At 33.9% G+C, this 121,896-nt stretch overlaps 9 protein-coding genes across 15 annotated transcripts; 2 read left to right on the top strand and 7 right to left on the bottom strand.

Moving 5' to 3' along the window:
• The first annotated feature begins 467 nt into the window (after nt 1–467).
• On the top strand, nt 468–29,416 carry LOC147407774 (phototropin-2-like). 4 transcript variants are annotated; one of them, XM_086436520.1, is made up of 24 exons: nt 468–666; nt 1,762–2,477; nt 3,012–3,194; nt 5,583–5,674; nt 5,787–6,045; nt 8,024–8,222; nt 9,231–9,301; nt 10,028–10,134; nt 10,801–10,850; nt 10,936–11,040; nt 11,957–12,016; nt 14,489–14,578; nt 15,838–15,914; nt 16,223–16,307; nt 20,963–21,043; nt 21,178–21,281; nt 21,715–21,764; nt 22,365–22,471; nt 24,795–24,917; nt 25,753–25,804; nt 26,463–26,575; nt 28,274–28,414; nt 28,643–28,749; nt 29,398–29,416. In XM_086436520.1, the coding sequence occupies exons 2-23, from the start codon at nt 1,912–1,914 to the stop codon at nt 28,745–28,747; spliced, it is 2,820 nt and encodes a 939-aa protein (XP_086292646.1). In that variant the 5' UTR covers nt 468–666; nt 1,762–1,911; the 3' UTR covers nt 28,748–28,749; nt 29,398–29,416. The 4 variants fall into 4 exon arrangements, with proteins under 4 accessions (XP_086292646.1, XP_086292645.1, XP_086292644.1 ...); XM_086436519.1 differs by lacking the exon at nt 29,398–29,416 and adding an exon at nt 28,891–29,152; XM_086436518.1 differs by lacking the exon at nt 29,398–29,416 and having other exon boundaries at nt 469–731; nt 28,643–29,152.
• Nucleotides 29,273–36,792, bottom strand: LOC147407773 (AP-1 complex subunit sigma-1-like). The gene is made up of 7 exons (XM_086436522.1): nt 36,379–36,792; nt 32,099–32,185; nt 30,084–30,175; nt 29,858–29,966; nt 29,702–29,737; nt 29,489–29,575; nt 29,273–29,413 (listed from the first exon to the last, which is right to left on the bottom strand). The coding sequence occupies exons 1-7, from the start codon at nt 36,379–36,381 to the stop codon at nt 29,342–29,344; spliced, it is 486 nt and encodes a 161-aa protein (XP_086292648.1). The 5' UTR covers nt 36,382–36,792; the 3' UTR covers nt 29,273–29,341.
• Nucleotides 36,793–38,405: 1,613 nt separating this feature from the next.
• On the bottom strand, nt 38,406–47,334 carry REP (Rab escort protein). Its single transcript, XM_086436517.1, has 9 exons — nt 46,445–47,334; nt 45,551–45,673; nt 45,054–45,153; nt 42,613–42,651; nt 41,292–41,541; nt 41,140–41,215; nt 40,254–40,446; nt 39,582–39,662; nt 38,406–38,780 (listed from the first exon to the last, which is right to left on the bottom strand). The coding sequence occupies exons 1-9, from the start codon at nt 47,155–47,157 to the stop codon at nt 38,700–38,702; spliced, it is 1,656 nt and encodes a 551-aa protein (XP_086292643.1). The 5' UTR covers nt 47,158–47,334; the 3' UTR covers nt 38,406–38,699.
• A 4,790-nt stretch (nt 47,335–52,124) lies between these two features.
• LOC147407771 (2-oxoglutarate-dependent dioxygenase DAO-like) lies at nt 52,125–55,798 on the top strand. Its single transcript, XM_086436516.1, has 3 exons — nt 52,125–52,508; nt 54,940–55,255; nt 55,343–55,798. The coding sequence occupies exons 1-3, from the start codon at nt 52,180–52,182 to the stop codon at nt 55,595–55,597; spliced, it is 900 nt and encodes a 299-aa protein (XP_086292642.1). The 5' UTR covers nt 52,125–52,179; the 3' UTR covers nt 55,598–55,798.
• Nucleotides 55,698–64,600, bottom strand: LOC147407770 (Serine/Threonine-kinase, putative (Protein of unknown function, DUF547)). Of its 4 annotated transcripts, none has more exons than XM_086436513.1 (10): nt 64,239–64,600; nt 63,925–64,025; nt 63,520–63,574; nt 61,782–62,108; nt 60,085–60,476; nt 59,792–59,891; nt 57,748–57,807; nt 57,567–57,653; nt 56,137–56,253; nt 55,698–56,015 (listed from the first exon to the last, which is right to left on the bottom strand). In XM_086436513.1, the coding sequence occupies exons 2-10, from the start codon at nt 63,996–63,998 to the stop codon at nt 55,698–55,700; spliced, it is 1,530 nt and encodes a 509-aa protein (XP_086292639.1). In that variant the 5' UTR covers nt 63,999–64,025; nt 64,239–64,600. The 4 variants fall into 4 exon arrangements, with proteins under 4 accessions (XP_086292639.1, XP_086292641.1, XP_086292638.1 ...); XM_086436515.1 differs by having other exon boundaries at nt 56,137–56,262; nt 61,848–62,108; XM_086436512.1 differs by having other exon boundaries at nt 56,137–56,262; nt 64,239–64,598.
• Nucleotides 64,601–77,097: 12,497 nt separating this feature from the next.
• LOC147407769 (uncharacterized) lies at nt 77,098–77,652 on the bottom strand. The gene has a single exon (XM_086432630.1). It carries the CDS (start codon nt 77,650–77,652, stop codon nt 77,098–77,100), a length of 555 nt encoding a protein of 184 aa, XP_086288756.1.
• Nucleotides 77,653–94,125: 16,473 nt separating this feature from the next.
• LOC147407768 (protein RGF1 INDUCIBLE TRANSCRIPTION FACTOR 1-like) lies at nt 94,126–96,254 on the bottom strand. Its single transcript, XM_086436511.1, has 5 exons — nt 96,106–96,254; nt 95,879–95,968; nt 95,584–95,784; nt 95,279–95,494; nt 94,126–94,910 (listed from the first exon to the last, which is right to left on the bottom strand). Exons 2-5 carry the CDS (start codon nt 95,879–95,881, stop codon nt 94,620–94,622), a joined length of 711 nt encoding a protein of 236 aa, XP_086292637.1. The 5' UTR covers nt 95,882–95,968; nt 96,106–96,254; the 3' UTR covers nt 94,126–94,619.
• A 13,472-nt stretch (nt 96,255–109,726) lies between these two features.
• LOC147407767 (protein VACUOLELESS GAMETOPHYTES-like) lies at nt 109,727–111,070 on the bottom strand. Its single transcript, XM_086432858.1, has one exon. It carries the CDS (start codon nt 110,979–110,981, stop codon nt 110,262–110,264), a length of 720 nt encoding a protein of 239 aa, XP_086288984.1. The 5' UTR covers nt 110,982–111,070; the 3' UTR covers nt 109,727–110,261.
• Nucleotides 111,071–117,824: 6,754 nt separating this feature from the next.
• ZAR1 (HOPZ-ACTIVATED RESISTANCE 1) lies at nt 117,825–121,058 on the bottom strand. The gene is made up of 2 exons (XM_086436510.1): nt 120,916–121,058; nt 117,825–120,587 (listed from the first exon to the last, which is right to left on the bottom strand). Exon 2 carries the CDS (start codon nt 120,553–120,555, stop codon nt 118,024–118,026), a length of 2,532 nt encoding a protein of 843 aa, XP_086292636.1. The 5' UTR covers nt 120,556–120,587; nt 120,916–121,058; the 3' UTR covers nt 117,825–118,023.
• Between the last annotated feature and the right edge of the window lie 838 nt (nt 121,059–121,896).

The raw sequence follows: 121,896 nt of genomic DNA, 5'->3' as shown, positions 1-121,896 counted from the left end.
TTTATTTGACTTCCTATATTTTTAAATCAAAGATTTTGTAAAGTTATTAAAAGGATATTTCATGTATTTTTCTTAAAAAAATCTTTAATAGACTGATATTATATTAAGTGGGATTCAAATGGTCCATAGTCTTTACTAGAGTCCCAAAAGTTTATGCGTGGCACCTGTAGATAGACACGTCAGCAATTTTGAAATAAAAGTTGCAAAGTTCCAAAATACACGTTTTGTCGGTTGACGTTAACAAGCACCGTGCTTACCAATCACTCAAATATATTTACCAAAAATAGATTATATTTGTCTCCTACGGTAATTATTAGTGGAAAATCTCCAGAGAGGCAGAGAATCGCTTCTTAGTTCTTACTCCAATAGATTTAAAAAATGTAAAAATGAAGAAAGAAACTGGAGAAAGGTCAGTGGGACAGTTGAGAAGACCTATTTATTATCTCGACTCTGACTCTCTACGTTATCTTATCTTCTCCACTTGTATTTTTTTTGCCCTTTTTTACAACAAATTCTAACCGAAAACCGATAGCTTCATGAACTACAAATTGGAAGATTTTGCTTCCACACTTTAAAAAGCTTCGATTTGATGAAAAAGGAGGGATTTAGACTGTGAAGCTCTGTCTTTTACTACTTTCTCTGCTATAATTCTCCACAATTTGCCAGGTTTTGGTAGAACCATTGTGTGTTTCTCTGTTTCAGATGTTTTGTGGCGGGAAATTTTTTTTCTGGTATTTTTTTTAGTTTAATTCAGTAGTGGAGATTACATATATATTTTTTTCTGTATGAGTGATGAATTTCAGTATAATTTATGCAGATTATATTGGTCTAACTTTAGTAGAATTACTGAATTTCGAGCTTATTATTTATTCATCAAATCATCGTATACTTTTGGTTCCCCATTTTTATAACCAGATAAAGTCTTTCATTTCTTATTTTTATTTTTAAATTTAATTAAAAAATCATCCTTTTTGTCTTAAAATGGCTTTCCAAACCACAGTAACCAATTTTGGATTTGTTAATTATTTTTGCGGGGCTCAATTGGGTTGATTTGGATAAATTCGGGAAAGTTTCCTATAAAGAATTGGGAAAATTTTGGGGGAACATAGAAATGATGTTTTTTGGATTTATTATCAAAACCCATCATATTCAACCTCCCTAAAAACCCTTTCTTGTTCTTTAGATTTGAACGCTTAAGAAAATAAAATTTTAATGGTGAATAGTAAAAAAATGTTTAATGGTTAATCAATAATTGTTGGTTTGTCGATTTAATTGGCTAGTCTGTTACTCGGAGAATTTTGTGAATTTTTGGAACAATTCAGAGAATTTTTGAGATTATGTTCCAAACTACCCTTATTGTTTTCAGTTGGATTTATTGCAGAATATTTTCACTTGCATTTAAGCAGTATGCCATTATTTATGGGTGAATTCTTTGAAATTGCCAGTTTTAGCTTAGGAATTTAAGAGGATTTTGTTATCATGTTTCCAGTAAAGTTGTCGATAACATGATTTACAATTATAATCCTTTTGTTGCTCAGGGCGATTAATTCTTGAAGATCTCAAATTCCCCTTTTTAGAACAAATTTTCAGTTTATGCTTTTTCCACGTAACATTCTGTTGGGTTACATTCAACTTCAGGGAACTATTTTGATTTTTTTTATTTTATTTTAATGATCTTCTAACAATCTAGCTATTTAAATAATTACCAGACAGTGAAATTAATCATAAACTGATTGAGTTCAAATTCACTCATGTTGGCAGGAGCTACGATTGGAGTTCTTAAAGTATACATATGCTGCTAGTCAAGAGTCTCATTATCACCCCCAAAGGATCATTCAGTAATAAAGATTAACATAGACCGATTTTTAAGTCTTTGAATCGATAAATTATGTTGGACATTCCGGTGTGAATATGGAGATGAAAAGCCAGAGTTCAGTTCAGATGCAAGAGGGAGGATCCGAGACCTCCTTGGGTGGGGAATCTTGTGATAAGTGGATGGCATTTGGAAGAGAATCTCTTAAGTATAAGACCACGGAAGACTCCAAACGAGATTTTGACGGGAGTTCACAGAGAGATAGTGTTCTCTCAGATGACTCAAATCGAGCTGTTGGACACTCTTTAGATGGCCAAACTAATCAGATTATAGATGAAGCTAGCATGGCTAAAAGGGCCGCGGATTGGGGATTGGTAGTTAAGTCAGAAATCAGGGAAGCTAATCCTGAAGCTATGGATCAACACTCATCAGGAGGTGCAAGTAGAAATTCACTTGAGAGATGTTTGGAATCTGAAAGAGTATCAGAAGAATCCGAATCGAATATACCTAGGGTCAGTCAAGAGTTGAAGGATGCACTCGCTACACTTCAACAGGCGTTTGTTGTGTCGGATGCGACAAGGCTGGACTGCCCTATAATGTATGCAAGTTCCGGATTTTTCACTACAACTGGTTATTCTTCAAAGGAGGTCATTGGCAGGAATTGGTAAAGACTTACTCTTGGTAACCTTAATTAGAAGAAAAAATAAAAAGGTCATGGACAACGTGCAAAAGAATCATAATCTTTCCTTGATTTTACTTTTTAAAAGACAATTGTGGTACTAGCATCGAATGGCGACCCTGGCATGGTGTGAAGAGAATGATCTTTATTGAGAATTCTTGGATGTTTATTGATATTTATGAATATTACATCAACCAAGATATAGAAAGTAGCCTAATCTAGAATATCCTAATTGATATTCATAAATATATCATTCTCCAACATAACCTTTTGGGATGAGATACGTTGGTAATGATACAATGTATCTCATGCATCTTAATCGTCTTCAGGGTCCAGTCAAGGGCTTCAACTTGTATATAATTCGGTTACACTAGAACTCTTAAAGCATGTATATCGATGCATGTTTTAGAAATAAAGTGGCTTATGTTATGTTGGTGATTCAATATATGGAGAAGGAGGTTTTTGATGCTGATGGTTCAATTGCTATGCTAACTGCAACTCTCTTCCTTTTTGTTGCAGTCGCTTTCTCCAGGGACCTGATACAGATCGGAATGAAGTTGCAAAAATTCGAGAAGCTATCACAACAGGGAAAAGCTACTGTGGAAGACTCCTGAATTACAAGAAGAATGGCACCCCTTTCTGGAATCTTCTAACCCTCACACCCATAAAAGATGGTGGTGGAAAGGTTATCAAATTTATAGGGTAAGATATTTTTGTCAACTTCGATTGTTTTTGTGTTTCATTTCAAATCCTTCTACTTGATAATAGCTTTACTGCAATGAAACTCCCAATGTCAGAATGACTTGAAAGTCATGGTGCTCACTGTTGACGAAGCAAGTTCTGAAAATATAATCTGACATTAGTAAACTTTGAGAAGCATTCATCACTATGTGAAGGATACTCATCAATCTGTTTGTCTAATACATACAATGTTCAATTTTTAATGTGGGTGTTTTACGCAGTCAGATAAAAGTTTTGATCAAACTACATAACCAGATATGATTTTGAAATATTACTTAAATGGATAAATTTTACTATCACCTGTGTAAAAAACTTTTGTGGTGAGTTTACCTTTATATCTCTTTGATTTAAAAAAATAAATAAATGGCCGATATTTTAAAACCAAAGGGGTATACAGGTAAATTCACTATAAAAGTTTTACACAAATGGTAAAATTTATCCAGGCACAAAAATATATTTCTAAATCGTATCTGGTTATGTAACTTGACCAAAACTTTTAACCATTTCTGTATTTTCGACTTAAATTTGGACAGATTATGATTTCGTTGAGGATGTTGATTGTACGTTTTACATGATCCTGAACTTGTGGGTGCTGATCTCATGCTCCATTCTTGTTTATATACTTCAAAATAGCATATGACCTGAACCTGTTGGGGCAGCCTATGATTGATCTACGAAAGTGAGGTGGATGGGTTAGTATCATGGGATGGACCGTATTGAACAACTTCAAGAGAAAATTTTACAATAAAACAATACTGCTGTTCATGGCTCTGAACAGAAATTGGTATATTAGGAAGGATGAATTTAGAAATAGCTATATTTGGATAAATTTAGGAAGAGCTTTAATAGAAGATAAAATAAGATAATTTGTTTGAGATGGTTTGGGCTTGTGCAGAAAAGTCCAATCACATCAGCAGTGAGAATGAGCACTTTTGGTACAAGTCGGTGGTTCTAAAAGGGTAAGAGGAAGTAGAAAATTGCATTGACTAACAATATGTTTGTTGACGGTTAAATGCTGAAATAGTATTCATGTTGCAAACATTGATAATTGAGATAAGGTGTAGATGAAGATAGCGAAAATGATGATCTAACTACTTTAATCAGTTCATATGTTTAGGGATGTCAGGATTTGTTTTCAATGAATGTCTCAATCTCGTATGCTTCAAACAAGAGGGGCCACCTACAGGAGTTGAACAGTAAGGTTCATTGAGAATAATCAACACCCTACGTCCTGTGCATCACATCACATTCACACATAAATCTGGCTCCCTTTTTACCATTTTATCTTATGCAACTAAATATATACACACACATGTAAGAGAGATCTGTGTAGCTTTTGCACACACACACACACACACACACACACAAGTAAGAGAGATCTGTGTAACTTTTCAAGGAGTCAAAGGCAGTTTTTGGTTTTATTTCCGACTTCTCTAATAGGTATGTAATAAATTCATCTGCTACTCTTATGCTGGTTTCTTTACTGGGGTTACAAGTGATGTCCTCGGCGTTCCTTTTTAATGGCTGATGTTTGCCTGGCCAAGAACATCTTATCACTCATGACCCATGACTTGGATTTTTGAGGGCATAAGGTTATTTGGGATTAGGTTCTACTCGAGGAGACAATATAGATTGGATAGTGGTATCTGCATCTCAGCATATAGCATGATAACTCTGTTTCCTTGATAGAATTTCCTAGAGTTCTGCATGCAAACATAGCGGTTATAATTGTCAATGTGCATGTGGGTTTTCATATACCAAAATTTATATATGAGTTTGTGTTCAATATGTGCCCAACCATGATTGGGAAGAAAGAAAAACTCTGCTTTTGTGAGATCATATAGTAGCAACCCTTGAAGTTCTGAACAGTTACAAAGATATTGAGCATTCCTAGACTGTAGAAGTTCTGGTAATTAGGAGTGTACCTTTTTATAAATTTTTATCTGGGCCTATATTCTTCTGTCATGGTTTGTCCCCATTTCTTTTGGTTGGTTTAACTTTACTAATTTGTGGGCATAAGATGCTTAGATTGTTCTCTTTTGTTTCCAAGTTTCTAAGCTTCCCACCATCTTTCCAATTCACCTTCAGTGACATTTACTAGCAATAATACTATCTTATGCCAGTTTGGGTAGGTAATGTGGTTTGACTAGTTGTGGATTATTCCGATGTTAGCTCAATGATAATTTAACTGTTCTGAATTTTCCTGTATACTGACTGGATCATATATTGCAGTATGATTTATATTTTGTTGTGCTGAGAATTATACACACACACATGTACATCTGTGAACTTTGTTGAAATACTGAAGGTGCTGAATTCTTGAAGTTTATATTTACATTATTCCTGCAGAATGCAGGTTGAGGTCAGCAAATATACGGAAGGTTTTAATGACAAGGCTTTACGACCAAATGGGTTGTCAAGGTCCCTAATCCGCTACGATGGTAAGCAGATATTACCAAAACTGTTCTAAAGAATGAACATGGACACACTTATTGCTCCACCTAATGTGGTTGAAATATTGAATATCTTGATTGCCTTTTTTTTTTAATCAAGTCCGTCAGAAGGACAAGGCCTTGTGTTCCATCACCGAGGTTGTCCAGACTGTGAAGCATTCACAATCTCATATTCAAGCAATAGATCATGAGATCCATGGCAAGCTCGAGGAGCAAGAGAAGGCTAACCTTGATTTGAGCCTGAGTACACCTGGTGCACAAACTCCTCAAGTGGATGGCAGAATTGATGTATCCCGAATGAGTTCCACTAATGATGCTGGCCAGAAATCCAGAAAATCAGGACGCACTTCTTTAATGGGGTGAGGTCCTTATTCAAGTTTACATTTGCCTCGCTCTTAATTATTTTTGAAAGTAAAAAGAGAAGAAGAATAAAAAGCATCCCATTCCTTTACTCCTGTCAGAAGCAGAATATTTATGCCTTATGTTTACTGTCATGTTTCTTCCTCTGAATTGGGTTTTGATTTTGAACGGGTGTAACAGATGTTCATCTCGGTTAGATTCTTGCTCACTGTTTACAAATGTGTGTGTGGCTGCCATTGCTAAGCAGTTAAGAAACACCATTTGGTTTATGGATCACTGGAGTTAGTGAACTGATCAAATCATAGTAGCTACTTTGAATTCAGACACTAGACAGCCATTTATGTTAAGCAAATCCTTTTTGTTTTTAATATACTTTGAGTATCATTTGAGCATTGTTATACATTCCTTTTTGTGTCATTTGAGCTTCTTTTTTTTTTTTTTTTTGGGGGGGGGAGGTATATGGATTTGTCATTTATTTCCCCATGTATACTTCCCTGGATCCGTGAAGGAAAATGCTAGCCTCAATCCACGGTTGAGGTTCTCCATTAACATGACCGTTGGGATGTTAGGGAATCCCAAGAAAAATGTATCCCTAGGAGAAGGTGTGTTAAATCCCTAAAAGATCGGAACTGATCTCTAGGAAATCTGTGTTTATCCTCAAATCCTAACGGTTATGTTCATGAAGAGCCTCAAGCCTCAAGCCTCAACCGTGGCTTGAGGCTAGAAAGTTCATCCAAGAAGTATGGTGTTCCAGGCTGTCATATAGGGGACTTTGTTTTCCTCAATCACAACACCTTTTTTTATCATGATTCATAAGGAAAGGACCTATACCATCATTGTCATCTATGCCTTATCCCAATTTTAGGGTCAGAAGAGGAAATGACCTATACATGATTCATTGTCTGAAATTATAAAAAAAGAAAAAGTTCGTTGAATATGGAAAGTGACTCCATCCTGATTGAAATGTGTTCTGACAAACATACATTTTTTTTTAAAGATTTTATGGATGGTGAGATCTTAGATGTCCAGGTGCCCTACCAGTCTTTGTTGAATTAAATAATTTGTTAGTCTCATCTTTTAGTTAGATCCAATGATTAATGGTCTTGTGTTATCTAGGCTATGGATTTTGATAAGGTTCATATTTTCCTACAAACTCGAAGTTTATGTTGTTAATTCCTTATTATCAGCTCCTTTGGTTATTCAAACTTACCGTTCCATTTCACAGAAATAAGAAAGACAAAAAAGAGAGGTCCATTTAGCTGGATCTTTGGAGAAGGTACATTTGTATTTGGTGTTCGGAGCATAGTTACCAAGTCGGGTTTGGAAATAAGTCGGCAAGGGGAAAATTCAGTAAAATCAGGAAAAAAAAAAGGGGAAAAAATTCAGACTATGGTTAGGGTTGTGCAATTGTTCTTACTAAGTTATGTTCCCGTATTATATCACCAAATCCCATGTTAAGGCTATAATAATGGAATACCAAATCTCATATTAATATCATCCATACATTCACAAAAAGTAGCCACGGGTCCACAATATTATTCAAGGTTTATATTGTTCAAACTATAAGAGATTAAAATCATTAACTGAGGTAAGATTCATCAACTGATAAAAATCTGGAAATTCAACGTCATCCTGGTTCACATCCTCATTCTTTGGCTCTTCATTGGTAAAATGATTAATCTTCATCAACATCATCTCCTCTTACTAGTGCATCACCCGGGACTGGATGTGGGAAGTCTAAAATTTTATCTTGGATGTTGTACCTCAGATTACTAAAAAAATGCCGGCCATATCTCCATTGTCTCATTGTAAAAAAAAAGGTTGAACAGTGTTAACTTGAGTTCTATGACTGCTATGCAAGTACCGGCCTTCTATGCCAATTACTTATGAGTAAATTTGTGCCTTTTACTTCTATTATCTTCATTTAAACTCTATGGTTCACATGTGTGATGCAAGATCTGGTTTTGTCATCTTCAGGTTCAAGAGAACAGAAAAGAACGATCCTCAACCCATAATTGATCCGGTGATTTTGATGACCAAAGACATGTGCTCTGACGACTGGGATCTTGAGGCAAGGGAAAGGGATATACGCCAAGGGATTGACTTAGCAACAACATTGGAACGCATTGAAAAGAATTTTGTCATAACAGATCCTAGACTTCCTGATAATCCAATTGTAAGACCAACTCTTAGAAAGCAAATTTTCTATAGCTTTTGCTAGCCTGTCACTATATACTAATTGACTAGATGTATAATATGATTTTGTTGCACATATAATGTAAGGTTCCCGCGTTATATATTTTCCTTAACCAAAATGGGGGTGCATTTCTGATTGCTATGTGATAGATGCATAGCAATCAAATTAAAAGAAAATTTTATAAGATGGTAGTAAGACCAACTATGCTTTACAGAACTGAATGTTGAGCATTCAAGAAGCATCATGTTAATGAATTGAGCATAGGAGATATGAGGATGTTGAGATGGATGATGGAAAGCCCAGGAAAGATAAAATAAAATGAATTCATTTGAAAAGATTTAGGAGTAGCTTTAGTCTCTAGTACATGGTAAATTAAGGAAAGTTGATTGAGATGGTTTGCGCATGTGCAATGAAGTACTACAGTCCCAAGTAGAAGGCATGTACAAGTTGAAGACTATAAAATAGTGAGATGAAGGCCCAAAAGAACATGGATTGAGATTGTGAAAATGGACATGAACACACTTTCAATACATAAGAAATGGCTGGTGGCACTGTGGCAGTGAAGAGAGTGGAACAGAGAAGAAGGATTCGTTTAACTGACCCCGAATCTTCAAACATACATATCTAAAATAAAAAAAATCAATTTGTGTGGTTCTAGTCAACTGTTATGTATCTTTTTCTTCACTAATATATGATAATATATGCATCTTGCATTTCAAAGTCTTGTTTAGGTACCTGGGTAGGAACTTAGCATAAAATATGGGAGAATGCTTTTTCAACACCACTTTCTGCTATATGATTTTCCTAACAACATGTTATCTTCTTTCAAGTTCTCAACTCCATACATAAGCAGGCACAACTGCACTAGATGTGTCTCCATAATCACCACTTATATTTTATGGAACTGATCTATTCATGATGTGCAGTTTAAGCTTTTGTATTCTGCTTATTCTCTGAAAACTGATTCAACTTGGTGCTTTGTCGCAGATATTTGCATCAGATAGCTTTCTTGAGCTGACAGAGTATAGCCGGGAAGAAATTTTGGGACGAAACTGCCGGTATGCAATTTCTTCCTTGCATGGTTGGTTATTAGAAGAAGTTTGTGATGTCACTTGAGTTTAGTGTGGGGACATTATAGGCAGAACTAATATACCAAGACTCAGTTATTTATTTAGTTTTTCGAGACCCAACAAGACTTAGCTTTGGACAAAGTGGAACAGGATTTGTTTAGCCAATCCCAAATCTTTGGGATAAAGCCTTGTTGAGACTCACACATACATGTACACATGTAAGAAGTTTGTTATTTCACTTGAGTTTGGTATAGTTACATGGGCAGAACTAGTATATAAATTTCTCAAAATATTCATTTAGTCTTTTGATTGTTAATGCACTTGTATCTAATTTTTGAAATATTTTTAAACATTTTAATTATTTTCACATACACCATTTGAATTGTAGATCATTATCTGCCATAGATCTCACACCCATAAACATGCATGTTTGGCCAACCCTTTGGAGGATCTGATATCATAGATTGCAGATCTTGTGTAGAAGATCAGTCTTATAAATTTATGGAGGTGTTTGTTTCCATACCTTATTACTGCTCTGGTCTTATGAAACCAGCCGACCCTTTAGACCCGTTTGATCTGATGTCAAGGCTTTGTGGAAGTCGCATTTTACAATCATAATGTATTTGTATCTTGATTCCCTTCTCTATTTTGGACTTGTTGGTCCCAATCCTTTAAGACTGCACTTAGTAGTACACTTTTCATTTGGTTTAATAGATTTCTTCAAGGCCCTGATACGAATCAAGAGACTGTCTCAAAAATAAGAGATGCTATCAGAGAACAAAAAGAAATCACTGTCCAGCTGATTAACTATACAAAGAGCGGTAAGTCTTACTGTCTAGGTATTTCATGATGCAAATCGATATAATAAAACACAATGGAGGGCTGGGCCCACTCCAACTATAGTTATGGGGGATAAATGTCCCATCCAGCTACAGTGGAGTGGGGTCCACTTTATTGCCTTTCTTATTCACCATCTTCAACTTTGTTAACTTTGTTGTCTTTCCTCTCTTCCCCCTTCCTTTTTCAATAATATCCCTCCAATTTTACTATCTTTTCTTTTTACCACCCTTTTCTATAATACCCTTCTTAACTTTACTATCTTTCCTCTTTTACCCCTTTAGCCCCAAAGATGATGCCCTTCCCTCTTTACCCCCTTAATCCCAAAGATTTTTTTAATAATACCCCTCCAACTTTATTATTTTTTCGTTTTTACCCCCTTTACTCCAAAGAGGATGCCCGTGCCTATGGCACGGGCAAACTCTAGTGTACTATAAATGTTTTGCTTATTGTATAAGGATTTTACGTATGACTTCTAGTTCTGGGATGTACTTCCTATGACCTAAGAAATTTTAATGTGTTACTGACACACATTGATGAGAATAGTGTCTGGATCTCCTCGTGGGATGGTAATTCACTTCATTAATTTGGAAAATCTAGGTCTTATACTTAGTTCTGATATGCTTGACTTTGCAATCTGGGACTTGCAGGGAAGAAATTTTGGAATTTATTCCACTTGCAACCTATGCGTGATCAAAAGGTGGCTTAAAAACCGTTGTGTTATTCTATTCTTTACACAGTTTCCTGTCCACTGCAACTTTTCTGATTGGTCCATAATTTTTTAGGGCGAACTTCAATACTTCATTGGTGTCCAATTAGATGGAAGTGATCATGTGGAACCCCTTCAAAACCGTCTCTCTGAGAGGACTGAGGAGGAAAGTGCTAAGTTGGTATGTTATTTTCCCCTTTATCATCCTGCATATGTTCACATTCTGTTAATTCATTGTTCTAAGGACTGTGTTTGTGCGTTAAACCACCACTTTTGAGTATCTTCCTTCTTCTCAACATAATTTCTAGTTTATATGACTACAACTGACCTATAAAATTTTCAATATACTTGCTTTTGGTTCAAGACTTGATGTACTTCTATTGTAAAAAAGAGTAGATTTGTTGGAACTACGACAAACCTAATAGAACAACAAGAAAAGAGATGATTGTAACCTGCAAGTATCACCATGCTATATCAAGTACCAGTACACTGGCATCATTTTCTATTCTGCTGATTGGGGTAGGAAGGTCAGTGGATGAATCTGGGTATCTTGTATATTCTCAACGAAAAATTGTAGCAAAATAGCAATGAATCGTAGTCCTGCCATTGTGTTGAGCATATATTTTCCTCCATTCTCGGAACTGTCATACCCCAGTTAAGCCCTGTGACCCTCTTAGATTCATTGTTCTCCCTCTCTCCAACAGATCTTTTGGAGTAGTTGGTTGGTTTACATGGTATCAGAGTGCTAGGTTCATATAGGTCACCGGTTTGATTCTTTCCACCCTTATGTGTGAGGGAGAGTGTTGAGTGTATATTTTCCTCCACTCTCAGGTGTGTCATACCCCCGTTTAGCCCTGTGACCCTCTTATATTCATAGTTCTCCCCCTCTCCAACATATCGGTCTTTTGGAGTAGTTGGTTGGTTAACACATTGTGCCTATGAGATGCAATGAAATAGAGTTTTACTCTTTGTTGATTATCTGTTCTTTCTCTATCCATCCATATTTGCTTAGAAAAATCAGTTAAATTTTAACCAAAATATTGTTGATATGTTTTACTGTCTATGTAACTGCAACATTTTTTTAATCTTTTTTCCAGGTCAAAGCTACAGCAGAAAATGTTGATGAAGCTGTTCGTGAGCTTCCTGATGCCAACTTGGTAAGGTATACATTTTGCACGGTGATATGATTGGAGATTGAAATAGCACATTTCCTGAGAACATAATGAAACCTATCTTTTGATTGTTTGCATCTTTAGTTTTGAAGTTTTTATGGTTTAGTTTATCACAAGAATTGTGAAGAAATGAACTTTAGCAGATAACAGTATGAGAGAAGATTCTTAGGTTGTGTTTTTAATGGAGGATTTAGGTTTGGGAGTTGAAAATCTCAATAGCATTTGGACCAAGCATCCTCATTGTTGTTGACAATTGTTGTGCTTCTTCTTTGGAGACTCCTTTTGCTCCTGCTATCAGCATTCCTCCTTCTCCATGTAATCCAGATTGGGCAATGAGATGCCCTGCTTCTGCTTTTGCTCTTCCGTATCAACTACCCATTCTCCAACCCTTTTTAATTATTTCTCTTCACCTCTTTCTAGAACATATATTAGTTTTTGAGATCCATCAATGTTGAATAGACATTGAAGTAATCCTTTTAGAGGCTTGTCTAGGTTAGGGTTCATTATGCTTTTTGTGCAAAATTTATGTTACATCCAGACCAACTTTCAGTTTTTAAGGGTTTGGAACTAGATTTTTTCTGAATGTGAGTAATTATTGGATTTCCAAGGGAAGGGATGATGCTGCTAATAGTGTGAGAGATGAATCCGTGGTTGAGATGGGTAGTGTAGTTGAAGGAAGGGGTGCTAAAGGGAAAGTTGAAGGAGAAGGGGTGCGGTACTAAAGTGGAGGGTATCTCACTCTGATTTTATCATCTGTTGCAGGTTCTATGAGGAAGGAAGATGTTTTTTTTAATAACCAAAAATGTTCTTTCCATTCTCTAAACTCTTACTTCGTTCCAATAACTGAACCAAATTCTAACCCCCAACATCAACTCTCAAAAGTTGAACTCCAAAAGTTTAATTCCATAGTGTACAACTCTAATGCTTTCAATTCTCCTTTCCAAACATGTCCTCGATTAAGCTTCCCATGTTATGTTATATTGTAGTAATGTATATTTTTTCTTCTATCTATTTAAAGAAAATATAATGATTGGACTTGAAGAATACTTCCATTCTTTTTTTTCGTGCATAGTCTAAAAAAAATCATGTGGGGACAAACATGTTAAATTTTGATTTTGGTGTCTATTTCAGTCAGGCATGAAATGGAAATATTTCGATCAATGATAGAAACATAAATGACAGAAATCTTGAAACATTCTTCTTAAAATTGTAGGCAACAATAAAATAGACATGAAAACGCACTTATAAGTCATCAAACTACAATAGCAACCATATGGAGTGTGGAAATGAATATCAATAACAACCATATAGATTTAAAAAAAAAAAAAAAAAACCAAATGTCCTTTTGATTATCTAAACTCTTGGTTCCAATAACTGGACCAAATTCTAACCCCCAACGTCAACTCTCAAAGTTGAACTCCAAAAGTTAAACTCTGTTGTGTCCAACTCTAATGCTCTCAATTCTCCTTTCCAAGCAGGCCCTCGGTAAGTTTCCCATGTTATTTTATATTGAAGAATACTTCCATTTTTTTTTTCTTCGTGGTTAGTCCAAGAAAAATATGACGGGACAAACATGTTAAATTTCGATTTTGGTGTCTATTTCGGTCAGGCAAGAAATGGAAATAAAACCATAGGCCACAATTAAAATAGACATGAAAACGCACTAAAAGTATGGAAATGAAGATCAATAGCATTCCACTATGCGTTAATTTATGAAAGCCTAACAGCCAAAGGACAACAATGTACTATAAGGAAATGGGATTAATTGTTGAGTATGTATTTTCCTCCACTCTCAGGTGTGTCCCTGTGACCTCTTCTATTCATAGTTCTCCCCCTCTCCAACAGATTGGTCTTTTGGAGTAGTTGGTTGGTTGACATGGTATCAGAGAGTTAGGTTCGCATAGCTCACGGGTTCGATTCTTTCCACTTTTATAGGTGAGGGGGAGTGTTGTATGTGTATTTTTCCCACTCTCGGGTGTGTCTACCCCAGTTAAGCCTCGTGACCCTCTTATATTCATAGTTCTCCTCTCCAACAGACCGGTCTTTTGGAGTAGTTGGTTGGTTAACATTAGTAATATCACATTGACTACATCCACCTTCATGTTAAAAAATATGAATAGATTACTAATAAATCGAAGTAACTAGCGCATGGTGACGATTGAAAGATTACAAGCAATTTATATTTTTTGTTATTTTTGTAAATTTATTATTAAATTTATAATTATAATTATTTCAATAAAAGAGAATATTTTGGTTGAATTTTACTAATTCACCGAAATATTTTCACCAACTTCTCATATTATTATAACAATGTCATTGTATCCACTAAATATGTCATTTATGTGCCAATATAAAAAATCTCATTTTACTAAATACAATCTTACTGGCATCTGCAGTAATTGTTCTGCTATATTGCATTGCAGCCAATTTAACTTTTAATGTTATGCCATTGTTTAGAGACCAGATGATTTGTGGGCAATCCATTCTCAACCTATCTGTCCAAGGCCTCACAAGAGAAACAATTCTTCTTGGATGGCAATCCAAAAGGTATTATATTGTGATGTGATGTCTTCTTGTTCCACCTTGTAATCCATGCATATATCTTTCTCTTTCTTAGATTCTTCTTGATGTTTGTGCTTTAGAGTAAAATCCTTGGATTGTGTTCAGGGTGGTCTTAGGCCTACTTTACATGTCATATTTATGGAAAAATCTGTTTCTATTGACATTGTTAATGCAATTTTCATACACTAATATAAACCATACTGTTGGTTATAAAAAAGTTTTTAGATAAATATTGCACCTAAAATGAAATGATGAGTACTTTATTTAGATTTAAATAGTCATTCTTATGGAATCTATTAGCCTTTTTTGGTAATGTGCAAGGTATTAAACTTCAATTTCGATATCTATTACGTTCTTATTGGAAATGAAAATATTTCGAGCAGTGAGGAAATCAATACAATTTTCAAGGAAATATTATGAAATGATGGAAATGTTAAGGAAGTTTTCATTGAAAGTGTAGGAAATAAGAAAACATATATGAAAAGACACTATTAAGCCACCAAACTAAACAAACAGCCGTATGAATTGTAGAAATCAAAATCAATGGCATTTTGCTACTCGTTTGAATAAATATCTAAAATAATAATGATTTTCTGGCGCCCCCTTCATAGAACTGTCGACCATTTGCCTTGGGATATGCAGAACCATAAATATTTTTCTTGTGTATCCCGAGGCAAATGATCTACGGTTATGTGACGGCAGTGTATGTCAGAGGGGGGTGTCCGACTTTCACGACTCTATCTAAAAGTTTGACACCAAAAAAAACTATATGATTCATGGAAATTTGTAAAAATATTCACATTATCATACGTTTTTAGCTTTTAAGTATGTATGAATAAGTTAACCAATATCTAATTATTAGAACTTGGATGATTGTATGTGCATCCTTATATGAATATTTCAATCAAGGTTAACTATTCATAGGAATATATCCACCGGAATCTTGCATTTTTATACCTAAAATTTGATTATTTCGGTCAAAATTCACAATTCGCCTAAATATTTCGCAAAAATGTACAATGATTTTTATTGAAATATATACATAAAGGAATTTTCAGTTAAGTTTTGTATTGGACCTTGTGGAAATGAAAATATTTTGTGGAAATATGTTGAAGTTTAATACTATGATAATGTGGCTAATACATTTTCTTCTATACTCAACTGTCGAGTGGGTATTGAGAGGGTTTGCTACATATTTTTGTGGCACTACTGCTATCTTATTTTGTCCCTTACCGGTTTTGTAGATCATGACACATGGTGAACAAATTGGTCTGAGTCATTTCAAGCCTTTAAGACCTTTGGGTTGTGGTGATACTGGGAGGTAATGTTTTTTCTTGTTTATGGCAACCGCTATAGTGCAAATGTAAGTCTGCGTACATAACTAGCATGACTTCCATGTTGCTACTGTATCTGAATTCTCTGGTCACATCTTCCTTAATTGCTTTAGGTGTATATAGATTCCTGCAATTTCGTTTGCCCTTTCTTACATCTAACGGTCAACACTCTAGAATAGGAATAAACAGACACCTTGCAATTTTATTTGTCTTTGTAGAGCTAAAGTACTTCTTTGAAGGTGGTGAAATTTCTTGCTTTCGGTTCCTAATTAAATTATCTGGGTGTTTGCTGCAGTGTTCATTTGGTGGAATTGCGAGGTACAGGTGAATTGTACGCTATGAAAGCGATGGACAAATCTATAATGTTGAATCGTAACAAGGTGTGAATATTTAGGAATCATGGTATAAATCTTCATGATACAACATTTTCTTTGCAGGAGACAAACAAATTTTGCATATGGGGACTGCATCGACCTATATAATTAGTAAATGTTGAAAAACAGATTGAAAGCCTCTACAGCTCTCATTGCAAATTAATATTATTTTCACATTGAGGAACACCTCCCTTACTCATGCAAGTTCAAAAAACCATCTACTCAATCTTTGTCGGACAGCTATCTATGTGAAGGTGTTTTGGTTATTACTTATTAGGAATCCAATGTAAATTACCAAAAAACTCTCACATGGAAAATTTTCCTACATAGAGGTAAAGCATGTAGTTCTGTTTTCTATTTGCGGATTGGCCTAGCCTTCCTTATTTTACAGTGGCATTTGCAGCACGTGAGATGTTTTTTAAATGTGGAAATAGTATATCTCTATCTCCGTTCAGCCAAGCCCAAAATTTTGGGGTAAGGCTTTGATGATGACAGTGATGATGTCTTCTTTTGTTTGATATTTAGTAGTATTGGAACATACACAAGCACAAATAGGGAACTAGTTATGGAATTAGCGTCTCATTACCATTTTCACATCTACACCTTACCCAAATATTAGGGTTGACAATATGAATCCTCTTTCCTCGTTTAATTTTGTCTACAACTATATATTTCATCATGGCATGTCATTGTAGATATTTACCTAATCTTCAATACCTTATTTTAGGTGTTCCTCTCATTTTTAGATCCTTCAACTTGTATCAAAGTACTCCTTCTCGTTTTTGCTGTCATTGGTCTCTGTAGTGCATGCCTAAGCTATGTCAAGAAGGCCTGTTTTAGAAACCCTTTTTTCATGGAAATTATTAGATGGAGGTGAACAATATGCCTACAAGCTGGTGCAAATAAGAGAAAGAAAAATTAAAAAGTTTGGAAAATGTTAGGACATTAAAAGGGAAGATAAGTCTTCATAAGAGGTGAATAAATTAGGGAAATGTGCAGGGCTATTTTCATAATTTATTAATTAAAGACTGCACAAAATATTGAGGCTAGTAAGAGATATACGATACATCCAAGAATACACATACTTCTATGGCATTAGGGTTTCAGAAGTGAAAACAATAACAAAGATGAAAACAGGTAGGAATTTTAGGCTTGGATGGCATTCCAATAGAAGAATAGAAATACATGGGAAGTTTTGGATTGTCTAGGCCAAGTAAGTTCTTCAATAATATTTTAAATACTAAAAATATGTCTGATGAATGGAGAAAAAAAATCATATTAACCATGTATAAGAATAACGGAGACGTCCAAAGCTGTACCAATCATCGAGGAATTAAATTTATGAGTTGCACTATGAAACTATGGGAAAGAGTAGATTAACTATTGAGACAATTTTTCTACTTAAACAAATAGTAGAAAAGTTCACAGGAAAGTAAAAGAATCTCCATATGATTTTATTGACTTAGAAAAGGCATGTAACAAAATAATGAGAGAGTTAATTTGATGGGTATTGTGAAAGAAAGAGATCTCGAATGAATATATTAGCATAATTAAGGACGTGTATGAGACAATTGTGATTAGTATAGAGCAAACTAATTGATAAAAAAATTAGTATGAGCACAAATAAAGAGAAGACAAAGGAGTTCTCAATTACAATTGGTTTATATCAAGGATTGACTTTGATTTGTATTTGTTTGCTTTAATTGTAAATGAACTAATTGCTCAAATTCAAGAGCAAGTAACTTGGTGTATTTATTTATAGATTTTGTAATATTATTTGATGAAACTAAAACTATGGAGAAATGGGTTGAAGGATCAAGTACTTTAGAATAAGTAGAACCAAGATCAAGTATGTGGAGTGTAACTTTAGTACGACCACTCATGAAAAATAATGTCCAGTAAATAATGATGGTCTGAAAATACCCCGAAGTGACCATTTTTCGTTATCTTTAGTTTATTATATAGAAGGTTGGAAAGATTTAGGAAGGTGTTGCCCACAGATTCAAAGCTAGGTGGTTAAAGTGAAGGTGCACTTCTGGAGTGCCATGGTCGATGTATGTCAATCAAATTAAAAGAATATTTTTATAAGATGATAGTAAGACTAGTTATCCTTTATGGAGAAGAATGTTATGTAGTCAAAAGGTATCATGTTAATAGATTTAAGGTGATATTGATGAGAGTGCAGAGATGGATGAGTGGGAAAATTACAAAAGATAAAATTAGAAATGAAAGCGTTCAAGAAAATTTAGGAGTAACTCCAAGGTGATAAATTAAGAGGGAGTCGATTAGCTAGTTTAGGCGCAAACAACGAAGGTCAGTAATAGTCCAAGTTAGATAGAATATGCAAATATGAACACATTATAATAGAAGACGTGGACAAAATTGAATGGATGAACAAATTTTATTCATCCGACCCCAGATCTTCAAGATAAGGCTTTGATGACGATAACATTATTAAAATAAAGGGTGATGCTGCAAAGTGTCAGCATTTGTGGAGACATGCTAACACATATATTTGTGTCCAATCATGTCAACATAGTTCATCATCATCATCATCAAAGCTTTATCCTGAAATTTTGGGGTTGGATGAATGAATCATGTTCCTCCATTCAATTTTTTTTAGAGCCACGTGGATTGGCCTTCTTCTTGCTTCGTTAAAACTTTCAACTTATATATTCCTTCTAATAGTGGTTGTAATTGGCCTTCGTTGAACATGCCCAAACCATTTCAAACAACTTTCTCTTAGTTTATTCCCTATTGGAGCTACTATATTTTTTCGAATGTGCTCAATTTATTAACATGGTGCTTCTTGACCATTCAACATTTAACTCCATGAAGCATATATGGCCTTACGTAGAATTAACTTTCTAGCTATTTTTCATATGCTTCTTTAGGTCAATAAAAATCATATGGAGATTCTTTTTCTTTCCTCTGTACTTATCTATCATTTTTCTAAGTAGAATGATTGCCTCGATGGTTGCTCTTTCTAGCATAAAACCAATTGTTGATATTCTTTTCTCTTAAACTTTGTTCAATCATGCTTTCCCATAGTTCACCGTGTGTCTTATAAGTTGAATAGCTAAATAGTTGGTATAGTTTTGTACGTCTTCTTTATTCTTATATATAAGTTCTACATTACTTTAAAATTCTCCAATCATCCATAATCTTTTAATTTGTAGAATATTATTGAATTGCTTAGTTAGTCAGGACAATTCCAAAATTTCCATGCTTTTCCATACTTCTATCGAATTACCATCCGATCCTAAAGCTCTACTTGTTTTCATCTTTGCTGGCGTTGTTTGCACTCATGAAATCCTAATCTTATGGAAATTTACATCTACTCGGATCTCTCTTGTGTATCTATTGCTAGCCCCAAGACTCTTTGGTGGTGCTCATTTAATAATTTTTGACAATAACCTGGCCACCTCTTCCTTTTCTCTTATCAAGACTTTCTCATCTCGCTTTTAGTACTCCTAATGTTATCTTAATCTTTAGTTTTAGGTTTGGTCTACGACTAGATAATATCTTTCAGGCTTTCAATTAGAAAGGTAGCTAAGGCTATATAGTAGGGTTGAAAGAGGATGGTTATCCTATGAATACTTCTGGAAAGCCCTCTCTTCTTAGACATCGAAATCAAAAGCAAGGGAGGAGCTCTTATGGTCCCGAACTAACAACTAGCACCCTCTCACCCTCAGGATTTTGCCCACCCTGTTTTCCATGTGTTGGGTCTTCAATCTAGTCTCATGTCCCTGTCACTCATACTATTTATTCCTCAGCTAATCGAGGCTGTCTGGTCCTGAGAGGAAAGCAATTTCCCCAATGATGGCGTTTCTGATCTCTTCCGTATTTCGATCTAACGAAGGTTGAAAGTTTCATAACACCTCTCTCTTTCTCATCAACACAACTTGTAATGGATCTTTTGGACATCATCATTCCACCACCACATTTCATTATGGGAATGATTTTCTCATAAACTCTTCAAGGAACTTTCTCTACTCTCTTAATGCCTTTAAATACTTCACCCCTCATTGTTGTAGTCACTGCCCTAAGTTCCACATTTCTTCGTTTATCAATTTTATTTGCAAGAGCCAACCTTACATTTAGATTCCACCATCTTATTCTATTTAGCAGAACTAGTAAAAGACATCTATGACTACTAGCCTATTGTGTACTTAATCTCTCTCTTGAGATAGCCTTGCAATTTTGCATGTTTGTCGTTCATTTCTCCTAAGTACAAAAAGAATTTCTTTTATTGGTTCTGCTCTTAATAGTAATCAAATGTTACACACGATTCTAGTGGTTCAATCATTTCATCATCATCATTGTCAGCAGAAACAGTTGATACATCCATCTAATTAGTATTTGTAGCCAATGTCTTGGTATAAGTTAAGCATCCGATTCTGGACCTATTCCTGTTATCATGGGCCATACTGATCTACAAATAGAAATAGGAGTACTATATTTTCTATTAAAGTACAATGTTTTCTATACCATCTTGAAACCATAAATGCATCTGTGGACTTCGAATTCCATGTAATTTCTTCTTAACTCTATCTACAAGAGGTGCTTGGCAGTGTTACATACTTCAGTTTGTGCAAAGGAAACATAGTGTCTTTACTTTGTGAAGTAGAGGATTTACTTGCTTTCTGCCACCTGAACAGGTTCATCGAGCATGCATTGAGAGGCAAGTTGTTTCGTTACTGGATCATCCTTTTCTTCCAACACTATACGCTTCTTTTCAGGTCTACTCGATTTCTTTCTATTACTTCCACTTTTCCCACTGAGTGCCAACAAGAACACACAAACACACACACATTATAAATATGATTTACAAATTGCGTGAGTGTAATATACTGATGTCTCTTTTATTCCTCAGACCGCTACACACGTTTGTTTGATAACAGACTTTTGCGCTGGTGGGGAGCTATTTTCCTTGCTTGATAAGCAGCCTATGAATATTTTCAGAGAGGAATCTGCGAGGTAGTCTCACAGATCGTTGTACCAATTCCATCATTTTTGGCCCACCAAGTCAGAAACATTGATAAACATATAATTGCTTGTTGCTACTTTGTTTTCTTCTGTCTTCAAAGAATTTTCATGTTGTTATGTGGTCAATATTACATAAAATTCTGTTGATCATTTTATGCATCACCCCATCACAAAAAAGATATAGTTCTGCTACTATGAGTTTGAGGCATGAGATGTTATTTGCTTTTCTAACTAGATCAATATTTATTTTTCTAACTATTACCAATCTTGGTTAGTTACATCCAATTGGTTTCATTTTTGGGATAGCCAAGCTTTGATTCTCCTACTAAAAATGTTGAGTATTTATGATATTCTTCTTTCTTTCTTTCTTTGTTCTTGGTGTTCATGTACTAATTTCACTCTTGAATGGTATTACTTTCCTCAGGTTCTATGCTGCGGAAGTCGTAATTGGCTTGGAATATCTTCATTGTTTAGGTACGTTGACTAGCTAGGACTAATTGTGTGTGAGTTTGTAAGTAACTGTTTTAGTTTAACTGTTTCCAATTTTTGTCTCTCTAACTTAACTGGAGACTATTTCTCAAAGAAAGTGTAGCTTTCATCCTTTAAAGTCCTGTTTTAACGATTTCAAGTTTCCATGAAGATTGATGAATAAGAGAGCACTGTTTTTAAAAACTGGAACCATATTCCTTTGCAGATGTAATGGTATTAAACTGTTTTTCTAATATTAGAAACATGTGGTAGCTTCTAATGGAAACGTTATTGATACAGTGATTTAAACTCTGCAAACAACTTTGTACTAAAATAATTGTATAACATATTATTATGATTCACAAAACTTAACTGACCGTTAAAATAAAGCTGCATTCTTCACTAAGGAATACCGTTCTTGTCTTTCATGTCATTTTCAACAGTCTTCAAATAGTTTATAAACATACTCTTAGAATGTGTATTCTGATGTTTCCTTCATCAGTTCAAATGAATATTATTATAGATGTTGTTCCTGCATTTAGTCTGTATGTTAAGTTATCAAGATTATTCCTTATTTATTTATTTTTACATATTTTCATTATGCAGGAATTGTCTACCGAGATCTGAAGCCTGAGAATGTGTTGCTCCAAAAGGATGGGCATGTTGTGTTAGCTGACTTTGATCTTTCATTTTTGACATCCTGCAAACCCCAAGTATGTTACTCGTCTTTTCAAGGAGTACATTTTGCACATGCGTGCACCCACTCACACAGAGTTATGTATGCATGCATGGAATGGGGATATTTGAATATGCGTACACGTATCTGTGCCCGACATGGACATGTATCTAGAGCTACGTTTTGTTGTGGATGATCTCCATTACGAGGAGATGAGCCCTACAAAACTATCATATAGTTGTATTCCATGTCTTCTTATGGCTGGTTCATGTCAGTTTGCAGCCATCACCAAGTTCCAATTGATTATTATCTGTAACTATGTTCTTCTGTAGTAATTGTTTGCTTGTTAGTTGTACCCATCTCCAAATATGATTGCTCTATGGAATAAAAATTGACATAATATTCACATATATTAGAATACTTGAAACTGCTTCTTTGGTCGCTTGTGATCATGTTATGAATTTCGACGTATTTCCATCGAATGTACTGAAATATCTTCATTTCCACAGGGGTAGATAGAAAATATAATTGACAGCTTATTTTATATGTATTTTGATTGAGATCACTGCTCATTTCGCAAAAATATTTCAACAAAACAATAAATATGAACTGAAATAATCCAATTTCAGGTATAGAAATGCAAGATTTTGGTAGAAAAGGTTCTGTGAATAGTATATTTCAATTAAATATTCTCCCTTTCTTGTTTTGATATTTTTTGGAAAGATATTCAAAACAATATTGATAAAATAGCAAAAGATTATAATTTGCTTATAGAAAATATTTGTAATAATATTGATTCCTTAGTAAAAATTTATTGTGATTTATTAGGTATCCATTTATTATCTTATTTCAATATATTTGAAGCATATTAGCACATACATATATGCACATAAACACAATTATTCATACTTATTAAAAATAAAAATATATGTAATAATGCTTTAATATAGTACTTAATAGTCTGTTCATTTAAGAAAATGTTTTACGTGTTAAGAATGTTTTACACGTTAAGAACATTTTACATGTTAAGATATATGTAGTTAGTATGACATGGTTTTTCTTATTTCTGTGAATATTGTAGTTGCCTTTCATTGTCTTTGATGCAGTTGGGTTTTTGATAATGATTGATAGATCCTCGATCTGCATTACAAACGCACCTTCAAGCAATAACAGTCAATAAATCACTCAAGAAGAGATATAACCCAAAGCTTAACAACCCCAACTAAACATACTTATTACAAAGCATGACAACTATGAAATTCAACAATAATTAATTTAAACCTAATTTTGTCAGAAAATTGCAAACATAATAGTGGGAACAAGTTTTCATGTCCTCCAAGCTTACCTTTCCAAGTTGTATGGGAAGTCCCTCCCAATATTGTTTGTTTATTCTAAGTTCAATAAAGCTAGGCTTTTTTTTTTCTTTTTTCTTTTTTCAATGATGCAAATCTGAGAAGAAGTTCAAGATCCTAGACTCCCTTAACTATGTGAATCCTGAGGTTAAATCCACTAAGTAAGTTGACTCACTCAAGACACACAGAAATTGGACTTGAACATGGCTGAGGTCGAAATCTGACCACATCAGTCATTCTCATATGCTTACCCATCATGTAGCATGATGTTGTTGATCTTCATTCAACATTCCATATATTTGTATATGGTTGTTTTAGTAACTTTTGAGTGTGTTTTCATGCCTGTTTTATTATTTTCTACAATTTGAATGAAATTTCTTCAATCTTTCAATAGTTTCCACAATATTTTCATCACTTCTTTGAAAATAGTATTAATTTCCACTCATCAAAATATTTTTTTTTGAAATAATTTCATTTCTAGGCTGACCGAAATAGACATCAAAACTGAAATTTACCTTGCCTAAGATGTATCATAATTTTTTACTTCATATGGAATTTTTTTTTCAATTAACTTTCTCAACTTAAGCATGTGATTCATCTCTGGAAGACAAAAATATGGGGTTGGAAAGAAATTGGAAAATTTCTGTTTGTCTGTAAACTTCCATTTTGTGAATTTCTCATTGCATTTATTAATTTTGTAATTTGATCATGTTTCCAGTGCAATACATTTTTCCTTGTGCTTTGGCTCCCTTTTTTGATTATTTTTCCTTCATGTCACATCTTGTTTTTGTTAATTTTCTATTCTCACATCCACTCATTGCGCTCAGCTTTCCAGAATTACAACACAGGAATATTATTTTTTTCATCGACACAAGTGGTAACTGTCTTGCTAACATTTAACATTGGCATGACAGACTTAGTAGTTAATGATGAGTAGCTAGTTACATGCTAGGAATAGTAATCGCATTTTTTGTATTTACATTTATAATTTTTTTTATTATACGGCAGGTTTTAAAGCATCCATTGCCTGCAAAGAGAAGACGGTCCAGATCTCAACCACTCCCAACTTTTGTTGCAGAACCCATTACAGAGTCAAATTCATTTGTTGGAACCGAAGAGTACATTGCTCCTGTATGATAGATCCTCCTTTCACCTAATTTTTCCAATAATTTTCATAGAAACTATATTGTGTATTATATTCCAACCCTTGTATCAACAGGCATGCTAATATCCAAGGAAACTTCTTGAAATACATTTTTTTTTAATTAATCATTGTAACACTGTTTAAAATGGTAATCTCAATATTAGGGACCTACTTAGAAATTCAAAAACGCATGGTAAAAATTGAAGGGAGTTACCTTCTTGATCTTACTTTTGCTCTGTTGATTCTTTTCGATTGGTACATGTTTATTTATGAACTAGGGACAATGGTTGGAGTATACTACTATAATGTGCATTGGTTATTGTTTTGGGTCATGTCTCATAACCACTTTACGTGAATATCACTTGTTTGTTTCCAAAACAAATCCACCGTAATGAAAAATAATGATGATTTAATGGATGTGTTATCATCTTGGATTCAGGATTGTAAGTTTAAAACTGATAGCTGTTTCCATATCTAGGACCACATCATGATCACCAAAGCCCTTTTCCCAAAAATTTGGGGTCAGTTGATACCTAGGTCTGATTAGAACCCTAAATTAATGTTCATTTTTCTCATCTGTGTCAAGAAATCTTTCGGACTAGTTTGGCTAGCGTTAGCTGAGCATAAAAGAATTCTGTGGTTAATAATTTAACATATTCAAGTACTTGACATCATGATGATTGTGAAGTTCTTGATATTTAGTTTGACATGAATCATTCAACTAGTAGTCCATATGTTGCTTTCATCATCATTACCTTATTCCATAACCCCAATCAATAGTCCCTTGAATCTTCTGAATTCTCACAGTTCACTTGCTTACAGGAAATTATTACCGGTACAGGCCACAGTAGTGCTATCGATTGGTGGGCTCTTGGTAAGTATATCACAAGGTCATTCTATCATGATTAAATATTTGTGTAAAATGTTGATTCATCATTATATTGTTTATTATGCTCCACAAATGAGCTCTGAACTAGATAATGTTAACTTCCTAAGCTTTTGTTGACTATTTAAAAATATAAATAAATATGCTGAAGTTATAATTATTGATTGGTTACGTAATACTGCTATTATTGTAACTAGTAAATTTGTTGAAATTTTAAAATGCTTCTACCTTCACACCCATTACGCAAGTCTTTGACATTAATTACAGTCCCACTCAATGTTCATTAAGGACCTCAAATTTTTGTGTTTTAAATTTTCTCATAAACAGTAGGCCCTGTATAGCAATACTGGATAATCTGAACAAGTTCCAACTCTTAAAAAAAGGCTGAAATTTTTATTGCTACGGATGTTCCAAATTATACTACTTAAATCTTATCATTCAGGGTTGACTTCAAAATGACAAATCCTACTTGTAAACAATGGTTTCCATATTACCTTCTAAAACAACTCATAAGGAGTAAAATGAATAGAAAAATAATATATTTATGCACTTTCAAGAAATGACCACTGTTTGTTTGATGTTCCCTTTTTAGGATTTTAGATGGTCTATCTGTTGGTCATTACCCTTCATTACGTTTGAAATGCAGGTATTTTTCTATACGAAATGCTCTACGGTCGTACACCTTTCAGGGGAAAGAACAGGCAGAAAACATTTGCCAACATTCTGCACAAGGAACTCACTTTTCCAAGTAGCATCTCGGTAAAAATAAACATTCCTTGCTATCAAACTATAATTGCTTTATCTTCATTCATCATTATAGTCATCATTGCCCAAGCCTTATACCAAATATTTGGGAGAGACTCTGTTAAATGCATTTTATTTCAATACTCTTACTCAATTGGTGGAAAATGTTCGAATGAGCTGTTGTGGAAATTAAATCAGCTAGATTGATATCGGATGATAGAAGGCCAACGGTTGGAATTGAGGGTTTATCAAATCAGAAATAATGGTTTGAAATTAAGAAAGAATCACTTCTCATTATTCTCTAAAAAAGAGTAATAACGATAAATATAATAAAGAAAGGTAAATCACTTATTAGTTATTTCTAAAGGATGTCGCAGACTTGGAGACAGCAACAATTTTTGGTCTTTTATTGGATGGAATCTACACCACCCAGGGATTGATCCAACAACACAACTTATGCAAGGAATCACTTATCCCACATTAAGATTACCTTTACAGCAGCCACAACAACTTCCAGAAATATTATCTAGCTTTGCTTAAAATTGAAGGTTTACATGCATAATCACTAAAGTCTCCGACTTACTGAAAAAGTCACGATTAAAACATGACTTTTTTCCTTCACCGATTTAATCACGACTTTTTTAATAATACGCAACTTTTATGAACATCACGAATAATGCATAAAATAATGAGGATGCAAATGAGAAGGACATTGATTTGATGTCTTTGATATGTTAATAAATCCTAATTTGCACACATAGTTGGGGTCTTTTTTATATTTTGAATAGTATAAACCTTGAATATGTTGTGAATCTTTGGTTACTTGTTGTGGATGGATGCATAAATGATATCAACATGGGAATTCTTGATTTATCACTATAGTTTAATATGGAACTTGATAATTTAATATGAGAACACCCACTATTAGGAATGATTGCATAGCCCTAGCCTAGCTTGATTTTACCGAAATTTCCCCTTGCCTACTTATTCCCAAACCCCGACTTGGTGACTATGTTTACATGGATATTTATGGGTGGCTACAGCAACATTGTTCTCACATATTTGTATTTCTACTCAAAACAGAAATCAGTAACTTTCCTATTCTTTTATTTGGATAGGGTTTCTTTACTCTAGTTATGTTCTCTTTCCCGATAACAAACTTTTCTTTGAACTAACTGATGAAAAATAAAAAATAAAAAAACTTATAAATTTATTAAAAACACTGACACTCTAACCAATTTGTAGTACCTTGGAGTGATTTACTACTAGTAAAAAATATCCTTAAGCCTTCTTTCACAATGGTGCATGTGACCTTGTTCTACTTGGAATCCATGATTTGTTGTTCCTTCCCATATTCATAGCTATTAGAGTGGCAGTTGAAAAAGATGTAATTTAGCCTGTTAACCTTGACCAATGTTAAGAGCTGCAAATAATCTCTCTAAATCAGTTACATCTTTTAGCTCAAGATTCTAATCCCATATTTCGGATTTATAATGTATGGTTATCATTTCAATCCTATAGATCAAATTCTACCGGAAAGTAGAAACAATTCATGATTGTACTGAACCATAACGTTTACTCGGAGAACATCAGATTTTCAACCCACTAGGGCATTTTAGATCTTGTAACTTATAAGTTGATCATGCAGAGCTAAAGGCATGTTTGGCAAAAAGATGATTCGTATGTCACTTATCCGAATGTGTATTATTGCAGGTAAGCCTTGCAGCTAGGCAACTGATTCATGGACTATTGCACAAAGATCCTGCCTACCGTTTAGGGTCAAACATTGGTGCCAATGAGATCAAACAACACCCATTCTTCCATGGAATCAATTGGCCCCTTATCCGTAGCATGGTAGTTAATTCTCCCTCATCTGTTTGTTCTAAATAAATTTGTCTGCCTACTTTATTTGAACTTTTTACTTTTTGAGCTTTACTTGGGCTTCTGAAACAATAGATGGTTCCAAAAAGGAAACTACCCACATTTAAATTTTTAATGTAAAGAAAGTTGCTCCGATTGAAACTGAGATGTAGTTTCATTGAACTGGCTTTATATTAAATTTCAACTTGTATTTTCATGCAGAGCCCCCCTCGTCTAGATGTGCCTCTAAAGTTAATTACAAAAGAAGTTTATTCTAAGGCCGAGGAAGCACAGTGGGAAGACATTCCGACTTTGGAAGATTTTTGAAGGTGAAAAGGAAATCATCTATAATACCTTGAATTGATAAAACAAAAAAACTTGACACTGCTGTTCTTTTGTACTATATTGCTTGATCGTCGTTTTTTTTAGTTGTTGGTGTTATATTTTTTGTTTCTCTCGTATTGTCTCAATTACATGAGCCAAATGGTGGAGATTGACATCTTTGGACACACAGCTTCAGCCTTGTATTTTACCACAAAAGAGCGCATCTAACCAAGAGAAACAACAAACAAGAGGATATGGATGGTGGTATCATGTACCATAAAGCAAATAGCATTACTACTAGTAGATAGAACCTTAAGGGCTGATCTCACAACTTTCTGGTGAATAAATTGTGTTAGTAGCATTTTTACCAGGGACATTTTTCAATTAATAAAGAGCTCTCTCTCTCTCTCTCTGTGATTATAAATGCCCATTACCATTAACTTGACTTCATTTTATATCATAGAAGGAGTGAAACTAATTGCTAAGAACTAAGCGCATTCCACTAGACATCACTTCATTAATCAAGGAGAGCTAACAATTAGTACTGTTGATATGGGAAAAAAAAAACTCATGTTAACCATGACCACGAAATATACCCTATTTAGTGACCTGCGCAATCATATTGCCTATGATGCTGTCCTGCTCTTTTGCAGTTTCCACCAAAGAATCCTACAAAATCAACTTCACATAAATGGACAGATTTTGTGAACTCAAAGCTTCACAATGGGCGGGCGTGAACCATACCTGTCTAGCTATAAGCCGTGCAACTGTTCTCTTACTCGACTCTTGAAGTTCTCCAGCAATCAAGATCTCATCCAATATATAGTAGGCCTACCAAGTTAACAGTCAATTGATTAAGAAAAAAATTTCTCATCCCCATGTCATACAAATAAGTTCCATGGGCGATGATTTTTTCTGACCAAAAAAAAAAAAAAAAAACCTGTTCAATAAACATACCTTGTGGAAATTGAAAATCAAGTCCATCTCACAGACCTATTAGGGTCCCAAAAAAAAAAAAACACAATAAACATCTATTCACCATGATCAAGTAAAAGAATAATTCTATATGGACACTTATTATTCAAGATATGGATAATTGTTATGTAAACTCACACTGCCAAAATATCGGTTCAATATCTGTAGGAAATAGAGAATTATTTCAAGGATCTCAAGTTCGTTGTCGCCCTGGTCGATGCACATGCAGAAATAGATGTTAACATATCTGCATAGGATATTTAATAGAATTAAGTCCTTTAATGACACCTCTACAAAAATCAAATGACAGGTTTGATTATTTAAGAGACCAAGCAACAATCAATGGATGAAATTCATGCATTACCTTTTATATACAACTTTATATCCTCTCCACTCCACAAAATTACAGAGCTTATGGCCTCTTGAGAGGATCACTCCACTGAGCTCTCGTATTACCTGCAAAGCTTCCACCATTCCAGTTAGACTTCCAAGGCTGCAACAAACACTCAGAAAATTTCATGCTCATTAGTAATTGTGGGTACCAAAAGGTGCACACTCAACCAATGTGCGCCAAATGTTACCTGAAGTTAAGCTAGGATTGATAATGAGAAAAAAACCCATTTTCAGCAGAAGATTGAGTTGCAATCTCTGCACTAAAGTCTCCCAAATCACAACCACCCAAAAATAGAAAAAAGCACAATCTCGAAATGTTATCTAAAGATACCCACTCCCAAACACCCAGATAGGGAGGAAAAAAAATCATGCTTGTCTGTTACCATTTTTTGCCATGCATTCTAAGTGTTCTTGAAATCCCTTCAAATTAGAAGGTGTCAATTTGCTAAGTTGGTTAAAGTCTGCGAGTGATGATACCATGACCTGCACCTTCTAATTAGTAATCATTAGCTGGCTTGCTTATCAGAAGATTCCTTCAAATTATAAAGGAACCAGAAATGCATGTCTTTGTTGAAGACTTCAAAATTACTGTATTGTTAAGTAACAGGGATATTTTAGAAAAATAACACACTGAGGTAAGAGGCTTTCCTCGAGGATGCAAAGCAAGTATTAAATATATATATATACTTAAATCATTGTGATGAGGACATCCGAGTTTCAACTTCAAAATATTGAGTTTTCGATGCCGAAGACCCCATTTACTTAGCACCAGGAGCACCCCACATTAGGTATATGCAATTGGGCCGCTTTTAGGGTGTATAGAAGACCCATTGGGCAGTTATTTAGTGGGTATTGTAGGTCAACAATGAGCTGGATGAAGTTTAGGGATATAAGTGTCTTTTCTATTTGTTTTGGTTATTTAGCACCTATTAGTTATTTCATTGTTTTATCTTTTAATCTTAGCCACATATTTGATTTGATGGTTTAGTTAGTCCTAGGGTTAGAGAACACTATATAAATCTTTATTTTAGTTATTTGATTAGATAACGAATAAGAATTTACGGTTTCTTTTTGAGATTTCCAGTGATTGGTGCCCTTCTCCTCTTTGGTGTGATTTGAAGAGAGTGGTGTGAAATCATCTTTCTCGGTGTGATTCCAAGATATCATAAAAAATCCCCAAACCCATCCAAAGCTTCCCACACCATAAACACCCTAACTAAACCCTATAACCACCCCATCCACCTCATATCAACATATTCTACCCCAATTACCTTAAACCACAGCCTAAGTTCTCTCATCAACACATGTAAATCCCCCTATCTATTAAATCCATTTGGCTCTTTTCCAAATCTATACCCGAATCAAACCTATGTCAGAGTTAAGTCCATCTTCCAAAAGATTTATACTTGCTTCCCAGGAGGCCACTGATCCAGGAGAAGAAGACATCCGCCCTATCATTGGGGAAGACCCAATTGCAGCTGAATAGAATAGAAAGAAAATCCATGAAGGGGACAATAGAATTTCAGTTGCCTACCCGAATGTTTGGGATAAGGTATACATGATGACCTCCATGAGCAATAATGCCCAGCCCACATTTCGATCAGGTCATAACCACAAGGGTCAAAACTATAAATCCGATGGCATGAAAAAGGCCAAAATACAAGGATGAATGATTGAAGAATATCAGTTAAAAAAAAGACCAACAATCTTATCTATTAGCAACTATAATATGCTTCTCAAACTTTGTGTCTAACTAAAGCATTGTTAGAGGAAAAAATCTGAAGGAAGAAAAAGGAACAAGAGAGGAGTGATTTGAAAGCCCTCCACTTCCATCAGCGTTAGCAAAACAAAGCATTTTGGTGTAAAAAAAAAGTGTCATTTAGATATTTTAGTGTACTTTCCATCCAAGAAACAACATAGTCAAGAATCAAGATGACAACTTTGAATATAATTTGCAGGCAATGAGAAGCACGATAGTTAATTTACCTTGGTTCTTTCCTTCTGAGAATAAGGAGAATACCATTTTGTCAACCTCACTTTTCCTTGCTGATTAATAAGCAGCACAAAATGAATCTGGACGAAGTTCAGAAGCAGAAACCATTAAAGTGACAAAAAACATCAACGTTGTATACACATAAAAGGTCAGTAAAGAAAACAATTCAATTAGGTAAAAGTAAAAGAAGGCCTTGTTATCCAAAGAAACCAAGTTTTAAGAGCCATATCTGCTTCCTTCATCTAGATTGTTCTTAAATGGTTCTATTTAAAGTAACAATCCAAATACAAGGTTACATGTTGCATGCAAGAAACACTAGATCACATGCAGCTTAAGGAGGTGTTCGCTAAGCTACAAAACTATATTATGAAGAGACATCCAAGCAGGTAAAAGAGAAGCCCGTTGTGAGTATTCTTTTTTGTCCCTTAGGCTTTGCTTGTTTAGCTGGAAAATTAGTACCCTTCAAAAAATACCCAGTTTTTTGTAAGCAAGTCGGTTGGGCCAGAAAACTATTAGAGAAAGAATAAGGATTATTCATTAGTAAAAAAAGGGTCGGAAACCAACATGTCAAACAAAGAAAAAAGGGAACAGGCATTGGGCATTGATTTCTGGTTGCTCTCGGTAAAGTCCCATAATTTATTATTATCATTATCTTATTTTAATTGTAATTAATTTTATTTCTTTAGCCTTATTTATTTTGGTTTGCTAAGCTTAGCATCAACATTAATGTGGTTTAGTGGTTAAAAGAGTGAAAAAAACACTCTAGACAAAGATTCAAGTCTCCAACGATTAGTTTTTATGTATATATATGGGTCCAGAGGCATTTTAGATATTTCACACATTAAAAACTCTTCATAAATGCCTTGAAAGAGAGTTACGGAATTTACTATTTTTCTCTCTTCTTTTTCTTTCTTTTTGTTCTAGAGCATTATGGCTTTGGATTGGAAACCACCCTAAAGCTAGGGTTTGCTATTAGAAAGCTTTGAAGGAGGTTTTGGAAGTTGGAGCAAGAAGAGTATACCATTCCAATCATCTTCTCACTTACATTTCTTACTTTCATATTAAAAGAGGCAAGTGAAATCACTCTTCATGTTTTCCTTTGATTCCTTTTATATTATCGGGTTGGATTTGTCCTATTGTTTGTATAAAAACATACTGGAATCCAACCGATTAGGGGGCTGTTTTGCCTATTAGGGGGTTGTTTGTCTATGAATTCAAATCGATTAGGGGATGCCTTTCACATTAGATCCCAATTGTATAATGGTTGTTTTGTATGTTAGGTTCCAATTGATTAAAGGATTGTTTTGCATGTACATAAATCCTTATTATATTTTACTAATCAGGATTATGTTTACGTTGTAGAACTTTAAATAGTGATTTTATGACGTTATTGTTATTTATTCTAATGATTATGAATCATGATAAGAATATGATTTTGAGTATTATTTCATGCTGATCTTAATGTATAACTCTTTTATGTGAAACACATAAAACGCAAGGAATTTAATGGTTCATGAAATCCTAATAATGGAATGATTAGATTAAGGGTTCAGGTTGAGTTGACTCGGTGGACTACGTAGGTGTAGAGTTAACTGTGCTAATGATTAATTCGGTACACCAAGTCTTAACTATAATTGTGAGTCATTGGGTAACTTTCCAGTGGGATTAAGTTAGTCAAACTAGATTGGTCTAGTGATAATGTGTTGTCATTAAAAGATACCTTAGAGTTAGTATACTTTTACCCTCTTTGGTTGTTGGATGGACAAGGTCAGTTCAAATTACATTTCGTACGGTGTTCAAACTGACATGGTTACGTTTCGTACAGTGCCACCGGTATAATTCATACTTGCTTGTTATAATTGGATCCAGATAATCATTGTCAAAATCTAGGTGTAGTTCTTGGAACCGATTACCAGATTCAGTCGTCCAATTGAACCAAAGGAATCTTGTTCTATTGTTGACGTAGTCTTTGTATAGTTAGGGTATGTCCATCGAACAAATAGCCAAGTGGATATGCCTTCTTATGGATTGATGGCTATTGGTTCTACATAGACAATATCAGTCATTTAGTTGTTATAGAAGATCATGCATCTTGTACAGGTCTATGATCTTGTGTATCTAGTCATGTATTCAAGTTACACGTAGGATGTTTTAGATCAATGGTGATAAATTAAACTTAACTAATGTACCCACATAAGTTATTCATTTATTGATAATTTGTATAGTGACTTTGTATTGTCATGCTTTGCATCATTAGTAGCTTGTGAGCTGTTGAGCTGTTGGCTCACCCTTGTTTTTTACATATTTTCAGGTGTAGTACGTGGAGATAATAGAGGTGGCGAAATAACTTAGTAGATTTGTTTATTTCAGGAGTTCTATCTGTTTGTTTTGTTTTAGAGATACAGGTAGTGAGGATATTAGACAAATTCTCTTGATTTGTTATGATGTTTAGATTTTGGGTTATTTCTTATTATTAGGGAACATTTAGCTAGTTGCTCTTTTATTTCAATTGCATAAATTTTGCAATTATTGTGATATTTTATGCTTCAATATGTTCTCAATGTCATCCCTCAAAATTTGTGTCCAAATCTAGATGATATTGAGTATTCAAATTTGGGGGTATGACACTCTCTCGACCACGACCAACATTTAGGCAAGGTGAAAACCCTCATTACTCATGTTGGGGTGCCATCACATGGTTGTGAATCCATGATTAAGGAGAGAGCTTGGTGGTGCCATCTCTAGTTGATATGACAAGGTATGGAACTGAAAAAGACTGCAGGGTAGATTGGTTCAAATGGTTGTTAGATCACAGATGCTCTACCTTCTCTCACAAAACGTCCGCTCTCAAATCAGATATTGTTGAAGAAATCTTACTAAAATTAAAGGGGTTCCAATATATATATATATATATATATATATATATATATATATATATATTCATTCATGTTATTAAAAGTTCCAGTTGTTTGACAAAATTGTTGGGTGTACATTGAGATAACCATCAACCAATTCCATGGGAGCACTCTTGGTGTGAAGAAAAGTAGTGATTTCTAAATTTTCCCTCCATCTACTTCTTGCTGAAGTCTGAGGGAATTCCCATCGGTCATTGCAATTCAAAGAATAAAAGTGACTTTTATTGAAATCTTGGATAAAAAAAATATCTAAATTACCAGGAAACTGAATTAGCATCAGTGCTATCAAAGAGAATTAACTCCGTTCACTGTAAAACTCTGGACTCTGGTTATTGGTGTGGAAGTGAAATTATAATGTTAAGTTCATGCCTTCACGGTGAAGTATTACCATTCTTTCTGGATATGTTACTACTATTCTTTCTAGATATGTCTAATCATCTTTTTTTTTTTTTTTTGAGGTAACGGAGGGTCCGATCCTGACAAGGTAGGACTGATCCCTTCGGATTCACCCAATAACCCTAGGACAAATTCCCATGGTCGGCTTAATGGTTTGTACACGGATGAAGCGGTGAGTTACCATAAATGTGTGACAATTCCCTCTCTCTCTTCTCTCTATTACATCAATGAGTGAGCAGAAAGAAAAAGTGAATAGATGTATGAATTTGGCGTTCCATTCTCTCTATCATATAACTTCTTCATGGAATGTAACCCCGGGTTGAGAAAGTCAGCGTTCGATTTGGCTTGTGGACCCTGACTACACTACATTCAACTTAAGAATTTCTGATCTGGGAATCAACTCGTACATTATAGTTAGGATCTTAGGGTCGTGTTTCTTACTTAGGTGTCCGAATCCTAACAAGGAAGGACTGATCCCCTTGGATTCACCCAATAACCCTCAAATCTAATCATCTTTATTTACCCACAAAAACGTTTTTATGAGTAAGGAGAGAGTTTATATTTCTTTCTTTATCCAATTTAGGATCCAGTGGAATATGTCCAAAACATTATAGATTAAAAATTAAAAATTAAAAAAAAATCTAATCAACTTAATCCAGGTTTTTTATTCCATTCAAACGAAATTTCACATTCTTCATTACTGTTACATCCGATCTGGCATTAACGGAATCATAGTTCAAGCAAGATTTTCGAAAGATAAATCACAATATAATGATAAAGATAGTAGGATCAATCCAGAAATTAGGGTTTTAACAAGCAGATTCAAAGATATGAAACTGAGTCAATTGATCATTCTAAGAAAGAAGAACAATAAATTTGTACAAGAATCGACATTTAAAAAAAAAAAAAAAAAAACAGAATTCAGACTCGCATTGTTACAAAGAAACAGATGTTTGGCTTACCATGGCTGGCGATCAAATGCGAGCCTAATCACAGACAACCAAACTTGGCCAAACCCTAATTCTGTGTTTCGTGCTTCAACTTGAGAGAGAGATTCAAATGATAGTAAGATCGCGCCAACCCGTTTATAATAGGGATCTGTATGTATGATTTGGATGGAGTTTATTTTCTAGAGAATCTGAAATCTTCAGAAAAAAATGGTTATTAGAAAATGAATTCTGTAGGAAGCGTAAGAAAATGCCAAAAAGAGTGGTATTATAATTTTATAGTGTTGGGTAGGGTGCTACTTGGTCCAGTTCAAAGCGATAATCAAACTGAATCAAATCGATAGTTTTGGGCTGATTTGATTTAGTGGAACAATTTTTGGCTCAATTCTCGGTAAAGAAAATGGAGAAGTGACCGATTCAATTCGATTTTCAATTCAAGGGTTGTATAGAACCGAACCAAACCCTTATATAATAAATAAATATAAATATATCAACTTATTATGAATTATTTTAGGAGTTAGGATATAGATTGATGATTATCAATGACTTTTTTTGTATGGATAGATTGATGATTTAATAGTTTTTTTTTCATTAAAAATATGTTTCTTCCAAGCAAGTTTATAGGATGTTGGCAATCCATAAAATCAAACCCAACCAAACTGATCTTGGTCAGCTTGGCTTGTTCGATGTCATTGGCATTTCCGTTCAATTCCAATTCTTATTTAGTGAAACCAACTTACATTGGTTCGATTCCAATTTGGCTCCAAACTGAACCAAATTGCACCCCTACTGTTGGGGAAGAATAACAATAACGTTATGAGGTGGGAAAAGTGAGAAAACATTTTGTCGCCTATCATCAAAAATCACCTTTGAGAAAAAAAAAAAAAGAATGCAATCATATGCTAAAGGAGAAGGTTTTTGGCAATAAAACCTAAATATAGGGTGTATTTGTAATTTTTCTCATGTTTGATCGCACATGAAAAATAAGGTGGAAAATAATATTTTTCATGTGTTTGATCAACTTTTGTAGTGGAAATTGATTTTTTACCCTCTTTTAAATTTTAACAAAAAGTGTGGATTTCTTTTCCTCACCTATATCTATAAGGATAGTGAAGTTTACTCCCAATTTTCATCCCCAAATCAAAGTCCTCATCCATTTTTTTTCCCACCATCACATTTGATCACCTCTCTCTCTCTCATATTATTTTCCCACTCGATTTGTCAAGATACAATTAAACAATGGAATTTGAATTTTCAAGTCTTCCCATTTTCCACTACCATTTTTTTATGAATTTTAAATTCCATGAAAAATGACTTTTAATATATCTCGAGAAAGATAATGGCTGGCCTTTATTATAGGTCTTTTGAAGATGTCACCGCCATTTCTTGAATATCCAAAGCATGCGATTGCCTCACTGCAACATAGAGAGAGATTGCACGAAGAGAAAAAAAAAAAAAATATATATATATATATATATATAGAAAAGGATGAAGATGGTTTAAGTCCATCACTACCGGGAAAAGCTTCCCAAAAAGAGCTCAACCAGCCAGCGATCCTGTTATGAAAAAAAAAAAAAAAACCCCGAAGTTTTCTAGTCTAGGAGTCAACAGTGGTATGGTAAGTCACAATACAGATATAATGTCTCAACATTCACATCAACTGGCAAGATAAGTGAGATTCCCTCCCAATATTCCTGATATTTTGAAAATCTTTGTCAAATCAATAAAACTCAACCAAGTTAATTGAGATTTTTTAGATTTTGATTTGATTAAAATAAGTAATTTTTTTTAGATTTTAAATATTTATCATATAAAAAAACATTATTTTATGACTAAACATTCCCTAATCTATCTTATTTTATTACAAAATTATATTTATTTTAATTTTAATATATATGAATCAATCAATATAAATCAAGTTTAATGGATTGTCTCGTCCGTGGACGAGGCTAGATGTCAAACCAAAGTGTGATATACGTGAAATCTGAAGATAAACATTGGAACCTCTTCTCTTTCTGGGGTACAAATTATGGAGATAACCGTGAAGAAAATTTTGGGCATCCCTTTCAACAGCTGAGATGTGGTCAATCAAACAAAGATTCTGCTACAGATCCCAAACCTAATTACAAAATCTACCAATTTTGTGGCAACATGACTTGCATAAACTTTTTGCTTCAAAACGACAAAAAAAAATGTCCCCAAATATATATTTGAAAGAACATCTTGGAGCTCTTTCAATAAATATAGATCGTCAAATGACATCATTCGAGTCCTGTTGGTCTCAATGGAGTCAGAAAATTACAGGTTTCAAGCTATAATTTCTGAAATTTTGGACTCTAGTCCAGTGAGCTATCATCATTCTCGGAGGTTTTTGTCTCAGGAAAGAATTCTTCCTCGGGATACATCTTGCGAAACATCTGTCCAACAAACACCAAAATAATAGTCAGAGATTGAACCCTTAAAAACCTATTGGTATTAGATGCTTAAAATGTGAATTAAATTTTTTGGAATCTGGATAGAAACATGACATCTACAAAAGAATTTGACAATTTTTTCAAAAATACTCAACTATTATTTAGAGGAAATAAAAAAAAAAAGAGCAAAATTAATTTGAACATTGAAAACATAGAAGAGAAACCTAAACCTAAGGTGACCGCTGATAAGACACTATCATATGGCCTAAAAACAGTGCACAAATAATATCATATTGTCGAAAATATAGTGAAGAATCATCATTTGATAGGTCATCTGGAAAATCAACTAGATCAGACATTAATAAACAGCTTTATCACATTTATTTGGATGCTCGGTATAAACATGAAAAATGGCACAATTAATATCTATAGAAAGATAACTACCATAAAAATTTGGTATGGACAATCTACTTGGTTGTGAAATGATGTGATTTCAGTTTAATGGATCTATGGAGGCAAATAAGAACTCTGCTTGACCAAAAAGATATCCCAGAAAATCAGTTAAACTCAGACTGAAGTCTGTACATAAATGAACATTAAAATAAATTATTATAAGTGGAATTTTAACGAACTAAGATATAAGATGCACTTGACGTAATGATTACTCCTTTTTATTTTGAATAAAAACATCTCCATTGCAAAGGAAACAGCAAGACAATGAAGGTGCCCTTGTTACAACCATAAGCTTATCACAGGCATTAACTACTACTCAGATTCATCAGGGTGTCTTCTAGTAGGAAATACCTTTGTAGTTGATTCTAGTATATTCCTGTAGTCCAGTTTCCCATCTGGCATGGGGCACAAGCTGATGGTTTCTGACGAACCCTGCAGTAATCAAAGTTTCAATCAAAATATATCACGGCAAGCAAGCCACTCAAGGCTCTTGAATGATAGATAGACTGTGAAAGATCCTTCAACCAAATGAAAACTCTGATTTTGAAGCATAATAACGGCATGCTACTAAACTATTATACTCGAGAGTATGAACGAGTCAGAGCCACTTCTGTTGCACACTTGCAGATCATTGATCTAAACAAATATAGTGAGACTTTTCAAAAATGTTGGCCATATTTTGTTTGTGCAAGAGTGCAAATGAAAGGGTGGCTACTGTTCGCTAAACAAAGTAAACTCTTGGGTTAAGAGATCTCTTGGGTGTGAACCTATCAATGGGACAGTTCAGAAACTCTGTACATTATTTACAAGTAGGGATCAGACCCACAGCTCACTTCATTAAGCTGTGAAACCATAGCCCATCATCCAGAAAGGGGAGAAAAGATCCCCTTGAGGGAAGAAAGTAGGTATAAGAATCAAACCATAGCTTCATCATACACATGGCATACCAAAGTAATTTGGGATAGTTTAATCCCAGTTTATCATCCAGAAAAGAAAGAACTATAGTAGGGATGAGAAACGAACCTCTGTCAACTCCTGAACATACATCGCACTCCACAATAAAGTGGGTCTGGCTTCTTCTACAGTCTCACCACATATTGAGTCACTATTTTCATGGCTTTCAGAAAAAGGACGTGTGAGAGCATTCATGGCAGAATGTAGTGACTCCTTTCCTAGAATGGCATCATCACACAATACCGAAAGATACAAAATGAATCTGATTGGCAAGAGAAGTACACGATTAGATACCTGGATCTTGGAAGTTTCTAACAATGCCTAATTGAAAGAAAACTCAGAAGAAAACTTCTGTCATTCGAAAAGGATTAAACGTCTGTGTGTGATGAACGTAAAACTGTGCCTATTGGCCAATGCATAAATCAACCTGGACATTTCAATTGGATGGGTCATAACCTAAAATCAGAGTTACATGTTTTGAAGCATCCAATCATTTTCTCTTGTCATTTGATAAAAATCTGATTGATTTCCCTAGAGGTAGTTTGATCAAATTACATCAGGTGGAATTACACGTCTTATGTTCTAGACTTGTCACAGTATTGAGGTGTGGGAGTAATGTCGTTAAAAGTCTAACCAAGATCTAGAACTTTGATGTCAATTGGTGAAATGATGTAGGAAAAAAGGTCCTGCAGCTCAGGCAGTTACGATTGTTCGATCAGTATGTTTTTGGGGGTATGGCCCATCCAAGATGTGACCTTATGTACATAGATCATTTGTATGGAATCCATGGCCAAAAAATTGGGTCAGTCAGAATACATTTTTCTATTCCAAAAATAAAATTTCAGTAATATTCCACCATGGTATATTGATGATAATAAACAAATACAATACATTTACCAAAAAATTAAATAAAGAAAAAGGAACGTCAATCATCTTCAGAGGGACGTAAACTCACAAGCCTGGAGGACAAACAGCTAAATTGCTACCTAACTGTAGAGCTCGAACTGATATCACCTGCTCAGAATACAAAGCTGGGGGGAAGATACTCCAGTCAACATTTACTTGAGTTTTCAACAAAACAGTAAAACAGGAGGGCACAGATCTTACATCTGGGAGGAAATACCACCAGCAGGTTCGACAAATCTGGCTTTATGGAACCCCTAATAATGCATATTCCCCTAGCAACAAGCCCTTCAACCTTTCTCAGACCGGAATCTTCATAGCTTTCTTGTGGCAAATTTGAGGCTGGACACAAGATAGATGGCGATGGAACTAGAAAGGATGGACTCATAACTAGCTGATGGCTGAATAGCTGTTGACCAGATACCAATCTAACACCTTTATGGTGCCCACTTTCCTGCACATGTAATGGAATTTAATTACTGCCTATCAAGTACCCATTAGGATGACAGTAAAAGCTAACAAACACAACTTCCCGAGTATTGTGTCCCTTTTTTAATGATCAACACTTCCCAACTATTGTGTCTGTGATGGATAAAGCTTTTTTTCATTTTCATTTTCATTTTCTTTTTTTGTTATTGTATCCCATACCATAAATTTTGGTCCACGTCATTGATAGCCACTTATTCTAAAGGTCATTGCCTGAAAATCATATTTAAAAAAAAAAAAAAAAAAAAAACAGTGGACTTTTCCCCACTAGAAATCATATTTCTTCCATTGTCCAAATTTCAACTCTTGATCAAACAGCAAAGACAATCTAGTTTGTGTGATTTAGTGCTGTGACCTACAGGTTGATGCAATGGATAGGACAAATGTATGGCTGATGCAAAATACAAAGGTTTTAGTTTATCATAGACACCACAGTCAAGCAAAACTTAATTGCACTGTTTGGCTAATATATCAGTCAGATCACCAAAACAATATAAATTATCGGGTGTTTCAATAAGCAGTAAAACAGATCCCAATGGTATAACTTATAAGTGGTAAGATGGTAATTGGTCCAGATAATTGGAGGACAATAGAAGACTTCTTAGTTAAGTCAACTTGAAGGGATGATAATGAGCTTGAGTCAACTTTTAGATAAATATTTTTGCGGGAAAAAAATGACAGATAGGATGGTTACAACAGTCTTCCAGAGAAGACCGAGGTCAAAGGAAAGTTATTTGTTCAAAATAGGTTTGTGTTTCCCAAAAAAAAGGTAGATGAAAGAAGAGGAATATTGGAGTAAAAGAAGTGGGAGCAGAGAATCCGAAGCAACACTAGCGGCCCACTGAAACATATGAATGTTTCAAGTCCACCTTGTCTTGTCTTGGAATGCTGAAAAACCGAGATGTTTCAGCTGAAATGAAACGAGACTTTGAGCCATGCACATTTCTATGTCCTTCTAATATAGTATATTAAAAAAAAGGTTGAAATAGCAATTATAGTAGCAAAACATAACATAAAATCTCGCATGTCATTTGCATACCTTGTCAATGAGCAAATTTGTTACTGGCATACGTAAGACCTGTGAAAGAAAATATTTGACTATCTAAGTATGTAGCTTAGTTTATGAACCATGGTGATAAAAAATCATGAAACAAAAGACAAGAAACATAGCTTTAAATAAATAAAATTTTGACCTAGCAAATTAGTTAAGGCTAGCAAATAAGCATTGACAAAGACATGGAATGACAAGTGAACCTAAGTTTAGCCAAATGATGTATTACATTACATTATATTATATTATGAAACAAAAAGATACCTAAGTACCCCAAAAACATGATGTATTGGAAATAATCTAGTCGTCTACTCTTCCACTGCCTAGACGCATTTGTCTTGTTTTACAGATGCTGATTATATTGGTTCTCTCACAGGTAGGAGATCTACCTCTGGTTTCTGTACTTTTTATAATGATAACCTTATCTCATGGAAAAGTAAGAAACAGAATGAGGTTTCTCACTCTTCTGTTGAAGCTGAGTATTGTGCTATGATTTCTGGCACATATCAGCTAACTTGGCTTTGTTCTTTGCTGGCAGAATTGGGATTTCCTGTCTTAGGTTCTTCTACTTTGTTATGTAACAATAAGTTTGTTATTATGCTGACTTCTGACTCGATCCTTCACGAAAGAACTAAGCATATTGAGGTCGATATTCACTTTCTCAGTGAGAAAATTCGATTTGGTGATCTTCAGACAGTCTTCGTACCTTCTTCAGATTAGCTTGCCGACATGCTTACAAAGTCTGTTGGTCCGTCTATCACTAATTCTAATCTTGTCAAGTTGAGTTTAGTTGATATATTTGCCCCAGCTGAGAGGGAGTATTAAAAATAATCTAGTTATTTTAACTCTAGTTATTATTTAGATATAGCTTTTTATTTAGCTTTTATTTATTTCTGATTTGTAAAGGCACTTTTGTCTTTTTACTATTTTACTAATATAAATTCCTGCCAAACTCTCACAAGAGGCTTGACAATTACTTTTCTACAATTCTTCTCGTATCTTCTTTAGACCAGCTTGCCGACATGCTTACAAAATTTGTTGGTCATTCTATCAGTAATTCTCATATTGTCAAGCTAGGTTTAGTTGATATATTTTCTCCAGCTTGAAAGGGAGTATTGGAAATAATCTAGTTGTATAGTTGTTATTTTAGTTCTAGTTGTTTTTTGGTAATAATTTTTTTATTTATTTTTATGTAAGGGCAGTTTTGTCTTTTTATTCTATTATTATTGTTATAAATTCATGCAAAGATCTCAGATTGAGACTTGACTTGATTCTTCTCAAATTCTTCTGTTATTTGACAAGAACTTAATGTTTCTATTCATCAATCAACTTTTGGATCATGAGATGGTAGAGGCTGAAAAGAAGTGATGACAAGAAGCACCACAAGAAATGGATTCACATGTTGGAGTCGTTATAAATAGAGAAAAGGGTTGCACATCATGATGTGAGAAGTTCCTACCAAAAGCTTTATATTAGAAGGAAAAAAAAAAGGTGTTTGTAGACAAACTACCTCAAGCATACTTACAGGAACTTCTACCTAAGGCATCTCTCAAGCTATTAAAACTCCCTTAAAAGATTGACCCTTGCAAGTCAAAAATCCCATGTGAATCAAGATAGGCTCCCATTTGGCTTCTCTCGGCTCCAACTCAGTCTTAAATTTTCTTGAATTGACATTGACTCAACTTTAACTCATCTAAACAACCCAACTTAGCTTTGACTCTTTCTCAAATCGTCCCAACTCAACCTCCACTCAATGACAACTAGGACTGGACTTGATCTATTGGATCACCAAGGATCAACTCATCCTAACTTAGGAGCCACACGTGGAAAAATTGAGGATGAAATTCAGCATTTATCGGACCCCTCTGCTCCATGTGATTAGGTCCAACATGGTTTCTTTTGGCATAGCTTACACAAGGGTTTTCAGGCTCAAGATACATATGCTATCTAATTTGTTTTAACCACTGTCCAACCCCCTTCAAACTGTTAAAATAAATTTTAAATACGTTCATAAGTCCAACTTGAGTGTTATATTTTTATTTTTCTGGGCCAGCCAATCAACTCTTAGTGGATCACATAGTTTGGTTAACAATAAACTAGAGTTTTATTACTATATGATTCCATTCTAGAATTGTTTGGTCAATAGGTTTCCAAATTTATAATTTTATTAGTAGTAAGCTTTTGTGCTTCCACTACTAAAAAGTTCTTTATCTTGTCGTTCTTATGAAATGCAGGCAATGTACTAACTTAAGAACAAGATTTGACAAATAAAAATCGCGACACAATCAACAGGAAGGAAAGAACATTGATGTCATTCTTTCATTCTAAAGTAACTAATTAAGCATGAGAATGAAAGGTAACTTCAAAACATTTTGATTGACATGAATAGTTCCTATTGAAAAAGCAGTTGAAGTCCAATCACTACTTACATAGAGTGCACCTTTCACAGCAGCACAGCGACAAAAAGCTTGTGGCAGTTCCCCTTGTCCATAAATAGGATAAATCAATGCCCCTAGTGCATTTGTAAACCTGAAAAGGGCCTTGGATGCTAAGTGGAGAACAGCACAGATTACGATCTCTACAAAAACTATTTGGTACTTAAGACTGAAAACCTAATACATGCTTACTAAATCACAGTTCTAATCAAGTTGAGCAGCAACCATACAAAAATAAAAAAAAATAAAAATCATGTTCCATATCCAGCATGGAAAATAAGCAAATTTTCGTCATCAGAGTCTTCAAGAAATGTCATTCACACTTCTATCACCAAAGAGTTAATTAAATGTTAGGAGCTCATAAAATAGTATGGAACGAGTATCTATGTGATAACTGACGAGCAAAGCATATCAATTCCAGTATATTGATAGTATAATGGTATTACGCATTCATAGGATAAATCTACAGTCAAATGAATTGTACAGCTGACCTGCCAACCGACGAATGATAAAGAGCTAAACTTTCTATTCCATCCTTTGTCTTGACTACATTCTTACAAAGCTCCGGGCTGTCTTGGTCATAATCTGCCATGGATATCGCATATAGAATAATCCTGCATGGATTGTAATGAAGCAAGTGTAAGGACTAACAACAAAGAAAAAAAGGATAAATCCAAAAGAGATGTTGAAATAAAGAAAAAAGTGCAGAAGCCATTAACAAAAAATCATCCAACACTATAATGCAAGAACTAGATAGAGTAGTAGCACATATATCAGTTGATTCCAACAAATTTTGAAGTTTATTCAGCAGAGAACACCATTATCTCCCGATCAACAAATTGTTTCAATATTAGATATAAATTTATATTTTATGACTGCTTATATCTAGGATTGGGATGATCACATCTACTTGTTTATATTTAACTCTTTATATTTTTGTTTATCATTCTAGTTATACTTGTACCTTCGATGCTTGAATTATGTATGCACAAGTGAACCAAAATAGCGAACCAAAATGAATTATCTCTGCTTACCCCTACGAACCCAGTTCATCCTAGAGTGACAAATCACGAAAGAAGAAAGGAAACCGACAAAACTGGTAACATAGCTCCATATCTCTTTAATTTCATTTCAAACACACAAAATGCAAAAAAGACTAGAGCCATCTCTAAACATTTAATTACTAATCAGTATCTGTGTTTAATCGTCTAGAAAAATTCAAACTTTATTTAAAATATAATTAGGAGAAGTTCAAACACTAACAAAAAAAAGATTCTTAAAACATTATTGTAATTTGTTCCAAATTCACTGTAAATAAAAAGATTCTTAAGTACAGAACCAGGAAATCTTACTAACAAAAAAGAAAAGAGCGATGTGATCTGTACGATTTTATCTTCGGCGGCAACCGTTGCTTCGTTAAGAAATCGATGAACGAGCTCTCCAAATCCTCATCCGAAATCCTCCTCGTCTCTTCTCTCTCATTTCCTTCCTCCACAGAACCAAAATGTTCCTGAACAAGCTTGAAAAACCTCATCAATTGATTCTTCTCAGTCAATCCAAGACTTCGATCTTTGAAAATCGCTGAACGAGAATCCGGAACGGTCAACAACTTTCCATCTCCGCCATAGACAAAGCTCGCATCGATGCTCTTAAACTCAATGTGATTGCTAGCTCCAGATTTCAACATTAGATCCACAGCAGAATCTGCGCAAAATAAAACCCTAGGACCAGAGAGATCCAAACTGAACTTTCTAGAAGATTCCAGAAACTTCGATCCGTGAGAAGAGATCTCGATGTCGGAATACAGACATCGGGGTTTTAGGTCAACGGAGATGTAATCGGAATGGCCTTCATCGGATGGAGATGAAGATTCCGGCGTGGAGGGAATATTCCGTTGGGAATCGAGAAAGGAGACGAAGTCGTCGAGAACGAGAGAAGAGAAGTGGTTGCCGTAGAAGGAGTTGGGGTCGAGATGGAGGACGGATTTTCCGGCGGAGGAGGCTGCAGCGGCGATGATGGATTCTGGTAGGCCAGTGCCGACAACGATGAGATCGAAGAAGGAAGGATCGATGAAGGGATGTGAGTCGTCCTCGGCCATGGTGAGTGATTGAACAACTGGATTCTCAGTCTCAGATCGCGTTTCGCGATAAAAATTTATTTTGTTTAATGGTGCTACTAGTTGCACACCACAACTTTACCAATTGCATTCCATCACTTAAATATCGTTCCTTGCAAACCTTTGTATGATTGATACTTTTTGTATGCCCTCCCTATTGTCCAACACTTACACTCAATTTGAATAATTGCACTCCAACAAATAAAAATAAAAAGAAAAATTATATCGACAAGGTCCTTTGAGGGCACGTTAAAATGAAGGAAAAAATCAAAAATAACAAATTTAGAAGACACCTTCATCGTCGTTTCTTCTCTAGTGATTCAACACACTAGAAATCAACCATGAATCTCTGACATTTGTGTGTGTGTGTGTGTGTGTGTTTTTTTTTTCTTCCCCTCCTCTACCAATATCTCTCTTCCTCTCTAGTTTTTTTTTTTGTCGTCCTCTTCTCCTCACTTGATCTCTCTTTATACGTATATGTTTTCTTTTTTCTTTTCCTCAAATCTTTTTTTTTTTATTTATCTTTTTTTCTTCTTCTCAACCTCCTCCTCCCCACCTATGTCATCATAATATTTGGAGGATCAGAGGGGTGGCTTTTTCGACATGAGTGCCTATAACAATTTTTTTATTTTAGGGGTGCCCCCAAAAATGTGAGGGTCCTTAGAGTTTCTTGGTGTGTTGATAAAATTTCCCAAATAAAAAAGGTGCATCCTTTTTTTTCTTTTTCTTCTTCGTCGGCCATCCTATAAAAACTATTGTGTTGTTTATAATTTTTATTGAAAAAGACTTTTTTTTTTTTTTGTCAAGTTCCTTGAGAAATAGGTTTCCATCAAAGAAAATTATTCAACTCAATTAATTATTAATCAATAAGTGAAGGCTCACTAAAATTATCCTTTTAAGTCTAGAGACTAAAAATGATGTATGAAAAGCTCTAATGGGCGTCGATTCGTGTAATGCTCATCTTCATTACGAGATAGAAAGTGGAGAATGGATAAAGAGTACAACCCCACATGACCTCATGGTCTAATTATTACATTCATGGTTGAGACCCAAATGCATGCTCTTATAAATTTCAAAGTATTTTTTTAAATTTTTGGGAAATTAGTACATTGCAATTGTTGTAAAAAGAGAACAGGAATAGAATCAGAAAGATTAACAAGCAAGTTATCCTAATGAAGTGCAACTTGTATGTTAAGAGTGATTATAAAACATTTTTAAAAATGATATTATTTTAAGATTGGGATGCCACCATCCAATAATATGCACATAATCAGTACGATGAAAGATTCATCGAGGAATTTTATTCCCCATTTTAACAAATGGACCGAGTAGTTGCACGCGACTAGTAGATGGGGGCACCCTGATCTTAGAAAATATAATTTTTTTAATTAATCGTTATAATCTCTCGCAGCATATAAACTTCATTAGGATAATCTACTAGTTAATATTCTTGAATTTTGTGTGTGTGTATGTGTGTGTGTGTACTTATCGCGGGTATCCCACCATTCACGTGAAACTAATTCCATGATCACACGCATTGCCCCCTTGGAAAGTCCTACATGCAACTAGTTGAGCTGAGGGTCACCCAGATCCTAAAGGGCGGCCCCAAGGAATATTCTCTATTCTACTCACATTCTTTTTGGCGACAATTGCAAGGTATTGATTTTCCAATCTTTTTTGTTTGATTCGAACATTTTGGTTGAGTCGAATGCAAAAAATTGAAGACATAATTGTAATGTTTGATTCAAGTGTCTGTTTCACAACAATAATATATGTATTGGCTATTTCGAGAAGATCCATCTAGTATTTAAGTAATAAAAAAAAAAAAAACTAGAAATCCAAATTGTCAAGATCAACATTTGTAGCTTTGAGAACGACATTTAAATCGTCGAGTTTAACATTTAAATCGTCTAGGTAAAATTTTGAATTGGTGAGCTTGACAATTGGAACTTTGACCTCGACAATTGGAATCACCAATCGTGGGACCATTTTAGGTCAACTACTATAAATTTTATCTCAACTATTGGAATTGTCAAGATAAAAAATTCTAATTGTCAAGCTCACCAATTTTAAATTTCAACCTCAACCTTTTGAATTTTCATTTTCAGCCTTGACATACATAGATCTTCTCAAAATACCCAAAATACATATATTATTATCGCGAAATGGACACTCACATCAAACATTAGGACTAAAATATTCAAAATTTTGTGAATCTCAATTGCGATGATCATTTTTTAACACAAACCATCAAAATAGATCGACAATTACGTATACATGTTCAAAATTGGGCCTATATCTTTCTCCAATGACCATTTATCATTAAAAATGTCATATGGATTACGAAAATATATCTAGGTGAAGAATCACAAAAAGGTAATTTGGGTATTTTGAAAATATTAGAAGGGAAAGTGAGGGTGAGGAACCATTAAGATTGAAAAAGTTTAGAGTCAACTATCCAGAATTGACTTAAATCAGTGACTACTTACAAAGAAATCCGTATTAAGTAATTTTCTTTTTCTTTTTGGAAAAATTACTTAATGGTCCCTGGTGGAATTTTTAATTATTATTTAGTCTTTGACTTAAGTGGTTTAACTAAATGGGAAATGTTTAGCACTAAACATTTTGGCAATTTTTTTTCAAAACATGGGTTAGAAGTTTTGGAATGGGCTGATTTTTGGTGAGAATGATCTTTACGGTGAGGAGATCATCATCATCAAAAATCAGCCCATTCCAAAACTTCTAATCCCATAAAAAATGTTTTACAAAAAATGGATGGTCCACAATTTTTCAACTTGTAAACATGGGGCTAGAAGTTTTGGAATGAGCTGATTTTTGGTGAGAATGATCTCTACGGTTGGCTAAAATGTTAGCCAAAATGTTTGGTGCTGAACAGGATCCTAACTAAATAGTCTATTCAGTAAATTCCTCTTTTCTAACCAATCCCTGAACCTCACTCTAGACACTTCTCACGAATGCAATGTTGAAATTTCCCTAACCATTCAAACTCACCATTTAAAAAAAAAAAAATTTGAATTTTCAACACCCCAATTGAGTTTTGGAGATTCTATTCCTATGAAAAAGATTTGAGAATGAATAAAAAGTTATTTTTATAGATTTTTTCAAGTATTTTGAAGATGTAGGTAATTTTTTTAAAAGAATTTTTCAACTCTTTTGTTGCGTTTTTGGATAAAAACCAATTAAGGATAGTTCTTTTGCTTTGAAATCATCCACACAAGTTGTTGTGTCAAGTTTTAAGTTGATCTCTCCTTGTATTGAAAAAATTCGAAAAAAACGAAAACAAATGGATTTTACAGCATCAAGCTCGACAATAATTATGGGTAAGCTCAACAATAATTAAAATTAGTGAGGTACACAATAATATTTTGACGAGCTCGATAATAAAAATGGTGAACTCAAAAATAAAAATTACCAACTTTGACGTTGTAAAATCCACTCGTTTATGTTTTTGTTTTTGTTTTTTTTTTGTTTTTTTGTTTTTCAAGTTTTTACAACTAAAATATATGAAAAAATCAACCTAAAACTTGATATAACAACATTTGTAGATAATTTCAAATAAAAATAACCATCCTTGATTAATTTTCATCTAAAAATCAAATAAAATAATTGAAAAAACCTTTGAAAATGGCTTATTTTTTTTCTTCTCAGTCCTCTCATTTGAATGGAGTCTCCAAAAGTCAATTGAGATGCCCTAAATCCAAATTTTTTTTAACGAAAATGGTGAGTTTGAATAGTTAGGGCAATTTTGACACTTTAAACATGAGAAATGTCTAAAGTGGGTCCCTGATTCAGGTATTGATTAGAAAAGTGAGATTTACTAAATGGATGATTTAGCCCATCCCTAAAAGTCAATGACTAATCATAAAGAAAAATTAGTGTCAGAGACCATTAAGTAATCTCCCCTTTTCTTTTTTACGAGGAGATAGAGAAAAGTCAGTGCTAGGGACTAATAACATTTTAATCTGAACAAGTTATATTCTAAGAAACGTGTTATCTTTTGCAAGCTTCTTATATAACTTGATGTAATCTTTCACATTAAACTTGAACTCTCAAACTTTTTTTATAATACGAAGGTCCCTCAATTTTTTTTCATTCATTTAGCAGCATTCAGAGATGAAAGGTAGAGTCATTGTAATTGACCGTGGAGTACCCCAAGCTTCTAGAAGCGGGCAAGGAATGGGGATGTTTAGGGATCGTTAACCACATGATCCCAACAAACTTACTACTAGAAATGAAGTCAATCGGTTGGAAGTAAGTGAGATTCACTCATTTTCTTTATTTTTAATGGAGGTATAATAAGTAAAAGTTGGGGTGTCAATATCAGCTCTTTATTTTAATTTGATCTAGAAAATTCTAATACTCAATAAGGCTTTCAATTGATCGGATCAAACTTGAATTCCTATTTGTTCATATGGTTCAAGGATTTTGATTCTAATAAGAATTCAATTTGATAATTTATTGGACCATTTATAAATTAATTATGTCGTGATTCGATAAGGAGTCGATCACATAAAATGTGAGGAAGTATTAAATTATTATTTACATTTTGTATATCAAATGGAATTTGACTTGATCTAGAGCCGATCCAACTGGTCTAAGATTGGTCTTGGATCCGAATATTGAGACCTGATAGAAAGCCTGATCCAATAAGAGTCCAATCCAACGTTTATCGGATCAAAGCTGGATCCATTCTTGTCAGATTGGTTATACAATAAGAGTCCAATCCAACGTTTATCGGATCAAAGCTCGTACCTGTCACTATCACGTGGACACATTTCCTTACAATAATTGGACATCATGCGTGCCTGCACGGACAAGTTTCCTTAAAATATTGGAAAATTGCTGTTGCAGGGATTTCTTTCTAAATAATGTTAAATTTTGGGAGATAACTTGATACATAGATAGTCCATTTAGTAAATTTTTTTTTTCATGGTCCCTCAGTTTTTTTCAATCTTTTAGGGGCATTCAGAGAGAGAGAGAGAGATGGAAGGTGGAATCGCTGTAATCGACCTGGAGAATTTTCCAGTGGAGTACCCGAAGCTTCTGGAAGCGGGCAAGGAATGGGGATGTTTTAGGATCGTTAATCACAAGATCCCAGCAAACTTGCTGTTAGAAATGAAGTCAGTCGTCAGATCGCTCCTCGATCTTCCCACGGAAATCAAACGGCGTAACATTGATGTGATCCCTGGTAGTGGATACGTGGCGCCCAGCGAGGGCAACCCTCTCTACGAGGCCTTGGGCCTATACGACATCGGTTCCGAAGAAGCGGTTCACACTTTCTGTGATCAATTGGAAGCCTCCCCTCACCAAAGGTACTCTTTTTATTTATTTTTTTTTCTTCTCGTGTTTGTGTTATAAAAGAAGCGAAATTGTATTTAATTTAAGAAAATAATATGATGCAAACGACATCTGAGTACTGGGGCCATGAGCATCAAAAGAACTGTCGGAGATGGAAAGTATCCCTAGAACACCGTTACAAATCTCGAGGAAACGTGTTTTTTTTTCCCATCTCAGCAAAATAGTTGATGTTTAGTCACGAAAGGTCTGGGGCGGATTTAGAGTGGGGCTGTGCCCTTACAAGAATTTTCAAAGTCTATAAATTAATGAGATATTAATGGGCAAAATCCTAACTCACGCCCATACAAAAGTCGTTCGTAACTAGAAAAACCTATTATTTTAAGAGAGTTCTATTGATACCCAACTTTTACTTATCACACCCAATTTAAGATTAAGACACACTATTCAAATATTACAGAGGTTTGGCTCAAATCATTATCTCAATGTTATAACGCACGTTGAAATAATTTTAATTGTTTATAGTTATAGACTCATAAAATCTAGCCCAAAAAGAATTTTTTTTTTCGGCAGATAGGTCTGCCCAGTAAATCTCTCTTTTATTTATTAATGAACTCAACATTTTTATTGTCTAAAATTCGATTGGGATGTTGAAAATCTATTTTGGATGAAAATGATGAGATTGAACGTTTAGGACATTCAATCGTGAGAAATGCGGTGAATGGGGGTTAAGGACTGTTTAGAAAAGAAATATTTACCAAATGGACTATTAAGAGAAACCCTAAAACTTGAGGACTGATTAGAAAGAGATCCCACTACCATGGTCCTTTAAGTGATTTTCCCTGAATTAATTGGATGAGCTATCACGAGTCGACAAAATAATATTTTGCCTTTAAGAAAGAGGAAAACATATGTTGTGATGCAAGTGTCCCGACTCATGATTTATGTGACGTTGCTAGTGATATGTTGCATATTTTGATGATTATTAACTTGAAAGGTTTGTTCACTATATTATGAGCATCATCTTCAAATCATTGAATGGACCTCGAACTTAAAATTTTGTTTAATGATGGGCACTTGTTACCTCCTCCCCTAAAAAAAAAACAAGTAAAAATAGGGAAATAATCCATTCAATGGCTTTGTACCGAATCCATTCATGATGAATTGGTAACAGGTTACTATATTGTTATGAATGGATTTGGTAAGAGGTCACCAAATGGACCCTTCAATATTTTCATTTTTCTTTAATAGGGACGCATTTTGGGATCATGTGAGGGGTAACAAGTGCGAATCTTCTTTAATATGTCAACGATACTCATAATCCTAAGGGATTCAGTGAATATGGTGGACATTTGAGATATATCTATTTGATGACATGCTTTTTGTCAAAAAAAAAAGAAAAAAAGAAAAAAGAAAACTTTGACATGGTGACATGTCCTCTTGACCTCAGTCTTCTCTTATAGATTGATGAAAAAATGCATCTTCAAGCTTTTCAACCTTTATGACAAGTTATTTCTAACACAAATGCTGGAGTGACACAAATGGGGACACATGGGTGACACAAATGACATGGTGGCACACACATAACCATGGATGCTTTTTACTCGTATCTCGCAAAAAAGCATCTACGGTTATGTGCATGCCACCACGTCATTGTGTCACCTCTGTGTCCCACTTTGTGCCACCCCAGCACAACTATATTTCTAATATATTAAACCTCATCTTCGTTTTCAACCTTATCTTAATCGTTGTAGAAAACTCTTGATTTTTTTTTTATCCAAAAATATATCAATGTCTGTTTCAAAAATCCTGTCTTGTTTCTTAAGTTTTATGATTGTTAGAATCTTTATATTGAAGAGGATAGTAAACTTTATTTTAAGATCAAAGTAGATAGATTCTTAAGGTTAAAGAGTAGGATAAAAGATTTCATCCAAGAGGTTTAAGATGAATGATTTGAGGAAGACAAATCAAGGGTCTTTGGTTACATGTCGAGGCATTAGGTCATTTTTTGTCAGCGTCTTGTGCATTAAAAACAGTTTCTTCAAAATTTTGAAGTGGGCAACCGACTTCAAAGTTGGACTCTCCTTGGTACTGGTCTTCTATAATAGACTAATGGAAAATGATGGAAATAACCTCATCTCCATCATTTGCCAAAAACACTTGACTCTATATTTTAAATCATCGTCCTCAGCCTCTTCAGTCTTTAGGGTAAGTATTTTAATTTATTTGGCAATCCTTAAGTTTTGTGAAAAAAATTCTTGGTTTTCTCATAAAAGTTCATCATTATCTTTAACAGTTTCGTATGATAAAAAATTTTCATCTCTTTGTCACCAAGTCTTCCTCCATAATCTCTGTTCTTTAATGACCATTTTGGATCTAGTGAACCAACTATTGATCGATCTTGATTTGATCCTAACCAAACTTTCTTGACAATTGCAATTATCGCAGAGACATAATCAAGTCGTATTCCCATGCATTACATGAGCTAGTGACGGACATCGGGGGCAAATTGGCAGAGAGCATGGGTTTGGGCTGTGACTTGGTAAAGGGGTGGACATGCCAATTTAGGATTAACAAATACAACTTCACAGAGGAAACTATAGGCACCTCTGGGGTTTGTATACACACAGATTCTAGCTTCCTAACCATACTTCAAGAAGACCACTGTGTTGGTGGCCTTGAAGTGATGAATAAATCAGGCTCATTTGTACCCATTGATCCCTTACCAGGGACTCTCCTTGTGAATCTCGGGGACATGGCAACGGTAAGTTTAATAATCATTAAACGCTGGGTTTCTAAGTGAATAATGTCAAATATGTTTTAATTGAAATTTGTGCACGTGTGCATGAAGATTTGGAGCAATGGCATGTTCCGCAATGTGAAGCATCGTGTGCAATGTAAGGAAGCAGTGACACGTGTTTCAATCGCATTGTTTCTCTTAGGACCGAAGGAGGATGCGGTGGTAGCTCCTCAAGAATTTGTAGACTCAGATCATCCTCGTCTCTTCATCCCTATCACTCATGAAGATTTTCGAAAGCTTCGATTGTCAAGTGGATCACGAGCTGGTGAAGCTCTGGAACTACTACGCCTTACTACGAGCTCCTAAATTACTCAAGTGCGAAGGAACACTAATTAAATATTATAAGAACATAATAATAACAAGCTCCTAAATTACTCGAGCGCAAATAATTCGTTACAAAGGTTGGTCAGATGGGTTTTCTCCCTTTGTTTAGTTCCCTGTGGATTACATAGCAAAAGGAAGAATTGTATGGTGACCACTCAATGTACTCATCAGATCTTCCCTTTAGACATCTTTTGATAGCTTTTTGTTGATCGTCGGATAGACATGCATGGACAAGCTCGAGGAGGCCAGATAAATTTAGTGAAGAATCCTTTGCAAAATAATACAGAATCTTTGGTAGGATAACCTTCTTGTCCTTGTAAATGGAGACTCTAGCCTGAATAAACTCATCTTTGGCGAGACTGAGCTCTTGAAATACACTCTTCGCTGTGTAAACTCGAACCTACAACAAATAATTACCTAACAAAACTTAGTTTCCCAAGTGATTCGGGCCATATAAAGTATTTGACAAAAGTTAAAACATTGTAACTAATTAAAACATGAATAGAGGACTGAACCCATACCGCCGGATCAGAGTATGCCCCTGAACAAAGTGCAAAATGAACAAGTGGCTCTGAGTAATCAAGGGCATAGGCATGTTTACTCCCACTCTCGAGCTTTGTTCCAGGCAAGAAAAATTTCTGTAACCACTGCAGTCAAGTTTTGTAAGAAATAGTCAAGAGGATCAAACCAATTTAAACGATTATTTGTTTGGCTTCAAGTACAATATATGATTACACATCTATGAACTAGCATTTTCTTTGCTCATTTTTCTTCCTCTTTAAAAACTACAACACATGGTTCTGTGAAAATAAACGAAACAACAAAGAGGTCAAAATCGCACAAAACACAAGGATTTATGTGGTTCGGCAAGGTGCCTATGTCCATGGATCAAATCAAGAAAAATCACTGTTTTCTCTAAACTTTTACAACCCTAGAGATATCTATTTATAAAACCATGAGTTGCTAAAACGTGTTTTTCTCCCAAACAGAAACTCCCTAAAAATAGAAAACCCTTAAGAAAATATTACATAATTGCCCTTTTCATAACCCTAAAAAAATTTTGGCAGCGGGGGCCCTGCCCCCTACACCCCTGCAACTCTACGTAGCGCAACAGAATACAAGACATCTTATACACAACATAGGGTTCACAAAAAATTAGGTAATTCTAAAACTTATAACCCAAATACCCAATCAAAAGTTTGACTAGATCGAACTAGCCATTTCACCAAAACTTTGAGCATGCAATTAGAAAGATTAGAAGTTTGAGGCTGGTTTGACTTTTTCTGAGTAACTCCATGAGGAGTCCATTCTCACTTAAAAACAGCTTCAACTCATTTTCAAGTGGATTTCAGCTTCAAACTTTGAGCATGCTAATATTTTCTAAAGGGTTTTCTACTTTTGGGGGGTTTCCTATTTGGGGAGATTTACATGTTTTAGTAACTCCTGGTTTTATAAATAGAGATCTCTAGGGTTGTAAAACATATAAGAAAATTGTGATTGTTCTTATTTTGATCCGTGAACGTAGGCCCACTGCCAAACCAAGTAAATCCTTGTGTGCAATTTTTTGCCTTTTGCTGTTTTGTTATTTCACACCCTAGACTCATCTGCATGTGGATCTAGCGGACCCATGTAAAAATTTGCACATGAAAACCTGTGGGCAAGTAGCCCCCACCCCACCTGAACACGTGTGTGCACATTCTTTTATGTTCCATCACCATCGAAGCCTTATCCCTGATATTTGGGATTGGCTACACGGACCTGTTCCTCCACTCAATTCTGCCTAAATCCATGTTTCTGACATATATTCTTCTTAATGGTTAAAGAAAATTGGGAAAACATCGTAATATCTATAGGTGGAATATTTTTTATCCAACTTTTGATTTTTCAAAAATATGTGATTTTCAAAACAATCTGTGTATGGAGGATCTTTGATCTTAAATAAGAAGCATACCGATGCTGAACGGTGCTGACAACATCCTAGAATGGAGCTTCGTATTACATAAGCATTTATGGAGTGTCCCCCCACATTATATGCTGCCTGAAGACGGCATTTTCAAAATCTTAATGAAAATATAAAGAGCATATCATTAAAACTTTGATTACAAACAGAAAGCTAGTACTCCAATTATTACCTTTAGAATGAGGGATGTACTTCTCATGCGGTTACGATGAATTCCGTATGCTAAATATGCCTGCAAAAAGAACCATGCAAAAAGAAAAACATTAGCTAAAGCAACTCTCTTGTATCAGAGAGCCCACAAAGACAAATTCGAAAGGGTTTTATTTGGCTAAGGAAATTCCCCGTGGGGGACCTTCAGACGTGGTCCCGACTGATGTACACATGTCCTAAGTGTAATGCACAGGAAGAGAATCAAGAGCTTCTCATCCTCCCATCTTAATCCGAGTACTATATAAGCCAAGGATAACATTTTATGCCAAGTAGGTAGGGATGTGGATTAGTCTGTACTTGCTTCCTATATTATGTGTAAGGTGACGTGATCCCATGATTGCTCAGACTCTCACGAATTGCCCCTTGTGATCTCAATTTTGCTTATGCCTCCAAGGCTTCCTCTTCTTCAGTGTCTCCGTCGAACATGTTTTAGCTTAATGAGTCTTCCCAATCCTGACCCAGCCTGGAATTTAGTAGCTGGCACGTTACAGGTCAGCCACGCTCATTAACGCCCATATACATCTTGATGCACTCCAATAGGTCACTTATTCAAATAACCCTTGAATAAGACCTAACATAATGCAATTTATTGTACAATTTGCAGAATCATGCCAATATTAGTAGTTTGATTTGTTTTTTATTAGTGTTGTACCAAAACTACTTTAGTATGGTTTTGGGTTCCACAATTTTTTATTATTAGCTAATAGTTTTATTTTGTATTTAGTAATTTGAGTCATATTAGACATCTGGACAGAATTGAATGTAGAAACATGATTTGTTTAACGGCAACAAATCTTTGGGACAAGGCATCGATGATGGTGAGTAATCTGTGTCATACTGAACTAGGAAAGTTTCTAAGGTCATCAATAAGTAGTTCTAATAATGCATTGCTATAATTCAAGGTATGTGTGGAGTAAAAGATAATTGAATATGGAATAGAATGAGATTTCTTTCTATAATAGAGTAATGTTTTCAGTCTGGGAATCGATTTCCTAAAGATCGGGTGTGATGGTATGCTGTGCAAGGTGCGATGATTTGTAAGTTATTAGTTCAATACTATGTGACAAAGAGATGAACACATGAATCAGTGTCAGGCATGTGTAAGACGTGATAGACATGCTGACTACAACAAACCCAATATGCTAGCACATCCATACCATTTCCAAATGTTGACATGCATCTTCTTAACAGATTAGTTGATGTTAATTACACAAAATAGTAATAATGCATGAAGATAAGGTGAAATATAATAAAATAATTTAATAAATTAAATATTTCTTTCCTAAAGTGAGCTTGTATGTCTGAAAAGTGGGCACATCATTCTGTCTGACACTGAAAATTCTGAGAAAGTATCTTTGTTACATAGGTGGTACAATGCTAATTTGTGAAAAGTATAATATATTGATCAGAGAGGGAAAACAAGTGGTACAATGCTAATTGTGGATGCAGATCCCTAGATCTAACAATGTATGCGATAAAATAAGATCGAAAGTGGTTGTACAATCAAAGCCTTCCTGGATCAATTATTGATTCTATGTTGTGTGAAGAAAGGGCTTTTGTTCCCCTTTATCTGCAGCTGGTGGTGTGGTACAGCCCTTTTATAACCATAGGTTTCTGAACCTGAAATCAACAATCTCTTTTGACAATAGAATACGAGGCATAAAACATAACACTCATCAACCCTATCTAGTAAGTTTTATTGGCCTTAGATTGAGTATTTGTTTCTGTACTGCCTTTGTCCTATGTCATATCTCCTAGATTGAACCTCATGAATGGTCAGTGCCAACACCATGCACTGAGCCACACTTAATTTAGCTGAGCTGTTTTAAAGTGTGCTCTTGAGGTTCCTTAGAATATGCAATGCACATCTTGTGTGCGGAGCCGATCTTGAGCACCATAGAAAAAACAATTTCATTTACAGACAAAAATACTCTGCAGTATTTAGAGTCCTAGACCATAGATTGCATCAAAGTAAATCAAGTGAGTTCAGCTTTAGAAAGACATACATGCATCACTAAGGCATTGTGAATGTTGATCCAGAATGCGAGCTTCTCTTCACGTGTCATCTTCCTTGGGTCAACCTTATCAAGACGTTGAACCAGTGACCTACAAAGCATATAAAATTCATCATTCAAGACCTTGTGTTTAGTAAAAATGTGATACTTAAGAATGGATTACTAAACCTATTCCTTAACTACATATTGAAAATGTTAGCCAGTTTAATTTCATAAAATTTACTTTAAAAAAAAACACTAGATATACCAAAAATAATTTCATAATCTAGGTGAACATGGGATACCTGAAAATTTTCAGCACCGAAGCGGCATAATTAAACTTGTCATCATCTAGACATATTTTTTGAACCTCTATCATTTCAGCATATGGTCCATTTTTATCTTTCATACCTTTAGGTTGACAAGGATTCACTGTTGATTCCTCACTGAACTGAGGACTCCAGTTATCATGAAGATTCTGTGGTGAAAATGTATTTGACGAGGACAAGGACGAAGTAGGAGAATCAGACAAGCTTATAAAGGACCGAGGGGGATTGGCAAGTTTGCAGTAAATAGCAGATATGCATCTGACAATGTCTTCAGAAAGTTTATCGGGGGTCTCAGGGACATGATCAGTAAGAGAAGCACCAAGGTGATCTGCCAGGCTGCGAAGACCTGAATCAGCTTTCTCTATAACCTGAGAGAAGTACACAAAAATCATTACAGAAAAGTTGGATGAAGTGTTCTTATAATAAATAGAGAAAACCATAATAAGAAAATGCAACACATAAGGTGGGAGAGAAGAAAGACATGGAATAATTGGAAAACTAAATACTCTCTCATCATTCACAATTATTCATGAAACACATGAAGGGAAAATAGGATCATAGATATGTTTTTTTTTATGAGTAAGATCATAGATATGTTTTAAGAAACAAGGAGAAGGGAATATGCTATTTATGGCCCTAATCTCAGCTTAATTCATCGCATAGTGCTGGGGGTTCGGGGTGTTGGGCTTTGTGGAGCCTAGTTATGTTTGATCCGGTTGACGACCCGACCCGACCCGAATAATGTTGCGTGGTATTTTGATGGGAAATTTTCTGAGGCTTAGTCCATGGAGTGGAGGCTTGCATAATATATAGAAGTCGTTTTTGGTGATTAGGATTTTTTGAAGGTCTTGGTTGTCGTTTTTGGGACTTGAGCCGTATTTTGTAATTCTTCTCGATAATAGTGAAATCCCTGCAACTTCGTGGACGTAGGCAACTTGCCGAACCACGTAAATATTGTCTTGTGCGTGTGATTGTTTTCCTTTTTTCAACATGTGTTTTTCTCTATTTTTGTTTCTCACAGGTTAGGAATTTCGGGTTGAATTCCTTACACGGGGGGACGGCAATCCCTTTACCTCGCATTGTTTTTGGCGTCCATACAACTTCTCGGGGGTTCTTGTCGGTATTAGAAAATACGTGGGAAGCCCTAGGATGGCATACAAATATATTCTCTGGAAAACCTAAATTGTATTGTATTTTTTGTGACATCATCAATAAGAAATTTTCATTGCTCCCGTGGACGTAGGCAATTTTGCCGAACCATGTAAATCTTGTCTCTTGTGTGATCTGTAATTCTTCTTCTTCTTTTTTGCATACTTCTTGGTGTGTTAATCGTCTGGATTGTAGGTTATCTGGGTGCTTCTGCACAACAAAATGCATAAATTATCTTTCCTTTAAAAGATAGAACTACCAAAAACTTGGGAGATTTTGCAAGAATCTTGAAGTTCAAGCCTCAAGATGGAAATGTAAGGCTCCAGGCACAAGACCCATGATCATCTGTGAAGCAATGAAATTCCTTTCACCATATAGTATGTGATAATATTGAAGGTTAATTATGAGAAAAAAAGCTTAGTTCTTAAACACAAAATCTAGAAAAACATACCAAATTTTACACAAAATATTTTAAAATATATAAATAACAAAACATAGTACAAGTTTTGAGGTGACATGCATACTCTTTTAGACGTATTTTTGGGACAAGGAGTGAAACTGTGATTATCTGAACCAGCTGAACCACATACATGGGAAGTTAGATTATGCTGGATTCTAGCACTTCTCGGAATGTCAATATCATGATGGAACGAAGATTGGGTTGTCACATCCTGCAACAATGATCCCGTCTTATTTTGTAGATAAGATCTAAAGCCTTGGTCTTTGACAACAGAAGGTAAGGTGGATAGCTGGTTTTCAAAAGCTGTCCGATAGAGTGAAAGAAGATATTGTTCCAAATGCATAACCTCCAACTCAAGCGAGGCGATCTCCTTGATCAGTTCTGCAGCAGCCTGCATTACATAGTCCAAGGGATAAGTATTCAAATAAACAGAATCTAAGCTAGAACAGAATCGCACTAGAAAATTAGACTTGTTAACTTTAAGGAATAACCGAAAATTGAATGCTAGGCACATATTTATATGTACATTGTCAGCTCAATTAAAGATTTGTATACAAAGTTGGCCATTTAACACCCAGAGGTTTTGTTATCCCTACAAATATATTGCATACTACACTACTAGATCCATGTAATGATGATGGGAGATGTGTAGTAAAGCTCAAAACTTAGAATGAGCTCCTATTTTGTTTGTTTGTGTGTTGGCCGGGGGGGTTAGTCAAATGAGTTTTAAGCCAATTGGAATCAATACTTTAAAAGGTGTTTGCAGCTCATGCCATGAGGATGGGCTTCCACAAAACACTCTACACCTTATGTGTCTGTGTGTGAGGCTTTAACCAAGGGGGATGCCTAACACCTTCTATACCATTTCTAATGCCCCGTGTAAGTGGTGCGCACCATACGTTGATATATGTGTGTTTGTGTGGTGGGGATACAAAAATTGACAAAAATTAAACTTTTTTTAAACTACTACAACCTACCACCAACAACATATGCATGTAAGCTGCATGCCTCTGATACAAAGCATTCATCATGCATAAAAGTGTGAACCATCCACATTTTCCAAAGACTACAACCTTGAGGCAAGCTGCTTTAAAACAGTAGCAGCATCATGCCCCTTTGCCAACCAAGTATAAAAACACCATCAAAGCCCATGAATTTAACAAGGCGTATGGGGATTTATTAAGATGCCATTTTATTCATTTGGGGCAGATAAGATAGAATAAAACTGGCTGCCTCAGTGTTGTGTGCACTAGTTTAAGCTCCAAAACTCTATCTAGCCCATGTAAAGCAAACAATAATTAAAATTGTGGTAGACTGTTAGTTTGGAACTGATACCACCAGTATGAATCTTAATTCAGGCAACAGAAATGATCGAATGAGAGTTGTGAATTGAGATTGCCCTTATATTGACTTAAGCTGATTTGATCCATATAAAGAGATCATCATCACCATTATTAAACCTTTATCGCCATATGTTTGGTCAAAACAAAGAGTAACTAGTAGTACCCTGCCTATCTTCTAATATATTGTTTTAAAGAACTGTTTTGGATAAACTGTCTGGGATCACCCACAATTTAATTCTTTCCCTTATCAGATGTAACTCACATATTTTTCTAAATATGGAAATTCTAACAGTACGCAAGGCCTACCAATCATTCAATCCCTTCAATACATTTGTTAATTTGGACCAATATTCAAGGAGAGAGACATTCATCAAATGGAAAAAAAAAAGCTCCCAATCATAGTTTTATAATAAAAAATATCAATGAACATAGAAACAAAGAAAGAGTTAGAATGCTCACAGGACTGGATACATCATTGGGCAATCCATTTTTGGGAACACTGCAAATAGAAACACTACGACATAAGCAACAGGTTAAAAGCATGTACTTGGATCAATTTTTTTTTAAAGTTTTTGATGCTTTGAATTGAAAGATACTTAATCAATAAAGAACACCCTTCCCCCACACCCTGAGAAATTATTCTTTTTTTGGAAGAAAAATGTGCTGAGTCGTTCTAACATAATTCTAAATGTCAGACTTACAAGTTTGGTTACCATTTGATCTTTCTATGATTAAAACAAGTAAACATTACTACAAACAAACTTTAATTCTCTCAGTAATTTGGAACTATATCCTGAAAAATGACTCCAAGTTCCAAATCTTACTTCAAGTATTAATGTTATAATGGAGAATCTAACAGCTTACATTGGCAAATTCATGTGTGAGGAGGGAGTAGAAAGACATGATGAAGAAGGTGTATGACAATTAACTCTTAGCATCTTTCCCCTCCTTAAAATTCTCAAAACCTGAGAGAATCCAACAATAGCTTCGTTCAACATTAAAACAACTTTAAAAAAAAAATCTAGAAACAAAAAAGATAGGAAGCTTAGTGCACAATAAGACTGCTGAGCACAAAATGCCATCTGAAACAAATGGAATAGAAATAAACAAGAGAACCAACAAACTAAATTGATGAGATTGGAAGTGTAAAGGAAAGGATATTAGTAATTAAACCTTACCTGACCATAAATTTAAAGGAGAAACACCCAACTTGAATCTCAAGAAAGAATGCTGAGATGATGGAGTGAAACCAAAGAAGAACCCAGAAATACAGAGAGACTAAAATAGGCTTCAATACCTCTAATAAAAGAAATAGATGTAACCCAACACTAAATAAAGGAGTGGGTATCAACTGTTTCATCAAGAAACTAATCTGAGATTTTCTTAACTGGATTTTAAGCAACAAAATCTCAGAGAGAAGAAGATATGATTCAATCCAAGAAGAAAAAGTTGAAGTGGGAATCAATTATTTTAGAGAGAGAAAGAGGCTGTTACAGTCTTTTATTATGATACAGAATCATTAAATTAGGGAGAGAGAGAGAGGTAAGCAATAATGACTTATGAAAATGAAATAACTAGGGGAGTAGGTGTTTCTGCTCTTCCTAATCCACAAAAAATAATCTCAAATTATACATTGGAGATGCTACAATCTTAGAACCAAAACATTGTTGTAATTTGGTTTTTAAAAAAATAATTTTGATTTATGATATTTTGTGATTAGTTTTAACTCTTAATTCAATTTCCAACAAACCGTCTGTATATGTAATAAAAGATTTGTATTTCAATAAAAAAAAAATTTATTAGTATAATATGAGGTAAGAGTGTGATACGTTAAAATGTCACATAGATCTCTTTTGTTGTATGTTAGGTAGTAGAATCCAACCAAAATATATTCATTATTATCTCTGACCTTCATCATTTCAACGAAAAATAACAAATAAAAAAATGCATGAGATCACCAGACATGACTCACAAGAAGGGATCTTTTTTATTTATTTATTTATTGTTATTGGTCACTTGTACGGGTAATCTGTAACTGTTGTTTCATGGATTTTAGTTACCGTCCCCAAACCCGAATAGAAAATCGTACCCAAACCCAGACCCAACCTGAAATACACTCAAATCAGACCTGACTTGGTTTGGTTCGATTTCCGTAGCCTAAAACTGGATCGAACCCATAATCGATCTGAAATTTACTTGATATCTGTATTCAAACCAATTTTTCCAAGACAATTTCTATTTTCCCTCCACCATGTTTTTTTCTTCTAATGTAAGATTTATATATGATTATTTTTAAATTTATTTTAGAAATTAAACTATTTGTATAATTACAAAAATTATGGATTTACATATCTATAGTTTTAAACTTTATTTTATAAATGAACTGTTTATATAATTCAAACAAATTATATTAAGTCTTGAAATAAAATACTTTTAATATAAAAAATTAATAGATTTGAACTTGCTCGAAAATTACCCCAAAAATTGGGTTGGGTAGAGTATAGGTATAACAATTATAACATTACCTGATCTCATTGGGATTGGTTATGGATTCCTATGTAAACAAATCGAACCAGAAATTTTGGATTGTATTCGATACACAAATGTACAGCTCTAGTGGATGGAATCAACAGTCTTCCAATCATGAATTGGATGATGTTGTAGCGGTTGATATAGATTCAATGTGTACTAATTAATTTTTTATACTAATATGATAAAGTAATTTTTCATAATCAAGAACACAGACCTTACACATTATGTGTAAATGACAGATATATTTTTACTATTATAATAGAGAAGACGGAATAGAAGTGGTTAGACACAAAAATTTGAGTGGTCATAAATGCCTCAACTTTTATATTTAAACTTAATATAATCAGTGATCATTTTGATTTTTTTTTTTTTTTTTTTTTTTTTTTTAAAAGAAGAAAATTGCAGCCCATACTTAGGTTTCTTAATTTTTTTTCAAAAAAAAAAAAAAACCTCTTTTCTCATATAATATTCAAAAATCTTTTAATCAATATTTAAATTACAAATAAGCCCAACCAATACATGCCACATTCTAGTTATTAATTATTGAAATTAGTTAATAAATCAAAACAAAATTAGAAATGAATGCATTTGAAAAAATTTAGGAGTGTCTCCACTAAACAATAGATTGGTGATAAATTTACGTTCTTTTTTCAAACGCTCACTTACTTAAAGAGCGTATGAAAAAAGAGTGTCAAGTCATCACAACTCTAAATAATAAATTAGGAGAAGTCAATCAAAACAATTTGGACATACTCGATAGAAATCGATTACAACCCAATTAGAAAAAATATTAAACTTCAAAGTCTTAAAAGAGTGTGAAGAAGATATAAGAGAATGTCGATGGAAATGGTGAAAACATAACTGAACACATTTTCAATCATTGAAGATGTGACTAGAACGGAGGAACGTGATTCCTTTAATTGACAAATATTTAAGATAAAGGCTTTAATGATGATGACTAGCACTTTAGTACACATACAAATTGTTGGAAACTTGGTAACAAAAGTGAGTGAAAAAAATTTAGATAATTTAAAATTTTGAATTGAATGTAATGAAAAATTAGTACTTGTCTTTTGAATTAAGATTGAGACATGCGATAATGCATTGTCCCAAAGTGAAATTCACCCTTACTACAGTACCATAGTTTTGTAGGCGCCCGCTCTCCAAGATACAATGGCTCATGTTCCAAGAGGGTACTCTAATTGGAATGTTACAATAAATTTCACTAAATTATTTGCTCTCTTAATGCAATAATAATAAAGTAGATGATGATTAATCAACTAGGTTACGTGAAGGAGATAAAGATGCTGTGAAGTTTATGAGTTTATAAAATTGAGAAAACGAAGGAATAAAATAAAATAAAAAAAGGTGGTTATTCGACCAGTCACCAAACCCTTAGTTCTTGTCTCTCTCTTGCACTAGTTTAGAACATACACAAACATTAAGGAATTTAAGGACACAATGAAGAGACTCAAACGATTGAATTTTAAAGTTTAAAAGTAATTTAATTTGAATTGGATTTTTCAAATAAAATTTGAACAAAAACTTACTCAATTTAACTCCCAAGTCTTAGCCGGCGCTTGTTGTGAAATGTACGGGTCGCAAGTGCACACATGCTAAGGATTTTCGAAAATTGAATCCAAATCCCACTAGAAACCTTGGGTTTCCCTCTTGGATCTCCACATGCACATGAATCTACCTACCTAGTACCCATTATCTTTATTAATTTCAAGGCTAAAGAAGCAATAATATGATAAGAGTTACATTATCTGATTTTTATTTTTTATTAATTCAATGTGGGCTAAACAAAAAAAATACAAATACAAATACCAAAATCACAACTAAACAAATGGATTCTCCACAAGGATTTTCTATATTCAGTCACAAGAAATACAATCTATGTATTTCCAACAAAAACAATACTGCATACTTACCAAATGCAACAGATGAGAGGGACTTCTTTCTAAATCACCTGTTATTTTTAACTTGACAGTCGAGGTAGTAGACATTTTTCTTTTTTTTTTTAGTTCCCTGTCACCAGCTTATCTTGGACAAAACAAATTGATTTTCATCGTAGAAGTTGAAGATGGAGCAGATTGATACCAATATTCATTTTCTTTAATGGGATCACAATCTTGGTGAAAGACATCACCTCCTTCATGATTACACATGAACCAAAGTTGATGGTTCCATGATATATTTCCATCTCCCTCCTTTAATTTAATTAATTGTAAAAGATTTGATCTTTAATGTTTCTCGTGTTCCATTGATCACCATAAGTTGATCTAGTGTGTAGGACCATGACAGGTTCTTAGGATCTGCTTTGTTTGTAATTTCTTCAATGTTCCTTGTCTAAGTTTTGGATAATTTAACCAACATTCGTTGGTGCAATGGCCAAGGAATTCCCTCCACAGGTCTTGAGTTCAAACCCCTTTGTCAGACACTCACAGGGATTTATCCCTTCTTACCTTGAATGTGGGGGTATTACATGTACCTCGAGGATTTGGGCAAGATATGGTGCTCTAAAAGGTCAATTGCCACAACCCTGCTAGTCAGGCCTACAAGTCCCGAACCCCATCATAAAAAAAAAAAAAAAAAAAAAAAAAGAGTTTGACTATCCCTTTTTAAGGTCCTTGGGGTCAGCTTCTGTCATCCAAAAACATGATTAGATGCTTCATGGTTGTAGAGAGCAAAATTCTATAAATTATTTATGAAGAAAGTTATTTTTCACCGTTGAATTTTAATTTTAGATTTGGGAGTTATGTGGAAGTTTGATAGCTATCCATTTTTAAAACCTCGGATCAAGCTAAAAAGAATATTAAAAAAAAAAAAAAAAATCTTTTTGGGATCTGAGTTCTTCCATGAAAATTTAGAGGGTTGTGATGTTGGATTGCTAATGTGGTAACTAATTTGAGCAAAACTACCCTTAATAATAAGGGTCAAAATCTTACTAAGTTAGTAAGAAAAGTGTTTCACAAAAAACTAAAAAAAGTTTTGGATGATTTTTGTGTATAACATCTTTTTTTTTTTTTTTTTTTTTGCTCGAATGGATTAGCATATTGGCATATTAGCAACTAAAACCATAATCCTTTAGATTTCATGGAAAAGTTTAGAAAAAAAAAAAAGAATCAAAAAACAATTTCCTTTGAACTTGATTAGGGTTTTGAAAATGGACAGCTTCTAAACTTCCACAAAACTCTCAAATTTAAAATTAAAATTCAACGGTAAAAAATTACTTTTTCTTTTAAAAAGAAAAATAATTTAAAGTTCACAGAATTATGTCCTCTAAAACCTTAAAGCATCAAATCATGGATTTGTATGCTACAGGTTGGGCCCAAGGGCCCTTAGTAAGGGTGAAATCCTTACTAATATAGTAAGGCTAGTTGGACCTTATAAACATTTAGAAAAAGGAGTGAGGTGCACACAACCCCACTTTATTATTTTGGTCTTCCCTCCCTTCAATTTTATTGTATTTTCTCTCTTCCCCACTTTCTAAATATTACCCCTCTAACTTTACTCTCTTTCCTCTAGTTTTATAATATATATAAGAAATTAACTGGCAAACCCAATCATCAATTAGATGGCAGGCTTGGGCTAGGATTTTGAGACCCATTAGAACTGGACCTTTTATGGCCCGACCCAAACCTGACCTAGCCTGGCGTGGCCCATTGACTAGGATGAGATCACAAATGTTCAAGTTAAGAGCCCACAGAGCTCTCATAGGGGGGCCATCCACTTGCTTGATCTCTCTTCATTGTTGATAAAAGGCAGTTGAACTTCCTCACATCCTTGTCACTAAAGATTCCAACGGTTCCACTCTTACATTAAACTACTCTTACATTAAACCATAATTTTCAAAGAAAGCTTGTAAAGATAAAGAGCCATGTGAAGTCATGTTGTTGTTCTATGTACTAAGACCTTATTTGCTGCAACTCTACTTTAAACAAAAGTCCTCTTTAAAATACTTTTACATGAATCACAATTACGCCTCAATTGTTTATTGACAGTGTTAGGAAGTCATTTTAAGGTTTAGAAGCATTTTTCAAAAGTTGTGGGGTGTTTGGTTAAAACCAAATTATGTGTTTAAGGTTGTGCCAATTGATGGATCGTAATTGTACATGAACAGTCAATGTAGCATTATTATGACTAGTACAGAGTATGTGCAAAAGCACGTGTATTATATAAAATTAGGATTTATACATGATTAAATTTATTTTGTAATTAATTTAAAATTTTCAAATGTAAAATCGAATTTTTTATCCTAAAATTATCGTTTAATATGTTATACGGGCCTTTTTATAATTAAAAATATTTTAAATATTAAGTAAGGTGATTTTGAAAATTAAATAATAAAACAGTATTTTTAATCACATTTGTGGGATTATAATTTTATATTGATAGGATATATTGTGATTAAAAATATTAATCAAAGGAAATTTTAAATTAACATAATAATAAAAGGATAATTTTTGAACCCGGGGGTTGGCTCAATGGAAATTTCGGACCAATAAGTGATTAATACCCATGGGTACTAAGTTCGATACCCAGTAAGAAAAAGAATAATTTTTATAATTTAGAAAAACAACCAAACTAATTCTAGGATTTTTTTTTTACCTTGATCGTAGTATGGTTAAAAGGAAGGAGTCGTTCTAGAGTGACTACATTTTTATTGTGTTACACACTGTACTTATGTGGTAGGGTGCTCATAACCATAGATGCATTTTCTCGAGATACGAGTGAAGGCATTTATGATTTTGAGCGCACCACATGTGACGTAGTGTGTAACATGGTTACTCTAGGTTTTTCCTAAAGCGTAATGTGGGGCCTTCTTTTTTATATTTTTGACCAATTTTAAAGCCTAAAGCACTTCGAACGTTTGGAAGTTAAAAATTGCTTCCAATAATCTGGGCAAACTAACCTAAAGATACCCTTTGATTGATTTTTTCCTTGAAAGATAGGTGTGTGGGAGGGTACAATTACTCCATCTAAGCCATTCATATCATATGACTCCAATCAGTGTCAATCTCGATGCAAATATTTCATTCTTATTTTATTCGTAGAGGGCCGATGATTGAGAGTAAGGAAGCACTAGATGTGAGTTTCACTTAAGAAGGTATTTTAGGGGGAACTAAAATTTTAGGGTAAACTACTTAAAGGACCCTCACATAGGGATTTCTTTCTAAATAATTTATAAGTTTTGTGCAATCTCTTAATAGTGCATTTAATAAATTTTTTTTTTCTTAGGAATCCCTGAACCTCATGTCCTGCATTTCTCACGATTGAATGTTCTAATCATTTGAATTCATTATTTTTATCTAAAAAAATTAGATATTTAACATCTTAATTGTGTTTCAGAGAGTTCATTTCGTCAGAAAGAATTTAAAAAGGAAGAAGAAGTCATTTTCAATTATTTTAAAGATTTATGTAAAAAACTTTGATTTTTTTTTATATAACTTTTTTCTTGGTTTTTTGATGAAAATCGATCAAGAATGATTCTTTGAAATCACGTAAACAAGTTGTTATCTCAAGTTTTTAGTCAATCTTTCCATGTATTTTAGTCGAAAAAATTCGAAAGTTAAAAATGGGTGGATTTTACCAGTATCGAGTTCACTACTTTTTATTTAAAAAGTGATGAACTCAACAGTAAAGGAAAAGAGTCAAGTTCGATAGTAAATAAAAAATGATGACCTTGATAGTAAATAATGGTGAGTTCGACAGTAAATAAAAAGCGTTGAGTTCAACAGTAAATAATGAACTTGATAATAAATGAAAGTGGTGAACTCAACAGTAAATTAAAAAACGGTGAGTTCATCAATAATGAGAGACCATTTTTTTAAAAAAAATTTACAAAATATCCTGCCGACATACCACAAAATATTTAGGGACTATTTAGAAAGTAGTCCCTCCACAATGATCTTTTAAGTAATTTTTTCAAAATTTTAACACTTTGGCACTCTTAGGTCTGCACAAAAACAAATTTTAATTGGTAGATCAATATTGCTGTGTTTATGCGACATCTGGATTTTTATCTTATTAAAAAAGTCAAAAGTGAAGATCAGATGGGTTGACTTTGGTAATCCCAAATTGACGCTACTATATGGGAACTAGCCACTTAGGAGATTCGGGAACCGCCAATAATCCAAACGAGGGCGAGGCCCACTAAATCAAATATCCTAACCTCGGGGCCCACAAGAGGTCGCTAACCAAACTTAACAGTTTGTGTTGCGGCAAAGTGGGTGAAATGATGACCCACACTTAACTACCTGAGGTGGGCTGATTGAAATGATGGTCTTAGCTATTCTACATACCTAGGGGTGTCAATAGGTGGTTCCAATTTGATTTTTGTGCGTGTGGCGGTGGTGGTGAGGGGCAATTACTAAAAGAGGAGTAAATATTTTAATATTTATAAAAAAAAAGTTAATTCTTTAAAAATTATCAAAAATAAATTAAATCGTTGTACAGTCCAACGTTTTAGTAATTGGTTGGATTGTTCAACGCATGATTTTTAAACTTGGTATTTCGTCTCGTCTTGTCCAGACTCGATATTGAGTCATCTTGGACGAGTTTTCCGATACGTTTGAGATGTCTGGTGAGTCAAATAAAAAAAATGAACATAAATCATAAATCTTGATTAAAAAAAAAATGACTTTGTGAGTTGGTCCCGTTCAGCTCCGATTTCGAGTTAACTCGGGCGATACATCTCGATCTCGGACGAATTTAAAAACCATAATTCAGTGTTTTAAATGGAGGCTGAATTGGTAAATTATTAAAATACTGGGCAATCCAATGTTTTAAGTATTTATAGGGCATTTTTTGTAAAATAATATATTTTAACACCTTAAAAGGTAGAACTATCCAATGACTTCATTTTTTTTTGGTAATTTTTGAAAAAAAAAAAAAAGATTATTTTATATATATATATATTAAAATATTTAACCCTTTTTCAATAATTTTTCCTTTTTTTTTTTTCACTTCCGATTCCAATTACCAATTATAAAATTAGTGCAATTGGAATCGTAAAAAACTTCGAGCTCCATTAGCTTCAGTATATATATTATTTAGTTATTTATAAACGAGTATCATTCTAGATAATAGATTGGACCTGTATCTGAGCTTTGCCCAGTCCATAGACCCTGGTCTTGTTCAAGGACTATTTTGGGGTACGTGCAACACCCACACATCACACACATCCAATGAGTGAGTGTACGCCCTCGCAAGTGACCCTTGAGGAATTAATGCTTATTCTGATAATTAAACTCATTTGTCTATCATACCAAAAAGAAAAAAAAATATCCTAAATGAATGGTATCCTTTGTTGGGAGATACTAATAACAATGCTTCAAAATATTTGGGGGTACATGATAATCTCGTAGGACCATAGACTTTGTGCATGGGTGATCCAACATGTATTATTGTCTACCTTATATTTGTAGGGTGATTTAGACATACCCTTTCATACTTTGATGAATATTTGAGATTTCTTGTGTTTTCAAATTGATGACATGCAAAAGACCTAAATTCCCACACCTTCAAACTCTAGTAATTAAACACCCCTTTTCTCTCAGTCATATGTCAATTTTAAGCACTTTCAACTCTATGGTAAATCATTTTTAATCCATCCAACTTTATATACATTCAATTTAACCTACCCTTTTAAATCTCCCAGTAACATTTTGTAGAAAAAGTGTTATTTTTCTATCAAAACTCCATAATTTTCTACTTCTTAGAAATCCTATTTTACCTTAAGAATTGAAGATGAAAGTGGAAAAAAAAAAGACTTATGCAAGGATTGACAATGACTTGTGGACAAAAATCAAAGGTTTCTAATTAGAGGTAGAAGAAGAGAGCAATCCATCATTTTTACCAGTCAATAACAAAAGGCCAAAATTGAAAGGATATGTTATCAGTTTGAAAGCATCGGGGGTATCACAAAAAGTCACCAAAACATGGAAGGGTATGTCTAAATGATCCAAAGTTTTGTTTGTCAAAAGCATGACAAACAAATCACATTGACCATATATGGCTCCTACGTTACAAATTGAACTTCATGAAAAACATTTGGACTAGGGGTGCAACTTGGTTTGGTTTAGAGTAAAATTAGAACCGAACCGACCAAGATCGATTCCATTATATGAGAATCAGAACTGAACCGAATTATTCTATTACCGAACCAATCCAAACCGACCTTATTTCGGTTTGTTTTGATTCGGTTCCATGGGTTATCAAGGAAGAGCAAAAATTCTTTAGGTTTTTTGCAGCTTAAGAGAGAGAGAGAGAGGTGAACCTGTTGCAGCCTCAGGTAGCACCGTCGGAGGATGCAGTCGCAGGACGCACCGTCGCAGCCATAGGTCTTCCCGTCGCAGGACGCAGCCCCATGTCATACCGTCGCAGGTCACAGCCTGAGAGAGAGAGAGAGAGGTGAGGCAACCGGTGGCAGTCGCAGGCCTCAGGCTGCAGAGACGACAGAGAGAGAGCAAGCGAGAGAGAGAGAGAGAGGTGAGGCAGTCGATGGCAATCATAGGCCTCAGGCCGCAGAGAGAAAGCGAGCGAGAGAGAGAGAGGTGAGGCAGCTGGTGGTAGTCGCAGGCCTCAGGTTGCAAAGACAACAGATAGAGAGACGAGAGGGAGAGAGACGAGGGTTTTGTTAGGTTAGGTTTGGTTTTGTAAGAAATAAAAAATATAAATATAAATTTTATTTTTTTATTTTAAATTAATATTATTCGATTTTCGGGTTGGTTCGATTTTTTATATTACTTAAACTGAGAATCGAACCGAATTTTTTGATTTTTGATTTTTTAAATCTGAAACCAAACCGATATCAATCTAAACCGAACCAAACCAATCCAAATTGCACGATTTGGTTCGGTTCTCGGTTTAAACCGAATTAAGTTGCACCCGTAATTTGGACCAGTGTTTTAAAACCCAAACCAAACTAGTGGTCCAATATTGAATTGTGTAACAAAATTGGTTTGGTTAGTTACCGGTCAATTTTCACAATAGAAATGAAGATTGTGAGATTTTTTTTTTATCTACTTAATTGGACTAATTAGCTATATGCTCCTTTCTTGGTTCCGGTGGGAAATCAAGTCAATAAGTAACTCTACAAAGTTTCATCTTAGAAGAGTGGAGGTTCTTACCTTTCCTAGTCATAGAGATAAGGTCCCAAGAGTCGCAATCCAGTACGGTGTTTCGTTTCTATGTTTAGGAACTATGTCTACCAGGCACATTTTAATAGGAGTAAACACATTAGGCTGTGTGCACTACTTGGTTAAGAGTCCAAGGTATTTTAAGCTCCAACTAAATCGTACCACATAGACATTATTCCTATTTTATAAGAGCATGACACCGTATTGGATGTTGAGTCCAACATAAATTGTATGTGTAAATGCAATAACTTGCACTACCTTGAGATCTGTAACATCTCTTTCTCTCATGCCCCTAGGTGTGCCTGCAAGTCACAAATTTATACTAATAAGTAGTAATTTTGTAATCAGAAAAGAAAAGATTAATTACCTTAATTGTTACAACTCTCCGACGTTCAAGTCACAAATTAACAACTCTCCGACGCTCAAGTCACAAATTTATACTAATAAGTAGTAATTTTGTAATCAGAAAAGAAAAGATTAATTACCTTCATTTCTTGTTCGTCCCTTATTTATAGGGTTTCTCTCATTGGTTGCATAGAATCTCTCTTATGAATTTTATTGAGAAACGTGTCCTTATACATTCCTTAGATTTAGGAGGATTCTCTTTTATTTTAGGGCAATCCCTCGAATACCGAGTCAAACCTTATCTTTCTGTATCCAGAATCCTTAATCTTTCTGGATTTGCTTCTACCATTGGTTTGTATGGTCAGTTGTGGTACGGAGTCCGACTTATTATGCTACATCATTAGGCTTGATACTTCAGACAGTTTGATACTTATTGAGTCACTAAACGGAGTCATGTGGCACAATCTCATGGGTCGTAAAAATTATCCTCGACAGTATGCATAAGGTGATTTGGTTTCTTAGTCTTATGGTTGATCATGCAGAAGGAACTTCGGCTCCCCTCTTAATTTGCACGGTGTCTTCTTAACTCTTGATTGTCTTAATGTGTCACTTCAAAATTTTGAAGAAACCCTCTCTTGGTGTACATGCCGTATTTTTAAGGAGGTATTTTAAATTTTAGTAGAAATATAAGGACGTGAAATAAATTCAAAACACCACGTGTCTTGTACTAAGGAGGAGTGCATCAAAATTTCGGACTCATGATATTATGTTAAGATTCCCAATCCCTATAACGCTTCTCAATAATGGTACTGTCTAATGGTCCAATCAATTTGATGAACTTTCGGTTCAATCATTTTGAAACATGGGTTTGAAACTTTGGATACAACTGATATGATATTAGATAAATGGGCCCACATGGATGATTAGATTCCATATTTAATGATCGTTGTACCTACAAATTGAGATCGCTACCAACCAAGGCCACAATATATATATTAATTATAAAAACATCCCACAAATTAATAAGGACAACTCACACTAGAGTCGAATTATTTTGTCTTATATGGGTTAAAATTTTTGGAATGAACTGATTTTTGATGAGGATGATCTATATGACGAAAAAATCATCCTTACAAAAAATTAGACCATTCCAAAACTTTTAACCATATAAGACAAAAAAATTGGATATGGTGTGGACTGTCCTTTTTAATTCGTGAGGTGCTTTTATAATTAATTAATTATCCCACAATATATGGTACGTCCAGCTCAATTAAAAGTTAATAAAACGGTGGATGATTATAATGATCAAGTGATGATCATGTTGGAAATGCTTATTAAGTAGTTAGATCTAAAATGTCAACACTTGGAAGTATATATTCTGGGAACTAACCGATGAGTAATAATGGAGCGATGCAGGCCACATAACTAAAAAGTAGCTTTTGATTAACCTTTTGAGGCCACAGCTAGGACAGATTCATCTCCAAATAAGTATCTCACACAGTCAAAGATTCAAGATTTAATTTCAATTTCTTGACTTTTAGGCTAACACCCAGTCCTTTCTTGCTCTTATTCACTCATAATTAATGCAGAAAAAGGTCCAACTTCCAATTCTCCCCCATTACCTTTTCCCACCCAACCTTCTCCTCCCCTCCATATCTATGTGCTTATGAAAACCACTACCAAAATCAAAGCTGTTTCATGGCGCCCCATAGAATCAATAATACAATAAGCATCTTTTTTATTTTATTTTTTCTGTTCCTTGCAGAATATAAAATTGTAACAATGAAGAACAACAATATATTTTATTTACAGATAATAAAAAAGAAAAGAGAAGCTTAATTTGAACAAAAATAAAAATATAAAATAACCACAATCCCATATGTTATACATGGCTAATTAAATCTCAAACTTTAACAGAAAGAAAATTTGCTCCCATTTTTCTTCTCTCTACATAAGAGTTTGAATCCTACAAAAATAAAATAAAAAAGATTCATTTTTCTTTGTCTATAAGTGCTTAATCTGTGAGAATTGACCCTTCATTAATGGTGCTCAACTTCACTCTAAACGATCGATACGCCATCTTAGCTCGTCTCGAAGAGCTTCCTTGCAATTTCTTTACAGACCCAGATCTTGAAGTACTACCAATCACACTCTGGTTCTCAAATCTCTTCAACCCATCAACCCTTTGTTGCTTAGTTGCCTCTAAAATTGGAGATATACGTGTCTTTCTACTCTTCTTGGAAGAGTTTCCAACAAGTGCTGAACTTGCTTTAACAGCCAAGGCCACCATATCTGAAGCTGTCAGAGGGTATTGAAGTCGACTCATCGGAAGTAAGAAATAAATCTGACCCACTTGTAGAATTTCGTCGGAATCTAAGGCTTGAATGTAATTGTCATAGTAGAGTTGGTCGGAGTTGCAGAGAAAGCAAGAAGAAATATTCTCCATGTCGAGGACTTCAAAGACCGTGAAAGGGATGGAGTATTCTCTGAGGTTTCCGTCAATGGAGATGACTTTGGCTGTTAAAGGAGATACAGAGGAGTTATAATTTGAGGAAAAACAAGAACCCATTTTTCGATTTTGAGAGTGAACGAGGGAGAGAGAGTTGGGGAAAGAAATAATGAAAAATTGGAGGAGAAATTATGTGTTTAAAGGGGTTTGTTTGGGGGGTGATGTCAGCGAAAACTTTGACAACGAGCTACGTTGAAACTTGGAAAGATTTTGAATCAGTGAGGCTCAGCGATGACGTGGAACATGTTTGATTCTTTAACACGACTTTTAGAGCGGTGTGGTGGGCAAGTTATCGAAACAATTTTTGCTACAAAAATGTTTGCTCATAGTGCTAGCAGAATATGGGATCCAGCAATCACATGAGCCCGCGTGTTTTCAAGCATCTAAAATTTACAAAACTACCTTATTTGGCTTAACGTGGCAGGAATTGGAGAGTCTGTGAGCAATGTCAATAAAAAAATTGTGAGCAAGGAATCTCTCCAAGATAACGGACCCGTACTTCGTGTTTCACGTGCATACCCATGAGTACAATTTGACTAAAACTAAGGCCCAATGATGGATGAGCCATTGTGAAAATCTTCAAATCCAACCTCTAAGAAATTAGCAGATCAGAACAAATATAGATGGGCCAGGCAAATATATGTACATTGTTTATTTGGCCTAACCTGACGATTAATCATTTGGGCCTAGGGTAAGATATTTAGGCCCAGTTAGTATAAAATTATTTTCAACCCGGCCCATTGATAGCCCTAGAACTATCCTTATAAGTATGTGGCCCAATAATTCATGTGGCATGGAAGATCCTAATGTTCCACTATTAGGGCTGTCATTTGGTAATAAAGATTTAGAGAGTTCCTCAAAGATTGAATTTCCTAAACAAATAAATGGAAATAGATCAGGATATTACTCATCAACCTAAGATTATAGGATATTTTTGTAAGAGATTAACAATGTGAAATATAAATTCAAAGCAAGCATTATGTTAAGGAATAAAGATTGATGTTATATTTTAATGAATAACCGATAAGTGTTGGGTGCAGTGGCAAAGGAATCCCTCCAAAAAGGGAGACGTCTTGAGTTCAACCCCTCTCATTGGCTACCCACGTAGATTTATTTTTGCTTACTTGGTATGTGTGATTTGTAGGTTATTACATGTACTGGGAGATTTGGGCGAGATATGGTGCTCTAAGAGACTAGTTGCTTTGCCCTTGCTAGTCTGGCTCACGATCTAGAACCCTGTCATAAAAATAAAAATAAATATTTTAATGGATGATAATGATTTACCCCACATCAGAACTAGAGGTAAGGATGGATAGTTTATGATGGTTTAAGAAAATGTGGCTTGTGTTTATGCAATACCCTAAAAATTGATTAAGTGTATAAATATAATATTGTACGTATAAAGGTATGTTTGATAAAGCATAGTTCATAACATATAGATATAAACTTTATTCTATCATTTTATGCACTTATAATTTTTTTGTTTTAAAGGGTAAAAAGGTAATTTCACCTAGGGCATAGTTTAGTCACTTTGAAAATATCATTATGAAAAAAAAAATATTTATCCTTTTATATGACTTTGATAAATCTTTGAATATGAAAAATTAAAACTTAATCGAAAAATAAGAATTTCTTTATATTAGGGATGTAATTGTCATTTTTATTTGAGTAATTTGTATTTTCAAGCAACCAAATGTAAAAATTTCACTTTCGTCAAAACATAAAAGATTTTTATAATATAATTTTACAAAACATATCAAATTTTCTAAATTTTATGAGACAAAACATTCTTGGACTATTTGACCCATCACAATATATTATATAATTTTGTGATAATCTTATTCTTATAATTTTATTTTCTATATGATTTATTTTGTAATAATCTTATATTTTATCATGATATATTATATAATAAAATTTTAAAAATAATATGATAATATTGATGGTCATATTGGTTAAAAGTTGTGAACTTTTTTGAAAATGGTATTTTGGTCTTTTTACGCAAAGTCCAAAGAGGAGAGATTTTTTTTTTTAATTTCAATATTAAAAGGATGCCTCAACATATTATTTTTTAATTTTAAATTATTGTTGAATTGTGAGAGAGAAAATGGGGTGGTTAATTGATGCTTATCCCCATAAATTTGTAAAACTCTCTAACGCCACGTGTCGCGTCCCAATTGCACATAACCTCATTTCTTTTGATCGAAAATATGATATGTGTTTTTATCACATTGTTTGATTACATTGAACTCTAAGATATTTTTATATGGCTAAAAAATCAATAAAAGCCATGATGAAATATGAAATATTTTAGTCTAAATAGGTGCAAATTGTATGATCAATACCACATCAATTTATTAGGAGCTCATGCTTCTATTGGGGGATGAGAAAAATAAAATTTTGAACTTTTAAAAATCTTAGAAGTCTCCTCAAAATCGTGCTCACCTCACCCCACTCTAGAATACTTAAAGAAACACTATTGTTTTTTAGAAAAACACATCGGAGAAGCCCTTGAAACTTTTATCTGTTACAATTGTTGACTTTCGAACGAAACAAAGAACTTTTTCATCTAATCAAGTTTTAAAGCATACTTAATTTTCAAATCAAAATATAAGATAGGTGCACATTTATACATTTTCTTGATCTTTTCGTTATAATAATATCTTGTTTTTGTGAAGTTTTTATACATTTTTTCTTGATGTAATAAAAATTATGTGTTTATTTATTTTTATATATTATTTATGGGAGAATAATCATTAATGATGAATGGATCATGATAATGAGATTTAAAAAATAATAGTGTTGCCTTAGTATAATAATATTGGTAAAAATCTTGATTGAGCAAGTATGAGCTAAAGTGCCTTAGGATGAAAGGCCTCAAATATCCTGCAAAAGGCTCCGTGTTATGTGGTTATATGACCTGGTACACGATTGCCTTGTGTTATATGGGTGAGATCTTTGTACGAATTCTTATTTCATGATATATTTTATTTATTTATTTTATATCCGATAAACAATAGAAGATTTACAATATTTTTCATTTATTCGATATAATTATTATCTTAATTAAATCACGGGTAAGTATAATAGTACCTATAGAGATTTTTCTCACATTGTTTATTCAAGTTTTTTAGATGTTCATCTCGAGGAGGTGCCTTAGTCGGAGGTTCAAAAAAAATTCATTTTTTTGTTCTTCTTACTTCAATTTTGATTTATGTCAAAATAAATGCTAGAAACATTGATAAACACGTGATGGTTTATTTATTTATTTGTGAATCCTATGTGGTGGATTATCCTAGAAGAATGTTTGAGTTGTTTTATTAAATTTTTTGATTAATGAATTAAAGTAATGCTTGATTGTTCCTTTGTTCTAAATATTGAGTAGATTAAATCTTATTTATATTTTATCTAATAAATAAATAATTTTAAGAATATGCTATTATATTGATTAGATAGGGAACAATAATATCTTTCTAGAATAGAAAAAATCATCGAAATCGAATGGATATTAGATTTTATATGTTTTTTTTTAATAAACCATTGGAATTTGAATCTTTGCAGTCTTTGTTTCTCTCAGAAATACTCTTTTTTTAAAAATGGTCAAAATACAAAACTTTTAAGATTTATGTGTTACCTTTCCAACTCCACCGACCGTTCGCGAAATATTGAGCGTATAGTCCACAATGACTATTTATTTAAAATGGGTATGTTCTATCTACAATGGGACATCACACATTTGCTCATTTTTTTTTTTTTGAAATTTTCTCTCATATTTTCTTCTATAACTTATAACTATTGTTTTTTTTTTTTTATTTTATGAAAAATAAATTGAAATGAAAATCTAACGGTTTAGAGAACGCACCATATCGAGGTGTCTCGATAATCGAATAAAATCATACATTTTAGATTATCGATGTTTACTTCTAGTATTAATTGTTATAAAAAGTTTTTAAGTGTTAACCGTGAAACTCCTTTTATCAAAATTATACATTTTTTTTTTATTTTAAATAATTTATAATTTTTTAACCTTAAATATTTGGATCTACATCCAGATTTGCGGGTTATGGGTCGGGTCGTGGACCCAAATTTTGGAGTGTCACAATTTAAATAAGATAATTATGCAATGGGTCAAGATCTGTGGACTCATAAAATATGACTGACATAAACATGGAATCTAATAATCGGGATGAAATACACATACTGAGGGTATGTGCTACATATTTCTTAGATAAATCTCAATTATTGGATTTCATATATTCATTGTCGGGATTACGTGTTGCTTCATAAGTTTATAGATCCCAACCTTCATGCAAGTACTTATTATTCATGATAGTAACAAAAAACTGTTTAATTTTATTTTTTTTTTTAAAAGTTTTATTTAAAACATGTTCTGTAACTCTAATGATTAAAATATTAAATAAAAAACTTGTGATAAAAAAATGTTTTTTACATTTAAAATACTTTTTTTTAATGTTTAAAATGCATTTTATTTTATAAGCATCCAATTAATTTTTATAGACTTATGATTGTTTGTAATTTGTTCTATAAGCGTTGTTTAGGTTGGATTTGATTGTAATGTCTTGATGATATAGTATTTAAATTTTGTATGTCTCTTATTCTGCTTAAAAGATATGTTGATGGTTAAACATTATTATTTATGTTGATGATGGGGTTTTGGACCTATAGTTCCAACTAGGAATGGTTAAACATTATTAACATCATAAAATATAGAATACGGATTTTCTGACGCCCCCTTTGACTTACGCTCCCATCACAAAATCGTAGATCATTTGCCTCAGTATACACAAAGTCATAAATCTTTTATTGTGTATCCCAAGGCAAGTAATCTACAGTTCTTTGATGGAGGCGTATGTCAAAGGAGGGCTTCGGATTATCACAACTCTAAAATATATAATTATGTGTGAAAAAAAATATTGTCATGCATAGATAATATTATTTTTATTAATATATTATTTTTTTTTTACTATCATTTCTTTTCCTATTTTTCAAAAAAAAATATTTCTTTTAAGTTTCCCTTGCTATTTTAAACCCATATTTAAACTTAGTGACTATGCTATTATTTAAGGTAATTTCGAGTGAGATCATATTCCTCCATTCATATAAACAGTATTAGATATTCTCATACTGTTCTGATTTTCAAAAGCTTGTCTTTTACAATGGAAGTCGAAATTCAATATAAAGGAACTTAGTCAGATGGATATTAATTGAGAGGTGACTTTTTAGGTCAAAGAGACAACGCCTTTGTGGATTATATTTTGCACATCAGTGTCATAGAGGTTAGGTGTCCCAATTCCCAATGTCTTAATCCACTGTTCTCACTTGGACCAGATTCCACCACATTTTAGGATTGAAATATTCCATTTCTCATCATCTCCTTAATTGTTTTCGAGATATTTAATTTTCTTTTTGATTTAAAAAGTAATTTAAGGGAAAAATTCTAGCTAGTTGGATTTTGTCTTCATCAAATTTATATTTTGTAGAACTGGGTTTAATTACGAAGAAAACGAAAATAAAATAATATTTTCAGTTTAAAGTTTCAAGCCATAAACATCACCAATTTTAACAATATTTTCATTAATTTTGGGATAGTTTTTCTTCCTTTGGAGAAAACAAAAAGCAGAAGCTAAAGGTTGAAAGATAGCAAACAAGCGAAATAGGATATCAATTGCTATAAAGTTGAAATCTCATAAGTTCTATTGAGGACCCATAATTTTTTTTGGGGGGGGACTTTTTAAACTTTAATTTAATTTCTTTTCATTTTGATCACTGATTTCTTTTTGTTCCGAATAAATTTCAATGTGTAATTATAGCCTACCAAAAACGTGTAATTATCATTGTGGAGTCTGTGTGGATCCCTTCTAATCACGTGAGACTTATTCATAAAGAATTGTGATAATCGGACTATCCCACGTGATACACTCAATCGACTCTTCTAGCGTGACAAGTTTGGGAATCGTAGATCTGTATCCTTTGGGATACACATTTTTTTGGAGAAATAAAATTTATTTATGATTCCCAAACTTATCACGTCAGGAGAGTCAATTTAATGTGTCACATGGGATAGCCAGATTATCACTATTCATTCATAAATTGAGCTCATGAACTCATACAACACTTATTTTGTTATCATAAGATAAGATCTTAAATTATATGTATCTCCGAATAAAGTTTTATCCACCATGAAAAGGCTACGTGGAATGCTGTTTGACTCTTTCAAGTCTATTGGTCCGGCAACGAAGGTTTGGTCTATGTGGGTTGGATCACAGCATGGATCACAGCATGCAGAGGCCCCCCCCCCCCCCAAACAAGGATTTTCAAAACCTATGAGTTTGTATGAGTTATTGTGACAAATAACGCAATGTTGTGCGCGCATGCACACACACAATTTTTTTTCCTCCTCTTGATTGTTCCCACAAAGATTTTTCACTCTTTGTTTCCCTCACGTGGGCAAAATCCTTGCTCCGCCCTGACCACATGGGTTTAAAACTCATTGAGTTGACATAATAGTACTTGATCTTTTCATCTCAACTCAATTTGATTTTAAGCTGACTCGGCTTCGACTAGGCAAATAATCATGTTAATTTATCAACTTGACCATTTCGAGACTCTATTGATTTATTTGCCTCTCTAACATTTTGGTGGAAAATATTTTGTTTAATCTTGGGATGCATCCCTCTGCATTTAAGATAATATTTGAGATACCCCTATGTTTTCAAACTAGTGACATGTTCCATCTTTTCTCCACGTTATGAAAAATATTTGAGCTACTCCTGTGTTTTCAAACTGATGATGTGTTCCCTTGACTCGAGTCTTCTGTGCTAGATTAATAGAAAATGTCCTAAACGCTTTTGCATTCAACGTGTGCGTCAAAACCCTTGATTTTTTTTCCTAAAAAATAAATTAAAAAAGTCATGTTCAACCTTCAGATTCTATATACTTCAACATTCAGACCTCAAGGTAAGAAAAGACTTTTCAAAAATAAAAAAATAATGAAATTTTGGGTAGAAAAATCAGTTGTATTCAACAATGGTTCAAGCGAGATTGAAAGCAATAGATTAAAGAAAGGGTTGAATAAAACAAACGAAATTCATCATAGCGATTAAAGAGATTGAAGATTTCCTGCAAATTTCTAATTATTAGTTCGGACTCTTCTTACTCTATCAATTGCATTCAAGGTATTATTGAACCATATTGGAGGTACACTTTTATAATTCAAGGTATTAAAAGAATCTCAGAGCTTTTTGTTTTGTTTTGTTTTATTGATGGGTAAGTTGGACCTGAAATTAACCCAGCCATGATGTCAAAGTTGTTTGCAATGTGTCAAAAAAACTGAGTTATGAGTCTAACCAATGTCTTGGAGAGTTTATCTTCTTGCGACTTGGAATTTTATTGGAGTGAGACTAATGGAATTGATGAATGTTTTTCGTGTTGATCTTTATTGTAACTACATTCATGTGTAATTTTTTCAATTTGGAATAAATGGTGGGATCTCATTAACTCCAACTAATCGGTCAAAAAAAAGGAAGACAACGATTTTGAGAGAAAAATCAAGGATTTTTTGTTTAGAAGTTGAAAGTAGAGGCATTTAAACCACTTAAAATTAGCCAATAAAAAAAGACCAATGTCAAGGGGGTATTAATAGAGATAAGGTGCATGCATTATAATAATGTGCATGAGATACACAATATCAATGTTATGGTGTATCTCATCGCATATCTTGAAGATTTAAATTTGCATTAATTAAGTTCAATTAGTATCAATTAAGTAAATTAGAATATTTATGTTAGTTTAGTTTTCTTATCTCGGTTGATGCAATCCCAATAAATATCCTATCAGGTTCATGTAATATTCATCTAAGAATTATTAATAAAATTTCATCAAAATTTTGACCCCTAGGTTGCCCTGTATCGAGCACCCTTGCTCACTGGTGGTGGCCAGGTAGGGTAGTGTCCACATAACCCTAAGTGCTGAAAGCGATTGGCACCTTATCAGGCCCGACCCTCACACTTGAACCAATTTTTTATTTATCTTTATTAAGTCTAAGCTTTGTTTAATTTTCCTTTATAGTTAAATGCAGACACAGTTAGTAGGTATTGAAGTTACCCTTCCTTTTAATACTTATATTCGTAGCTATTACTTAGCCAACAAGTAGCTTCTTCATTAAGAAATAATATAAATTGCATTTTTTGTTTCACAACACGCCATAAGCTCGAGTCTTGAACTAAGACTACGACAGTTATAAAAGTAATAAGTCATGAAAGAATGGATCGACAGATCTTTCTCTCATAGAAAAATTCAAATCTCATTAAAACACGGAATTGAAAAGTAATATTTGATTGAACAATTATCATTTGCCTATGTGATCTTTGTCTAGGCATGCAAAAATCCAGACCTTTAGAGAACAAAACAAAAATTCTTGATTTGTATGACACTATGTCTGAGAATAAAACCATGCAGGACTCGTGATTCTCTACTAGATGCATGTGCGAATCCTGTTGACATGCGATTAGCACGTGCACGAAACTTCAAAATGGGCACATATTGGAATTTCTCAAAGTGATAACAGATGGACTACATGTGTTACGGATAGTCATAATAGAATCCTACATACCTAACTCTAATTAAAATGTTCATACATTACTAAATTGATATTAATTTGATCGTTGGAATGCACTTGTAGTATTCTTAGGGTTCAAGAAAAGAGGACTGCCAAGTTAACTTGATCAATAGGAATTGTAACCCATAGTAATAACTTTTCATCTCCACGGATTTCATACCTCTGAGATTTGAAACGTGGTCAAGATGTGTAGAGTGGTAGGCAACTAGTCGTCATTGGGCCCATCCCCTAATTAAGTTTTATTGGCTCTAATCCAAAGTCAATGTAATTCCAAAACTTGATTTGATTTGATGTCCAAAATAAGAAGTGTATGATTTTGTATTAGATAATTTGAAACGCAGTCAAGATGCCTAGCTAGAGTGGTAGGCAACCATTCGTCATTGGCCCATCGAAAATAAGGTTTTCTTGATTCTAATCCAAAGTCAATGCAACTCCAAAACTTAATTTGATTTGATGTCCAAGTTAAGAATTGTATGATGTGGTATTAGATGACTTGTCACTAAAAAGTGGTATTAATGTGGTTAGATAACATTTAGAATAAATTAATACTATATTTAATTTGATGGATAGATTAAATATATTACAGAAAAATTACAATTTATTGAGTGAGGAATTATGTTTTTATAGTGGTCAGTTTGTTATGAGACACAAAATTGAATAAGGATTCTACAACAATGTAGGTATTTCTCATACTATATAAGGAGAATCATCCTTTGAGGGTCATTATTTCTTCTCTCCAAGAAGTTTCCCCAATTGTTTACATTAATTACTTAAAGGTTTACAATAAGTTAGGGATTGAATTGATTTGATCCAAATTATTCACAACCCTACCACTAATCTACATCATTATTATCCAATCTTTTTGAAATTATTTGATCATTATCAAAATATCTTTGAATAGGGATAATCTTTGTCAATCTCTCTATAAGTGTGTTCTTGTCTGCGTCAACCATAGGTGGTTGGCTTGGCAAAATTAATATACTTTTATTGTTCCTTCCCCTTTTTCTCTTCTTCAACAAGAAAGATGGATTGAGAAATACATTAAAGGACAAGAGAAAGATGGGGAGAGGAGAAAAAATATTCTACTTTTTTTTTGTAGCATTCATCCAAGAAATGATTATGCTAAAATAATTTTAGCATAATCAATAGTTGAATTATAATTAATTCTGAAAGAATAGTTACCAAACGATGCTTTGATCTCACAACAATCATTACAACTTAGACAACTTTTGTATAAATGTTATCCAATAGGTAGAATTATTTTCTCTCTCTCTCTCTCTCTTGTCTCACTCTCTTTCTCTCTTCCTTAAACGCCACACCCAATCTTCCAATTTCTTTCCAATGAAAATGGTTGGTAGATACAAGTTTTGAGAAGAGAAGAGAAATGATCGGGGCAATGAAAGGGTTCCCATTTACTAATCCCCAATCACCCACCATTATCTCAAACAAGAACAAAGAGTAAGAAAAATTATCCATCTTCAACCAACGAGTGTTGAGTGCAATGACCAAGGCATTTTTCCAAAAAAAAAGAGGTCTTGAGTGCAAGCTCACTTGATGGCCACCCACTGAGGTTTATCCCTGCCTACCTGGTATGTGTGGTTTGTGAGGGTATTACATGAACCCAGGAGATTTGGGTGAGATATGGTGCTTTAAGAGGTCAGTTGCCTCGCTTTTACAAGTCCGGAGCCCACGTCATCAGAAAAAAAAAAATTTAATCCATATTCAACGATATTTCTTTTATAATGATGAGGATTGGCTGTAATGCAATCATATCTTTATTGGATAATCAAATCTTTATTGGATTTTAACATTTAAATTTGAGTCTAATCGAATAATAATTAGATATCGAACTATTAGGATAAGAATTGAATCAGATTCACATCCCACCTAATTAGTTACTAGATGATATCTTGATCCAAAGTGGGACCCACATCAAATTGGATAAAAATAAATTTTGATTTTTCCAACGTCACAAAACATACGAGGTCTATACACAAATGACGTGGCATTGACACAAAACCGTTGATCTTTTTCCTTGTATATCCCAAAGAAAATAGTCTACAATTATGTGCCCTTGCCACATCAATCGTGTACAGACCGCATATATTTTGTCGCGTCTATTTATCACGGCTCAAATGCTAACCAAGCTAGTCATTTTTTTCTCTCCCTATTTTAATAAAAGATTAAAAAAGAGGGAATTTTCACTTTCATTCCTCACCAATAGAACATGTACTTGTTAGATTGACAAAAGATGGCATAAGTCTCAAGGTTTTTAATTTGAGTCTTTTTTGAATCCCAAGGAATCAAAATCCATTTTTAAACTATAGAAAAGCATAAAAGATAAGACTTTTCAATACTTTATGAAGTTGGAAAATTAATGGCCATTGTGCTTTGCGCAGCACTCTTTTTTGCGGAGCGAAAGCCAAATCAGCTTGAGAAATGTCCTTGGTACACATTATATACTTTCCAATTACCACATCAGTTCCGTAATTTTGGTTATTTATTGATCATCTTCCCAAGGTTAGATGCGTCTTTTTATCTAATTCGTTTTTTAAGATTGAGCTAATGTAATAGAACACGTGACCACCCACACCTGAGATATCTCGTGTCCATCGCACGTGTGTGTTTCTGACACTCAATTTTTTTAAAGGATCGACGTTGGCATGGCTACTATACAAACTATGGAATTTATTCGACTACTCACGTGAGTCGTCTCGATATCATTCACTAACGAGACAGATTTGTATTGTATGTTAAGTTTCATATCATCTCATGAGATAAAAGAGATGATTCGAACGATATTCTAAAAATCTTGGTAAAAAAAGTGAAATTCGATCAAATCAATTGAAATTTTGTATTTTTTAATTAAAATATTTTTTAATTTAAATATTAATTATTTAAATTAAAATGATGACAATGATTAATGATTTTATAATCTACTATATTTTATATATAAAAAAATTATACATATATTTTAATAAATAATTGCAATCAAGTTAAATAGTTTATCTCATAGGATACGAGATGATTCGTCTCGACAATTTTTTAGTAAAATGAAAGTGGTTGAAACCCAAAAATTCGAATATTAAATTTAAATTTGGATAATTTTTAACATTTAAACGTTTTTTTTAATAGAGAAATTAGTGTTATCCAATGTATTTAAATTTAAAATAAATAAAAGTGCTGATCCCTAGGAGGATACTACTGACTTGTAAGATGGAGAAAAGTCCATTTCTTTATTTATCTCGGATGGGAAGCCACGTAAGGGCTTACGTGGGTTCCTTTTTTAACTTTATTTTCGTTCTTTATTACTAATAATTGAAAGCTGAAGAAACCCGAAAGACTTGGATTTCTCATGAGTTGACACGCAAGAGTGTCAAACTGACACGTACCCTCACCTAATATCTAATCGGGTTGTGCTTACGTAACATTCCAACTGACATCGTTTTGGATATTGGTGTGCACAGAATCATAGATGCTTCTCGGTCGTATCTCGATAAAAAAACATTATTGGTCTGTAGACACATCCACGTCACCAATGTCTCAAACAATGTTATTTTGAATGTTATTTCAGCATTTTCCTATCAAACCATAGCTAAACTCACAAAAAAAAAAAAATAAAGAAATAAAGAAATGAAAAAAATGGCGAGTTACTATTTGAGGTACGAAGACTTTTGGCGTTGTATGGGGGAAAAACTTTGCTCTCCCATCTTGAATAGCAAAGTTTGATAGTGGAACCCAACAATTCGAGTGGAGTGTTTCAGGGCACGTGGGCACGTGTAGTGGCCGACTACAAGAGAGAGAAAATTTGGGTAGTTAGATTTCTAGTACAAGGGATTCTCTAGTCTCTTCCCATCACTTCCAACTCCATAAAGGCCACCGTCACTCGAGTAAGATTTTTGTCTATATAAATAAAGTGGGGGTTTGTCTTAGGGATACGCGATATATCCTCAAGATATGTGTTGATATTGATCATTGACAATGTTTTAATTTTTAATCATCACGAGTCTATTTATCAAGTTTCTTTAGATATTTAGATGCTTTGTTCGGAGTTCTTTAACTATTCATTTTATCTATAAAGTTTTTTTGAGATATTTTCATAGATATTTAACCACTTTGGAAGGAAAGAGTTGGTGGTGAAAGTAGATAGATATATATTTTATACATGTTTGGTACGTTCAACTTCGTAAAATTTTAGCTCATTTTTTGAAGTGTTTCAACTCTCTACCTATGAGATTATGAGGTGAGAGTTATAACTTCTTATCAAGTGAAAGTAGTGGATAACTCATCTTATATCTCTCATCGAGTTCTTTAATTAAATGGGATGGTTACCACGTAAAACAGCTCCAACGAACAAGTCGATCATGATTCAACAAAGTAATGATTTAGTATCATCCAAATTGCATGTCTTTACATATTATTATTTTTATAAGTATAAAATTTTATTAATAACAAAAAAAAAGTTTAAGATAACCCCCCATACAAGAGAATAGAAAAAAGATAGAGGAGAAAAAAAACTACAAGAAAACAATAAAATTAAGAAACCTAACCTCAAAACCAAGTACAAGGCACACAAAGAATTCCATTTGAACACAAAATCTTCACAACAAACTCTTTTGAAATCCTTGCTTTGCTTGCATCAATGGAAGAGTAAACCCAATATCTCTAGGATCACTATTTGGAAGGAGTTTTCCTTCACCTAAAGGTTAAAACTCCTTTTTATTCCTTTCCTTCCAAAGCACCTAACAAATAGCATATAGAAAAATGACCCAATGGGTATCTTTTATAGTTGTAGAAAACATTCTGAGTCTACCCTGTCAAAAGAGTAGGAAGGGACCTAGGCTAACTAAAAAAGAGAATGACAATGTACTCAAATTCTGAATGGAAATGACAATGAATAAGGGTATGATTGACCGACTGCCCATTCTCTTACATAAGTAACATAAATTTGAGATAATCCACCCACGCCGAATTGAATTACTTAAGGTTAGAATCCTACCAAGAGAAACTAGCCAAATGAAGAAAGCTACCTTTGAGAAAACAAACTCAACCAAATTATGGATTCCGAGAAAGAAACAATGAAAGAAAGCAACAAAGACTTACAAACAAATGCACAAAAAATCTACTGTCTGTGCTAATAACCCATATTCTATTTTCCTCATTCTCACCGAAATAGCTTCTCTGCATGCCTTCACCTTTTAATCATGCTCTTTTAAAGTCTCTCAATGTCATGGATTTTGTGAATCAAATTGTGACTTTAGTTTGTAATCGTGCATGGCATACGTGTTATTGTAGTATTTCCACAACATATTACGCACAAGCAGTTATGGAATGTTGGTCAACTGCTTTATAACTCCCATACACATTTTAGCTTGGATGATTATTGCTTTCTGTTAATGAAATATTTTCTTCTTAAGAACCTTGATCAACCTCCTGGAGTTTAGGAACCTGGTTTGTTAACTTCCAGAGTATCTACACTAATTACTCTTGGTGGGCCACCGACTCTACTAAAGGATCTACACCATCCCACCAACCACAATCTAAATTGAAAATCTATTTCATAAAAGAATAACAATAAACTAATTTAAAAAAAAACCACTAAAAATCACTTGTTGATGTGCCATGTGTACATAACTATAGATTTTTTTTCGTTAGGATACACAAGGAAAAAGATCTATGGTTCTGTATACACATCCACGTCAGTGTATAAATTTCAAGGGTATTTGTTTTAGTCAGTTTATTATTAGTCATAATAAACCACAACTAAAAGAGATAAGTCTCTCATCTAACCACTATTTTGTGAGGATAAACGTCTCATTCAAATACAATTTTGTGGGATTCACCATAGTCACTCTATTGTCTTTTTCATTTCACCCATTCAATTTTATTATCTTTTCTTTCCTTCCACCCCTTCCTTTTTTTTTAAATAATATCTAGCTAATTTTACTATCCTTCCTCTTTGACCCCTCTTAATTTTATTATCTTTTTTTTTTTTTTTTAATCTCTTGAATCCACTTTAATATCTTTTCTCATCTTTCCCTTGCTTAATGATACATTTCCAACATTATTATTTTTCATATTTTATCTCTCTAAACTCACTTTTTTTTTTAATAATACATTTCTAATTTTATTTTTTATTTTTACTTTTTTACCCCTCTAAACCTTAAATAGGATGTGATACATGTGCTTTCGATACGGGCATACCATAGTTATCAATATTAAAGATCTTTACAATTTGAAAATGAATTATGAGAGCGAGTCAACCAAACATCAAGATTATAATTAACTCTTATTGTTAACTTTCAAATTCAATAGTTGACTATCGAATAATGTGTTTATTGAGGTAACTATAACAAATAAAATCATATGTATTTTTACTCTTGGTAGACTATTGTTTTTTTGTTCATGAGACCACTAGTAGTAGGCCAACCTGCCATATATGAAGTTAAAGTGAGGCCAAAGGACGGAGACCAAACTTTTAAGAATATTATTGGGAATGTGGATTAGCTCTTCAAAACCGAGGACAATGTTGGACCACATGTCCACCTTTACAAGATGATTTAAGGTTTGTTACTTAATAAATGCGTACAACAGTGAGTATTAATAACACGAATGGGTATTGAGGTTAAGAGTTTTTTTTAGGGGGGACAGAATAATTTGAGGTACCAAACAGAGGAGTAGTGAAGTGGGGGGTTTTAATGTAATTTCAAGAGAGTAGGAAAACCCAATATCCATCAATTAGTGAAGAATGACGACTTGGGTGATGTAAACCCTTATCTAAGGTAGCAGCAACAAACCAGAACCATTAATTTATTAAGTTATGGAATTATCTAATCTTAAAAGAAAGAAGAAAGAAAAGAAAAGAAAAGAGGAATAAAGACGCCATTATCCACACACAACACAATACACACAGATTCATCGATTCATCTAGAGAACTAGATGGATAGGATAGAAACGGACCCATTCTTGGACAAGTGGGGTGGGCACGTGTTATTACCTTAGAGGACAACAGAGTGACCGCGTGGCACACCTCTCTCTCTCATTTTCTTTTACAACGTCACGAGTCCTCTTAATTTAATCTAACCTTTAAATTTACAGAGGGTGACATGAAATTGATGAAAACCCATCTTAATAACTTAATCAAAAAATAAATAAAAAAATATAAAACATAAAGAAAAAGAGGTTGGATGAAGAACGGAAAGGTCACGCAGGCTTTCAGATTCCTTACGACTCTCTCTCTCTCTCTCACTATTTTCTTGGTGGAGGATGGAGAAGGGAACATTTAAGAGGACGTCCTTGTCTTCGAGCACTAGAGTTTCTCTGTCACTTCTCAACTCAAGTTTCTATGAATTTCGATGGTAAAAAACAACTACAAAGTGGTTTGAGTTTCTTGAGCTCTAACTCGTTCTACGCTCATCGAGTTTGACTCAATACTCCACACTAATAAATAATAATATTAAACTTAGCTTTCAGAGTCATAATCTAATAACTCTGGAGTTATAAAGACAAAATCGCATCAAACACCCTAGTCTTGCGTGTCTTTAAAGCTATTTTTTCCAACTAGGCCCATTTGCTGATTTATTATTCAAACTTCAAACAATTACTCACCCTTTCTCCTCTCTGATCATCAAAACAAGTTTTCTTAAAAAATGTAAGAGAACAAAGGAAACAAACTACTACCATGGTCCCAAGCACATGTGATCAAAGTCACATAATCTGAGAGGCATGTGCCATGGCGTTATATTCTCATTCTATAAATGGATCACTGAAATCCAGTAATAAATGGCTTATCAGGAAAACCGTCCTACATAGATTTCCCATTAATTAATTCCTGATTTTTCTCAAAAGTTTCAGAGAAAAAAGATTTAACCCAGCCATCCATCAAACCCAAACAATAATGATAAATATAACCAACATTTTTCATTATTATTATTTTGTACATCTATCAACCCTGTATTTCCACACCCATGACACATACCATACATGTACACAGATAATATAACTAAGAGCTTACAACAAAAAAAAAAAAAAACCTAAAATATTTAAAAGGAAAGAATACTGTTATATCCTCCCTAAAAGTATCAGTAAACATGAAGAGAGATGAGAGACAGACTTCTTAAGCTATAGATTCCCATTTATTTTTTTCCTTCTATTTACACAAGTTAATAACAAAAGCAACTAACATTTTTTTTTTTTTACTTCCATTTCTATTCTTGTATGTTTCTTCATCTATAACTTTTTTTTGCCACATTTATTCACTGTTATATAATAAAGATTAAAAGACCCTTTTTTTCCTTCCTTTTTTACAGACTTTCTTTTCTCTCTCTCTATCTCTCTCCACTATTTTTTCCATCTTTTTTTTAGGATTATTCCTTCATTTTTTTATTAATTAAAATGGAGCACGATGGGGAATACCCTTTCTTCTTCTGGCTGTACGGTAATTGATGATCGGAGGAGTTCCAGGAGAAATGTGGTTTCCGGCCTCATCGCCGGAGCTTGTATACTTATCGCCGGAGTCCTTGTGACCGTCTGATGAGACCTGGGTATCGATCCAACGGTTGAAAGCAGACGTCTTTCGAAGTTTCTTCGGGGTTGATGAGTCGTCCGATTCTATTGAGTGATTATGTTTCTGCTTCAATGCGAAACTCAGCTCTGGGTCACCTCGTTTCATGCCTCCAAGCTGCCATTAAACAAGAACCCAAAAACCCAAAAACAGAGCAAGTCGATAAGAACAGAAGAAATAGAGAAATTAACCAATCAATGGTCGAAAACAGATGAAATAGAGAAATGGGTTTTGTTTAAAATCAAAACATATAAAGATATATTGATGTTTGAAGAACTGGGTAATTTGTAGAAATCAAAATTAGTGAACATTTGATGTAGGCAGATTCAATCAAATAGAAGCCCAAAAAAAAAAAATTACAAAAAAGAAAAAAAGAAGAAAAAAAAAAAAAAAAGAGAAATTGCATTTAAAGAATCGATCGATTGAAGATGAAAACAAGAGATGGATTTGTAAGAGATCAATAAAACAAGTAAGTTTTTAGTTACCTTGCAACCCAGAGAACAGAACCTGAAGGAATCAAGAAGGCTCCTGCAACAAATCTCACATGTATTGGTGACACCTTTTCCTGGCCTTGGTTGGGGCCTCTCATTGAGAAAAACGATCTTGGCACTATTGATAATGTAGGTTTGAACCCCAGAGATGTCGATGTATTTCTGAACCTCATTCACCCTTATCACGTTATGGTATGAAGACTTCCTTATCTGCAAAAATCAAAACCATGGGTTTTAATTTACACAGAGAGAGAACAAAATATAAAAAAGAAGATTAATTTGGGAGATTGAAGACCGACTTGAACAATGTGATGATCTCTGTGAGGGACCAAACAATAAGAACAGAGAGCATTTCCCATGCAATCCAAACAAAACATGTTACATTCGCTTTTGTTTGAATCCCCATGAAATCTACATGGAATGAAGTAGTTGGCCTTCAATAGAGGTATCAACCATGGTGGACCCAAATCATCAACCTCCATTGGAACCATAGGACCGACCTAAAAAAAAAAAACCCCAAATCCATTAATAAAAATAAAAAAAAACTATCTAAAAGATCGAAAATCGATTCTAGTGTTTCTTGCTTCTTCTCACCATGACTTTCTTCTGCTTGGTTTTTACAACCCCGATCTTCTGTTGTTGATTCTCGATAGCCAGCTTGTCCAATATTATTTTGAGCCAAAGCTGGAGAAGATACAAGAAACCCACATTAAGAAAACCATAAAAGCAACCTTTTTTTTTTCCTCTCTTTGTTTGATCAAGAAAACAATAACAAAATCAAAATCAGAGAAATGGGTCTTGATGAGCTCTGAAAACTATACCTTTTAGCTGAGATTCAGAACTGAAGTCGACAGAGAGAGAGAGAGAGAGAGAGATGCAAGGAGAAGGGTTAGAGGGTTAGTGAGGAAATATAAGAGGCGGTCTCTAAAATAGAAAGAAACTTACTTAGGTTCGAGACGGCAAATTAATTAACGGATGTGGAGACAGACAGCAAAGAGATTCTCTAATCTCAGCCGTTAAATTTTATTTTCTTTTGATTTTGTGTATCTTTTAAAAACCCTAAATAAAACCAAATTCATTAAAGTTTTGTCTCATTTTTATTTAGAAATAAATAAATAAAACGGGTCAAAAATAAACGGCTCTAAAACAAAGGGAGTCGAAACAGCAGATGTTTGACGAATTAACGTCACGATTTCTTAACCAGTAAATAATCGCGATATTTTGCATTTCTCTCATATGAAAAATCCTAATCTCTCTCTCTCTCTCCTCTATTATTTTTTATTTTGTTATTTTTGTTAGTCACACTGTCACAGCCTCTTCATCATGTAAAAATTGATTTTAAAACTACAAACATTGTTTGAGATTCCCCATGAAAAAAACACACAAATTTCCTGAAGAATCGTGCTGGGGTGACACAGGATTTACTGTGATTCTCACAAGTCTGACGTGGACATGCATACATAATCGTAGAAGATTTTTACTCGTATCTCGAAAAAATACATCTATAGTTAAATGCACATCTCGCATCAGACTTATGAGTATCACAGTAAAAACTTTTTGTCATATCAGCATTTTCCTTTCCTAAATGTCAAATACTTTTTCTTGGGATTCAATAAAGATTTTCTAGGGATTAATCTTTTAATGCAATTCTATCTTAATTTATTGTTTGATGAAAAAATCTGAAATATTATGTCAAGGTTACTAGTTTTTTTTATATATTCTTTTCTTTTTTTTTTCTTTTGAAAATTTGTTACAATATTTTTTGCAAACTATTAGTCTCATAATCAAAGAGATGGCAGATATGGGGTATACAATACCTAGGTACACTATTTGATAAAAATCTTTATTTTCCCTCCAGTTTAGTCGTATGTTTGATGTTGTGCATTAAATTTCATTTGAGGATAGAATTTTTTTTTTCTTCATTTCTTGTATTTTATAGACTTTTTTCGCTTTGGACAATGTTTACCTAAGAGCTCATGCTTGCCTCTAAGATTGGCAGGAAAACATAAGTTCTTTTAAATCAATACAAATTTTTAAAAGATTCGTTATTCTAGAAAATCACCATGAACATCTTCCCATCTCAATCATTTTAGTTTTTTTTTTTAATTAATTTTTTTTAAAGAATACAATACCAAAATCGTATTGTAAAAATTTGAAATTAATTAAATGGATCTTGATTCATTATTTCACTTTTACCAAAACTAAGTCTTTTATTATTTAAAACGATAACTAATTTAAGGCCAGGATATGTAAACTCACGAGAAAGAATCTCATAAAAAAAATCACACAATACACATAGTCAAACACAAAATCCAACAGTTGGTAGTTATATTATGAGATTCCTATTTTATTCCAATGGTTAGATTTTGTGCTTTAACAGTATGGATTGGGTGTTTGTTTCCGAGTTTTATTTCTTGAGTCAACCAATCCCAACCCTTAGTTCTTGTGGGGGCTTTTCCACCATCACCTCAAGATTCATATCACAATCGGATCAAACCTACGAGAAGAACATATTTGAGTAATTATGTAGTGTTACTTGCCAAAGAGACATGCTTAGGTCAAATTCCCAACAATTATTCAAAAAAAATTTTGCTCATAAAAATCTGGGATCCACGAATCACATGTACCCACATGTATTGAATGGCATTCCTAATTCACAAAAATACCTTTTTTAGTCACAAAACTACTCTTGTATGCTTGACGTGGCAAGCACTAAAGAGTTTGTAGACACTGAGCAAAAAAATGACTCCAATTATTCAATCAAAATCATTTAACCTCGAAGAAAAATTTTACTTTATATTTATACATGTAGGGTTTCCCTTTTATTTGGATCTCTTTCCATTCTCGTTTTGGTTTCTAATTAAATTTCCTTCTAATTTGATAAGATCACGCTCAATCCCTAGATTTTTTTCATGATTATGATTCTAGGGATCTGAGCTTAATTGGCAAGTATCCCTTGATTCCCCCAAGCGCCTTGTAAGAGGAGTTGGTTTATCCTTCTTCCACTTACGTGCTCCCCTTCTAACTTCTTTACCAGCCTTTGTTTTCCACTACTTTCATATGGGCATCTCGAGAGTACTTCTCGGGATTGCTTTGATTTCTTCCTTACTAGATAGGTTACATATCTTTAGGAGGATCCAATGGCTTTACTTTGATACGAAATCATGCCCATACAGTTCTAAACCTCTTTGAACAATTGACTTGATTCAAAAAACAAAAAACAAAAATAAAAAATTGAGCCCACTCAGTACAAAGAGTTAACCACCAAAGTCAACTAAAAATGATTGGGTTAATGACTCCCCTTGAGACATGATTCTTAGTAAATCTCACTCACTCATAAACCAATCCACATAAAGACCCATGCCCAAGATAAAATAGTATTTCCCAACTAACATCCGATTTACCCCTAAAGCAATGCCCAAACAACCCTAAACCTACACTTTGAAGCAGTCCCTACAGATATTGATTCTTAATCCACCATCCAAACAGTTTCACTAATTCCAACAATACACAAATCTTTCTAATCATTAAGTCTCAAAGTCATACCAAACAATCTCAAAAAGATCCACTTGAGTAATTACTTGACATAAATGAACTCTTGATTGATTAAATGCTTTCACATTTAAATGCAATGATGATCAATAAGTCATATGAAATGTGCATGAAAAATAATAGAGTTGATTAGTATTAACTTGGAACAATGTCATTGCCTAATATAAAAAATTAATGCTCCAAAGAGAGCAAATCATGTCTCAAAGTAGATCATCTTATAAATGTGTGTTCGTATATGATTGAAGATCGCATGACAAAATCCTCTCTTTATTAAGTCTTTAAAATCTTGCTTCAAATAGACGAGTTGGAGAAAATATAGATCAATTGCTTTCAGATCATTTCTTGCAATCATTCTCTCTTGAAAAAAACAATAGATGGGTACATCACCAAACACACTGAAGATAAACGACAAGAAAGAATTGCAAATAAGAAGACATTAATGTAGGAGAGATTTTTAAAGAAAAAGAGACAATTGATTTTGTGTTCCTCGTTGAATTCGATGCATACTTTATCAAACCAACAATTTGCTAGATGTACAAATATGAAGAGATCAAAAACAATTATGTTGCTTATGGAAGTATCATTATGACCTATAAGAGACAAAGAACCTATAAGAAATTTATTAAGATGGATGTAATTGCTTTCAATATCTTTGAAGATTTGAGAGTTTTTACCTAGAAGACAAAATTATTTTTAAGAGTGGTAGAATGTTATGAACTTAATTAATATTATTTAAAATATGATAATATTATAAGTCAGGCTATATAATAGTAAAATTTGTTTATCTAATTAAAGAATTTTATAGTTACAGGGGTTTTAGTTGTAGATGGGTAATTATCACATGAACTTATGAAGTAAGTTTTGTTGAATAATTATTCATTTAACATGTACTTGTTTGTTAGTTTATCGTATATTTATATTAAATAAGGAAATGAACAAATTATAGAGGGAATCCATAATTATTTCGAATTTAGGAGATTGATTATCTTGAATTGGTCCAAGAGGTTTGATCTACCTCCAATTAGATCATTCTATTATTTTTTTGTCCTTTTTTGACGATTTGTTCATCAAGCTACGAATTGGGTTCATACTCCTAATTCATTGATGTTAACGAATGTACCATATTTGGATGATATTGGTTTGATGAGATAACATATATTTGCCAAGCTAATATTTTTTTATCTCAATTGAGAAGGAAATGAGACTGCTTTAGAAAATGATCCACTTTTAGTATTAACGTATCATCGAATCAGATTTCTTGAGTACAAATTAATGTATCACGAATCATTATTTAAATGACATTTATATATTGTGCAAGCAACATGCACTAGAAAGATAGATGGGAATCTGTTTAAAATACTTTTAGTACGAATGTTGGTGTTCAATACTTCATAGGGATACTAGCAACCTCCACAACCATTACTAAACGTCATTTGAAAGAAAATCTATTTTCTCACTTTTAATAAAAATACAATAATTTTCTTGTTATCATGTTGCATTATGCAATTCTCTTGTATTTTGTTTCTTTTTAGGATTACTAAAAAGAGAATTATGTGATATTTTCTTATGATGATTTTTTTATTTTGGGATTTCTATTTTTGGGGAGATAGACACGTTTTAGTAACTCTTGATTATATAAATAGAGATCTCTAAGACTATAAAAACTACAAGAAATTTCTTCTTCTAGGATCTAAGAGAGAAAGGGAGAGTGGTGTACAAGGATTTTAGGGCTTAGGATGGGATTAAAACCATGAGTTTTATTTTTATATGTTGTTCTCCTTTGATTTCTTCGTGAATGAAGAAGATTGATATTGATTCGTGGACATAGGCACATTATCAAAGCACGTAAATTCTTATGTTATTCATGTGATTTTTATTTTTTGTGTGCTTTTTGTTGTGTCGTTTCACACATTGTAATGAAACTTATAGAAAACTCTCTTGAGATTGATATTTGCTAAAATACCTTTACACAATGACCATAACACCCCTCTCTTCTTTTGTTTGCCTTGAAAGAAAAAATATTAAATACTTTTTGGGAATATTGATGGATAATCCATCTTAGTGGAGACTGTCAAGTCCTTTAACTTTGAACTCTTGGCTATTGCCATTTTCCTTCTGAAAAATAATTTCATTATGAAAAAAATCTTTATAAATAATTTTTAAGTGTGAAATTTATTTAAATACCACAGCACCATGATAATATAATAAATATATATTTTTTGTTTCTATTATATTAAATGATAAAATAGTAAATAATTTTTAGGAATATTAATAGTAAATCCATCATAATGAATGGTGCTACAAACCTTTGAAGTATTGGATTTTAGCATCTTCCTTTAAAAAAAAGATTTTCTTATAGCAAGAAAGTAAATAATTCAAAGCCAATTTGGTTATTAGTGAAAAAAAAAATGCCTTGCAAAAACTTATTATCACGTAGTGCTCATTTTAGATTGGATTAAAGATTCAATTTATATCCTTTGTTTCATTATCATTACATTTGGTTTGAATCAAAGCATAAAATCTTTTCATTTGGTTCATATCAAGTCATAGAATATCAAATGAAACTTATTCTCATCCGACAACATTCTTCTTTTGTAGTTCGTCATCAAATTTGGTTTAACTCACTAATTTTACAATCATTTTTTTTTCATTAAATCATAGTTATATTTTTATTTATTTATTTTGAATAAAAATAGGTGTCAGTATTAAGTTCATGAATCAACATAATGTTGCTTTACGAATAACGGAAAGTGTAAAATCCAAGCAACGCAACTGTTTAATGATGTTTTCCTAAATTTTCTCTCTGCTTCATAACTTTTTCTCTACACGTGACATTATGCTATTGATTCACGATCAACTTTAACACCATGAAAAATTCTAAATTGACTCCTACAACATTGCCCCAACACTATACGGTTGTGGCGATGTGTATTGAACCGTCTATACTTTTTTTTAAGTTATGAGTGTTATACATTCGAGAAATTGATGATTCTTTGCACAACTAGTATTGTAGAAAGTGTGTAGGATGTTAGTGTAGGAGGCTCTAAATATCATTTCTTTCTTTCCATATCAAACTTCTTCTATGAGAATTTAAGACTTTAAAAATGATTTTAATAATAAATAATAAAAAATTAGGATAAGCAATAGTTGATTTATATATATTTTTTGTTTATTTTCTCTTTTATGCACTATAGAAGTTCTACCTTAACTAAGAAAAATAAACATAAAAGTTATCAACTTCTATCCATTTTCTCGCGAGAATTTGAGAAGCTTTTGTTATTATCTCCGTTTTGGTTTCATCAGGCGAAAGCATGGAATGTAAAAATGAATCTAGTAGAAAAAAATTACATTACAAAGCTGTAAAAGGCGGTCAGGTTTTTCCGTCAAATATAACGGAAAGATAACAGCCGTGTTTGTCTCGCCGTTTAGTGACGCTTGCGCCGACTTTCTTGCCGCCTTTGGTGGTCACATCTGGGGTGGGGTCCTCCAAATGCACGTGTGATATCCACATGTCCCTAGACTTCTCTACGTGTCAACTCGAGGCACGTGATGGCATCGTTGTGATTCGCTGGTTGTACCTGTCTGAAATTTTACTAGAGCGGTCGTTCTTTTACGGATGTAAGTACTGTGTTGGGGTCCCATGAAGATGTTTATTTACACAAACACCCTTATGATTTGCTGCAAAATGACTATAATAACCTCATCCCAAAAAGTATCTCATCTCAATGATACCGACTTTACTCCTCCGAGTCATCTCGTTAGGACGAGTCAAACCACTTTAAATTTATTTATAGTTAAATAATTATATTTTTCTCATTATAGTATAAATTTATATAGATATAAAATATTTAAATATTATTTTATACCCCGAATTTTCTTTTTTTGAAAAATATTTTTAAAAATATTAGATGAAAATGATCTAAATCTTGGATAAATCAACATGATTAATGATTCACATCGAACATTTCACCCAATTGACTCTAATACATGAATGATTTGCACGAGTCATCTCGATCTTAGATTAATTTTAAAATCATTAGATGTATTAAGTGCAGATATGATAAGTGATCTACATGCCATGACCTCAAGGGAGGAGCTAGAATTTTCTTTTAGTGGGAGCAAACTATGGTTAGTTGTATAGTCGAAGATGATGGTTTTAGGGAGAAATTTAGAAGGTTTTTTATTAGAAATTAAAAAAAAGGATATTTAGGTCATTTTCAATTTGTACATGAGAAAGTCAATGTCATCAACAAAAGATTTGGGGGGGGGGGGGCGACGACAAATGGGGCACGTAATTATTTGAAAATATTAAAAAAACGAAACTTAAGGGTTAAAAGATGAAGTAAAGTACTCAACTTTATGTGGCCTACTTTTCTTTTTTCTTTTAATTTTCTAATGTTAGGAGTGGGTTCAACCTTCTTTCCATTTTAGTGGATGATGATTAAAGGATTAAATATTGATTAATTTTGTCGTCCACTGAATCTAAACCTTGATCTTTCCAACTTCACATAGTTTGTCTGGAGGAACAAGTTTCCAACTTTGAAACATGATCATATCCTTGTTATGATCCAATGTTTTTTGAGCTATATCCTCTAACACGCTCAACTTGAAGCACTCATCCAAACAACCCGATCAATCGTAGAATGTGAAACGAAGGGCTTGATAATGATAAGGCGGTCTCCTTAAATGAGAAGCCTCCCATGCATTTTATGGGGTCTTTGATGGTCTTTGCAATTGCAATAGGTTGAACAAGCCTTTGTGATGTTATTTCTATTAAACTGATCACTAGTAGGATGATACTATAGAAATCATCCTCATAAAAAATCAGCTCATTCTGAAACTTCTAACTCTAATTTACAGGTTGAAGAATAGTGAATCTTAAATTTTTTTCAGTAATTTGTAAATTACTTTTGATGGGATTGGATGTTTCAGGATTAACTGAATTTTTTGTATCATCCTCACAAAAAATTAATCCAATCCGAAACTTTTAACTCATATAGGATAAATTTTGACTCCCAAAACTAGATTTTTGGTATGAAACGTTTGAAATCAAGACATACCTCATTAATATGTGTTCCTATTGAAACCTAATAAGATAGATAATTAATTTTAAATAAAAAAATTGACATTTAATTCTTCAAGTGAATCAAATTTTTGGAAAAAAAACTTTAAAAATTATGATTTGGAATCTTTGTTTGTAGTTAAGATAAAGAAGGAATAGAAAATATAAATCAACATTTGTGCAAAAAGAAATTAATATTAAAAAAAAAAAAAGGAAGACTCCACATTCTCTCTACTTTGCTAAAATATATTTACTTTCTAATATCCTTATAAATTAATAAGTTAAGTTCAATAAAGCAAATTCACTATCGAATCACTAAGATGACAAACTAGAATCGATTAGAAAAATAATCAGATCCATGATGGTACACTTAAAATCAACTAATCGTATTTGAATACATCAACTATATAGAATACATATCAAATTGGAAAAAAAAAAAAAAATACAAAAGTTACTCAATTTGTATGATCCATCTTAAGGTTAGCCTAATAATTGTTTAGTTATAAGGGAACAAAACTTCTGAATGTGTCCACTCACAGAATTCCAATTTAACACCAATCAATGTTTTGATAGCCAAATTAATGATTGGATAGGAAATTTGTCAAATTTATGGGACACTGATTTTGTTCGATTGATTTACCTTTTCAAAAATAATTATATATATCTAAATTACTTTAATTTATTTTCATAAAACAGATTACATTCCCAAAAACCTAAAGTTCACTAACTGAATTAATTTTATTGCAAAATCCAGTTTGGCCTGATTGAACCAACAGTTTGGTCCGATTTTTAAAACACTACCAATAATTTAAACACTAAGATTCTTTTAGTATGGTTCATCCCCTCAGATGACCCAATGTTTTAAAAACCAAACTGAATCTTTATCAAATTGGTTGGGCTTTTATTCAATTTGGTTGAATTTATTAAAAAAAATTAAAAAATATGTCCACCAATTTTTAAAATACCTTTATTTATAGGGTCCTAATAATATGACTCGTCAAGTGGCATACTCAATTGACTATCTAACATGGACAAGTTTGAGAACCATATGTTTCAGGAGACACGACTCCCTTGGGATACACTTTTTTTAATGGAAAAGTGTAATCGTGTATCTAGAGGCAAACAAATTTACGTTTCCCCGAACTTGTCACGTCAGGGAATTGATTGAGTAAGCCACCTGATAAGTCATATTATCATCACACTTATTTATATTCATAAAAGAATAATACTTAAAAAACCAATGGTTGATTAGCCCAATCAATCTTATTACACAATCCAGTCGCACTAACATATGAACCACTTGCAGCCCACCAATGGTAAGGTTTGGTGCACAGTGGGCCACCACTTTTATGGATTATATGTAGACCAAGCGAGCCGAAAAGTATACATATTCTGGCATTTAATTCGCTACTTGTGATGATTGATATTGATGATGATGCACTTGAATTGTGGATTGTACCTTCGCAATATCTTTCTCTTAGCCGATGTTGTAGAACCATCTTCAACACAACATCATCTCCGTCCCCAAAGCTTTGGCATATGTAGTCTTTAGTCAATGATTTGACTCTACATAACAATGGTACTTGGACTCTTCTTGATCGATCATCCTAGGAAAAACAGAGACGCATATGGCACCACTAAGAATTAATCCAAAGTGTGACTTGTGATGAAAGATTATATAATCAAGAGAATGACATTGATTATAAAGAAACTTTTTCATCTAGATTATAGTTTGTCATTTTGAATTTTATATATATTGAAAAATGCTAAACTGACTTCAACGTTTTGTGGTAATGTGTACAAAATCATAAACATTTTTCTCTACAACACTGCCACGTCAATGACGTGTTATCTTTAATTATCCATCCACAAGGATTTATCTCAATTTATCTGATATATGTGATTTGTGCGATATTACTGTTACATGTGTCCTAGGAATTTGGATGAGATATGGTGCACTAAGAGATCAATTGACTTGCCCCTGTTAGTTGAGCGTACGGATTTGGACACCATGTTAAAAAAAAAAACTCTCTCTCTCTCTCTCTCTCTCTCTCTCTCTCTTTGCCTTTGCCTTTGCTTTTGTCTTTGCCTTTGAATGCGTGTGATGATTTTATTCGGATTAGAAAAAATTATAGAATTTGATATTGGCTTGGCCAATATATGAAAGACAAAAAGAAAACATCCCAACGATGGCACGAACAATTAAGGGTTCATTCTTTTGGATTCATAAAAATTCTTGAAGAACATGATTTTCTTAAAGCGAGATGGTTATCATTCAATTCCTTATTTTGTTATGTGGGCGTGATGAATGATTTCATTATTATTATTTTTTTTTTTTAAAGAAAAGGTGAAAACATAGAAACAGATCAATTTTTTGTGAATTTATGTAATTTGTCATGATTTTAAAATATTTATGTAATCCGATAAATTTATTACTTTTCCTCTAAACTTTTGATCGAATCAATCCATGGATTTTACCTTTATACCCTTTGGTTTTACTCAGAGGCGATGCCACGTAAGGGGCTGAACTTTTGAAAAACAAAATCAGATGACTTAGCCCCATGTTTTTTTTATTGATATTAGATATACACCCGTGTGATATTCAAAATAGCCACATACATCCCTAAATCACTTGCGGGGCCATTCAACTTTATAAAAAATAAAATTTTAGACCTACTCTCAAGTCTTAACCGCTATTATAGAGACCCTTATGCCTTTCAAATTAACTACATGCATCCCTCGGCATGGATTTTCAGAGACTATACTAAGGGGAAATGACTTATGGGCCCTCACCATCAACCTTTTGGAAGGAAAAAAAAAAACAGTGATTTAGGTCCTCCCTCCGCCCTGTTTTGATCGATATTAGAGATACCTCTGTGTTTTTAAAACTTACAACATGCATCCATTGACCTTGATCTTCACGGACCAGTGAAAAAATGACGTAAGGGTTCTTACCTTCAACTATTATTTAATCTTAAGAGACATATAGAACCAAGTTTGAATTCTGTAAAAATCAAGTTTTACGTTGAATTTTTTTTTAGTCAATTTGACTAGTCTATATTGATTTTTATTGTACTAATGTGATGTAATTTCTAAAAAAACTCCCTTACGTCTCCACGAGTCAAATTTCACATATTTAAATTAGTTCTACAATTATTTCAAATTTTACGACTTATAAGTTCTGAAAGTTTGTGTAGAATGTTCCATATCAAGATCATGATATGGTATTAGAAGTATGTTAGGTTCATGAGCTCCCTGAAGATACAAATTGAGTTGTCATCATCTACAACTCATAAATGACCATATGAAGAAAGGGTGATTCCGACGTACACTCGCAAGTTTTGGTGAATATTTGAGGTGCCCTTATGTTTTCAAACAGATAACGTGCATCCTTTAACCTTGTTCTACACTATTATACTAATAAAAATGACCTCAAATACCATCATCTTCAACTTATAGCTAAAAAGTCATTACTTGTACTTCTTTATAACTTGATTTGACTTTTCTTCTCTCCATACTTTGCACTTTACTAGTTCTTCTCTAAATAGTTTTTTTATAATGCTTTTTTGTTTTATGAAGTTGGTGTAAGGATTTTCTTATTTATGGACTGAACTTTGATCGATAAAGTTGGTGTAGGCTTATCTTCTCTTGAGGATTGTAGAGGCTTTTTCTTCTCTTTATACTTGAAGTTGATAGGCTAAAAAGGAGACTTTTATCATGAAAGAGCTTTACTTCTTCTCTTAAGGAGGGCATGCGAGTTTCTTCTTGAAAGATGGACTTTTTGTCTTGTGAGAGCAAAATAATCTAGGATCTCTCAAATGGCTTTGGCTTCGTATTAACAAACATACGATGTAAATGACTTTAAAATTAGAATCAAGATCTAGAATAGTGTCCCGCTCCTATAGAATAGGAATGGTGTCTGTGTGACATCTTTTGGTAGATGTTTAAAACACATCGGGCTTTCTAATCAAGTAGTTTTTCAACATGGCATGAAGCCCAATATGTTTAATCTACCACAAAAAGTGCAACATAGACACCATATGGTGCTATAAGAACGAGACACCATTCTGGATGGCGACTTTACCTTAATGGGTTTAATTAATTGATCTATAAGCTAAATTTATTTTATTCTATATTTTTGTGGTTTAATTTTAGGGATTTTTGGTGGCCCCATTTCTCTCTTTAGTTGTAGAGTCCATGATCAAGTTATTTGAGTCTGGGGCCGACTTATATATATGATGGGTTTCATGGCTCAATCAGTGGTTAACTTTTCTTAATCGGCCCGTCAACCCAATGCAAGGCTTATAGGAGGACATTTCAAACATGTGGGCCCAATTTCGATTTGTGGCTTCTAAGGATTTTATTGTGATTTATGAGACCTATATAGGATCAATATGCTATTTATGAGAGATGGTAACCATTAGACAATTTATGAGAGATGTTTGACGAAGATTACGTTGGAAAATAATGGTTTTAATCCAATAATAAATCCAATTCTAATTGTTTTCTCACCTTAATCCCCATATATCATGAATACAGGACAGTGCCCATAATAATACAACTTAAAATACTTTTTGACATGAAATGCAGGAAAATTTTCCCCCAACTGAAAATATTTTCCTTTACCCACTCAAAGTTTCAGATTATGAAAGAGTCCAGATTCTGTATTTCTGGGAGTGGGTCCACCATCTCTTCGGCCTACTGTAGCACACTTTTTTGGGCTCAATTGGCCATGAACGTTTGGCCCATTCATTGATAGAACCTAGGGCTTAAAATGAGTTGGATTTTATTTGAAATCCGAGTGATCCGAACCCGATTTTTAGCGGATTTTCTTCAAGCATATCCGAATAAAAATATGGGTTGATGTCCCTTGACCCGAGTCGGATATGGATTCATCCCTATATCCATCTATATCCAAATGATGTATTATTTTTGTATGTTGTATGTTATATTTTTATATTTTTTAGTCTATCATTTGTCAACAAATGAGTATTAGGTGTAATGGTCAAAGATTCCTTTCAAAAGGGGAGAGGTCTTGTGTTCAAATCACATTTTTTATCTAACCCGACCGACTTGAATCAATTAATTCGGCACTCGGATTAGATCCGGATATGGATTTAATGAAAGTAAAAAAAATCGGATATGATTTGAACTAGTAGGATCTGGATTTGAACCGAAATTAAAAATCCAAATATGGATATGGGTAGACACATATCCGACCCAAAACTGACCCATTTTAAGCCCTAATAGCAACACACAAAATTAAATCAGACGAATTGCTTGATTTTTTTTTTTGGAACAATGATGAATGCACGCGGTCTTGTTACGTAGCTGATGTGGCAAGGGCACATGATGAAAATGATCTATGGTTCTGTGCCCTTGCCACGTCAGCTGCATACCACACTACGTGAAAATTGGAAAATTCGACATAAAATTTGACGGGCCAAGGCCCTCAAATTTTAGAAACTGAATTTTGATGGTCTAGGACTGTCGGAATTCTTGATGTTCCCAGATTTGACGGCTTAGAGCTGTCGAATTTCTCTCATCCTTCATTAATTTGACAGTTTCGGCCTGTGGGCTTAAACATCATCAAGTTTTATTGGGCCTGGCCCTGTATCCTATATAATCGGTGGTTTATGTATCTAGCAATCCTTTATGTGGGCCAACTCCTTACTGATTAAACCAGAAAGCTGTCCTGTCCCATAAACGTTGGTTCAATCATGGCCGTTTGTTTGTGCGACAAACGCTATTGAAAATTAAAGGTGATGGGTTTGGAACTCAACTTCAGGGAGTAGAGAATCAGAAAATTTAAAAGAAAATCTCTTCAATACTTTTCATAATATGATGTAAATTTTAATACATATAATAGCAACATGTAATCTTTACTTTGTACACACATGATTAAATACATTAACTGACTTAAATATATGACCCATTTAACTTAGGGGAAATTACTAAAGCAGTACTGAAATTACTAAAACAGCCATGTCTTTCAATATTTAAGAAAATAACATACCCAATTTCATAACTTTTTTTTTTACGAAAATGGTTTTCTCGTGAATGGTCATTGTAAGGACATTTTGATGGATTTACTTTTATGCACTTTCAGTTATGTAAGTTTACAAGAAGGCTGAAAAAGTAAAGAATATATAACCAGTTTGGTAAAATCACATAATTATGAAATTGGGTATATGCCTATTTTCGTACATATCATAAAACATGGCTGATTTAGTAATTTTTGCATAATAAAACACCTATATATATATATATATATATATATATATATATATATATACTAAAACAACATTGCACACATAATATAAAGCAATAATACCCAACCCCATGCTGTTAAGTTTTCCTCTGTTACTTGGATATGAAACCCCCAACCACAGCTGCAATCATAGCCGTTGGATCTCCAAGAATTGCAGAGACGATAACCCGAACTGCACCACCAGCAATCTGACAACACTTCTTCACCTTACCTCCTCTCCTCCTATGATGATTCTGCAAGGTTCCTCTAAGGCTTGGGATTCTTGTTTGTATCTCTCTGACTTTGTTCTCGTCCACATTAAGATACATAGCTTGCCAACTCTCTACAAGCAATTCTTTCACACATGACACATGAAGGTAATAGTTCTTGCACTCAGACCTATAAGACCAACCAAGTCCTTTGCCTCCGCAACGATGACACGCGCTAGAGAGCTTGAGACACAAGTAGAGATTGTGTTCTCCATCATCTAGGACTTGTGGGAGATTTGCACAGCATGGATGGAGATCAAAACCACATCTCTTGCAATGGTACACAAAGCCTAGAACATCATTCCTACATGCGTCACATATCCTTGTGACCGTGCCAGGAGCTCGATAGTAGAACTCAAATTCACATTTCTTGTAGAAAGGGTGGGTGATGATAGGAGGTGCCATGCCACATGCCTTGTGTAGGTCGAACTCGCATTGTTCACATTTGTATTTGAGGCCGATGCCAGCTTCCTTACACCCATCACAATTGAATGGGATTTCGGAGTATTCCAGCCTAAGATTGTGGTGGTGGGTGGGGTGAGAAATCTCTTTGTCAATCTTCATGGGTATGTTGGAATCCTTTTGTTTCAGTTATTCTCTTTGTTGTTAGGAGTGGAGAGATGGGTTTGTTTATATTGAGGAGGAAAGTAATTAGGAGGCTGTTTTGGATTTGGGTTTGAATAGTTAAAAACATAAAAAAGGGGTGTCCTAACATTCTTCTAAGCATCTACTTTGTTTAATAGTTACAAGTTGAGAATAACTTTGGTGGATTTGTGGGAACCTTAGAAAATGGAGTAGGGGGTTGAGTGAAGTGTCAAGAAAGTATTTGACAAAATCTAGTGCCAGAGAAGGGAAGTTTTTTCTCTAATTGTGTGATTAACGCCTCCTAATAGTTATTTGATAGTCTATTTTTACAAATATTCACAACTTATATTATTAATAAAAGTTTCCCAAAATTGTCCTTGATTACATTTTTCCTGACCATTTAGCACTTCCCAAGGCACATAATTTAGTGCATTGAAATAGAAGTTATAATTGGGTTTGTGACAAATTTGCTTCCAAGAAACAACACAATCTAGTTTTGTTAAAATATTTGTTCTCAATGTATACACCAACTTTGAAGTGAGCAAGTAAAAAAATCAAATTAAATCAATAGTAAGATTAGAATTACATATGGAGAGAGAAAAACTTATTTTGGTTTCTAACGTGTTCTCTAGTTTGAAGTGGTGTGCTTTATCTATATATAGGGTGACGTTCGGAGGTCAAAGAGAGCCAAACAAGTGCCAAACATTTTTTCAATGTATGAGTTAGAAAAATCAGCTCATTCCAAAACTTCTTACCACTACGTGAAAACTGGAAAATTTGATGAGCCAAGGCCCACAAATATTAGAAACTGAATTTTGACAGTTTAGGATCGTCGAAATTCTTGATATTCCTAGATTTGATGGCTTAGAGATGTCGAATTTCTCTCATCTTTCATTAATTTGATACTTTTGACCCGTCGAAAAAAAAAATTTTGACAATGAAAAATTCGACACCAATTTGACCTCTGTGTCTATCGAATTTTATGAAATTTGACAGTCCAAGGCTGTCAAATTTGGGTTTTTTTCACATTGTGTACCCCATTAAAAGTGGTTTACAAAAATAGAACAGTCCATGAATTTTCAACTTGTGAATTAGGGCTAGAAATTTTAGAATGAACAACTTGTGAATTAGGGCTAGAAATTTTAGAATGAACTGATTTTTGATGAGGATGATCTCTTTATCATAGAGATGAGAAGCGTTCAAAGGCCCTAAATATTTAGCTCTCTTTAAGGCCTCTGAATACTTCTCATATATATTTAATCAATTAAATTTAGGATACAAGTCCATTGGAATCGTGGTTTGGGTTAAATTTTTTTTTATCAGAATGGACATTGGGAGGTGTACTCTGGGTCCAGAAACTCATTTGGCACCTGTGGGCCTATTATATATTTAAGACCATAGATTACTGAAGGGCATTGCAAGTCATATTTCTTTTATTTGTTTCCATATTCTCTTTAACATTAATTTGATTCCACTTTTACTTTATGAAAGAAGAACATGAGGAATCGACTCAATAATACATATTTTCGATTATATTCGGATCTGTCTTTGGTAAAAGTGGGACAAACAAAATTGAACCATAAGAAAGTTGTAAACTGAACTCTCTCTCTCTCTGGTTCATTTCCCTTTTACAAGATAAAGTGAAGATGGTGGGGATCAAACCTCCAAAGCTTTAATTCTGAAAATTAAGTTTTATTTGCTCTCACAAACGACTTCTATATAGCAACTTGAGTAATTGGTTCATCCCAGCTAACAGCTTAATATATATATATATAGGCTTCATGAACAGGTCCATAAGGGAGCTTAATCAATCAAGAAAGAAGTTATTAGTAGAAGAATGAAAATTATCAGTCAAGCAGGAGATTGGCTAAGTACCACGTGGCATTTTTTTGGGAGGGGGGACTTCAATAATTTGAACTACATGGAGGGGCCAATATTTAGTCTGCTTGAGTTCAGGTACTAAGAAGCATAACTAATCTTTATTCTCTCTATCTTTTTCTTTTTTTTAAATGTATTTATTTATTTCTTTCTTTCTTTTTAACGAAGTTACCCGTTCTTTCTAATGGTATTGCCCTTGTTTTCATAAGGTATTACTAAGTCGCCCTCAGTTATGTTTTGTGCGAATTTTCATCTCTTAAATCTTAATCATCATTAGTTTGCTATGAACACTTAGCTACAGAAATGATGAATCTCCAATTTAATGTAACGAAATAGGAGATGTTTGGCTACAAGAAAACACTCACCAAATATGGATTATATATTTTCCTTGTTTATGCAATTAGCAGCCTCATTTTGCTGGAAAAAAAAATGCGTTTCCCACTTTCACCAATCTCATTTATTTATTAAAAATAAGATTAGTTATGTAAGGATTTCAACCAAAACCGACCCAAAATACAATTTGAGAACTTATGGGATGGTAGGCACGAGCCTCCTCTTTGGGATTAAGGTGGTAGAGGAGGAAAGACAATAAAATTGGAGGAATATTCTTGGAGAAGGGATTATTAGAATAGGAAAGACAATAAAATTGAAAGGATATTCTTAAAAGAGTCAAATTAGCTTTAGTAAGGATTTCACTCTTGATAAGAGATTTCTTGGGCTCACATTGTGGTATCCAAAAACATGATTTATTTGCTTTTGGGTTGTAGAGGACAAAATTCTATGAACTTTGGGGAAATTTTTTTTTTTTATAAAAAATTAAATTTTATTTTTGAATTTAAATTTTAAGTTTGGGAGTCATGTGGATGTTCGGTAGTTGTTCATTTTCAAAACCTTGGTTCAGCTTAAAAGAAATTATTTTTTGATTTTTTATATATGAGTTTTACGATGAAATTTAAAGTGTTGTGGTGTTGGATTATCAATGTTGTAGTCCATTTGAGCAAAATGACCCTTAGTAAGGTTTAAAATCTTACTATGTTAGTAAGGAAAGTATTTTACTTCAGAAAAAGGAAAGACAATAGGGTCCTGTTCGGCACCCAACCATTTACCCAACAATTTGCCCAACATGTTTTGTCCTACATGGGTTTGAAGTTTTGGAATAGGCTGATTTTTGGTGAGGATGATCTCTATGATGAGGAGATCATCCTCACTAAAAATCTGCTCATTCCAAAACTTCTAACCCCATCACAAAGGATTTACAAAAAATGGACGATCCACGATTTTTCAACTTGTAAATATAGGGTTGGAAATTTTGGAATGGGCTGGTGTTTTGTGAGGATGATCTTCTAACCGTGGAGATCATCCTCACCAAAAATCAGCCCATTCCAAAACTTCTAACCCATGTAGGACAGAACATGTTGGGCAAATTGTTAGGTAAATGGTTGGGTGCTCAACATTTCTCGAGACAATAAAGTTAAAAATTATTTCATGATCAAAATTAGATTAAATCACAACCACTCTTTATGAAAAGATAAAGAGAGGGATCCCACCATTGATTAGGTTTTTTCTTACGAAGGACGGCCCTCCCCATATAGTTAGGTTCTTTGTTAGCAAAATACTTGGTCATTATAAGAAATCTCAGCCCATCCATACTAGAAAGAGAGAAGAAGGTGAGTCTAGATTCAAGGAAATTAAAGAGAGTCAATGTCTTTAAACTCAAGGTCTCTATAAATTTATTCAATCGATCAAAAATCTATGGCTCAAGATATGCTTCCTAATAACTATTGTCTAATTATGTTTTCTTGAGATGCAATGGATTTAATGATTTATAGACATTGGTGATGATGAATAATATTAGATTGACTTTAAGATTCACACTTTGCTTATATGTATGTGTCTATGGAACCGTAGATGTTTTTTATCGGCCAAGGTGTGAATCCATGTAAATTTTAAAGCCACTCCAACATGATCGGGTGATGATTCAATGTCTCATCAAGCTCAAATCTATAGCACTAGTTCAAGGAAAAAAAGAAGGGAAAATTACTTCATGCATCCTTAAATAAATCTTACTGCTAAATACTGCTGAAGTACTTTTGGGCAGTAGCTTAAATGCTTAATAGTCCAATTAGTTAAAAAAATATTTCTTAATGTCCTCTAACCTAACCATAAGACACACTTCCCAAGATACCATTTTCTCGTTGCTTTTAACTTTAAAAGCTAAGTTTTTCAATGGCGATTACATTCCATTCGACGATTTGTGGTGGTGAATGATGAATGGAGAAGTATATACTCATAATTTCAAAGTTTTAAATGTAATTTTCAATCTACTTCAATAATTTGCAATAATGAATGATGAATAGAGAATGATATATTCATAATTTTGAAGATTTAATTGAACATTTGATCTGTTTGGCCACTAATATATGCATTTAAAGAAAAAGATTAATACTGACTGGAGTAAATTATCACCCAAAAGTTGGGGTTTTTTAAGAAATAATTTCCTATATCTTTCTTTTTGAAAAGTCATAAGTCCCTGTATGAGGGTACATTAAGTAATTTTTCAAGGGATTTTAGCAATAAGTCCCTATATCTATCTTTTTGAAAAGTGACATGTCCTTGTATCAGGGTGCATTAAGTAATTTTCCACAAAAAAAAAAAAAAATTCAGTAAAGACTAAATCCTCTCAACAAGGAACAGAAGCCTTCTTGAAACAATGGCAACTTTTGTAAATTTCAAGCCAAAGTGAGGCTGTATATTGTAAGTTCAATAAGAACAGTCGACTGGCTGCTTTGAAGTTCTTCAAACTTGAAAGCTTCTATGGAATTTTTTTAGAAAAAAAGGTGCCTCGAAGCAACAACATTTGGTATCTCAAAATAGAGACCAGAAATTACTCGGTTATTACACTTTAGTCCTTTTAACATCTTTAGGTAACAACGAGTATCCGATTCTCCTTCCTACTTAAATAAGGCAGTCGATATTAACAAGAGAGGAGCGTAGAAAATTACATTTTTTTTTTTAATTATTAGATTCTCAACATCAACTAGGCCTTTTTGAAAGTAGAGTATGTTAAGAAAACAAGGGCAATCGAATCAAAAAAAGAATCGAAATAAGACATAAATCACATAGAAAACACATAGATTTACGTGATTCCCATAAAATTGAGGAACATCCACGGATCACAAGAATTCTATTATAAAGAGAAAACTCACAATTACAGATTACACATTTTCACCAAAAACGAGAAATATATATACCCATACAAACCTATGTAGATGGGACCTCATGTGATCACCCGCCTTTTACTAATAGATATCAGAAAGTCCTTTGCCCCCTAAACCATTACGTCTTAAGTCCAACTCCATTTTTCTCCATCCTCCACATATACAAATGATGTTTCTAGTTTAGAAGGCATTAATTCTTATATAAACCTTATAGGATTAATGACATAGCTTGTTTAATGGATGGGTGGAGTTGAGATGGCAGAAAGAAATGAAGTTAATTCCAAAACTAGAGTTTACTTTGAGTGAAAAACAAACATAAAGAAATAGGGAGAGTGTATCTCATGGTGATATCGAAGAGAAAGTGCTCGTCTGTTATCAAAACAATCAAGACTTTGGAGGATATCGTGAAAAGTAAATGGGAAAATCTGGGGTTTCAGCTGCAAAGACACTCAATGTAAAGACTAAGGAATCAATCAACCCCACAAAAAAAAATGATTTGTTGAGATCATCTCACCTTATGTTTTACAGGTTGATAAGAAAGTATTTCATTGTAATGGATAGATAAGTTTTCTTTGCGTGTTAGACCCCCTCTCCTTTTTATAGCCCTAGGGAGAAAGTCCTCGTTGTCCGTCATCTTCCGTGGCAGTATCGATTGTCCTCACAGTTCCGTTGTTGCCGGCAACAATCTTAGCATCATGAGTGTTTACAAGATATCCCAAAGGCTCGCTCGAAAAGGATGTTATACCATACATTTTTACTCTACTCTGGTAGTCACTCAATTCACTATAGTAGTCCGTCCGGCTGCTCTTGCTGAGGAAGCCAAAAAAATGAAGCACTCAGTAGTGAGACGGTGATGGTGCGACACTGCTACATATAGATATAGAGTCTCTGGCCCTGAAAAACAAGATGCTATGCTAGACTTGAACCATTGCAAAGAAGTGAAAACCTTCTACACGGCACCATGTCAACAAGCAACATTTACACGCTGAAACGCTCCGAGAGTTCCATCTACACCCACCAAGCTCGCATGCTGACCAAGAAAGTATGCAAACTGAAAAAAAATTTCATGATGGAGAAACTTCCACGCTGCTACGTGTCACCATCCTACTAGTGATATGCCCAAGCCAAAAACACTAGGACCAAAGATCCTAACTCAAAAAAAAAAGATGAGAGATGAATGCAAAGGTACAAATTTATACTCTTATAAGCCGAAGTTCTGCTCAATTATTTACTGGCTTGATTTGTAGTATGTTTTCCATAAGAAATTACCATGGGCCAAAGAGTTCTTACACATTTTTGGAAGGTCAAGGAGTTCTAATACCATTATCACCGGATTGAAGAAGGAATGAGCAGAGAGCTGGAGCTGTCCCAAAAACACTATCTCGAGCATGAAAGCTCTTGACTACAAGGCTATAACAATGGGTAAAGTTTAACACCTTGAAGACGACAGATTTTTTGGGTGAAGTTTTTTATTCTGTCTTCTAACTTTAAAAATTATATTTTCTTCAACCTTCAAACTTCACGAAGAAGATAGGATTTTAGCGGACGTGAATGTTCTTTCAATAACAAAAGACATGGTTCTAGACATAATGGAATGGAAGAACATGATTCATTTAGTGAACCACAAAATCTTTGGGATAAGGCTTTGAGGATGATATACATCTTGAGTGGAGGAGTGTTGGGGTGCTGATTGTGCTCATGGCAGTAGTGTTAAGCACATATGAACTTGATGAGTAATTCAACATTCCAACTTTTTTGCATGTTTAATTTAAATGCAAAACGTTTACTTAGATTACATAACAATTACAAAGGATCCACCGATACATTTCAATCGTACTATTCATTGCTACAAGTTCTTTGTTCAAAAATGAAACAAAATGATGAAAATACATTGATAGAATGATTGAATAATAAAAATGTTCTATTCATTCCTTCTTCCACACATCCCCTCTGAACCCGACATCTGCAATTGGGAAAGATTCCAACTTCGGGCACCAACTAACATGCATGACTCTAAGCAATGGCATTGCTCGTTGAATTGCTACCCACTCCTCTTCCAAATCCGACAATGATTCAAACATAATGCCCTCCACCCTCCACACATTACCCAAAAATCTATGATCCATCTTTGCAAGGTTTCCCGACAAGATGGATACATATTGAAGCATAGGAAGTGAAATGGGGTTGAGCCATGTCGGGCTTATAGTCCCTGGAAAGAACTTGAGACAGAGTTCATGAAGTTGTTGAGGTGGGGAGAGTTTATCCAGCTTTGTTATGACATCATTACCATGACTGTCGAAGCAATTTATGGTTAGAAATTGGAGTTGTTGAAGGTTTAACAACACATTTACCTCGTCGTCTCCAACCTCATCACCCCACGTTATTCGTAATTTAAGTGTCCTGAGTCGGGTCATGCTCTTCAACTCTGAAATCCGACAACCGCCCAACTGATTTGGTCTCGCAGGTTTAAACCCCAACAGCTCTTGAAGATTTGAAAGCCTTCCCAACCCTTTCGGCAAATACTCCAAGGAACCGCAATTGCTTACGTCCAAGACAATCAGCTTCTCCAAGGTGGTGACGTATTGTGGGAGAATCTTCAAATTCTGACAGTAACTTAGATCCATAATTTGGAGGTTATGGAGCTTCTCCAAGGAATGAGGGAGTTGAATCAAAGGGTGGGTACTGCTTAAACTGAGATATGTAAGATGTTGGAGCGATCCGATCTGATCCAATAGACTCGTGAGATGAGCTTCGAAGATTGATTTTGAAATATCCAAGACCCTCAAGTATCGACATTGGCAGAACTTCTTCGCATCACTTGAAGCAACCTTGTTAACTTCACCGCTCCTAGTCGTGGACAACATAGCCCGCAACTTTGAACAAGTTTGAAGGCAACTTCCATCCATGTCATTTCTTAGGCCTAAACGAAGGAAATCCGTCCCATTTGATACTGAAAATGCGTCTTCCTTTGCCAATCTGATCGCCAAATCACGAACCAAATCATGCATTCTGCACGTATCGATCCTTCCACTATAAGTCTTATCAACCACTTCTATCAAACACCGATTCATCAATCCTGAAAAACAAGCTTCCCCGGCTTCTGTTTCTAACCTACCATTCCTCACTGGAACCAAACCTTCACCAATCCACCAATGCACCAATTGCTTTCTGGTTATCACACAATCTTCGGGATAGAGAGAGAAACAGAGGAAGCATGACTTGAGATACGAGGGGAGCTCGTCGTAGCTCAATTGTAACAAATCCTTCACCGACTCGTCATTCTCCACCAATTCATCACCGAAATTATTCGCAATTCGCCTCCACTCAGAGATGGATGGTTGTGTATAGAGCATCATACCCCCTACCGCTTTGATTGCCAGAGGAAGGCCTTTGCATTTCCCCACAATTCCCTTCCCAACGCTCTCCAATGCAGGGTTTTCACATTCACCTTGTGTAGCAGCAAATGCAATCTTACGAAACAACAACCAACTGTCATCTTCACTAAGGAATTTAGGTCGATGAGTTCGATCCTCAATCACACCCATTTTCCTCGCAACTATCTCCTTTCGAGTGGTGATTATAACACTGCTTCCGGTTCCCTTCGGTAGCCCTTCGGAAATCCGAAGCCACCACGAATTGTTTTCCTCCCACACGTCATCCATCACTAGAAGGTATCTCTTCCCTTGAAGATATTGGTTAATTTTTCTCAAAAGTAGATCTTCGTTATCGCCCACACACGCATCTCCCAAGTTCTTCAACATACTTCTCATGATTTGTTCTTCATTGAGTGTCCCCGTAACCGACACCCACATTCTCGTCTCGAAGTGATCTTCTACTTTTCTATCATTGAAAACCACCTTAGCGGCTGTGGTTTTTCCGACTCCTCCCATACCCACGATCCCAATTGCAAGTAAACTATGACGATTCGCTTCGAATAGCCAATCTTTCAATTTTTTCGTATCAGCTTCTAATCCAACAACTTGAGTATGGTCATAGAGGGAAGAACTCCATCGGGAAATCTGGTTATTACGAGCCTCCGTGAAGGGTGCTTGATCAAACAGTGGTACTCCAACGTAAGATGAGATGTTTTGTTTGAGCTTAGTGATTCTTTCATTGATTTTTTTAAGACACTTTTGGGTTCGAAATCTGAATGGAAGTTCCGAAGGTGAAAAGCACATCGAGGAACGAGGATTACTAGAACCTCCACTGGATCGAACTACACAATCCGCCAGTATGTCTTCGGCTGAATAAATCAAGTCTCGTAATTCGATCATTATTGTTCGAAGAGACTCTTTTTTCCTCTTCAGCTTTTCTGCATCTTTGAGGAAGCTTTGCATAAGCTGAAGCTCACTCTTCAGCTGCTTGAATTCGTCTTCGAATTCGAGTACAATACGTTTCCCTTCAACAAGAGCATTAAGTGATTTCTCCAAGAACACACCGACGACCGCATCCACCATGTCTTTTGCACTCTAGATCTTCCACAATTACTCTAATAAAACCTCAAGAAAACCCATTAACAAGAAATCAAAAATACAATTGAGAAACAATTTATCAACATTTTCTACTATATCTTCAAATCAATCTAGATATTCCAAATCTACTCTTCTACAACCTCAAGAACAAACTAATGTCTAATAGAAGAATAACCCCATAAACAAGAGATCAAACTACAATTGAGAAATAGTTTATCTACAATTTACGTAATTCATCACACACAATCCCCCAAGAGAAGAATTTAAGTTACAAACGTTGTTTAATTTCTGTGCTCTTGATGGATTGGAGGTATGAATTGAAAAAAGAAGATTAGATATACTTACAACTTGGATGTAGGAATGAGTAACAAATGCTTAGGAGAGAGAATATGCCTCCTTGGATCTTTTACTAGGTAGCTTCATATTTCAAATTTTTCTTTAATTTATGAAACAAGAGAACAAGGTGGACGCACCTAAGCAAGCGACTTTGACCTTATAATATGCTGAAAAGAGATTCTATTGGAGCCTCAACTTTTACTTATTACACCTAAATTTCTTAAATTACTTATCACACCCCTGTTAAAGATTAAAACGCACACTTCACACGTGACAAGGGTTTGGCTTAAATTATAATCTAAACATTATGACACTCCTTCAACAATTTCAGTAATCGTTTACAATTATGATTAGACTCATGTTAAATCATAAACCCAAAAAATAAAAATCTATGAATTAAAAGAGAGGGAGCTTCTATTGGCACCCCTGTTTTTATTTAATCTCAATCATTCACTTATATTTTTTTAAAATTTTAATTGACATGTTATAAATAAAAATTGTGGTTCCACTAGCAGCTCTTATTATTATTATTATTATTTTTTTTTTTAAAATTGAAAATAAGTTGCATACTTTCTTTGACCAGTCAATAGTTGTACACGTGGCAGTTACTTGTTTAACTTCAACTTCTTGGTGGAGTCCGGTTCCCCACATGGTTTACATGAGTTGAAGATTACTTGTATTGAAGTTGACTTTAAGAGAAATTACAGAAACTCCTTATTTATTTTCAATTTCCCTTGTATTAAAAGTATTTGATTGTATAATTATTGTTGGAGTCAGGGACCCCACACGGTTTACAAGAGTTGAAGATTACTAGTATTATTGGAGTTGATTTTTATAGAAATTACAGAAAACTGCTTATTTATTTTCTAGTTCCCTTGTATTAAAAGTCTTTGATTGTATAATTATTGTTTAATTGGAAATGGACCCGCACGGATTTGAGTAAGTTGCATTGAAGTTTCTTAAGCAAACTTGATTTAAGTGGTAGTTTTT

Source organism: Akebia trifoliata, chromosome 3, assembly GCF_017979445.1.
Source record: "Akebia trifoliata isolate Shusen 1 chromosome 3, ASM1797944v1, whole genome shotgun sequence".
NCBI lineage: Eukaryota > Viridiplantae > Streptophyta > Magnoliopsida > Ranunculales > Lardizabalaceae > Akebia > Akebia trifoliata.
The sequence above is the reverse complement of the archived record's forward strand: the minus strand, read 5'-3'. Positions and strand labels throughout refer to the sequence as shown.

Coding starts and splice junctions, on each gene's coding strand:
- REP (XM_086436517.1), bottom strand. CDS start 47,157: ATGGCCGAGGACGACTCACATCCCTTCATCGATCCTTCCTTCTTCGAT. Junction 45,154..45,550: donor TATCATTCGTCGGTTGGCAG/GTCAGCTGTACA, acceptor GGCCCTTTTCAG/GTTTACAAATGCACTAGGGG. Junction 39,663..40,253: donor ATGTTCAGGAGTTGACAGAG/GTTCGTTTCTCA, acceptor TGATTACTGCAG/GGTTCGTCAGAAACCATCAG.
- LOC147407774 (XM_086436520.1), top strand. CDS start 1,912: ATGGAGATGAAAAGCCAGAGTTCAGTTCAGATGCAAGAGGGAGGATCC. Junction 10,135..10,800: donor GATTAACTATACAAAGAGCG/GTAAGTCTTACT, acceptor TGGGACTTGCAG/GGAAGAAATTTTGGAATTTA. Junction 25,805..26,462: donor TATCGATTGGTGGGCTCTTG/GTAAGTATATCA, acceptor TTTGAAATGCAG/GTATTTTTCTATACGAAATG.
- ZAR1 (XM_086436510.1), bottom strand. CDS start 120,555: ATGGTGGATGCGGTCGTCGGTGTGTTCTTGGAGAAATCACTTAATGCT.
- LOC147407770 (XM_086436512.1), bottom strand. CDS start 63,998: ATGCTAAGAGTTAATTGTCATACACCTTCTTCATCATGTCTTTCTACT. Junction 60,477..61,781: donor CCAAAAATACGTCTAAAAGA/GTATGCATGTCA, acceptor TACTTCTCTCAG/GTTATAGAGAAAGCTGATTC. Junction 57,808..59,791: donor ACAATGCCTTAGTGATGCAT/GTATGTCTTTCT, acceptor TTCTTTTTGCAG/GCATATTTAGCATACGGAAT.
- LOC147407771 (XM_086436516.1), top strand. CDS start 52,180: ATGGAAGGTGGAATCGCTGTAATCGACCTGGAGAATTTTCCAGTGGAG. Junction 52,509..54,939: donor GAAGCCTCCCCTCACCAAAG/GTACTCTTTTTA, acceptor CAATTATCGCAG/AGACATAATCAAGTCGTATT. Junction 55,256..55,342: donor ATCTCGGGGACATGGCAACG/GTAAGTTTAATA, acceptor GTGTGCATGAAG/ATTTGGAGCAATGGCATGTT.
- LOC147407769 (XM_086432630.1), bottom strand. CDS start 77,652: ATGGGTTCTTGTTTTTCCTCAAATTATAACTCCTCTGTATCTCCTTTA.
- LOC147407767 (XM_086432858.1), bottom strand. CDS start 110,981: ATGAAGATTGACAAAGAGATTTCTCACCCCACCCACCACCACAATCTT.
- LOC147407773 (XM_086436522.1), bottom strand. Junction 29,576..29,701: donor TGATTTTCAATTTCCACAAG/GTATGTTTATTG, acceptor TTAACTTGGTAG/GCCTACTATATATTGGATGA. Junction 29,414..29,488: donor CACGGCTTATAGCTAGACAG/GTATGGTTCACG, acceptor TTGATTTTGTAG/GATTCTTTGGTGGAAACTGC.
- LOC147407768 (XM_086436511.1), bottom strand. Junction 95,495..95,583: donor GAGATCATCACATTGTTCAA/GTCGGTCTTCAA, acceptor TGATTTTTGCAG/ATAAGGAAGTCTTCATACCA. Junction 94,911..95,278: donor TCTGTTCTCTGGGTTGCAAG/GTAACTAAAAAC, acceptor GTTTAATGGCAG/CTTGGAGGCATGAAACGAGG.